This window comes from Macaca fascicularis, chromosome 2 (assembly GCF_037993035.2).
Source record: "Macaca fascicularis isolate 582-1 chromosome 2, T2T-MFA8v1.1".
NCBI lineage: Eukaryota > Metazoa > Chordata > Mammalia > Primates > Cercopithecidae > Macaca > Macaca fascicularis.
The window spans coordinates 36,697,005-36,827,309 of record NC_088376.1 but is presented as its reverse complement, the minus strand read 5'-3'; the positions used below and the strand labels follow the sequence as shown (position 1 = coordinate 36,827,309).

The window sequence follows — 130,305 nt, the reverse complement described above, 5'->3', positions numbered from 1 at the left end:
CAAAAGCTAAAATTGAGAAATGGGATCTAATTAAACTAAAGAGCTTCTGCACAGCAAAAAGAAGCACCATCAGAGTGAACAGGCAACCTACAGAATGGGAGAAAATTTTTGCAATCTACTCATCTGACAAAGGGCTAATAACCAGAACCTACAAAGAACTCAAACAAATTTACAAGAAAAAAACAAACCACCCCATCAAAAAGTGGGCAAAGGATATGAACAGACACTTCTCAAAAGAAGACATTTATGCAGCCAACAGACACATGAAAAAATGCTCATCATCACTAGCCATCAGAGAAATGCAAATTAAAACCACAATGAGATACCATCTCACACCAGTGAGAATGGCAATCATTAAAAAGTCAGAAAACAACAGGTGCTGGAGAGGATGTGGAGAAACAGGAACACTTTTACACTGTTGGTGGGACTCTAAACTAGTTCAACCATTGTGGAGGACAGTGTGGCGATTCCTCAGGGATCTAGAACTAGAGATACCATTTGACCCAGCCATCCCATTACTGGGTATATACCCAAAGGATTATAAATCATGCTGCTATAAAGACACATGCACACGTATGTTTATTGAGGCACTATTCACAATAGCAAAGACTCGGAACCAGCCCAAATGTTCATCAATGACAGAGTAGATTAAGAAAATGTGGCACATATACACCATGGAATACTATGCAGCCATAAAAAAGGATGAGTTCATGTCCTTTGTAGGGACATGGATGCAGCTGGAAATCATCATTCTCAGCTGCAAGAACAGAAAATCTCAACTATCACAGGAACAGAAAACCAAACACCGGATGTTCTCACTCATAGGTGGGAACTGAACAATGAGAACACTTGGACACAGGAAGGGGAACATCACACACCAGGGCCTGTTGTGGGGTGGAGGGAGGGGGAGGGATAGGATTAGGATACCTAATGTAAATGACGAGTTAATGGGTGCAGCACACCAACATGGCACATGTATACATATGTAACAAACCTGCACGTTGTGCCCATGTACCCTAGAACATAAAGTATTTTATATATATATATATATATATATATATATATATATAAACATTTAGTTGCTGAGGCTGTAATTCATTTTTTAAAATAGATTTTCCCTTCTATTTTTTTTCCTACGTAAAAGCATCTGCCCTTTTGACTGAAAAAAAAAAAAGAAAGAAAGAAAAAAAAAAAAATGTTATAGGCCGGGTGCGACGGCTTATGCCTGTAATCCCAGCACTTTGGGAGGCCGAGGTAGTTGGATCACCTGTGGTCGGGATTTCGAGACCAGCCTGACCAATATGGTGAAACCCCATTTCTACTAAATATACAAAAAAAATTAGCCAGGCATGGTGGTGCGCGCCTGTAGTCCCAGCTCTTCAGGAGGCTGAGACAAGAGAATCGCTTGAACCTGAGAGGCAGAGGTTGCAGTGAGCCGAGATCACAGCACTGCACTCCAGCCTAGGTGAGAGAATAAGACTCCATCTCAAATAATAATAATAACAATAATAATAAATATAATGTTACAATGACATGCACATATTTCAGTTGGGCACTATCAATTACACCATCATCCCAGGGATAAAACATAGAATCATTCTTAAAGTAAAACTCATACCTAATATTTGATTTTTCTAAAGGTTGATTTAATTAGAGCTTTTGGGTAAATTTTAGACTAAAATCAATACTCACGGTTTAATTATACAATCGCATGCTACTACCTTTTTAAATAAATAGTTTTGTATTAAAGTGTCCTCAAATAGAAAACATTTCCAATTGTCAAACTTTTACTAATTTACCTTTACATTTCTGAAGTTGTTTTGAATGATGTCTGAGATTATCATATTAAGGTAAGATATTATCATGCAAGTAAGAAATTACCTGCCCTGGAACTTATTTTAGCCAGAGATGGCTTCAAGCCAAAAGTCTGATTTTTTTAAATTTAAAAAAGAGAAGTGACTTTCTCAGTCTGCACTGTCTGATAGGATAGAAAACAAGTTATGTGGGAAAAAATGATCAGTTTAAACACTTAACATAAATTGTAAGAACACTTTAGTCTTTACTGTGAAATTCATCTGGAACTAAATATGCTATAATTAATAGCTTTTTACCCCCAAAATATCTTCAAATGTTTGTTTTCTCTTATCAGAGCACAAGATTTACTTTTTTTTCTTTCTGAGACAGAGTTTTGCTCTTGTTGCCCAGGCTGGAGTGCAATGGCACAATCTCAGCCCACTGCAACCTCCGCCTCCCAGGGTTCAAGTGATTCTCCTGCCTCAGCCTCCTGAGTAACTGGGATTACAGGCATGGGCCACCACACCAGCTAATTTTGTATTTTTAGCAGAGACGGGTTTTTCCATATTGGTCAGGCTGGTCTCGAACTCCTGACTTCAGGTGATCCACCCACCTCGGCCTCCCAAAGTGCTCGGATTACAGGCATGAGCCACTGCGCCTGGCCTCTTGCTTGTTAAATGAAAGCTTAATTATTAACCCACAGTTTAATTTTATACTCACAAGGTACCTATTTCGAAGAATAAAGTTTTTGTGTTTTTGATCAAGTCCAGTCCTCAATCCATGATTTTCTTAAAGAAACTCATTTAATATGCTTACATACATTTCAGAGTTTAAAAGCCACAGTTTCACTCAGCATTCTATGAGATGACAAAGATCAGCCCATTAGAACTACAGGAACACATGGAGGGCAGGGGAAGGAACAAAATGTTTACCAGCCCCAGCTGTTAAGGCAATGTGTCAGGAATCTACAAATAACTTAACTGCTTATCTGAACACCCCTGTAATATTATTCCACATCTTTGTATTGACAACCTCCTATGGCCATGATTCATGTGTGCTGAGCAGGAGGGAATTCCTAGGGACACACCCTCCCTTCTCCTCCCACCTCACTGCACTTGGGTGTCCAAGAGGAACATCATTCACCCTTCAACAATGGAACAGAGGGACTCAACCCCAGTGCAGCTGGAGAGGCCAGGAGGCCCTCTCTACTCATCCAGTGCTGCCAGGACTGGTCAAGTAGGGGGAGTTTCTGGGATACGAAGCAGAAAGCACACATCTAAACAGAGGGCTCTACATGCCTACATACTCACACACAGCAAGCACTCACTTTTTGTCCAGGTGCTATTTCAATATGAATGACATTCCACATGAATGCCCCATGTGCAGTGAGGAAAAGACAAGACACTTTGGTGAGAACTGACTCCTAGTGAAGCAGGTAGAAGCCAGAAGCATGAAAGCCCCACATGGGTTGGGTGGATCAGAACACCCACTTCTGCCTGCCTGGCCTCTCCCAAGGTCCAAGAGAGCAAACACACTCAGACTAGCCAGCGTGGGTGTATTCTCCAACTGAAGCTTTACCCTCTGGCCACAGAGACCTTCAGGAGGGAGGTGAGGGCGCCTGGATAGCTCCAGGGAGAGCTGGAGCCTCTGCCTTGGTCTGCAACAGTGATGGAAACCTCTTTCTCAGGAAGGGGCTGCACAATCCAGGGTAGGGCAAATGCACACATCCTCATCTTTTAGATTGAAATGTGAATTTCTATGATGTGAAACAGCTGCCTCTGGAGGAGACAGAAATGTGTCTAGCTCTTTCTTAATCCTACCATCTTACTGCTGTGGTAGGGTAAATCATGGGCCCTGAGGATATGACCACCTTCTAATCCCAGAACCTGTGAATATTACTTTATATGGCAAAGACTTTGCAGATGTAATTAAGTTGAGGATCTTAAAATAAGGAGATTATCCTGGATTACCTGGGTAGGCCCTAAATACAATCACAAGTGTCCTCCCAAGAGGGAAGCGGAGGGAGATGAGACAGGAATACCTGGAGAAGGGGAAGGGACGGTGGAGGCAGAGATGGAAGCGATGCAGGCACAGACAAGGAAGGCCAGCAGGATCTGAGTGGGCAAGGAGCAGTTCCCCGCCAGGGCCTCCAGAGGGCACATGGCCCTGCCGACACCTTAATCTCAGCCAGTGATACTAATTTCGAATTTCTGGCCTCCAGAACTGTGAGAGAATACATTTCTGTTAAGCTACAGAATTTGTTACAACCACCATAAGAAATTAATATACCACCTCTCAGCTAGAACACCTCCTCACTGACAGGGTTTCTAACGCCTTAGGTTCCAACCTAACTGGCCTGCAGGTGGGCGTTTCCTTTCCATATATCATTTAGGGATTACAAAACAAAATCGGCTTCCGGCTAGCTTTGAACTCGCAGGGCAGTTTGCCGGGATCCCGGCACACCTTCAGATAAAGTCCCGAGCCTGGCAGGCTGTGCACCCCGTCTCCCCACTCCCCAGTCTGATCTGACTCACAACTCTTTAACTGTTATAAAGATTCTGTGTTGTTTTAGAAATAAATCTGCTATAAATTCTTCCAAAAATCCTTTTTTTTTTTTTTTTTTTTTTGAGACGGAGTCTCGCTCTGCCGCCCAGGCTGGAGTGCAGTGGCCGGATCTCAGCTCACTGCAAGCTCCGCCTCCCGGATTCACGCCATTCTCCTGCCTCAGCCTCCCGAGTAGCTGGGACTACAGGCGCCGCCACCTCGCCCGGCTAGTTTTTTGTATTTTTAAAGTAGAGACGGGGTTTCACCGTGTCAGCCAGGATGGTCTCGATCTCCTGACCTCGTGATCCGCCCGTCTCGGCCTCCCAAAGTGCCAAAAATCCTTCTTAAGGAAGAAAGCTTATCATTAAATTTCTTATTCACAAAGACTCTACTTAGTTTATAAACTCTCAGATTAATTATAGCAAGACCAGAGGGGACATAGCCAGGGATTACTTGTCAAGTGAAGGATGAACACATTCAATTTCCTACCACAAATATAGTTTGCAACTCTAAGTGAACAGTCACAATCTTTTATAACAAGCATCTTAATAACTCCACTTTTCTCCAACAAATATAAAAAATAAAACAAGCATTGTAGTCTCCACGGCCTTGAGATTAAGGGTTACATTCCATAGGGAATTAACAATAAAGCCTAGAGTTAAACTGTACAAGGTTACCAGAGCATTTTTGCAAATAAACTACTTAAGGTTATGATGACAAGACTAGAATAAACAGAGCATTAATTTTTTTAAGTTTTCCTTTTTATGTAAAGAAAAATCAAGATGGGCTTTGTAAAAATAATGCATGCTTATTATAAATTATTCAAGCACTGCATAGAGGATAAAAAATTCAAATGCCTCTACTCATAAATAATTAGTATTTACATTAGCAGAGTATCATTCTAGACATCTTTTTAGTTCATATGTTCCAGAAACTCTAAATATATTAAAATATTTTTATAAATATGTGATTGTTTTATATATGTTATTTATCGTAAGTTATCAGATTTAATTTTATTTGTATTTAAAACTTGAAAAAGAAACCAAAAGGAATTTGAAAAAATTATAAAATTTCAAATAAATGTTTATTCACCTTGAGAGTTTTTACAAAATAATCTTCTATATTTACAAAAAGGGATTTGGGGAGAAAAACCATGGAGAGTGATCATTTTTACATTTCATACTTCAATTTAGGTATTATCTTTTGAGTCCCTGCTATGAAAGATAAGGACATTAGATACAAAGCATCCTTCCTTCTCTTCCCCCATCTTCACATATTGTCATATTAACATTTTACACAAGCAGCATTTATATTTTATTTTGTAACTATAATTTGCAAAATGTTTTGCATTAATTAATTTATTATTTTTTTAATATGAAGTCTCATTCTGTTGCCCAGGCTGGAGTGCAATGGCACGATCTTGGCTCACTGCAACCTCTGCCTTTGTCTCCCGGGTTGGAGTGATTCTCCTGCCTCAGTCTCCCGAGTAGCTGGGATTACAGGCATGAGCCACCAAGCCCGGCTAATTTTTGTATTTTTAGTAGAGACGGGGTTTCACCATATTGTCCAGGCTGGTCTCAAACACCTGACCTCAAGAGATCTGACTGCCTCAGACTCCCAGAGTGCTGGGATTACAGATGTGAGCTATCGTTCCCGGACTGTATTAATATTATTTTATAGTTAGATGTTTCCAAGTCTTACCACTAGACATTAGAACACAGCTCTCAACTTTTAAAATTTTTATTTATAAAAATTTAATTTCAAATAAGCCCTGAACCACTCTCAGCTAATGATATTTATTCTTCAATGTTTTTATTCTGACAAGTAGTTATTTTAAACAATATTTTCCCTTTAGAGTTTTCACTGTGAATTGTGGGTATTTTCTTGAATATTTAATTTTTCCCCAAGGTTTAGAGAAATTAAAAGATCATACCCAAAGTCACACAGCTGATATCCAAAGTCAGGATGCAAATACAGGTTGAATTTCTGAGTTCATTCTGTTATCATCTATCCCATTATCCACTGACACCACTCAGTTATGCAATTGCTCATTATCCAGAATCCCCACCTGTCTAGTTCTGTAGCTATCCATCTGTTACATCCATCCATCCATCCATCCAACATCCAGTGACCTACTTCTTCATTACTCCGTTCACACATAGGATGCACACTTACATATACTTACATGTAGCCATTAATCTATCCAGACATTTCAATATGGCATCTATCAATCCATCGATCATCCTTCTACCCACCTATCTATCCATTTATCTACATTAATTTACTCCATCCACCATTTATACATGCATACATAGATACATCCGCTGATCCAAACATTCATCTATTCATCTACCCACCTATCAATTCACCCATTCACAGGTCACTCCATTCCATCTCCGATCCATCATCTATCCTTTCTATTAATTCATCTATTCATCCAATCAGTTCATCAAATTATCTGATAACTCTGAAACCCAGATCTTTCATAGAATAGGGAATGGTTTCCGTCCATGTCTCTTCTGCTCTCATGCCATTTTCCAGCTATCAAGGGAAGACCACAGCATCTCATTAGCATCATAAGCAGTCTGTGAACTCACATCCTAATTGTCTCTTACCTAAATAAAACTTCTTGCAACAGAGTGTGGATCTTATGGTATCCTATTAAACAGTGGGCCCTCTGTTAACAATCTCTCCAATAACTGGATTTTCTAATCTTACAGTAACCAATTCCCTCTTCATTGAAGAGTAATCAGCAGAGATTATGACCTCACACTATGAAGCAGAAACATTGCCCATATTTGGACTCATGTAGACCTCCTCCCACATTGGTCTCTTGATTTTATTGGAGGCACAACCTTCCATCAATCCACCCACTACAAAGCTCTCTGGACATCCAGCCAGCACTGAATGTGACTTGCCAAATTGCATATAGTTGTGTTTGTTTGTTTGTTTGTTTGAAACAGGGTCTCGCTTGCCACCCAGGCTGGAGTGCAGTGGCCTGATCACTGCTCACAGCAGCCTTGACCTCCTGGGCTCAAGCGATCCTCCAGATTCAGCCTCCCAAATAGCTGGGACTATAGGTGCACACCACCATGCCTGAGTAATTTTTGTATTTTTTGTAGATAGCAGGTTTTGCAATGTAGCCCAGGCTGGTCTCCAACTCCTGGGCTCAAGAGATCCACCCACTTCAGCCTCCCAAAGTACTGGGATTACAGGCATGAGTCACCGTGCCCAACCTGCATATAGTTTTAAATCTTCTCTCCCCACCCTCTCTGTAGGTTAAGCAGCCTGAAAGCACCACTGAAGTGGACGTCAGTAACAACTGGAGGTGAGAAAAGCTCAGTTTCTCACTCAGATGAGTGAATCACAGCCACAGTGACCGAATCAAGGCTATTTATGAAAAATACAAGTCAAAACAAATCAAGAGGAAAGTATACAGAAATAAACAAACTTTAAAAACTCTCTTGTAGATTAATTTGCAAAGTAGGAACACAGAAACTGTAATGAAACCTAGAGCTGAAAAAAAAAGAAAGGAGAAAGAGGAAGAAGAGGAGACTAGGAATAAGAAGAATAAGAAGGAGTTGAAGAGCCAAAAGAAAGTAGTAGAAAGAGGTATACCAGTGCCTCACAAGATAGTGAACTAACCTTGTCTTCTAGTTGTCTCCCAAAAATTCAATGATAGAGAAATTATGGAAGTAAGATGGAGGAACTAATATAAAACTGTGACTAACCCTTGGAGAGACTAAAGCTGGGATGAACTAACGTGAAAAATTAACAGTCTGGGCCGGGCGTGGTGGCTCACGCCTGTAATCCCAGCACTTTGGGAGGCCGAGGCGGGCGGATCACGAGGTCATGAGATCGAGACCATCCTGGCTAATACGGTGAAACCCCGTCTCTACTAAAAATACAAAAAAAATTAGCTGGGTGTGGTGGCAGGCGCCTGTAGTCCCAGCTACTCCAGAGGCTGAGGCAGGAGAATGGCGTGGACCCAGGAGGTGGAGCTTGCAGTGAGCCGAGATTGCGCCACTGCATTCCAGCCTCGCTGACAGAGCGAGACTCCGTCTCAAAAAAAAAAAAAATAAATAAATTAACAGTCTGAGAGGTAGGAAGAAAGGATGGTGTAGATATTTTAAGTTCTGCTCATTCCTCTCTCCCATATTTTCCAGGGAAGGTCACTAGTGGCCTCTGATACTGTAAGAAAGAAATCAGCAGCAAGAACTCATGCCGCTCAGGAATTCCACGGTAATATCGGAGCCATGCTGGATTGAGATTCTGAGAAAAGCAAATGCAAGCTGACCAAGTGTCACAGGACATTGACTCTTCCATCCCATTCTACTCTAAACCTCCAAGGATAGTGGATGAGTATCTCAGGGACAGTGGATGACCTTCTCATGTGTATTAGTCTGTTTTCACGCTGCTGATAAAGACATAGCCGAGCATGGGCAATTTACAAAAGAAAGGGCTATTGGACTTACAGTTCCACATGGCTGGGGAGGCAGGGGGCAGCAACTCACATCCTACACGGATGGCAGCAGGCAGAGAGGGCTTGTGCAGGGGAACTCCCATTTTTAAAATCATCAGATCTCATGAGACCCATTCCCTATCATGAGAACAGCAGGGGAAAGACCCGCCCCCATGATTCAATCATCTCCCACCAGGTCCTTCCCATAACACGCGGGAATTATGGGAGTTACATGATGAGATTTGGGTGTGGACACAGCCAAACCATGTCATCATGTATGGCAGCTGACCATTCCAGAGATTTCTGTCTCCTCTCGGTGCTACATTTTTCAAAAAATTTAAAGAGGATTCCCTGACTAAAGAAATTTCCCTGTGAAATGAAAACAAAAGGAATGTGGAGCAGCAGCCCTGCAATACCTGAGGCTCTCCATCCTGGGGCTCATCCCCACTCCTCTCTTCATACTCACCAGGAGGGGCAGACTTTAGTCACATCCCTTATCCATGATCAGACTGAGAATCTCATAATCACCAGGGAAACACAATTTCACAAGCCAAAATCAGTAGACACCTGAGGAGCTATAGAAGCTATACAACAAACTGAATACAGTGTTTATTACAGACAGGCCAACAGTGGAATATAAGCACAATAAATATTAGAAATACCTTCAAGGATGTAAAAGAGAATATCAGTAAAATGAAGAAGGAACAAGAAGGCATAAAAAAGAACCCTGTGCCTTTTTTGAAAGAAGAATAGGTCATTCAGGATATCAGGAAAAACTAGGAACAGTTTTTAACAATACATACTTGAAAATACTAGATAAATAACAAGGTAGTAAATAATTAGTGGGCCTGTAGCTTCAAAAATAAAAAAGTAAAAAAGGAATCCGAAAAGGCGAGCTCCACGTTTGGACTCCTTCTGCCTTGGGAACATTAATTAATTCCGGAGGAGTTAGTGGAGAGCCTGATCTGTGTGTTAGACAATCTCAAAGGAGTGGGGTAAAAAGTCAGAGTCTAGGACTCATCAAGGGAAACAGCCTAGCATTGGGATGAGAACCCAAATAATCGCAGCATAGTAATAAGATTGGACTGCAACAGACCAGTTCTCACAGAGATTTCAGCCTCAAATCAGCTCAGTCTCTGGAATTGGATTAAAGCAATACCAGTTTGCCAGGATTCCCTGGTGCCTGGCATAAACAAATGGAAATCCTCCCTAGAGAAGGAAAACATTTCCTAGGCCTCAAGTTATTTCTACACAAACAATTTTTCAAATACAATGTTCCTCAGATAATAAAAATAATCAGACACTTGAGGAAACAGGACAACATAAATGAAAAGGAGGAAAAAACACCCCCAAAACAAAAACCCCAAACCAACCCACAAAGGAAACAGACCAATAAGGATTCCAGATAGTAAAGGTACTGGATACACACTTTAAAATAATGCTTGCTAAATTTAATGAGGTTAAAAAACATAAGTTAGAAAATTTTTGAGATAAGAGAAAACCATTAAAAAGGATATATTTTTAAGAGAATATAGTAGACTTAAAAACAAATATACAGACATACTAGACCTTAAAAATACAACAATTAGGAGCTCATTGGATGAATTTTTAAAAGATTAAACATAGCTAAAGAAAAAAATTAGTAAATTGGAAGGTTAATCAGAAGAAAATATTCATAATGGAGCATAAAATCACAAAAGAATGGAAAATAAGAGATACACGGAATACAGTAAGGTCTAACATATCTGTAATTGTAGTCCCAGAAAGAGAGAAGGGAGAGAGTGGTAAGGAAGAAATAGTTTAAAAGATAATGTCTGATGGCTGGACGTGGTGACTCACACCTGTAATCCCAGTGCTTTGGGAAGCCAAGCAGGGCGGATCACCTGAGGTCAGGAGTTCAAGACCAGCCTGGCCAACATGGTGAAACCCCGTCTCTATTAAAAATACAACAATTAGCTGGGCGTGGTGGCAGGCACCTGTAATTCCAGCTCACGGGGAGACTGAGGCAGGAAAATCACTTGAACCTGGAAGGCGGAGGTTGCAATGAGCCAAGATCGCACCACTGCACTCCAGCCTGGGTGACAGAGTGAGACTCTGTCTCCAGAAAAAAAAAAAAAAAAAAAAGATAACGTCTGAGAATTTTCCAACACTGATGAAAAATAGCAAGCCATATATTCAAGAAGCTCTAAGAACTCTAACCAGGGAAACTGAAAGAAAAACATACCAAAGCACATCAAATTTCCTAAACCAAGGTAAAGAGAAAATCTTTAGCAGCCAGAGAATAAAAGACAGATTCCCCCTTAAAGGAACAACAGTTAGACCAAAGGCTGACTTCTCAACAAAAACAATGGAAGTCAGAAAACAATGAAATATTTACAAAGCATTGAAAGAAAATAACTGCAACTTTGAATTTTATGCCCAGCAATATCTTTCAAAATTAAAACCAAAATAAAGATTTTTTTTTTTTTAACTGAGAAAATTCACCAGTGACAACTCCATAGTAACACTTAAAGACCTTATTAGGCAAAATGAAATTGGTCCCAGAAGAAAGAAGGAGATGCAGGAAAGAAGGTAGAACAACAAATTGGTAACTATGTAAGTAAACCTAAATGAATTTTGACTCTACAGAATGGCATAATGTGAACCAGGTATGCAATTTTACACTTTTTAGTAGTCACATTAGAAAGAGTAAAAGAAGCAGGTGAAATTAATTTTAATAATGTATTTCATTTAACCCAATAAAACTAAATTATTATTTTTTCAATATGTAACAAATACATAAGAAATTACTAAAGAGGCATTTTACAGTTTTTTAAATATGAAGTCTTAGAAATCCAGTGTGTAGTTTTACATTTATAGCACATTTCAATTTGGATGCAATATTTTCATAGAATTTATAGATAAGAGTAGACTCACATATTTAAATTGTTTCAAATATACATTAAAGTGTTTTAATAACTGAATTCAGTACTAAAATATTTTCCTTCAATATTATACTTTTTCTTTAATATTTGCATTCATACTGACAAAACCAGTTCATCTTTTTTCAGAAGAATTAATTTGACTTTAAAGCAAAAGCATATTGGTTTCAAAATTAGATCTAAATTAAGAAAATTCAATAACCTATGTCAACTCAGTATTATTAAATCACATCAAAGGAGTATTATATAAATTAAAAGGCAATTCCAAATTTATCAACATTAAAAAGTATTCCTCGAAATTTTCTTATAGTCTTTGCAGCCAGTTTACATAATGGTAACAATTACAATTAAAATCTTGTGCATACTGATTCATTTTAGAAAAATGTGTCAAATCGCTATTATTATTTTGTACATATTATGAAAGATTGCACTTTCAAAATAAATTCTTGAAAATTAGCAGGGCATGGTGGCACATGCCTGTAAACCCAGCTATTTGGGAGGCTGAGGCAGGAGAATCGCTTGAATCTGGGAAGTGGAAGTTGCAGTGTGCTGAGATGGTGCAACTGCACTCCAGCCTGGGCAACAGAGTGAGACTCTGCCTCAAAATAAAAAAGAAAAAAAAAAGAAAAAATAAAGAAAAAATAAATTCTTGAACCTATCTTACTTCTAACCTTACTTAGAAGTAAGCTAGAAGATCTTACTTCTAGCTAGGTCATAAGTAAGCTTTATTCTTTCCTTGACATTTCAAATTAAGATGATTCACATGCAGTGTAATACCAGTAAGAAAACTTAAATCCCACTGACATTTTTATCTTTGATTATTGAATATCTGACTAACATTTGTTTAAAAAAATCTTGAAATATCAGTCTCTAGTTTTAAACTTCAAGTATAGATTATTTACTTAACACTGCTGCAGCATCTTCCATTGTTAGAAACTAATTTTATGCGTATCTAGCTGAAATTATTTTTTGATAAATATAAAATATTGAAAATATTCTGATCACAAATTCAATTTAATCTTTTAGACCACAAACTGACAATATTATTAGTATATTTATATGATTAGCTTCATATGGTATTTTAGGTAAATACAAAACTTGAGATCACTGCAACAGCAACAGAGGTAGCTATGAAATTATTACAGCAGTACAGCATGTACTACAATAATTACACACAGTTATGATTTAATATTGTAACTTTACATTTGTTTACATTTCTCTCATGAACCAAATGTATACTGTTGGAAGGATCTTGTACTATAGGTAAAGTGGTATGATAGTATATGAAGATAGGCTATGCTAAATCAAAGATGCAAACTATAAACCCTATTGTAACCCCCAAAATAACACCACAAAGAGTTATAGCTAACAAGCCAACACAGGAGATAAAACAGAATCATAAAAAAAATTCTCAATCCAATAGAAGGTAGAAATTGAGGAAGAAAGGAACAAAGAACAGATTAGACAAATGGGAAAAAAATAGCATTTGATAAATTTAATTAAAGCCAATACTATCAGTAATCACATTAAATGTAATTTTTTTTTTTTTTTTTTTTTGAGATGGAGTCTCGCTCTGTAGCCCAGGCTGGAGTGCAGTAGCCGGATCTCAGCTCACTGCAAGCTCCGCCTCCCGGGTTCACGCCATTCTCCTACCTCAGCCTCCCGAGTAGCTGGGACTACAGGCGCCCGCCACCTCGCCCGGCTAGTTTTTTGTATTTCTTAGTAGAGATGGGGTTTCACCGTGTTAGCCAGGATGGTCTCGATCTCCTGACCTCGTGATCCACCCGTCTCGGCCTCCCAAAGTGCTGGGATTACAGGCTTGAGCCACCGCGCCCGGCCAAATGTAAATTTTTTAACCACTCTAATTGAAGGCAGATATTGTCTGTTTAGACAAAAAAAGCAAGACCCAAATATTCATATATACCACCTGCAAGAAACACGCTTTCAGGAAAAATATATAAATAGCTTAAAAAGGGAAAGATTGGAAAATATACTATACTAAAACTATAAAAAGTTAACTGTAGTGACTATATTTATATCAAAATGAAATTTTAAGGAAATAACATTACCAGAGATAAGAAGGGTCATTTTATAAGGATATTGGGGTCAATTTTAGGTATGAAGTAGGACTCAACTTCAGAGGGCTCAACACCGGACCAGATTGAGGACTAGCTAAAACACAACCCAGGTGAAAGCAGCTTTCAATCAGACCCACCCACCAGTGTGCCATGTCAATTTACTGTTGCCATGGCAACACCCGGGCGTTACCACCCCTTTCCATGGCACCCAATGATTCAAAAGTTACTACCCCTTCCCTGCATAAACTACCCCTTAATCTGCATGCAATTTGGAATGGGTATAAATATGACTGCAAAACTGCCCTGAGCTGCTACTCTGCCTTTGGGACAGCATTGTTCTGCAGGAGCAGTCATGGAGCTCTAACACCACTAGAGCTGTATCACTGCCTGTTCATCAAAGCTGTTTTCTTCTACCTTTGGCTTGCCCTTGAATTCTTTCCTGGGCAAAGCCAAGAACCCTCACGGGCTAAGCTCGCCTTTGGGGCTCTTCTGCCCTGCATCAAATTTATCAAGAGAGCATAAAAGTTCTATACCTTTATGCAGCTAATACCAAAGTTTCAAAGCACACAAAGCCAAAATTGATAGAACGGCAAGGAGAAATAGGCAAGTCCACAGTGATAACTGGTGATTTCCAAATCCCTCTCTCAGTAAGTAATAAAAGTGGAAAATCAGTGAGAATATACAAGACTTGAACGATACAGTCAGCCAACTTGATCTAATTTATATTTGTATAACATTTCACCTAACAACAGCAGAATATACAGTCTATTCAAATGTACACAGAATATTTACCAAGATGGACCATATTCAGGGATATAAAACAAGCCTGAATAAATTTAAGGGATATAAATCACAAACTGTGGTGTCTGATCACAATGAAATAAAATCAGAATAACGAACTATTTCTTAACCATCTCCAAATACTTGTAAAATAAATAATACTGTTCTAAAAAGTAACCACCATAGATAGAAGAATAAATCAAAGTGAAAATTAGAAAAGATTGTGAACTGAATTAAAATGAAAACACAACATATTAAAACTGGTGAGATGCAGCTAAGACTTGGAATGCAATTTAGAGCAATAAATGTGAATATCAGAAAAGGAAATTTTAAATCAATAAATCAGCCTCCACTATAAGAAAGTAGAAAAAGAAGAACAAATTAGACCCAGAGTAAAGAGAATAAAGGAAATAATAAAAACAAGAACAGAAATCAATAAAAGAGAAAATAATAGAGAAAATCAATAAAACCAAAAGTTTATTCTTTGAGATAATCAGTAAAATCAGTAAACTTTTAGACAGAATGTTGGAAAAAAAGAACAAATACACAACTTACCAATATCTGGAACAAGAGAGGTGATATCACTACAGGTTCTAGACATATTAAAATGATAATAAGGTAATATTTGAACAGCTATACATCAATAAATTATACAGCTTAAATAGACAAATCCCTTGATAGACACAAACTGCCAAGCGTACCTTAAGAAAATAATAGATAACCTAAAGAGTCTAATATCTATTGAAGAAATTTAACATATTTTTAAAAACCTTCCCACAAAGAAAAGAACCAAATAGCTTCCTTGGTCAATCCTACCAAACCTTTAGAAACAGTAATGCCAATTCTACACACTGTTTCAGAAAACTGATGAAACCATAACACTTCCCCGAAATGATTTGTGAGCAGAATATATTAAAGAATTCTCAGCTGGGCACAGTGAGTGGCTCACGCCTGTAATCCCAGCCCTTTGGGAGGCTGAGGTGGGCAGATGGCTGGAGCCCAGGAGTTTGAGACCAGTCTGGGCAACATAGCGAGATGCTGTCTCTACAAAAAATGTAAAAATTACCTCAGCATGGTGGCATGCACCTATAGTCCCAGCTAGTTGGGAGGTTGAGGTGGGGGGATCACTTGAGCCTGGGAGGCAAAGGCTGCAGTGAGCCCAGATTGCACCACTGCGCTCCAGCTGGGTGACAAAGTGAGCTGGAAAAAAGCTCAAAAAAAAAAAAAAAAAAAAAGAATTTTCAAAACCAAACAATAAGAAAACAAATAACTAAAAAAGAATTGGCAAATGTTTAAACTGTAACTACAATCAAATAAGATATATAGATAGCTAATAAATATATGAAAAGATGCTTAATACCATTACTCATTGGGAAAATGTAATTTAAAAATCACAATAAGATACCACTATACATCTATTAGAATGACTAAAATTTTTAAAACTGATCATATGACATTATTGTATATGTAGAAAATCCAAAAGGAATCTATAGATAACCTACTATAATACATAAGTGAATTTAACATGATACTGGATAAGATCAATAAGATCAATCCATGATAAGGCCTCTACATAAAATTACAAAACATTATTAAAGATACAAATAAGTGGAAGCAAATACTGTGTTCATGGGTTGAGAAACTCAATATTGTAAAGATGTCAACTTTCCCCAATCTGATCCCTAGATTCCATGAAATTTCAATCAAAACCGTCTCAGAGGAGTCTGTAGTATGTGTGTATGTGTGTGACTTTGGAAATTGAGACTCTGTTTCACAAATGTATGTGGAAAATATAAAAAAGAAACAAGACAATTTTCGAAGATTAATTTACACTACTTACAACATAGCTATAGTAATTTAGAGAGTGTGGTGTTGGCCCAATGAAAGTGAAACAGACTTAACGGAAAAGAAGTCCGGAAACAGACCACTTATAGTCACCTGGTTTATGAAAAAGGTACGATTGCAGTACCTTTTGCAGAAAAGGACAATAAAAAGTTGATAAATGTCGCTGCATCAAGTAGATATCCTTATGGTAAAAAGTGGATCAATTTCAGGTGTTCTGTAACCTGAATATGAAAGGTAATACAATGTAACTTCTACTAAATGAAGTATAATATTTGCATGATCTTGGAGTGGGCAAAAGTTTTTTAAACAGGACACAAAAAGTCCTAACAATAAAGAAAACAATACATTTGACTACATTTAAAAAAGGATCTGTTCATGAAAAGATATCATTAAGAAAGTAAAAAGGCAATCCAGATTTAAAAAAGATTCTTGTCATACATATTATTAAAAATACCAGAAAACATAATGTACTCTGCATGCCAATAAGAAAAGACCAGAAAACCCAATAGAAAAATGGGAAAATACTTGAACAAACACTTCCTTACGAGAATATCTAAATGGATAATAAACATAAGATAAGGTGCTCAACACTACTAGTTGTCAGAGATATGCAGATAAGACTACTGTGAGATATCACTACAAATCTACCAAAATATCTAAAATTAAAAGACTGATAAAATAGCAAGTGTTGGGAAGGATATGAAACACTGGAACTCCTACATACAACTAATGCTTTATATGACCACTTTGGAAAGCTGGAAATACCTACTAAATCCGAAAAAATACATGCTTCAGCAACCCCACACTTAGGTGTACCCAGAAGAAACATGTACGTATGCTCACCAAAAACATGTATAAGAATTTCATAACAGCAAAATTTGTAATAACCAAACACTGGAAACAACCTAAATATTTTTCCACAGTAGAATGGACAAATAAACCGTGATGTATTCATACAATACAACACTATGCAGCAGTGAAAATGAATTTATTTTGGCTACATGCAATACTATGGCTGAATCTTACAAACCCAATACTGAACGAAAGAGATTCCAAAGAGAGTACATATTGTTTGACTCAACTCATCTAAAATTCAAATATGGGCAAAACCAATCTATGCTGATGTATCTGAAAAGTTATTTCCTTTGTGGAAAATGCAGTGTAATGACTGGGAGGGGTATGATGTGGAAAATGCAGTGTAATGACTGGGAGGGGTATGATGTGGAAAATGCAGTGTAATGACTGGGAGGGGTATGATGTGGAAAATGCAGTGTAATGACTGGGAGGGGTATTCTGGGGTATGGGTAACATTCTTTTTCTTGACGGGAGCAGTGGTTACAAGGATATGTTCGTTCATACTATTGAAATTCATTAAGCTGTACACTTGTGATTTGTTGACTTCTATGCCTGTATGTTATGTTTAAATATAAGTTTATATATAAATGTGCACATGGAAAGATGAAGTAGGGATATTCTTCTCTATTCCTCCTGTTAGGTATAACTGAGTACTCTGGATATTGTGAGTAAAACAAACATAAGAAAACTCTGAAAGGTGGAGGAAAGAAGGAAGAACCAGTTAGAGACCCTGGGTCCCAAGGGATGAAGCAGTGATGAGCTTTTTGGGTTTTCTTTTTACTTCATATATATTTGGGTCTTGGAGCTGAAGAAGGTGGCAACCCAGACACATCAATAAGCACAGGCCCAAATCAAGCCCCAATAAAAGTTTGATCTCTCTAGTCAAAGGACCAGGAAGGGTTTGTTTTACTCCAGCCAAACACTACAGAAAAAACTGCGCTGTTCCCACCCCACACCTACCTAGTGAGGAAAGTCTAAGTGATGAATATAGACTTCTAGCATCACCAGACTATATCAAGATGCCCCAACTCTTTGGCTGGGATGGGGGTATCACAGACGGTCAAGATGGGAGCCAGGACTTTTGCCTCCAGTGGGCAGTACCAAGGCCTCCCACCTGCAATGTCAGCATAGACCATGTGGGGCGGTTGGACTTCCACCATCACCCCACAGTAATAATGACCAACAAATTTTTGACAAAGGTGCAAGAGAAATTCAATACAGAAAATAGAATCTTTTCAACAAATGGTGCTGTAGCAACTGGACATCCATGGGCAAAAATGCGAAAACAGACAACCAAAAAACCCTCCAGCCTAAATCTTACACCTCATACAAATTTAACTCAAAATGGACCATGAACATAAATGGAAGACATAAAATTATTTTTAAATTTTTTTTCAAAAAACATAGGAACATATCTTTGGGACTTAGGTCTTAGTAAAGAGTTCTTAGACATGACACCAAAAGGCACAATTCATAAAAGAAAATACCATAAATTAGACTTCATCAAACTCAAAAACTTTTGCTTTGAAAGAGACCTTGTTAAATTGCTCAGAGTGGTGGCTCATGCCTGTAATCCCAGCACTTTGGGAGGCTGAGGTGATAGGGTTGCTTGAGGCCAGGAGTTCAAGACCAGCCTGGGTAACATAGCAAGACCTTGTCTTCATAAAAACAAAATTTAAAAATTAGCTGGGTGTGCTGGCGCACCTCTGTAGTCATAGCTACTTAAGAGGCTGAGGCAGGAGGATCACTTGAGCCTACGAGTTTGAGGTTGCAGGGAGCCATGATTGTGCCACTGCACTCCAGCAGAGTAGGAAAAAATATTTGTAAATCACATATCTGACAAAGAACTAGTATCTAGAATACATAAAGAACTCTCAAAACTTAACAGTAAAGAAAATAATCTAATTTAAAAATGGACAAAAGACATGAACAGACATTTCATTAAGAGGATATACAGATGGCAATTAAGCACATGAAAAGATGTTGAACATCATCAGTCATTGGAAATGTAGATTAAAACCACAGTGAGATATTATTACATTCCTCTCAGAAAGGCTTAAAATATTGACAACAGTAAATGCTGGTGAGGGTGAGAAGAGGCTGGATCACTCATCCATTGCTGGCGGGGAGTGGAAAGCGGTAGAGTCACTCTGGAAGTCTGGCAGTTCCTTTAAAAAACACACATGCATAGGACCCAGCAAGTGCACTCCTGGGCATTTATCCTAGAGAAATAAAAACTTCCTTTCACACAAAAATCTCTACATGATAGTCCATAACAGCTTTATCTGTAATGGCCCCAAACTGGAAATAATTCAGATGCCTTTCCACAGGTGAGTGGTTAAACAAACTGTATATCCATACTATGGAATGCCATTCAGCAGTAAAAGGGAGCTAACTACTGCTACAAACAATAACCTGGGTGAATCTCCATAGAATTATGTGAAAAAAAATAGGACAGGCAGTGGAATAGTAACCAGCAGGGAAAATGAAAGAACTGCTGCTATGTGAATCAACAGATGGATCTCAGGAACATAATGTTAAGAAAAATGCAAGTCATAGGACAGAATATACAGTTTGAGACATTATATAAAATTCAAAAGATGTAAAACAAAAAAGTATTGTTGGAGGACACATCCAAATGTGATTAAAAAAACTCAAAGAAAAGCCACGATTCTGTATTTCCAAGCTGGGAAGAGCGGGAGGGGCAGAAACACCTGAGGGCCTCAAAAGTACCGTAATATTTGAGTGCTCCAGCCAGGTGGAGTGAAAAAAACCACTCCCAAAGGGTGATATACTGTGTAATGCCACTTATATAAGATTCTCAAAATAACACATTTATTGAAATGAAGAGCAGATTAGTGGTTGCCAGAGGTTAGGAAGGGGTTGAGGGTGGGAGGAAAGTGGGCGTGGCTATAAAAGGGGAACAGGAGGGCTCTTTGTATGTCAAGGCACAGAACAGAAATGTTCTGTACCTTGACTGTCTTAATGCCAGTATCCAGATTATGATATTGTAGTATATAGTTCTGCAAGATCTTACTCTTGGGGAAAACTAGATAAAGGATACACAGATCTGTCTTTTTTTTTTTTTTTTTTTTTTCCTGTTGGTGAATCTACAACGATCTCAAAAAGTTTAATTAAAAAAATATATATATATTTATATATATATATAACAGCAAAGGGCTGAGGAAAACCAAGATCTTGAAGAAAATGAAAAATATAGATGATGCTGTAGTGCTATATGATCTGACGAATATCTTTGAAAAATAGTTTTGCACAAAATTAAACGTACACTTCTTTTTATAACACAATTTACCTGCTGACACATATCTTAGAAAAACTTCACAGGGGCATCAAGAAACATGGAAAGAATGTTGATAGCAGCATTGTTTGTTAATAGCAGAAACAAAACTGAGTGCATTTTCCAATGTTAATTTCCTGGTTTTACTAATTAATACGGTTATGTAAGATGTTATCATTGGGGTAGCTTGGTGCAGGATACATAGAAACTCCCTGTAGTGCTTTTTATAATCTCTATGTGAGATTATAAAAATTATTAAATACAATTATTTAAAATAAAAATTTTTTAAAAGGCCAGGCATGGTGGCTCACACCTATAATCCCAGCACTTTGGGAGGCTGATGTGGGCTGATCATGAGGTTAAGAGATTGAGACCATCCTGGCCAACATGGTGAAACCTTGGCTCTACTAAAAATACAAAAATTAGCTGGACATGGTGGTGCATGGCTGTAGTACCAGCTACTCAGGAGGCTGAGGCAGGTGAATCGCTTGAACCCGGGAGGCAAAGGTTGCAGTGAGCCAAGATGGTGCCACTACACTCCAGCCTGGTGACAGATCAACACTCCATCTCAAAAATAATAACAACACTAAGAAAATAAAATAAAAATTTTAAATGACACATTTTACTGAAAATCATTTAAAAATTGGGGCATAAGTAGAATACTAACCAGCAGTGAAAATGAAAGAACTGCTGCTACATGAATTAACAAATGGATCTCAGAAACATGATGTTAATAAACATGCAAGTCAGGACAGAATACACAGTTTGATACCTTACATAAGATTCAAAAGATGCAAAACAAAACAAAGTATTGTGAAGGGCACATCCAAATGTGATAAAACTCAAAGAAAAGCCAAGATTCTGGATTTCCAAGTTGGGGAAGAGGAAGGAGAAGAAAACACCTGGGGACCTGAAAAGTACTGTAATATTTGAGCCTCCAGTTGTGTAGAGGGTAAATGGGCACTCATAGTGATGGGTTTTCTTTGTAACTTACATATACACAGCACATACTAAATAGGAAGATTTAAAGATTTTTTAAAAATGGAACACACAGATGCTATTTGGAAGAAACTCTTTCTAGTGAGGTTGCCAAGCTGAGGTTTAGTGGCAACATCTTCCACCTGGAGAAAGCCTGTCTGCTCTAGGGCAGGTTAAGGACAAGACCCAAAATCAAGAGAGACAATCAATGATAGTTGGAGGAGAGAGACTTGGAGCAGAGCAAACTTGGAGTCTCTACGGCTCTCATTTCCACAGCATGATGACTGCATTCTGAGACAATGCCAGTATCTGCTCCAGCTACATAAGCCAGCCCAGTAGTCGGAGCCGGGTTTTTGTCATTTGAACTGGCAGATTATGACAGAGTCCCCCAAGGTAAGCTGGACCATAATTAGCCCAGCTGGACCTGGTAAGCATATGGGATGACTTGGAGGCTTAGAGGTGCCCAGAGGGGCCCTGCCCCAAACTTCCCTCCCCTACTGCCATACCACCTTATATATGCAGGACCAGATGATCAGAGGAGGTACAGGACTTGCCAAGGCTTACCCAAAAGATGCTGCCTTTTCTGGCACACCTCAGCTGCTTTGTCTTGCCACCGATGATCTCCTCAGGTCAGGATGAGAAGGTACAGGGAGACAGCACCAGATGTTAGGAGAAGGTGCAGGTTGGAGGAGTGTTGCATGGCTGGGTACCTTGGCCAGTAGCTCCCTGGCCCTTCTTTGGAGGGATCACTTACAGAGACAGAACAGGCTGTGACTTGGGAGTCTCCTCTCCTTCTAGAGCTTTCTTCAGCCCTAAGCTGGATATGGTCTCCTAAGAGAGCAGGAGCCCCAAAGAAGTGGGTGGGCGTCTGGAGGGTTACCCTGAGCCTGGTGCCAGCCACAATGGGGCAGATATTCTAGGTGATGACTTACAACCCTTGACGTTCCAAACTAAAGGTGATTATGAGAATAGGAGTTATTTTGATTTGAGTTCTAGATGTTCATTGGAACATTCAACAACTATTTCTTAAACTCTGAGCTATGTCCTCAGGACGACTGCTTTTATGGAACTTGCGGGCAAGTTTTTAACAAGAAATAGAAGAGAGATTCGAGGTGAGCACACCAGGGAGACAGACAGGCTTGCCCAAGCAAGCCCCATCAGTCAAAAAGTGGGTAACAAGTGTCCGAGAAATCTGGAGATGAAGGTTGTGTCTCACTCCTCTTTCTCTTTGTATAACACATGCGTGCACACACCATCGTGTTCACCAACATGCAGACTATTATCTCAAATAAATGCTCACTGAACAGCCATAAACGAACAAGACCGCGCTGTGGCAGAAGAGTAAGGGGCAGCTTTGTCAAACCTCAATTAACCAGCATGCCTTAGGCTCGGGCTGTCCTGGGAGTGTTTCTAGCGCTTGGCTTCTGCTCTTTGCTCTTACCCACTCACAGCTTGGTCTGCGTGCCTTGATGGACCAGGCGAGTAGAGGCCAAGGAGAGGTCACCCACGTGTCCTCAGAGAGCTCATTGTCCAGATACACGTAATTGCCAGGGTGGGGAGTGGCGTTGTCAGCCTGGCGACCCCAGGATCAAGAAACGCAGGGCACTGCACTGTCCTGGAGATAGTGGCACTGGCATTCAGAGTGTCACCGTTCCTTCTCTCCCATGGGGCAGGTTATGATTTAGCATAAAATGATCCAAATGAACAGCTGGTTTGAGGTAGGCGCGCCCTATATTGGCAGCTCTTCTCTCGCTGGCCAGGTCTGCGGGGGCACCCACAGACCCCACAAGAGGCCGCCCAAATAAACGGTCTAGGCCTCAAGAGGGGAGGGCGGGCTAGAAGCCACACGGGGCAAGAGTCGAGCTCCATCTGCGCCAAGTACGCCAGGTTTCCCTAGGTCTGCCCGCCCTGAAGCGCCTCGCCACACCCTGGCTCTCCCCCACCTTCGTTCCTTTCCGCCCTGTCGGACGACTGCGCTGTGCATCGGTGTCTCGCGAGGTGGAGAAAGGGACTGGCATCTAGGTTTAAAAGACCAGAAACAAAAGTCCCCTGACAATTTCGTGTCATTTTCTGGATCGAAAGAGGGGTAGAGTGAGAAAGACGCAGCGGGGCAGTGAGAGACGGTCCGACCCGGGGGCCTCTCAGGGGTACAGCGAGGAGGTTCTCTCCTGCCCGGGTGCGGACTCGGGTGGGCGGGCGCACGCCCCCCAGCCCCGCAGCGCCGCGGGCCCCGCATGACATCAGAGGCTGGGGAGAGCGCAGAGCGCAGGCGCCGGCAGAGGAGGGAGGCGGGAGGGGGCCGACTGGCGCGGCTCTAGAGAGCGCTCCTCCGCCCCGCGCGCCGTCCCTGCGCGCCGTCCCTGCGCCCCGCTCCGCCCGCGCCTCTCTCCCCACGCCGCGCCTCGGGCGTAAAGAGCGCGCCCCTCGCACCGCAGCCAGTGCCGCCCGCAGCAGCCCAGCCCCAGCCTTCCTCCGCCTACTCCTCCCTCTCCTCCTCCTCCGCCGCCGCCGCCGCCGCCGGACACGCAGCCGCAGGCCGGGGCCGGGACGCAGCTGGGGAGTCAGGGACGCGCACAGCCAGCCCTTCCCCCTCCGGCTCCCGCACCGCCGGCCGCCTCCCCTCGCCCTCCTCCTCTCCCCTCCCTGCTCCTTCGCTTTTTCCTCCTCCTCTCCCGGCCCCGGCTGCCACCACCATGTCCGCAGGGGGAGATTTTGGGAATCCACTGAGAAAATTCAAGTTGGTGTTCCTAGGGGAGCAGAGCGGTAAGTACCCGGCTTAATCTCTTGGCTTGTCGCCGAGTCGACCCCCGTCGCCCAAGCGCCCACCCCATTGGGACCACCGGCCGCGGCTCGGAAAGGCCTCTCCGTGTCAGGATAGAGGAGAGGGACAGGGATGGGGAGGTCGGGGCCGGCTCGGGCGGGGTCGGACTGGGGAGGGGCCAAGGGTGAGGACGGAGGAGGTGCTGGCGCCCGGGGTGGAGGTGAGGGTGGGCTCTGGGTGGGGGGCCCGGGGTGCGGGTGCAGGTGCGGCGCCGCAGGGAGCTCGGAGGGCGGCGGCTGGCTCCGCCGCGCGGACCAGGGCGTGAAGGACCCGGGCTCGCTGGCTAGCTCACACTGCGGCACCGGCTGCGGGCGACCGCGCAGGTGGCTGGGTGCTGCCGGGGGTGGGGAGAGCGACGGGCGCCCCCCTTGGAGAACGAAGCGAAACTGGGGTCTGGCCGACCCCCACTCCGCTGCACTGGAGGGGGGTTCCCTGCGGACTCTGCCGGTAACCATGCGAAAGGGCACGTCCAGGCGCTGGGACAAATAGCCACCGGGGAGAAAAGACCGGCACCTGTCTCTGTTCCAAAGAGCGAGTGCAGGCCATGAGGGAACGGGGCGCCTACCTCCCCTATCTCACGTCCGACTGGGCACAGAAGGTTCTAGACCCGGTGCCCTTCGCCAGCGCTCGGTAGCCTCCTTGCTGTTCAGGGGTCTTGGCAATGACAGTGAAGGCTACCCCAACTCGAGGCGATCTGGGGAATGATACAGGGGCAGCTCACACCGAGAGGCTGTGAAGTCTGGCTCTGGGCAGAGAAAGGCCCAGGCGACACGCCCTGCCTTGCTTCCCAGCACTCCTCCTGAGAGCATCGGTGGATTCTTCCCACCCCCACCTCCCAGCTCACCGCCCTTCTTGGGGGAGGGGAGGTCACCGTGGCAGCCGGCCAGAGCTGGGGGAGGGGGAGACTGCTTCTCTGCTGCCTGGCTCCCTCCCCAGGAAAACATCTCTGAAAACCAGCTTGGTCCCGAGGCGGGAAGCCCAGATTGAAGAGCAGGGACCCCTCTGCCACCTGTAGGAAGGAGTGGCTTTCGGAGCATCCTTCCAGAGGCCTCTCGAATGGGGCTGCAGGGAGACAAACTGAGCTCTGGTCAGCTCTGCTCTGGGAGAAGGCTGTCCTTGCCGAGCAGGACCCCAGAAGGCTGTCCTTGTCGGGCAGGACCCCAGCTCTGGCTCTGCAGACCCTCTCTGACAAGGGGGTCCAAAAGAAAGGCAACTGTGGGAGGATTGGGTGGGCCATGAACAGTGCTACCGTGCTGTGTGTACATGAGGGTTATGGAGGTCATGTGACTGGCCCCTGTCTGCTGATGCTCATTGCCTGAGATGGATGATTCAGAGAAGGACGTTAGAAGGTAGTGTCCAGGCCCAATATGGAGATGGGTTTGGGGGCCAGGTTGGGTGTTTCAGAAGATCCTCTCAGCCAGCCAGCATTTGCCTTGGATTCTGATTGCCTGTTTTAGTAGATCCCAGTTTCATGGAGCTGACCATTCCCTGTGTCTGGAAGGGATTTTGGTGGTGTTCACATCCCAGTGCTAGTCTCACCGGGCCTGGAGCCCTGGGAGATAACCTGTGGGGATCAGGCAGCCTGGGAGTTGAATTCTTAGCTGTGTTGCCTTTAGTAAAATTTGAGGCCTCTCTGTGACTCACTTTCTGTCTCTGAAAAATGGTTGCTTGAAGACAATTCTTTTACTTCTTCATGTTTCCTTAGTGCCTCTCAAAGTGCCTGGACCCTGGTAGGTTCTCAACAAACATTTGATTATTCTAAGTCTGCAAAAGCTTTAGAAAGGACTAGGAGTTTGGTGAATAAAGTGTCTCTGGTGAATTTCAGGGAACATCTGGGCTCCCTCAGAATTCCTGATGAACAGAGACCCCTGCTGGGCTCCACAGACCCCCTTTGCTCCCAGAAGCACAGAAATGATAGCTGAAGTCTAAGAAATGAACCCACCACCTCTCCCACATGTTCAAATGGGAAGTCTGAGCCCCAGGGAACAGGGAGGCCTTGCCCAGAGTCCCAGAGTCCCATTGTGAGTTGCTAATACTTCTGGGCTGGAGCCTCACCTCTCGTTTCCAGTCCAATATTTTTCACTAGCGTGTCATTGTGAAGTAAGATGACCTTGAATTGGGGAAGCCAACAACTGGGGAGCCTCCCCAAGAGGGAGTTGGGTTGCTTCTGTACGGCCAGGCTTATAGCTGGGGCCTGTGACTGATAGGAATGCTGAGTAGTTGGTCAGGAGCAGGGTTGTGGGCCCTTGGAACATGGTCATTAGAGAATCACTGCTGTCGGTGAGATGGCTACTGGCATCTCACCTGGTGCCTTCTGTCAGGGAGTTCCAAGGCCCCAAAAAGCCTGTTTCCTGTTTCCACTTTGTTGCATCGTTAGTGGGTTGTTTTAGGTTTTACAGAGCTTTTGAGTTAGGTAGGGGACATGTGCGTCTCTAAGCCTTATGGGATGGGGAGTCACCTCCACAGCCGCTTCTTCTACCTTGCCTGCACAGTTTTGCATCTGTTGGTCATTTGTGCCAGCATTCTCTGCAGCCTGTGCAGTGGAGAGAGCCTCCTGAGGGCTGGCCCTCATGCTGGCCCTGGCTCTTTTTATATGACCTCAGAGTTCCTTTACCTTCTGTACATGGGGGACTTGGGCCCGCTGAGCTCAGCAGAATCTTTCAGAGCAACATGGGCTTGCCGATATGAGCCGAGTCCCCTGGAGATGGGCCAGGGGAAGGAGCTAGAGGGATGTGGCTTTATCTTATTTCCTGTGCCTAGCATAATGGTGACTTTTCTCTAGGCTGGTGGGCAACGGCAGTGGATTTCCAAGAAGAGCGGCGTGCATGGACCAGGGGGTGGAGCACACCCTGGGTCAGATAATCCCGGCTGGACATCAGGTCTTTAAAGATATCAGGGAACTGGTTTAAATGGGAGGCCCTTGAGAAGCCGCTCTGGAGGAAATACCTCAAGCCAGTGAAAGAGCCCCCTCCTGGCAGCTGTCCCCCTGGCCCGTGGAATATAGGCTGGGATTGTGGGGAGGGTGCTCTGGGTCCAGGGTGAGAGATTTTCTTGTGGCAGGGAGGCTGTGCAGTCCCACTGGTGCCAAATGGTTCTCTGGGCCACTGGATATGCCCTTTTGCTGATGGCAGTGGTAGGAGACATGGGGGGTGACATACATCAGTCCCAACTGGGGCATTTGATGGCGTCCGAGAAGACAAGAAGGAGCAGGTGTCTGAGGAAGGAGAGTGGGCCTGTGGGACCCACATCTTCCTCCTAAGCTCTAATGGCATTCTGTCGGCTTTTAGGCCTCACTGGGTACATCTCAGTGTGTGTGGTGGGAAGGGAGGGTCAGGGATGTGTCTGTTATGCACTGTCTTCTGACCTCCCCTTCCCCAAGACTCTTCCAGCGAAAGCAGGAGGATTGGATGGAGATGTAAAAGCTCTGTCTGCTTTCCTAGCTGAGGCCAGCAGGCCAGTTTCTCGCTCTGACCAGCCACCTGCCTGCCCTGCCCCTGGCATTGTGCTGCTGGAGGTGCTGTCCATGTTGAGCATAATGTGAATAGCATTCCTTGGAGCTGTGCAATGAAGCGACCCTGCAGGCAGCTGCCTTTTTGTTGTTCTGTTGTTTAGTCATTTATTCATGTATCCTTCCCTCCTGCTCCTTCTCTCTTCTGTCCTCCCTCTGTTACCTGTTTATTTATTTATTCTTTGAGCGTATTCCTGCCCTCCTGGAACTTCTAGTCCGCTGGGAACGCAGACATTTGTGGATATAATTATAGTAAAGGTCTATGAGAGTCATGATGAGAGAAGAACAGCTGCTACTGGGGCCTAGAGCAGGGGCACCTGACCCGCCTCTGGGGGCTGGTGTCAGAGGCAGCTTCCGTAGGCTAGCAAGGGATGCTTCTATAGGCAGTAGGCTGCTACTACTTTGTCTTTGGGCTGTGTGTAGAAAGTAGGTCTTGGAACGAGCCCACCCTACCCCGAGGGCCTTGCCTGTTCTGTTCTGCTTTGTAGAAAGTACATGAGGTGGAGGTTCAGGAGGACAAGGGTGACTCTCAGGTATCTGGCTTGCTGGTACCGAGTAGGGGCTGTCCCTGCACTTTCAGCCCATTCCTCTGTGGTTAAGGGTTGATGATCATTCAGTGGCCCCCACTGCCTGGAAGGCTCACTCCTCTGCCCACAGCCTCACCCATCCTGACCCCTGCCCTCCCACTAGCCACACCATGGAACACCTGCCCTCCTGCAGGGAGCCCTTCATCGGCCTGGTAGATGTGCCAGCAGCCCCTCCTAGCAAGTTTCCCCCTCCCAGCAATTTTTAGACTTACCCTGTCTTAGGTGCTCACTTCCACTCTTGCTCCCCTGGGCTACCAGCTCGCCTGGCCACACATCGTGGCATAGCTTTGGTTTTCTCTGAACATTTCTTAAATACAATCATATGCTTCACCATGACCTGTCTTCTGTTGTCTCTGTTAGCTAAGGATTTTAAAATGTTAACTTTTTCAGGTACAAAAACCGTAATTGAATTTTAAGCGTCTTCTGAGGACTATGTCTTAGTCATCATTTCACCCCTCCCCACCTGCAGGTGGTTTGTGCTTATTAAATCTCTTGATTTGAAAATGATGAGATTATCCTCGCTGTGTGAGATTTGCTGATGGCCCATCAGTAGATTGAAAGTGAAGGAAGTTGAGGTGGCTTTGAAATAGGATTCCTATTTCACATTCCTGACACCTGCTGCTTTTCAAGCCAGATTTTTTGACCAGCAATATCTAAGAATCTTTTCTGAAGGATTGAATCATTTAACTTTTTTTTTTTTTTTTGAGATGGAGTCTTGCTCTGTGGCCCAGACTGGAGTGCAGTGGTGCAATCTCGGCTTGCTGCAACCTCTACCTCCTGGGTTCAAGCGATTCTTGTGCCTCAGCCTCCCAAGTAGCTGGGACTACAGACCCATGCCAATATGCCCAGCTAATTTTTGTATTTTTAGTAGAGATGGGGTTTCACCATGTTGGCAAGGCTGGTCTCGAACTTCTGACCTCAAGTGATCTGCCCACAGCCTTCCAGAGTGCTGGGTTTACAGGTGTGAGCCACAGCGCCCAGCTGGATCATTTAACCTTGGTCATGCCCAACTCACAGTTCATCTCAAAAAACCTGAAGTTCTTGGGGGCACTTCCTCATTCCTAGTGTCTGAAAAAATGCATGAGAACAACCAGACCACCAGAGGTGGAAAGGGACACACTAGACCTCAGCTTGCCAGAGCTCACTTTGAGATCTGGAAGAAATCACCCTGTTGCCCTGAGCCTTAGCTTCCTTCTCTTGATTTCTCTCCTCCCAATTTTTCTCCTTTCCTCAGTGGCTGGCATAAGAAGGGGCACCGTTGTGGATGTTGGGTATAGACCCAGAACCTTTGCTTTTTTATTTGTTTAAAGAGATGTGTGTGAGTAGAGAGTCAGACAGACACCAGGATGAGAATTAACCTGGACTTGGTAGAAGAGGAAGGTGGCGCCTTTAATTTGATGATACATAGCAAGAGAACTTACCAGCAAAGAGAGAAACTTAGAATGTGTTCTGGCTGCATAGATGTAATAATAATTACTGTCTTTTGCATGATCTGATTATCATCATCATTTGCAGCCCCCAGATTATAATGAATCACATTAAATTATAACAAAATAAGGCTGGGCGCAGTGGTTCACGCCTGTAATCCCAGCACTTTGGGAGACCGAGGTGGCAAGGTGGGCAGATCACTTGAGGTCAGGAGTTCCAGACCAGCCTGGCCAACATGGTGAAATCCTGTCTCTACTAAGAAATACAAACATTAGCCAGGCATGGTGGTGCATGCCTATAATCCCAGCTGCTTGAGAAGCTGAAGCAGGAGAATCGCTTGAACCTGGGAGGCGGAGGTTTCAGTGAGCCTAGATGGCACCACTGCAATCCACCCTGGGCAACAGAGCGAAACTCCGTCTCAAAAAAAAAAAAAAAAAAAAAAAAAAAAAAAAAAATATATATATATATATATATATATATATATAAAACAAAACAACCTTATTGCCCTTTTGTTCCTGATTCTATCCCTAAAATCAGTCTATAAATATTTATCTTTATAGGTGTTGCCCCTACATTGCAAACTCACCGGGAACAGGCCCAAGGGTAGTAACATTTGTATCCCATCCAGGCTGTAGATTTCCCGTGTCCTCCCCACCCATGTCGTCCATTGTTGCCAAATGCATTAGCCATTGAATGTGTAGGGCTGTCTGGTTTCAGTGTGGATAATTTTGGGAAATTATTGGACAGAACCACTGGGGAAGGTAAGAGAAGGCTAGGCAGAACAGCAGAATTTGTAAACATTCGGGGTGGACTACCGGGAAAGCTGCCGGGCATTTTCTCTGCGTCTGCCATCCTTTTCCATTTCTCACCACGGGGAAGAGAAGCCAGGGGAGCTCTGGTTGAGGTTGCCAGGGAGAAGTACCAGACACGCCCTGAGATGGACAGCTTTTGTTAGGGCGGAAAGAGAGGCTGCCAGGAAATGGGGCTCCAAGCAGGGCCTCGGGACTGGAAGCCCCTGGGAACTTGGAATGGCAGGCCAGTCTTTGTTTCCTAGAACAAGGGAAGGAAAATGTGAAGACTCACAACTCCTAAGGACTCCTAGGATGTTCTTTACCATATCTTGGGGCTTGAGATTTCAAAATTGTTTTCATTATTTTCATAACTTTTGCCCTAAACAAAGTAAGATCTTTTAAAAAATATTGACTGATATACATAACTTAGCATTTTAATGAAGTGATTTATTTTTAGTAGAAAAACTTATTCTGATCTCTTGGTAACAAGGCCAGAGGGAGCCCAGGTGACCAGATCACATGCTCTGGGCCAGCCATTACCTGTCCCAAGGGGCTGACATACCTAAGGGACAGGCCCAAGTCCTGAGGAGGCAGATGATACCTCACCCCTGAGGGCAGAATAGAGCTTTCAAAGCAAAGGTTACTTCCAGGAAATGCATAAAAAGAATGGCAGCCCATGTCCTTCCTCACGTGAGTTCACTCACGTGGCATTTATTGAACATCATCTCTGCCGGAGGCTCCACACAGGGCACTTTTTATCTTCCGAGCCACCCTGTGATGGATATGAGATCATCCCTGTTTTGTGGGTCAGGAGGCAGAGGCTCAGAGAGAGCTGGCCCTGCCGCAGGACTGTGAGTGTGGCAGAATTAGAATTCAGACCTAGTCACTGTGAGAAACTGTCGGACCTCTTGCCTTAAAGGCAGGCTCTGGCCCAGGACTGGAGTGGAGGAGACAGAAGAACACTGAGGTCTTCTGAACACGAGGTCTGCTGTGCATGACTTGTGGGGAGTGTTTGTGCCAAGCTCTTTGCTAAAGAGGAACCTGCGGGGCCCTAAGCAGGGAGGAAGGAAGCAGGGTCTCTGTGTGGGAGCTGCTGGAGCTGGTCTTTGCACAGCAGGCACCCTGTTCTTCCATGGAATGAACTATTTATTTGGGGTGCTTTGAAGGGAGTTGATAGAGCCTATGGGGGCAGCTAAATCCCCCCCAAGTCAGCCCTCAGCCCACTGCCATGGTTCTAGCTGAGAACTAATTACTAACCAGGGAAGAACCAATTAAACTAAATGGCTGGTTCCCACCTACTCTGGGGTAACCCTTTCCTGGCCACATCCTCCCTCCTGGCTTGGAGATACTAGGGCCCTGGATACCCTGATTCTATCCCCGGTCTGCCACTGCCTGGCCTTATGTTGGATAAGCCCCAGCCCATCTCTGGCTTTTTCTGTGTATCCCCTCAAGGCTACTGGGCTGGGTGACCCCTTGGGCCAGTGGACCTCTAACTCTGGTTCTGCAATTCAGTGCCAGCTCTGAGTATGAGGCCAAGCCAGTAACACTCCCAGCCTGGAGACAAGCATGCTGCTGGTGAGAGGGGCTGCAGGAGTGAGGTGTGGGATCAGGGGCTCTGCCGACTGTTGCCCCCAGAACTGCCCTGGGTCCCACATGCAGGATGCTCTCCAACCTACCACCTCCCCTGGGAGGCATTCCTGGCCCACCTACACCTTAGTGCAACCTGCCCTGGGGGCACAATGTGGGGGAGGGGCACGCTAGCTCCCCTTTCCTGATGATGTGCTTGGCTCTGGTTGCCAAGCAACAGGGATGGGGCTGTCCTGCACTTCTGCTTCCAGGAGGTGTTTCTTCCACACAGAGAGGAACCATGATGAGGACGACAAGGCAGGTCACACATCCCAGGTGCTCCTAGCCCAGGGGCACCCCTTTCCACAGCCTGGTGGTAGGGGTAAGCTGGGAGGGCAGGGAAAGGGCAGAGCCAAGATGGGTATATGGTGTCCCCAGCAGACCAAGGAGGGCTTAGAGACCTGGCTGCAGCTCCCACTCCTACCCCATCACCATAATGGTCCTCCTGCATCCTGGGCTTGCCCACCCTTCTGCTGAATGGATAGTGTTGGTATGCAGTGGCACCACCTGTGCTCATTTTCCTCACCTGTGCAGGAGGGTGATCATTACCTAGTTGGGGTTCCAGGAAGATCAAGTGCATCTATACATGGCATGTGATTAAGGCTCACATGATAAACGCTCAGCTCGTTGTTAATGAAATAGTAACAGCAACCTCCATCTCCTCCCTCCTTGCAGAAGTAGGGTGCAAAGTTTTGAGAATTATTGATCATTTCTATATTATGAACTGTGGGGTCCACATCCTCATGATCTGGCAGGAAGAGCTGCTCATCACGTTTTATAAAGAAAGCGAAGGTCTGCCAGGTGAAGGCTTTTACACAGATGGAAGGACCCTTTGACTCCCTGGCCAGTGTTTTCACCAGCTCCCCATCCCTGCTCAGAGACAGGCTGGCAAAAAGTGGGACAGACTCACCATGCCTGCTCGTCTGGGGCCACCAAAGCTGCTCAGGGGAAGAGCACCTCATCTTCACAGCTCTGTTACTTCCCCTAAGGAGCTCAGCCAGGGTGGACTATAAGGGCAGAGGCTTTGCAGCATTGGAGTTATATGCCTTCAGGCGTTTGAGGTCGGCAGTACTCGGCCCACAATAAGCAGGCAACAAATCTCAGCCAGTATTAAGATTAATATTACGTACACAAGCAAGGCTGTGGGTGTGATGTGCTTGGAGGAGTCAGGGAAGGCTTTCCGGAGGAGGTTTTGCATAGTGAGCAGGAACTCACCAGCAAACAAGGGGAGGCATTGAGTGCAGAGGGCCTGGCCGTGCCCAGGCAGTGAAAGGCTTGGGGCTTCTGGGGAATCGGGTGTGGTTCAGGGTGGTGGGATTCTGGTGCAGGTGGGGAAATAGTGGTAGGAGGAGGAGTTGAGCCTAGAGGAGTCAGTAGGGTCAGGCCCTGGAGGACCTCCCTGCAGGCAGTGGGGATCCACTGGGGAGTTTTGACCCAGAGGGACATGCCCATGGATTAGAAGGTGAAGGCAGAATGTGGTCTGATTGGAGGCAGCAGATCCAGGTGGCTGAACTAGGTCAGAACAGAAACATTCTGAGGATGGAATTTATAGAGAGGGCTTGTAAACCTAAGCTTCCTTCCAGTTCTGAAGCTCAGCTCTACTGCAGATGTATATTTTCTTGATTCTTTCTCTTAGAGTGAGGCCTCAGGAACAATGAAGGATTGTAAGGGAGGGACTGTTGTCTCTCTCTGCAAGGCCACACTGTACCCAGATGGACCAAAGCTAGCCCATTTAAGCTCCCCTGTCCATCCTATCTCCACAGTGCCCTGGGTTCGCTGACAGCTCTGGCCTTCCATGGGTGTTCTGCGGGACTGTTGGCAGCCCTTCTGGACTCCTCCCCCTCTGCTACCTGCTCAGGTTGGATGTGGCATATGAGTAGAAACTGGCCACTGGGTGTGTGAGCCCCCCTATTCTCTGGCCATTGGATGTGTGAGCCCCTGTCCTCTGGCTGTTGGGTGTGTGAGTCCCCCATCCTCTGGTAATTGGGTGTATGAGCCCCCGTCCTCTGGTAATTGGGTGTGTGAGCCCCTCATCCTCTGGTCATTGGTGTGTGAATCCCCCGTCCTCTGGTCATTGGTGTGTGAATCCCCCGTCCTCTGGTCATTGGTGTATGAGCCCCCCATCCTCTGGTTATTGGGATATGTGAGCCCCCCGTCCTCTGGTTATTGGGATATGTGAGCCTCCCATCCTCTGGTTATTGGGATATGTGAGCCCCCCGTCCTCTGGTTATTGGGATATGTGAGCCCCCCGTCCTCTGGTTATTGGGATATATGAGCCCTCCGTCCTTTGGGCACTGGGTATGTGAGCCCCCCATCCTCCGGTCATTAGTTATATGAGCCCCCCTGGCCCTGTTATGCAGCCTCCTGTCCCTCCCTGTCTCACTGGACTTCTCTTCTCGTGGACACTTGAACACTTCCTTTGCTTTCTTGGATATTTTCCCCTATGCCTGTCTGCTGGATTTCATCACCCCAGCAAGCTCCAGGACTTGAGAGAGAGCAGCATTGTAGAGGGGAGTGCCCTTTTCCATGCCTTGGAGAACAGAGACCTATCTTAAGCTGGCTGCACAAAAAGCTACCGCTGAAGGCTGGGGGGCCAGAATGGAGGCAGGGACTGCCGTTTTGAACCCTCCCCTAACCCAGAGAGGGCAGCCTGTTCAGGCCAATTGGTGCAGCCCCTTGCTCACGGGTCAGCTCGTGATCTACCCTAAGGCTTGAAACCCCACCTTCCAAAGGCCTGATGACTTTTGCTCCCTGCCCTTCCTGTGCTTCTACACAGGCATTGCCCATTGGAGGTTACTGAGCACCACCTGGGTATTCCTTTGCCAGTGCAGCTGGTGCATGGAGTAATCCTAATTTTGCAGCATCAGTGGTTATAGCATTTTTCAGTCACCACCCTTGGCCTCTTTGAGCAGTGCCAGGTTGTCTGTGAGTTCAGGGTGGGTAAAGAGAACTGCCCCCTCATCTTGGTGCTCAGCAGAGGTGGCTCTTCTTCCTGAAGCAGCTGGCCCAGAGAAAGACTGGTTTGGAAAGCTGGGCCACAAACAACTCAGCCCAGCTTTGACCTGTTCCACCCTCCTCTGGTCCCTCCATTTCCCCCAACCGTGGAGCAGGCAGGAGGAGAACCATTCTGGCTCAGGATTGGAGAGCAGCAACTTTGGCCTGTGCGCCAGAAACAAGTCCCTAGAGATAAGGAAAACCTTTCTCTCTGGGAGTGGCTGTGCTAATTCTGAGAAAGGAAGAGAAAATGTTCTCTTCTGACCTTGTTTGTGAGTGGGAGGAATAAACACTGCATAGACTAAACAGTAAGTGAGGCATTTAGAACGCGTTTGTTTCTTTCCCCTGTCCAGTAAAGGGGGAGGGCTAAGAGGGCAAACAGGGGAAGCAAGGGGCACTGGAGAAGAGAGATCTACAGAAGTGCTGAGACCAAAGGGAGAGGCTCACAGATACTGCTTCCTACCGGACCTAGACGGGGGCTTGTTGGCTATGCACAGGGTCCTTGGGAGCCAGGGTAGGTCAAGCTCCAGGCGGGGTGCTGTCCATCCCAGGGTTCTGACCAAATTTAATTAAAGGCTGGAGGTTCCCATGGAGCCACTGATGAGTATGGGGGCACAGGACGATGTGACCAGTTCTGTGTTTGTGTGGAAGACAAGATGAGGAGCTCCAGCCCAGCAAAGCAGGGGGAATGAAAAGAGAGAAAGGCTCTTACCTTGCCTTGGAGGTTGAGGGAGGGTTTTTTTCCAGCACACTGCCTCTGTGCTGCCAGCACTGGCTTTGAGGAGCAGACTGAGCTTTGTTCTTCCTCCCCAAGGCTGTCTGGCTCTGCCCCACCCTGCCCAGGGTCTGGGAACAGACCCTGAAGTTCCCAGACTGTCTCTGGGCTGCTGTGAGTAGAGTCAGGGCTTGGCACTGGGTAATCTTCGTCTGGTTCTGCACTTCTCAGAACAGAGAAAACCTCCAAGGGTTTCCTTAGGGGGAGAAACCACTCCCAAATTATCTTAGGGATATTAACAAATCCTACTTGTAGCACCAGGATCTGGAAATTCTCCCCTGATTCTGATTCATTAAATGCCCTCTCCGTCCCCTACATTCAAACCAAACACTGCGGGCTGCTGCCCAGATTAGAAGTGAACTGGAGACCTGAAGAGGTACCTAGCCTAGCTGCCTGACCCTGGCTCTCACCCGTCTTTATCAGAAGAGGATAGCATCCCAGATGTTGGGCCAGAAGAACTCAGCTTGTCTCCTGCCTCTGTCATGTAGCAAGAAGTCCACTCTCAGCTGGAGGTGTGGTCTGGGCGCTGTGTCTGCTGGTCCTTCCACCTCTGCCTGGGGGAGGGCTGGGTGCAATGTGGGAGAACTGGATGGAGCAGCATGCAAACGCCCAGTGAAGTACACAGGCAGGACTCAGCCTCTGCCCCGGCCAGCTAGGGGCGCTTTAGTCTTAAGGCAGAGACTGGTGAGGTTTTCTTCCAGGTGATTAGCCAAGTTTGCCACAGTAGGAGAAAAGGCAGAGGTGTAGTAAAGAGTAAGGGCTGCATCTCTTAGGAACCTGACTGTGAGATGGTGTGGTAGACACAACCTAAGGTGACCCCAGGTGAGTCACACCCTTGCTCAGGCTCCTCTCCTGAATGCTGATGGAATTTGTGACTTCCTTGTAGCAAATATAGTGTGGCAAAGGTGATGGGTGGCGTTCCTTTCATCAGTTTATGTGGCAGAGGTTCAAAGGTGACAGGATAGTCCCTCCCATGATTATGTTTCTTTATGAGACTCCTCTTGCTGGCCTTGAAGAAGTAAGCAGCTGTGCTGGGAGAGGGCCTGTGAGGGGGTCATGTGGCAGGGGATGTGGGTGGCCTTCAGGAAATAAGAGCAGCCCCTGGGGGAAAGTCCTACAACCACAAGGAACCAAATTCTGTCAACAAGCACACAAGCTTGGAAAATGACTCCCTGATCCAGAAAGAAATGTAGCCCAGCTGACACCTCGATTCCATCCTTGTTACATGCTGAGCAGAGGACCCAGTTAAGTCATGTTCAGACTCCTGACCCATGGAAACTGTGACATAATAAATGTATTAATATATTGTTTTAAGCCACTGAATTGCTGGTATTTGCGAATACAGATAACTAATACAGATGGGATGAAGATTTTAGAGGAAGGTGACACCTGAGATGGTCTCATTTTACACATAAGGAATTGGAGTGTCCAGGAGGAGCTGAGACCTGTCCCAGGTTAAGTAGCCAGCCTGGTCCAACCCATGAAGCACTCACTGGGGTCAGGCCCTGGCTCTTGATCTGCTATTGTTCTTTCTTCCTGTTCTGTCTTTGTGTTCTGAGTAAACCTTTCTTCTTTCTAGGCCTCATATTTTTCCTCTGTGGCATGCAGGGCTAGACCAGACATTCTGTAGGCCCTTCTTGTCTTGACCTGGTTTTCTGGGGCTACTCTGATCATCTGTGATCCTTCTAGAAGCTGGGCTTCCGGACTTTAGTGTGGTTCACTCTCTGCTGCTCCTTGGCACTTCCCATGTTGTATGTTTCCATTTGGGCCTCATGACACGGGTACACATTGGTAAGCCTTCTGGGCTCAGATTAGTGGCAAAAGCAGGAGTAAGAAGAGCGGTCTCTGAGGTCTGCGCACCAAAAGAGATAGTGTCTGGCCCTGACCCTGGTGCTATGTGATCCTGGGCAAGTGGCCCCTCTTCTGTGGCCGCTCTTCGCATCTCCTCTGACAAGGTCAGCTACAGTCTCCTCTGTGGCTCGTCTGTGGTGCTGCTTTTGAGAAGGGCTAACCTTAGGGACCGAGAGCTTGGAGCATGGGGACGGGTGAGCCTGGCCACCATCTCCTTGCCCTGGTGCCCAACCATCCAAGTCCAGGGGGGCATATGTGGACATTGACATAGCTCCCCTTGATCCATCCCCCAGCCTGGCCCTCTGGTGACCCTGATGCCTGACCAGCAGTCTCTGTCCATAAGGGCTAGAGACACAGTGGGCCCCCTGGCCTGCTGGGTGGTCCTGTGCCTACTCCCAGGCCCAGGGTCCTTGGGATCTAACGTGCATTTTCCACCCCAGAGTCAGTGGTCTTCATCTCTAAACACTGGAAAGGCCATCCCTACTCTCGAATCAATCCTGAGCAGGTGACATTGAGTCCTTCTAGGGACAGGAGGAGGGTTCTTTCTGTTGACTGAATGAGGAGGTCTAGAAATTCACTCTGCCCCTTGTGCTGCCCTCACCACCTGGCTCTGCAGGGGCAGGGGCAGAGGCTGGGCCTGTGCCCTCCTCCTTGGCAAAGCAGAAAGGTTGAGCAGCAGTGAGCAGGCTGTGTGAGGGTGTATGGAAGGACAGGAAGAGAAGCTGGGGCTGCAGAAGTGCAGGGACAGCTCCCTATGTTCATGGAGACCACAGGACCTCCTGGGTTAGCAGGTCAGCACTACGGCTGCCAAGGCCAAGAGTTCCACTGAGAAGGGGGTGGGCATCTGGGATGATGCCTTGCCTACATCAGCCTGCAGTCTGGAGTCCTCCTTCCACTTACCTGAGCAAGCTTGGTCTCATGGCCAGGCCACAGCTGTGTCATTGGTGGGGGTTATGGGCCCATTGGCCTTGTCACAGGCCTCTGACTGGATCTCAGCTGACAACCTGGGAAACACAAGCTTTTCTCTCAGTACTCTGTCTACTCATTCTCCCTGCCTCAGCCTTCTTTTCCTATTACTGAGTCTTTTAACATCATCACTACCAGCAGTTAAGCCTTGGGTATCAAAGCATGTACATTACTTTGCCAAACTCCGTGCTGGTTGAATGGGCCAAGACTTCCTATCAGTTAAATAAGCTACCAAATTACATTAATACCAGCCTTGTCAAAGATCAGATGGTGGTGGGAATTTAACTTCCTCCTTCTCTACAACATACACATACTCACTATGAATTAATTCTTCACAGCACCCATGCAACTGCTCAAATGCACAGGCAGGATTGGCCTGTGTAGGGTCTGGCCAGAGTTGGGTTGAGCCTCAAACCAATTGAAATAGACTGTATTCTGCCTGCTCCAGTCTAGCTCTCCAGGGAAGCTATGGCAGAGGGTAACTGTGTATGCTAAGGATGTAGACTCCTGTTCTCTGAGCTCTAAGAGGAAGGAGGGTGGCTAGCGCTCAAAGCTAGCTGGTGCTGGTGCTGGTGCTAAGCTCTTAGGTCTAGGTGGAGAGATCCTGCTCCTTTTTGAAATTGCCAAGGGTATGTGAGAAGGCTCAGCAAGGCAGAGAGGATTCAGAGCATGAGTGGGCTAACCACAGAGGTATACAGTCTATACAAGCTGTTTGGTCAGATCTCAGGTGGTTTTCAAGTAACCCTGAAGGTATTGCCCTTGACTGTCAGTCCTCATAGCTAAGACACCGGGGGAACTAGAGTTCTTACCCACACCAGGGCCTTTGGTGCCTGCTGAGTTGAGCAAGTACACATGTGTATATATGTGTACTTGCATTCTTCTCTGTGCATGTGCACACATGGTGGTTACGCATGGACCCCGGCCACTGAATTGATTGAGCCAGGCTTTCTCTATCTCCTGGCCTGTGATTAGAGGCGCACATAGCCGTTCTGCAGTGCCTAGCTAAGTCCTGGTCCTTCGTGAATCCTGAGTTGATGCCAAGTACAGTTATATTCCAGTTCCTTAGGAAAATTTCATGCTGACCAGAATGTTTAATTAGTCAGAATAAGCCATTTTCTGAATGTGCCAGGAATCTAAGAAACATGGATGTGTGCACGTAATTAAAGTAGTTACCATTTTTTCTTTAACGTTTTATTTTGACTGACTTTTAGGATTGGACAAAGACTTTACATATGCCTTTCACCCAGATACCCTGAATTTTAACTTGTTACTGCTTTCATAGAATTCATAACAATTCTGTGAGATAGGCATTTTTGTCCTTATTGGATGTATGAAGAAAGCTGAGCCTCAGAGAGAATAGGAACTAACCCAAGATCACACAAGAAATGAGTGGCAGAGCCAGGATTAAAACCTAGGTCAGTCAGACTTAAGTGCACATGCTGACCACATGTGATCTAAGTGTGAATGTGCAGGTATACTGCTCCTTCTGCCCAAAGAGCTTTCTTTCTTGTATTATTGATGTGTTAGCAGTGAATTGTCTCAACATATGCCTTTATTTCACCTTCATTTTTGAACGATTTTTGCTAGGTATAGAATTCTATGTTGACAGTGTTTTTCTTTTAGTGTTTCAAAGGTGGTACTTCATTTTCTCCCAGTGTGTGTAGCATCTGACAGGGTAACAGATATTTCTCTATGTTTTCTTAGGTCTGTGATCTAATATATTTTTGCTAATTTTGTTTAAATAGTCAATTATCCTTTAAAGAGACTCAAATAAGAGAAAGATCTTACATACCCATGTAGTGACCATTTCCTATGTTCATCATTCCATTGTATAAATCCGCATTTCCATCTGGTTTCATTTCACTTCTTCCTGAAGGACTTTCTTTAACATTTCTTGTTGTGAGGGTCTGCTGGTGATGAATTCTGTCAGCGTTTGTATGTTTGAAAAAGTCTTCATCTCACCTTTGCTTTCGAAAGATGTTGTCCCTGGACATAGAATTATAGGTTAACAGGTTTTTTTCTTTCAGTACTTTATAGATACTGCACCATTGTCTTCTTGCTTGCATTGTTTCTGAGGAGAAATCTACTGTCCTTTTTTTGTTTGTTTCTCTGTACATAATGTGTCTTTTTTTCTCTGACTACTTTTATGATTTTTTTCTTTATCACTGACTATGCAATTTGACTATGATGTGCCTTGCTGTAGTTTCCTTTATGTTTCCTGTGCTTGGGGTTTTTGAATCTGTGGATGTCTAGTTTGCTTTAATTTTGGAGTATTTTCAGTCATTTCTTCAAATATTTTTTCTGTCACTACCTCTCCCTTCATCCTTTGAAGACTCCAATTACATGGATGTTAGAACACTTGACATTATCATGGAGCTTACTGGTGTTCTGATCATTTATTTTCGTTCTTTTTTCACCATGTTTCACTTTAGGTAATTTTTATTACTGTCTTCAGGTTCATTGATCTTTTCTTCTGCAACATCTAAGCTGTCTAATCATGTCAGCCAGTAGTTGTTACCTCTGGAAGTTTGATTTGTGTCTTTGAAAGTCTATTTTTCTCCCCTGTGTAACTTCTTAAACATATTATACTATATGTTATTATACTAAGATATAGCATATAACATATATACTATATATAATAACTAAGTTATATATAATATATAGTAACTAAGTTGTATATAATATATATATTATGTAACAGTTATATATAAGAACTATTTCTTAATATCTTTATCTGCTAATTATAATATCTCTGTCAGTTTAGGGTTGGTTTCAGTTGATTGTTTTTTCTCCTCTTTATGAGTCTGTTTTCTTTTTTACATGCCTGATAATTTTGTATTGGATATCAGACATTGTGATTTTGCCATGTTGTGTGTGGATAGTTTTTCTATTCCCATAAATATTCTTAAGATTTGCTAGCTGTGGCCAGAGTAGGGCTCAGTATATGGCTAATTATTACCCACTATGAGGCCCCGCCCTTCTGAGAACTCTCCCCAGCATCCCGTGAATGATGAGACTTTCTGCTGTGGCTGCTGGGAATGAGCACTGTCTGCAGGCTGGTGTGGATGCCAAGCACTGTTTCCTCTAGTCCATTTGGGCAGTCTTTCCCCAGTCTCAAGTAGTTTCCTCATACACATTTGCTGATCAGTGCTCAGCTGAAGGCTTGAGGGAAACCCTGTGCAGGTCTCCGCAATTCCCTTTCTGCGCCTCCCTCCTCTCTGGTATTCCATCTTCTGAACTCTAGCTGCTGTGTTTTCTCTGAGCCTCAGCCCTATCCTCTCAACCTAGGGTGTCCACTGGGTTTCTCACCTGGGTCCCCACTCCCTGTGCTGTGGCCTGAAATTTTCTGAGGGCAGTAATCTGTGGGGCTCCCCTCCTTTGTTTCGTGTATCTCAGGGATCATCATTGCCTAATATCCAATGACTTGAAAATCGTTGTTTCATATATCTTGTCTGTCTTTTGGTCGTTTCAGGTTAGAGGCTAAATCTGGTCCCTGTTACTCCATTTTGACCAGAGCTAAAGTCTTGGGACTTTTGTTTTTTTGTGTATTCGTTTGTTTGTAGGGAACATCAGTCTGGGCAGGCAGTGTTGTGTGGTCTGGTTTATCAGCCTTGATTTTCATCTGGGATGTTCATCCAGTTGATTGTATAAATGTGTAGACTTCCCCTTTAAGTGGCAACAAAATTTCTGCACTCCAGACTCTTTTTGAGAACTTTCTGCTGCCCAGCTCTTATAAAAACTCAATATTAGCAATTGATGTAGTTTAATCTCCTGAACACTGTGAATCTTACTGTTGGTCGTGCTTCTTTTTTTCCCCTTTGGCTTCCGGAGAGCTTAGACAGTTTCTTAGTCTTACTTCAGTAATTAGGGAAGATTTTTCAAGGTTTTTTTTGGTAAGCAAATTTTTGGTCTAGCTTTCTCTTTTTAGCTTACATAACTTTTGCCTTATATTTTATCTCTCTCGGCATTTGTAGTTGTGAATAAGAGAGAGAAACTGTCTCTATCCAGCAGATTTGAGCAAACAGTGAATGTATTAGAGGAATGATTGGGAAGTTCATAGAATCCATGGGAGGGTCAGAGATCTGGGCTTGGAACAGCAGCCTGAGTCATATAGAACTGGTCCAGGGGAAGACGCAGCTCCTATGATGGGTTCTGGCAGGTGCCATTGTTGAAACGCACATCATGGCTGCCCCTGAATTTAGAATCCAGAGGGAATTCTCTGTCTCACCAGATTCAGTTGAATGTCAGTTGAATGTGGTAGTCTTGCGTGAACATCTGTTGGGAGAAGGCTCAGTTATGTGCCTATAAGATAGCTGCAAAGGAGGCTTCTACACTGGGGAGAATGGTTTTGGACCTCCCCAAACACAGTAGGGGTATTCAGAGGGACTGGGAGGCTATTCATTGTTTTGATATATAGCTACTTTATTCTGATACTATTTTAAATAATTATGTTTTCAAATCTTATTTTCATGAGTCATAAGTACAAGTACTCCTTGTGCACAGTAGTCGCATTCCGGATAGCACTGCCTCTCCCTCCACACCAGTGCATTCGGTTCGCCTCTGCCTGATGTTGAAGCTGGGGTGACTCTTGGCTCCAACATTTCTTGGGGTAAGGTAATGGGATGCATTCTGTGGGCAGCGTAGCCCAAGTCATTAGTCCTCACAGCAGACTTGACTGTAGCAGGTAGAGAAATGGATTGTCCCTAGTGCCCTGAGCGTCTGCTTCAGGCTGGGGGACAAGAGGAAATCTCAAGTCAGGTATGGACTCTCAGTTTAGAAGCCCCAGGACCGGGATGATTTGCAGTGTCCTGAGAGCTCCGGAGGCTCTGCGGGAGGATGGAAGGACTGAGGCCAAGACGGGTGTGCAGGCTGGGCCTGGGGGCTTTGGAACGTGAAGAAGAAAAGCTGGAAATTTCAAGTATACATTATTATTAATTGGAGTCACCATGCTGTATAGTGGGTCTCCAGAACTTACTTCTCTTATAACTGCAAATTTGTACCCTTTAATCATCATTTCCCTACCTCTGACCCCTGGTAACCACCCTTCTACCCTCTGTTTGTATGAGTTCTACTTTTTTAGTTTCCACTATAAGTGAGATCATGCAGTATTTGTCTTTCTGTGTCTTGTCGAGTAGATCTTAAGTATTCTTATCACACACATACACACAAACATGTAATTATGTGAAGCAATTAATATGTTAATTAGCTTGATTGTGGTAATCATTCCACAATGTATATATAGTCATGTGCTGCATAGCAGTGTTTTGGTTAATGACAGACCACATATATGAAGGCCGTCCCATAAGATTATAATGGAGCTCAAAAATTCCTATTTTTGCCTATTCCTATTCCAAAGATTGCCTATGCTATACTTTATGTTGTTATTTTAGAGTGTACACATTCTACTTGTTTTTTTTGAAAAAGGTAACTGTAACACAGTCTCAGGCAGGTCCTTCAGGAGGAATTCCAGAAAGCAGTATTGTTATCACAGGAAATGACAGTGCCATGTGTGTTACTGCCCCTGAAGACCTTCTGGTGGGAGACGTGGAGGTAGAAGACGGCGATGTTGGTGATCCCAACCCCATGTAGGCCTAGGCTAATGTGTATGCTTGTCTCTTAGTTTTTAACAAAAAAGTTTAAAAAGTAAAAAAAAAAATTAATAGACAAAAACATATAAAATAAGGATACAAAGAAATAATTTTTGTATAGCTGTACAATGTATGTATTTTAAGCTAAGTGTTATTACAAAAGAGTCAAAATGTTAAAACAAATTAAAAAGTTTATAAAGTAAAAAAAGTTGTGGTGAGCTAAGTTTAATTTATTATTAAAGAAAGAAAAAATTATTAAATAGATTTAGTGTAGCCTAAATATACAGTATTTATAAAGTCTATTGCTGTGTGATGTCATAGGCCTTCACATTTACTCACCACTCACTGACTTGCTCACCCAGAACAGCTTCCAGTCCTATGGCTCTATTCAATTTTTATGTTTTATACCGTACTTTTACTCTACCTTTGCTGTTTAAATATGTTTGGATACACAAATACCACTGAGTTACAATTGTCTACAGTACTCACTGCGATAATGTGCTGTGCAGGTTTGCAGCCTAGAAGCAGTAGGGTACCATTATAGCCTAGGTGTGTAGTAGGCTGTACCATCTAGGTTTGGGAAGCATACTTTATGATGTTTGCACTACGGCAGAATCACCTAATGATGCATTTCTCAGAACTTATCCCTGTCATTAAGCAAAGCATGACGATAGATAGATAGATAGATAGATAGATAGATAGATAAGCCTTGAACAGGATGGGTTTGAACTATGCATATCCACTTAAAGGTAGATATTTTTCAATAAAATTCACACCAGTGTGCCTTCCTGTTCTGCCTCCCTGTCCACCTCTTTCACCTCTTCTCTGCCATTTTTGAGACAGCAAGACCAACCCTTTCCCGTCCTCCTTCTCTTCAGCCTATTCAACGTAAAGACGACAAAGATGAAGACCTTTATGATGATCCACTTTCACTTAATGAACAGTAAATCTCTTTTCTCCTCCCTATGATTTTCATAATTTTCTTTTCTCTAGCTTGTTTATTATAAGAATATATAATACGTATAACACATAGCTTATTTTAAGAATAGAGTATATAATACATACAACACACAAAATACCTGTTAATCAACGTTTATGTTATCAGGAAGGCTTTGGTCAACAGTAGCCTATTATAATAGTTAAGTTTTGGGGGACTCAAAAGTCATATGAGGATTTTTGACTATGCAGGGTATCAGTGCCCAAACTCTTGCCTTCTTCAAGGGTCAACTCTCTATATATTAAAACATCACATTTTACACCTTGAATATATACATTTTTTGTTTGTTGATTGTACCTCAATAAACCTTGGGGTGGAGGCAGGAAGAGAGGAAGCTAGAGAGAAAAGAAGAAAACCAAAGATGATAGCACCTTGTGCAGGGCAGGAGAGGGGGCTGAGCCCTCCTCTGTGGCAGCCAGGGCTTTGGTCGGGTCCCTGAGGATGGGGCCTCTCCCAGCCCAGCCGTGCTGGCAGCATGTTTCTCTGGAATTTGCCTCTTTGCGTTAAAGGTGGAGCCTCTGGGGGAAAAAAGCAGGAGGAGGTCCAGGGTGTTGGTATAGGAAGGAAAACTGAGACTAAATCTTACATTCTCCAGCCAGTCACCATGTGGAGCCCCAGCAGACCATCATGTCCCCGGCAACCACAGAGCTGCTGAAGGTGTTCAGGAGGAGCTGGGGGACCAGCCATCCTGGGAACACTCCTGTCTAGAATCTTAGTTTTCCTGATCACAAGGGACTTTTATTTTGCCTTTCCTTTTTCTGCCCTTGTCAATGTACTGTTATGTACATTGACATATGTGTATGGGATCCTTTAGGATGGGATCCCATAACTGTTATGTGGATGGGATCCTTTAGGATGTACTCGCCCTGTTCCTTCTTGCTGTGATGGGCAGGCTTACTGGGCCCCCTGAGCTTGGATAGAGGAGATGGGGTGGGTGCAGGATAGTGAGATGGGGCACTCAGTGGAGAAGTGAGAGGGTCAGGCATCGGTCTGCCTCCTCGCTGGTGCAGGAGAAGGGCCTGGGCCATACCAGCCTGCGCCACTGTCTGGCTGACCCCTCCCTCCCTCACCTTATTTCGACTCCTCCCTCCCCTCTACCCTCCCCTTTCCATCTTCTCTGGATCCCTGGGTGAGGCCCAGGCGGCTGAGCGTCCTCTAGCAGAGGGAATTAACACACTTAATTAAAGTGTCCAATGAAGAGCTTTACATATTTCTTAATTACCATCTGAGTCTTTTGGGGGATGGTTTGAAATGGGGTTTTTCACGTGTTTCCTCATTTAGCCTACGGTGAGCCAGCCAGCCCCTCAGGGCTCTAGTAGGAGCTGCCAAAGATGCATGCCCAGTGTGGGGCTGCCTTTTGGAGCCCAGGGTGGCAGGGTGGGGTATGGAGCGGGGAGCCTGGCTCCCAAGCTTACCCACCTTTGAGGAAGAATGGGGCTACACACTCTGTTTGGTTGACGGATATAGCTGGTGTCTCTGTTTCGCTTGTCACCACAGGGCCTGGGGGCCGCACCTCACAGTCAGGCCAGGAGTGGTAGACTATGAGCAGAGGTTACAAGGATGGTGGAGGCCTCCCCACAAGGGCCCTGTGCAGCAGGGATGTGAGTAGCCTGGCCTCTTTCCCAGCTGCAGGACAAGAGCCAAGTCCCTCTGCAGGTCCTTCTCAGCATTTATACCAGCAATTCCCACTTCTGTTCTAGAAACTGAGCTGATGGGATGACTGAGTCAGCCGGGTCTCTGCTAGGACTGGGTTACTGGTCTGCACAATGAGGAAGCAGATTTGCCTTTTCAGCCCTGAGGCCTACCTTCTGGCAGCTGCAGACATTATCTGAAATGGGCCTGGCTGCTGGGGGCTGGGGGCCAGGGATGCAGAGGTTCTTTCCCTGGCATAGGGACTGTTTTCCTGAAAACACAGGCATCTGAGAGGTGGGCAGCCCACCAGGGTGGCCTAGAAATGGCAGTGAGTTATGCCACATCTGTCCTGCCTGCCATCTCCTCCCAGAACTCCTGGGGCCCTAGGCCCTGAGCCCAGCTCTGTGAACCCCAGGAGGATCAGGATCCCACTGTTTGGCCAGGAGCTCTGAGGAGCTGGTGTGTGTGGTAAGTGTGGATGCACAGCCAAGAGCAGATTGTGTGCCAGGGTTCTGGCTTGGCTCTGCGAGGGGCTAGCTAGTGGGTGGTGCACCTTCTGCCAGGTCCTGGCAAACCCTCCATGCAGTCTCTGGCTAAAGTCTGTGCTCTGCCTCCCGCTCTTCCCAGTTTCTGGCCCTTACAGCAGCCTCTCCACCCACATCCACACCCGCTGTGGAGGCAACAGGGAGGAGAGCTGTCCTTCGTGGAGGGAGGCAGTGTCAGTGGAGGAGTCTGGGGACTTACCGCCCACTCAGCTTTCAGCCTGTGATGTGGGCACAAGACAAGACCAGAAGTCCTCATAGCCACTGACCCTGAAGCCCTGGGTGGATTTGGCGTCATGTGGCAGCAGTGGAGAAATGTGGGCAAATGATTTTAAGCAAAGGAATCTCAGCCTCACACGACTGTGGTTTCATTCAGTTCCTCCCCCAGGAATGTCATTCCCTGTGACTCCCTCATCTCCATCAATCAAGGCTCAGCCCAAATGGTGCTTCTTTCAAGAGGTTACTGTGATTTTCCCAGCAGAGTGGCCTTTCCTTGTATGGGCCTCTCAGGAGACCCTTCCCGTATTGCCTGGCATTTTAGTATTTGGATCGGTGTCTCACTTCACCACTGGATATGGATTGCTTGAGGCCAGAGGTGCATCTGCTTTGTCACTACAAATTCTGTGCCCTGCACAGGACTGGTACACAATGAGCCCCAGTGGATGTTTGCTGAATGGCTGGAGAGGCCTCACTGGCTTCTGCAACTACCTAGAAACCACCATAATGTACAAGAATCTGTTTACCTGGGACCTGCCAGTGAGATGGGGGCCTGGGGCCCATGGTGGGGCACTGATGGAGTGAATGGCCCCCATAGGTGAGGTCCAGGTAGGTGAGGTCCAGGTAGGCAGTGGTAGCTGATTGTGAAGGGCCAGAATCCGGTGCACCCTGCATTGGTGGGATTTCTAGGGTACATGGGACCAAGCTCCTCTGGACATCCCCATGGGTGTGCAAGACCCCTGGGACAGTAGTTCTCACTAGGGTAAGAAAACTGTTTCATGCTGATGCCAATAGTGAAAAATAAGCTTACATCTTTAGCTCAGGAGATTGAGTGATTATTGTTGATTGCTTTTTCTGAATGCAGTGCTGGCATTTGTGCTTTTGATCTGACAATTATGAAGAAGGCTTTTATGAGTGACCTGAATCCAAGGTGATTGCTTGGTGTTTTTCCTTGCCCAGTTGGCTTGGGCTCAGGGACTAGCTCTAGCATCTAATGGCCACGAACCCAGGTCGCAGGGAGGAGTTCTGGGCTCCTCTCTGAATCTGACCAGTCACTGGTCCTGTCCCCTGCTCTCCTCCCCATTTTCTCCAGCCCCACCACCTCTGCATTGTTCACTGAGATCCTCCATCTCTGGCAAGATTTCTGCCCCGAGTCCGGCTTCCGTAGGCCATTCTGTAGCAGAGTGTCCCCACCCAAATCTTACCTCGAATTGTAATCCCCATAATCCCCACGTGTCAAGGACGGGACCAGCTGGAGGTGATTGGATCATGGGGGCAGTTTCCCCCATGCTGTTCTTGTGATAGTGAGGTCTCATGAGATCTGATGGTTTTATAAGCATCTGACATTTCCCCTGCTTGCACTCACTCCATCCCGCTGCCCTGTGAAGAAGGTGCCTGTTTCTCCTTTGCCTTCTGCCACGATTGTAAGTTTCCTGAGGCTTTCCCAGCAATGGGGAACTGTGAGTCAATTAAACCTGTTTCCTTTATAAATGACCCAGTCTCGTGTATTTCTTCATAGCAGTGTGAGAATGGACTAACAAGTTTTCTTCTTTTTAAAGCACAAGTCTATTGCTCTGATTACCTAATGCTGTGTAACAAACCACCCCAAAACTTAGTGGCTCAAGACCGTAAGAATATTTACATTGCTCACAAATTTGTAGTTTGAGTAGGACCTGGTAGGGAAGTTGTGGCTTTGTTCCATGCAGCATTGAAGGCGACTTGAAGTCTGCCGGCAGGAGTCACCTGAAGGCTCACTCACTCACAGGTCTGCTGGTTGCTGTTGGCCGGGGGCCCCAGTTGGTTGCTGCATGCGTGTCTTCCTCCTGTAGGCTTTCTTGGGCTTCCTCGCAGCATGGTAGCTGGGTTGCAGGGCTGGCTTCCAGAGTGTGTGAGTGTGAATGCACTCCAGGCAGAAGCTGTGCTGTTCTTTCTAAGCTAGCCTTGGGATTCCCACAGGGCCATTTCTGCCGTAGTCACAGGCCTGCCCATATTCACCCCATAATGGAATGTCAGAGTTGGATTGTAAGAAGAGCACATGGGGTGGGAATATTTTATGAGCTCACTATGGAAATTATGAACTGCCACACCTGTTCACACCATCCTTCTGCTGAAGATCCTTTCTGAAGCTCCCACTGCCCTTGGGCTGGAATCCGTGCTCCTCCATGTGGCTGACATGGCCTGTGCCGTCTGGCCCCTGCCCCTGCCTTCGTGCTTCTGTCTGCCCCTCCCTCCCTCCACAACTGGCCCCAGAGATGGGTTTGGCTTAAATCAACCTGACAGCCACATGGAGCTTCCATGAACAGTGTTTGCCGCTCACTCCTCCCCACACACTGTGTCTGGCTCCACTTGCCCTGAGACGAACCTCAGGCTGAGGGACCTCCGAGTGTTTCCCCCATAGCAATCTAGCCTGTTGCCTCCTGTTTCTTCTCACGAGCGTTTTCTCTCCCTGCCTCTGTGCCTTTGTGCGCATTGTTCCCTCTGTCTGGAATTCCCCTTCACCCCCACCCACAGCCTTCCCCAGCCCCATGGCTGCCCTGCCCCCTCCTTGCAGCCATCCAGACTGCCCGGCCACCTGCACCCCTGCCTTTGGGATCTGCCGCTTTGCTGCTGTCAGACCTTTACATAAACCAGCACAGCAGAGTGGATGAGGCATCGACTCTGGCTCAAATCTGTGCTCCTATTCCAGCTCCACCACTTCCCAGCTCTGTGACCTTGGAATAATAACTAACTCATTGGATTGTGATGAGGATTAAATGAGAGAACCTAAATAAAGTGCCAAATTCTCGTCTGCTGCCAAATAGAGGCCCAGTAAGAGTTTGAGTTTCCTCTCCTTCTTTCTAGCATCTCCTGGTAAATGCTCAGTAATGAATTTTCTCACCCTCATTTGGTTGAAAAAGGAGAAATGCATCTCCCTGCTTAATCATGTGGGACTAAACTACCAGAAGATTACAAGAATATTGCTGAGCCATGAGCAGAGAGAAAATAAGAAAGCTCAATAATGATTTGCCTGCTTATTTTTAATAAAACCTGCCAGTGGAGCTGAATCTTTGTCCTCAGGAAAAGCTCCACTTTGCTGCAGTGGTGTCCGAGAACTGCGGTAGAAGCACGGCGGTGTGACCTTGAGAACAGAGCTGGCGGGAGGACAGCTCCCACAGAAGCTCTGGCAGCTGTTGCGAGGCAGGGGGACACAGGAGGAGCTCCTGGCTCTTCCACCTGCCCGCCTGCAGGGCTGCTGGGATGCCCTGTGCTACTGCTCCTCTCAGGCTGAGTGGGAGTACCCGGTCAGGTGGCTAGGGATGGGTACTGCCCACCCTTTATGGTTGGGGGACTGAGAAAGTAGCCAGGTAGATGCAGTGTGCAAGCTCTCCATTTGCAGGTTCCAGCACCTTCCACCCTGGGCAGTTGTTGAGGGCAGATGTGGGCTGAGGGAAGGGGTCTTTGCCCTTTAGAGGGGAGAGGAGCTTAGCGCAGGGCAACCCCCCTTACCCACTCAGCTCCTTTATGTGATACCATGGGCAGAGGCTGGGCAGAAATGGACAAGAGGAGCTCCTTTTACTAAGCTCTGCCTCAGGTCTGCAGACGCTTCCCCAGAGACAAAGCATGGAGGTCAAGGGTCTTGGATACCACTGCAGGGGTATAACACATTACCCTGGCTGGTGTGATGAGAACATGGGTCGTCTTAGCAGGCTCTGAGGTGGGGAAGAAGGCTTCAGCTCCGAGAAATGAGAAAAACAAGCTTAGAGGAATAGCGTAAAGTCATTGCCTTTTGCATCAAAGCAAGAATGAGTCCCTCATCCGTTTCAAGCCTGAGTTGGGGTGCTGGGCCCCAGATTTTAAAATTCTCACTTTCCAAGCCCTCCTTGTGCCCGACAGAGCACCTCCAGGGCACCTCAGTGACCAGTTTCTGACCTTTCAGATTGGATCAAGCCCCTCCCAAGTAGAGAAAGGCCCCCAGTTCCAGACTTGGCCTGGGACGGGCTGTTCCCTGGAGCGCCACAGCAATGGCAATAATGGCCTGGCAGAATCCTGAACCCAGCATGACCTATCAAGGAGTACCCGGATAAGAACTGAGCACCTGATCAGGCAGCCACATCCCAGCCCCACTCAGCTCTGACCCTGGGGCAGGCGCTGCCACCTTATTGCCCGTTGTGTGAAGTGCGCATGACATAAGTGCCACCCAGAGTTGAGGGCTGGGAGGTGTGGTGCCGGGTGTTGCTGCAAGCTTCGATGGGCAGGTGCCACGTCTCCTCTGTTTACTGTTCTCATGTCAATTCTGTGCCTGACTCAGCTCCTACTGTGTGCCTGGAACATGCTCTGTAAATGCTGGGGTCATGTGTTGCGTATTATGGTCCTATTTTCTGTGCATTCCCCCATAGAAAATATTGGCACTGGCCAGGACCCCACACCTAAAAGCTCCTCCTGCACAGTCCCAGTAAAAAACTTTTGGGGGATGTTTTCCTGCCACCTAGACCTGTGAGCCGGTACTAATTCACTGCTAGTGGCTGGTGTCTCAAGGAGGGGCACCTTGGCATTGGACGGTGTTGCAGGGATTTCCAAGTTCTCAGCTACTCCATGAACTTCCTGTGCCCTTAGTGGCTTTTTGGAGATTCTGCTTTCTCTCCTCTCTGTGCTTGGAGGCCCCAGGGAGGAACCTACCGGGAGAAGAGGCTCAGTATCTTCCCGTCCATCTCCCCACCCTGATCCCTGATGCACGCCCCTTTCCCTAAGGTGCAAGATGCAGGGCATCGCTGCCTAGGGAAGTGACCAGCGCACCCCGGGATGCCTCTCTTCCTGAGGAGGCAGTAATTTTCCACGGCCTCTCAAAAAGGAGGATGCCTTATTCTCCCCAATTGCATCTGCCTCTTGCTAGCTCAGGGTTGCCCCACTTTTCCCTCTGTGGTCCTCAGCCAGGTGCCTGTGGCTTCATGGCCTCAGAGCTGATCCTCCAGGTGTGGGAGGCCCCCTACTTCTCACCTTCATGTGAAATTTAAGGGGAGATTGAAAGCAGTCAGAATGCTCTTTATAGCCTCATTTCTATCAGAAGTGTAAAAGGCTGCTTCCAGGTATAATTAGAAGAGATCCTGGGCACATTTCTGCTCACCCCAGAAATGTTCTTTTAAAAATGGGGCTGTTCTGACACCAGCTGGTGACCTACAATTCACTTCTGGCACTGACCACCCAGGGTTGGCATGGTGATCAGTATTCTCCAACAAGGGCAGAATCCTGACCTGGCAGAATCCTGAACCCAGCATGACCTATCAAGGAAGACCTGGATAGGAACTGAGCACCTGGTCAGGCAGCCACATCCCAGCCCCACTCAGCTCCGACCCTGGGCCAGGAGCTGCCACCTAATTGCCCATTGTGTGAAATGGGGATGACTTGAGTGCCGCCCAGAGTTGAGGGCTGGGGTGGTGGTGATACATATATTTTTTCCATCTGATACTCCGGAAACTGCCTTACCTAGCTCAGTTACCTGCTGCCTCCTTCCACTTTAAAACATTTCCCATGTGCCTTGTACTTTTTACCTGATTTAGTTCTTACTACAGCCCCCTGAAGTCTTCATTGTTAATATATCCATTTTTAAATGAGGAACTGAGGTCCTGGGATGGGGATCACCTCAAGGTGACACAGCTGAAAAGTACCGCAGTAGGATTTCAATCCAGCTAACCAAATTTGGGTTAAAGATGGGGTCTTCCGAGTTCACCCCAAACACAGTGAGTCAGATGCTCCTTCTGAGTAGATGATCATCTTTCCCCTAGCACATGCTGGCGGCTGGGAGCTAACTGCACTTGTCTGTTACGTGGTGCACCGTTGAGGCTTCAAAGCTGGTAAAGGGCCTTTGCCAAGGGGTCCCGTTGGCTTGTCCTGCTCCCTCCAGGGAGTGACCAGCCGCCCCACCAGGCACAGCTTGCGAATGTCCTGCCAGCCTGGGAAATGGGAGGGCGAGGGCGCTTTTGCTTTGCCTGCCAGCGTTACCTGTCCTCCTGCAGCCCAGTGCAGAGCGGGCTCTGAGCCAGCACAGCTGGACAGATTCCTCACTGAGCCTCCCAGGGCCATGGCGCAGACATGATGGTATAGTACAGAGAAGCACCGTGCAGGGCCTGTCCTAATGAATGTCCCTTGACTGCCCTCTTCTCCCACTCTAGATGGTTAGAAATGCAGCAGCTGACATTTCTGTCACTGCCAGGCCCCAGGGGAGCTGCCCAGGGTGAGGTCAAAAGCCAAATTCTACAGTCTGGGAAATTAGCAGCATTTGTAGGATTCCCAAGAGACATCCTGGTTTCTCTCAGCCTTGCCAGTGGTTCTCAGTTGGGGTGTCACTGCCCCTACAGGGCATTTGCAGATGTGTGAATGAGTCCACAGTTGTCACAGTGACTGGGGATCGATCCTCCTGGCATTTGCCCAGCGGGGTTCCAGGTATACTAACCATCCTGCAATGAGCGGGACGGTCAGGTACACAAAGAATAGTCCTGTCCATGAGAGACACTGGGAAATGACATTTGCCTCCCCGCCCTTGGTTCCTTAGAAAACCACTGTCCCCACCAATCTTTAGGCTGAATTAACAGGAAATAAAGGGCAGGTTTCCATCCCAGTGTATGACCAACAACCAAGTGTACGTGGGCAAGTATGAGAGGAGCCTCCTGTTTCGCGTCACTTACCCTGATTCTTCATAGATGGTTCTTGCATCAGCTGGGTTCTCCTGGGTCAAGGAAGACCTGGATTTGGGTAGTGGAAATTCATGGGGCAGTGGGACACCTCCTCCTTGGCAGCAGCCTGGTGCCTGGCAGGAATAGCTCTCAGCCCACCTGGGATAGAGACTCGGTGGCCACACCACGGGGTCCTTGGCAGGGACCTATCTCCCACTTCTGTATTTCTGCAACTCGGCCTTTCCTCTGTGCTTTTTGGTTTTATCTGTTTTCTTCAAATGCAGTGTGTTTAGAAGAGCCTAGCTCAGATGCCGGGACTGAAAACCTCTCTCTTTGTTGTTTTACAGTCGGGAAGACGTCTCTGATTACGAGGTTCATGTACGACAGCTTCGACAACACATACCAGGTGAGGTCCTGGGTGCTCACCCTCCATATCACCTGGCAGCAGCCGGCCTCTCTTTGAAACTTGCTGAGCTGGGGTGGGAGTGGAATGGCCCTGGGTTCCCAGGGTGTCATTTCGCTATGGAGGAGCTTCGCACCTCTATACTGGCCCCATCCCTGTAAAGAGCTTGAGCCTTCTGAAAATCCACACCTTGGTAAAGGAAACATTTTCCAGAGGAAAATTCTAAAAATAGAGAGAGTCTGTGTTCTCTTGTTCCTCACAGGCAGATCCAAACCATGATAGTGTTTGGTTATTCAGGGGAGTCATCATGTGGAAGAGGAACAAGATGAAAATTGAGAGAGGTGAAAATGAGAGTGTTAGGCGAGCTTGCATCTCATGCATGGTTGTAATGGTTGTGTTTGCTGGGACCTCCTCTTTCGCTCCCTGCCCCCTACACGCACACACGCACACACACATACATGCATGCGCACGCACACACGCACGCACACACACATGCGCGCACACGCACGCGCACACACATGCATGTGCACGCACACACGCACGCACACACACATGCGCACACATGCACGCACGCCCACACATGCACACACGTGCGCGCGCATACACACATGGTTGCTGAGGCACTTCCTTCCTTGGAGAGGCTGGTGTGATGAGCTTGCCCTGCCCTACATGGGCAGGAGGCTGGATGCAGTGACCTCTGCAGCTCCTGGCCCTGGAGGGGTAGTCTGGGATCAACCAGAGGCCCAGAGGTGGTTCCAGGTGCCCTGAAGGCCAAGCTCTTGGGGGTTAATACCATGTCACTTTCCTGGCACCCTGGTGAGTAGGGAGGTTTGTGCAAGTAAAGTGAATTTTCCATGCAACTATAGCTTTTTGCAAAAGGCACCAAACGTAATCATTTCAACTCTTTTAAGGAAAAAAGGTGCTGTTTTCTTCCTTAGATAGAGACAAATGATAATGCATTTTTCTACACCAGTGGATTCTGTGAGATACTAATTCCAAGAGGTGTTGGTAGGTGTGGGGCGGGTGGGTTCAGAGCTTGTACAGATTTAGGGAACACTGGGCGAACAAAAGTAAATCTGCTGTGCTGCAGGGCTTCTCAGAGCCTGACTCTATCAGTGGATGGTTTTGATTTATTGAAAGAGAGATATAGTGTGTAGGATCTCCCAGATGTATTTGATCATGGAATCCCTTGGTCATCGAGTTCTCAAAGGACAAATATTTATAGAACACACCAGGGACTGCTCTTCTAAGATGTCCCTCCGCCTTTCTGGATTTACAGAGTATGTGGAACACAGCTCACTGCAGATTGCAGCTCTGTGTCTACTTTTTAGTCTGTCTCTCTCCCTCTGGACCAATTATCCTCCTTGCCTTAAATACAGCCCCTCTGTCCACCTCTCTCTCATCTTTACTCTTTCTCTGCTGTGGTCTCAATTTTTACTTTACCTCTGCTTCTGCTCTGCTGTGGTCTGAAATACTGGCTAGCCCATGGACTTGGTGGAACTGACCATAGGAATTGACAGAGGCTCTGGGAGAGGGGCCCTGGCTGATGTGCACAGCCTCAGGCGTGGACTGTGGGATGTTCACCTTGGTCACACTTTGTCTTTGTTGTATCCTCTCTGGGCCAGGGCTTTGTAGCACCAAGCCTGTCCTCCTAATGAGGGGAGTTCTACTGGATCGGTTTGAATTCAAGATGACAGCTGCAGCAGACTTAGTTCTGAAGTCTGGCTTGGTATTCATTTATTTTTGTGCATGCATGTGTGTATGTGAATGATCTCATATATTATTTGGATTTTTTACTATTAAGTTACTTATGCCTCTTGTTAGTGTCCCCTTGAAAACAGTGAGACGGTTGGTTGGTTGGTGTTCTTGGCAGTGGTGGGTGACAAAGGCCTCCTCCCAGGCCTGTGCAGTGGGTCCTGTCAGTGTGGATCAAAGCCTCAGCTACTCCCCATGTCATTCAAGGTCCTCAAAATCATGCCCGACCTCCACGTTCAGTGTCGTCTCCCATTGCCTACTGCTTGTCCCTCATCCTGTGGTCTAGCCGACTTCCCTGCTCCTGCTGCTCTTGGAGTGACACTGTTATGCTTCCACATCTTGGCTCATGTCATTGTCTCTGCCGAAATGCCTTTTCCTCTCTTCTCTGCTGCGAGAATTCTCTGGATGCATCAAGGCCCGGAGCACATGTTTGGTCTGAGTGGTGAGGCCCTTTCATCCTCTGTCCCCTCCATGACCGTCTCTCCTATAGCATCATCCTCAGGGCTGGTTTAGCCTCTCAGCTGTGCAGTAGCTCCTGTGTGCTTCTGGCTCTGGGCTGGGCTCTGCGCTTGGCTGAGGCCAGGACCCTCGGACCCACCACTGCATTCATGAGTCTAGCACAGGCCTGACCATACTTGGAGTCACCAGTGCCTGTTGGCACAAAAAAAAAAAGCATGGAGAGTTGGCCTCGGGTTTTAGACCCATCAGATCAAGAGGCCCCAAGGACCCAATGTGGTGACAAGACGGAGAGAAACCTCAGAGAGGACTGCCCTCCCCATCCCAGGCTTTCTCTGTTTTTTTTTTCAGTATTGCAGCGGGTGGAATTCCTTTCCCAGTGCCCTTAAAAATGATAATTAGGCTGGGAGACCAGGGCTCCAATTCTGTGCATACAGAGGCTCATTTCATTGAAATCTGTGGAGATGGAGAGGGGGAAATGTTATTTTGTTTGTTTTTCCTAATGTGGTGGCAGAGGCATTTGAGAAGTAGACAAGATCCCAGGGTCTTTGGGGGCTCAGCAGACCTCACCCCAAGTTGTGCCCCTGCACAGCAATCACTCCTCACCACCCCTTCAGATACCCTTCCAGCTGTACAACCTGGCAGAGCTGCCTTGCCTTGATTGACTGAGGTGCCCAGACAGTTCCTAGAATGGGATCTATCCCTCCTTCCCTCTTTCCCTCCCACACTTTCTGTCTCTGGCCCCACTACTCCCCTCTCGTCCACTCATTCTGACAAAAGATGTTTGTCAAGTGCCTACTCTATGTTTGGAGAGGCAGAAGAAAGTGGCCTGGCCACAGAATCTGGCCCTGCCTTCAGCCAAGGCATGGAGGGCTGGGAGGGGGGTGTCTAACCCTATCCTCAGTGACAGCTGCTGAGTTCTCCCTCGGTCTAAAGCTGAGCATGCAGGAGACCCTGAGGGGCTGGCATGAGGACCTGGGTGTGTGGCGCTGGGTTCTACAGACCTCTCAAGACTTTTCGTCTACCTGATAGGCCCCGTGAGATGCCCCGGGGAGCAGGTCTTCCACCTCCTCTTGCCTCACACTTACCTCCTCACCCCCAAACACACACACACACACACACACACACACACACACACACGCACACACATGTTCTCATAACACATGTACTCTCTGGCCTCTCAACACCCTGCCCATCACCCCCCATCTAAATCCACTCACTTGAAGAAGTAAAAAAACAAGAGTCACAGCCGGGTGAAATTCATGTCTGCAGTGGTTCTCATATAAAACCCCAACTAAGTAAGTACTTTCCAAATTTATGATAGAAAAAAACCTTCCAGTATGTGCACTGTGATGAGACTTGGCTGTCTTTGGGGCCAGCCCCGCTTCCTCTTCTGCAGGCCAAATGAAACACACCTGCAGGCCTGGTCTGTGAGCCACCTGTGTGAAACCTGCACTCACGCCGCCGTGGAAGGGTTCAGTCTCTGCAGGTGGCTGCTGGGGATGGAGGGGGAGGACTTGGTAGCAGCACTCTTCTGGGGTCTCTCGTGGGCCCCCATCACTCCTGGCTGCCTGTTAGCATTACCTTTTGGGAGATTCAAGGGCTGGCTCGGGCATTAGCATGCTTAAAGCCTCAGCAGTGATTGTGAAGCACTTAGAGCCCACTGGCACGTCCCTGGGCCTCACACTATGGCACAAATTAGGAAACCACTGACCTAATGGGCTGTCCCTGGGAGCAGGTCCCTGGCCTGCCAGAGCTCACTCAGCTGCTCTCAGGACACACTGACAGTGTGGAGGAGCATTTCTGGAGGCCTATGAAGCTTTACCTGCGCTGGGTCCCTTCCTGGGTCCCACAGAACCATTGGGAACAGAGTGGCTGCCTCCTCGCCCTCCCAGGCCAAGGGGTTGCCTGAGATGTTCTGGCCTCACAGGTGATCCTCACTGCATTCCTGCCGCTCTGCCCTGAGGCTTTCTTCTCTCTCCTCCTGGGGCTGCCTTAACAAATTGCGCAGAGGGACCTTAAACAACAGACGTTTATTTTCTTACCATTCTGGAGGCTGAAGTACAAAATCAAGGCACAGAGGGCCTTGTTCTCTGAAGGCGCTGGGAGAGAATCCTTTTCTCCCAGTGCCTCTGGGCCTTCCTCGGCAAGTGGCTGCATCACTCCACTCTCCGCCTCTGTCCTCAGCAGGCCTCCTGTCTCTTTCTGTCCTCGCCTTATCTTCTGAGGACACCCGTCATTGGATTTAAGGACCCACCCTAAATTCTGGATGATTTTTCATCTCAAGATCCTTAACTAATCGCATCTTCAAAACTGCAATTTTCAAATAAGCTCATATTCTGAAGTTCTAAGTGGACATGAATTTGGGGATGGATACCCTTCAACTCACTCCAAAATCCTAGCACCTCCCAGTCTGATCCCAGTGGGGTCTGGACCGTCTGGCCTATTCCTCAGCTTGGGCGCCTCACCGCATCCCCCAGCATAGCCCCTGCAGGCTCCCAGCCCCTCTGGCCCTTCACGTGCCTTCTGCCCACCATCTTGACCTGGTGAGGCCATTTCCCCCAGGATCCCATCTTGGCAGCATGTCTTTTTATTCTCACAAAGTGTCTCCAGATTATTTCTTTGTGTAACATTTGTAAGTTGATTTAATGAAATAAATATGAGTGTTTCCTGGCCATTGTGTCTGCAGGCCACTTATCTGGCTGCTTAGCCCGTAAACCAGCACCTGCCCCTCCCCAGTGATCTTGCCCTTCTAAGAGGAGCCGAGGCACATCCACACGCAGCACATCCCAACTGCTTAGGGAGGGGGCAAACGGGAGGTCACGGTGCATGGAAGGCTATGCTTTATTCAACATGGTATTTGGTGCTCTGCCATCTCTTTCCAGGTCAGCGCATTCTCAGGTGGCCCTGCGTGTTGCCAGCCTTGAGCAGCATGACCTTAACAAACAGAGACTCAGGCCTAAAAAGCCCCCGCACTGCCTTTGCTGGTGTGAGTAAGGTAGGGCCCAATGAGGAAAACAGACCTGAGCGGGGGTCAAGCCAGAGGTTCCCTGTGGACAGACACCCACACACTCACAGACACTGGACCCTGACACCCACGCCCAACCCAGGAATAGAAAACGGGCATGAAAAGAGACACCTGTAGGACTTTGGGCAAGATTCTGAGGTTGCTAAGTACTTTCTTCTTGGTGTAATTTTCCATCATCTAGACTTTAAGACCTATATAAGCTATGGTTTAAATACAAATTTACAGCCGAGGGTGGGGGTTCATATCTGTAATCCCAGCACTTTGGGAGGCCAAGGCCAGAGGATTGCTTGAGGCCAAGAATTCCAGACCAGCCTGGTCAACATAATGAGGCCCCGTTTTTATAATTTTTAAAAAAATTAGTTGTATATAGTGGCATGAGCCTGTGGTCCCAGCTACTCAGGAGGCTGAGATGGGAGGATTGCTTGAGCCTGTGAGGTCAAGGCTGCAGTGAGCCATGATCATGCCACCGCACTCCAGCCTGGGTGACAGAGCAAGACCCTGTTTCAATCAGTCAATCAATTCATAAATATATACATACATATTTGCCACATTTCTGCCTGTAAAGTAGGCCACTGGTCTAGATGATACAGGGGTTAAATTCCATCTGATTAATTTCCAGGTTAAAACGATGCAGTACTAAGAGGCTGGAAAGCTCGGTGTGTTGGGGTGGAGGGAGGGCAGTAGTGGGGCCTGTGAGTGGGCTGTTGGCAGGGCTGCATTTTGACTTTCATGAGCCTCAGGCATTTCGCTTCATGGGCCCTAACATGGGCTGAATTGTGTCTCCTCAAAGTTCCTGCGTCGAAGTCCTGGCCCCAAGTATCGCGGAATGGGACTGTAGATCAAGATAGGGTCTCTACAGAAGGAAAATGAGATTATTAGGGTAGCCCTAGTTCAATATGACTGGTGTCCTTAGAAGAAGAGGAAATGAGGACATTGACATTCACAGAGAAAGACAGCGTGAGGACACAGGACGGGGCAGCCATCTGTAAGCCAGGGAGGGCCTCGGAAGAAGCCAACTGTGCCTACACCTCAGTCTCGGACTCCAGCCTCCAGAGCTGTGAGGAAATGACTCTGTCGTTGAAGCTGTCCAGTCTGCGGTACTTTGTTATGGCAGACCTAGGAAACGAATACAGGTTTCTTCCTTTAAAAAATGTTAAGAATTATATTTTTACAGCTACATTGGTATAGAGATGAATGTAATTCAGACTGGATTCATTATAATTATAGTCATTTCTTCTTCTGATTTTAAGATAAATTAAAATGGAAACATTCTCCTTGGCCCTTACATGTCTTGTGGGCACTGGGCTCTGTGCCCCTCATGCCTGATGGGTGAGTTGGCCCCAGTGACTGGGACTGTGGAAGGCCCAAGAGTGAATTGGGATCCCTGGGTAGGAAGGGTGCGCCACGGAGGGTTCCTGACCCAGACACTGACGGGATCAAAGATACAGAGTTTGTGGCAGGCAGAGCTGGAGGGACTGGGCCGGGACCAGGGGTGGCAGCTGAGGCGGGACACACAAAGACTCAGATACAGCTGTGTGTGGAAGGGCAGGGAGGACAAGGGCGAGGGAGGAACCATGCAGCGCTGTGTGGGAGGTAAGCGAGGGGCCTATGAGAGACAGCACAGGAAGTGGAAGGGGCCAGCGAACAGTGTGTCTGTGGGTTACATACAGAAGAGGAAGAGGCCTGAATGTGCCCCAGGTTTCTGTCTGGACATGCTGGAAGAATATCGATGCCATTGACACAAAGAAAAAGGAAGGGTCCAGTGGGAAGTAATGATCAAACAGCCAAAATGCTTGAAAATGGCTGTTCTCTGAGGCCAGCCTGTGGGAGACTGGGCAAATCTAGATTCCTAAAGCCCTAAAACTGGGTGTGTTTTTCTCTAACGGAATGTAGAACGGAGGCAGAGTGCCAGAAGAAGGGGCCTTTTACCCACAGAATCTAAAATGCCATGTGTCCCCAGCACCCGGGGGAGATGGGGACAGGATCTTCTGCCCTGGTAGAGGTGGTCAGAGTGAGGGCACACGCCGAGGAGAAGGATTCAGCATGTCCCCTATGCCTCAGTCCCTTTTTTTTTCCTTTTCCCTTCGAAAAGAGGCCTGGGTTTAAGCCCCATGTTCAAGTCCCACTTCGCTGGGAGACCTGGGCCAAGCTTTTCAGTTTCTTAGTATTACTTTTTTTTTTTTTTTTAACCTGGAAATTGTTCAGATGGAATTTAGGCCCTCTATCACCTAAACCAGTGGCCTTCAACTTTGGAAGTAGGAATGTAATTAATTTGTATTTAAACTATGGCTCACAGAGGTGTTAAAGTTGAGGTGGTAGAAAATTATGGGCCAAAACCACTGTTGATACAAAAGTGCATTACTCTACAGAAGGAATGATGGCAACCCTGCAACAAACCAAGATGATAATGATACAGTGAAACAAATGATAACTTTCCGCAGTGTCCTGACCATCCCTGCATGTGCACTTGCGCTGTGCTTTGCTGCTCTGCCAAATGATGCTTGACCCCATTGACTTCGGGCAGAGCACTGGACTGTAGTCCTCGGTTAACCCTAGCAACATGAGGATATTTTTTGTATTAATAGAGTGGAGTTTCATTTTTTGCAGACATTATGTTCTGGGGTCACAATATGAGTTGACACTCTTATGTCATGAAATCTGAATGCCAGTCACTCTGGCAAGATGACCCTGCCTCAGAAACCCACTGGGGCACTGCAGGTCATCCAGGTGTTCGCTCTGGACATTGACCTGGCAAAAGATACTCTAGGTGTTGGACTTCTGAGGGCATCTAAGAACTTACTTATGGTAACCTACAAAATGAATTAGGAAAGATGACTAAAGCCTGAAGCAGAGATCTGCATCCTGAGTCCATTCCACTTATTAAATGTATCAGGAGCTAGTGGTGGGCTCACCCGTACCCATTGGCAACCTCCCACTCCCTCGCTTGACTACTTTAGACTGTAAAAGCTAAACTTGGCTTTCCCAGCCTCTCTAGAGGCGAAGGGTAATGGTATGACTCCATTCTGGCCAATAAGACACAAGCAGCAGTCTGCTTGGGGGGAAGGATTCCAGGGAAGCTCTTGCTTACTTTTTCTGCCTTGAAAGTGGATGTGATGTCTGGAGCAGCAACAGACAGTCTGCACAAAGATGAGAACCCATGGGCCATGACAGCAGAACAGAATAGGCAGTAGTCCAGGGGCCTGATGTACCATCATTCAGTGTGCCAACCACACTGCCCAGGCTCTCACATGCTTTCTTTCTCTCCTTCCTCTCCTGTGCCCTCCTGTCCACTTCTTTGTCAGCACATGCAAATTAGAAATGTCGCCTTCTAGTATGGAAGGCTGATGAACAGTGGCATAAATGAAGGAGAGTTTTAATTTTGTAGGTGTAAGAGGTCGTGTGGTTGGCACATTGAGTGGTGCTACCATCAGGCCCCTGGACTATTGCTTTTTCCATTCTGCCGTCGTGGCCTGTGGGTTCTCATCTTCGTGCGGGCTGGCTGTTGCTGCTCCAGACATCACATCCACTTTCAAGGCAGAAAAAGCAAGAGCTTCCCTGGAATCCCTCCCGCTCCAGCAGACTGTTTCCTGTGTCTTATTGGCCAGAATGGAGTCACACCATTACCCTTCGCCTCTGGAGAGGCTGGGAAAGCCAAGTTTAGCTTTTACAGTCTAAAGTAGTCAAGCGAGGGAGTAGGAGGTTGCCAATGGGTACTGGGTGAGCCCACCACTAGCTCCTGATACATTTAATAAGTGGAATGGACTCAGGATGCAGATCTCTGCTTCAAGCTTTAGTCATCTTTCCTAATTCATTTTGTAGGTTACCATAAGTAAGTTCTTAGATGCCCTCAGAAGTCCAACACCTAGAGTATCTTTTGCTGTAAGATAAAGCAAAAGGGGAGGGGAGGGCTGGCACACATGGATCCGTTTGTCACCCTTTGGGAGGCCTCTCAGGGAGCTTCAGGCCACACAACCTTCACATATGAGTGACTTTTGAAGGGACCCACTGATATTGATGAAATTTAACCTTTTTAAAAGTTTGAAGGTATGTGTTGTTTTCAAACCACAGTCAGGAAATAAAAGAGCAGTCACATATTTAAATTGGGTGGTGACTAAAGTACAAGCCACTCTCCATTGGGAGAAACGTGGCCTCCAGGACCAGACAGACTTTGAAACTGAGGTGTCTGGAAGAATGCAGGTAACTGTACTGTGGCCTTCTGAGCCAAAATCCCCTCCCCCAGGGCGCATTACTGCGCTTCTGGCAAGGACATGCCCAGCCTATTTGCCAGAGACTGCTGTCTCATCTCTCCAAAGCACCCACTTGCCAGTCTGGATGCTGAAGTTTCAGCAGGCTCATTTGCAAGCTAATTTGCATGACTTTACCCTGATACTTTAATCTAATGGTTAGTGGTGCAGAGCACAAACAGCAACTTCATTGTCAAAGGCTTGTCATGCCCAGCTGCTTTCTGCCACTTATGGATGCTTCCCCAGCCCTGGGCCCAGGCCTGGCCAAGGCTAAAAGAAGACGCACATACATGCCTTTTCATTATTTCTCTTCCTGAGAAGAGAATCTTGAGTCAATTTATGCAAATTACCATGCAGATTTCCATTGCAGACTTTATTACTGTGTCTTGTCAGAATGTGGATATAAAACTGTATTTCATAATAAATGCACATAGCAAAGAAGACTTCAACAAGTGCCTCAGGAAACCTCTCCTTCCTCCGCGATCAGCTGGGCCAGTGGAAGCTTCTGTGCAGAAGGAAGCGTGTAATGTACTGTCATTCTGCACTGTATGTCTGAACCCCTGTAGATACTGTTTAATACCACGTTCAGAAGAAGATAAATGTGGATGCAGCTATGAAATCCATACTCATAAGGTTCCTCACATTTTGCATAAAATGAAGTGCCTGCCATTTCTCATATACAGTGCTATTTGTAAGCACAAAGATATTAAAGGAATAAATAAGCATTGCCAGGTTTGGAGCCGTCTAATCCCAGCAGCGTGCAGCTCAGCCTTCTCAGAGGACATGATGCAGTGCAGGAGGTGCACCCAGCACAGCCGAGGAGGTTCATAGGGATTGTGGACTGGCTGGCAGGAGACTCCCCAAGGACAGGCCTGCTGCTCATGTTGTCATGATATCCTGTGCTTACATCCCTGTAAAATAGTTACCAGCAAAAATAATTTGCTTCGTACCTCACAAGAGAAAATGAAGTTCAGGGAAAGAATGCTTTGACCAAGAGACTCCACGGCAAGCTAGAAGAGGGAATACTCTCCTTTCGAACCCACCTCTCTGAAGGTCAGCCGTTCCTGAAGCTCTGGGAATACTCAGTTATTGGGATGTTTAGAGGGATTACAACCACAGAGGTTCCTAGGGCAAAGAGTTTTAGTTTCTCTGTTGAGATTTTTAAATCTGTGCCTTTATTATGAGCTTATTTTTATATTTGAGCAGTTATATGACCTATTTTTAAATACTTGCCTGCTATTTTCAACATCTGGGTACTTCAGAGTTAGTCTCCATTTAATCTCTTTTTTCTCGAATATGGCTCACATTTTCTTCTTAATTCATATGACTAGTAATTTTGGGTTATACATTATGTTAAAACTGTGGATTCTATTTGGTCCTGTGAAGAGTGCTCTTGGTTTTAGTGGGCAGCTAAATTGTCTGGACTCAGATTCTCAATTCTCCCCACTGTGGTAGGCAGCAACTGAAAGTTATGTTCAGATTTTTTTGTTTGACTGTTTTGTTTTGTTTTCAGTCTTAGGTAGGCTGCTGCTTAGGGTCTGCTCGGGTCAGTCAGAGATTTGGGTAGCATTTATATGCAGAATTTGGGGTCACCTCTCTGTATCTATGTCACTTCCAGGATTTTCCACACTTTCTGGCTGCTGTAGTAGCTTTGCAGATTGTTCTCAAATTTCTCAACCAGTAAAACTGTCTGTGCCTTATTTGAGGCAAAAGATGATGTCAAAGAGCTAGAAATTTTCTGGTAACTGAGGCCCAGCCAAGGCCCTCTTAAAAGTTCTTGTTTTGGCCGGGCGCGGTGGCTCAAGCCTGTAATCCCAGCACTTTGGGAGGCCGAGGCGGGCGGATCACAAGGTCAGGAGATCGAGACCACAGTGACACCCCGTCTCTACTAAAAATACAAAAAATTAGCCGGGCGCGGTGGCGGGCGCCTGTAGTCCCAGCTACTCAGGAGGCTGAGGCAGGAGAATGGCGGGAACCCGGGAGGCGGAGCTTGCAGTGAGCCGAGATCGCGCCACTGCACTCCAGCCTGGGCAACAGCGTGAGACTCCGTCTCAAAAAAAAAAAAAAAAAAAAAAAAAAAGTTCTTGTTTTGGCCGGGCGCGGTGGCTCAAGCCTGTAATCCCAGCACTTTGGGAGGCCAAGACGGGCGGATCACGAGGTCAGGAGATCGAGACCATCCTGGATAACCCGGTGAAACCCCATCTCTACTAAAAAATACAAAAAACTAGCCGGGCGAGGTGGCGGGCGCCTGTAGTCCCAGCTACTCGGGGGGCTGAGGCAGGAGAATGGCGGGAACCCGGGAGGCGGAGCTTGCAGTGAGCTGAGATCCGGCCACCGCACTCCAGCCTGGGCAACAGAGTGAGACTCCGTCTCAAAAAAAAAAAAACGAAAAAAAAAAGTTCTTGTTTCTATTCTGTCCTTAGAGAGCTGACTTTTCTCTTCTGGCAAATGAACTTCATCTTAAGTGGGCGCTGCTGAACTATTATGGCTGATGACCATAAGATTATGACAGTAGGTAGCCAGATAGTATGTGACCCCCAGGAATATTCAGTGACAGCTTCAGGGCACATGACAGGTTCAGAAATGAAGGGATTTCAGGAAGGAGAGGGAGTACAACTGAATAGTCAAGAGCAGGGACTTTGCACTCAGGGTAACTGATACTGACACCACTGACTGTGTGACCTTGGTTCTGAGTAAGCCTTGCTTTCTTCTGTGAATAGCACCTTCTCATGCATAAGCATCTCTCCCTCTTGTCTCTCACCCCGTACAGGGCATCTGCCACTCCTGGACATCACAACCTTCCCAGACTCTGATTACAACAGAAGGCAGTTTGCAAACTTTACTGCACAAATGAGTTATCTGAGGGCTTGTCTGGAATTCTGATTCCCAGAGATTGTGATTCTGTCTGTCTGAGTGGAGCTCAGGAACCTACATGTTTAACACGCTCCTGATGTGATTCTGATGCAAGTGACTCGTGGGCTACATACTGAGAATCACTGAATCACTGGCCAGTGGGAGAGATTGATCAGTATGAGATCTTTCCAGTTTAACAGAGAAAGTGTTAAATGAGGGGCCCTGGACCAACCTGAGGGCCCAGAAAATGATTTGTAGAAGAGCTGAATCTTGAATTCTGGATAAGTATAAACCATGTGGAAGAGCATTCCAGAGGAGGGAACAGTATTAGAAAAGGCCCAGACACACAAAGGAATTTGTGAGGAGTTCTGAATAGAATATTATTTCTAAAGTATAAAGTGTGGGCTGGGCAAGGAGGAAATGAGTCCATAGAATGCCAGGGACAGGCCCTGAACAGCATTATAGGCCAGCTTGAAGTGTTTGAGCTATTTCTTAGAGGCAGTAGAGAGTGATATGATCATATTAATATTTCAGAAAAATAACCCTGTGCAGTGGTTTCAATGTCACCATCAAAACTCATATTGAAATTTAATTGCCATTGTGATGGTATTAAGAGGTGATCCTAGAAGGATGCAGCTACTTAAAAAAAAAAAAAAGGTGGAGCCTTTAAGTGGTGATTAGGTAATGAGGGCTTCACCCTCATGAATGGATTAATGCAGTTATTGCAGCAGTGGGTTGATTACCATGGGAGTTTGGGCCCCTTTTTCTCTCTGTGTTCACTTTCCCTTCCACCTTCTGACATGGGATGGCACAGCACAAAGGCCCTCCCCAGATATCAGTGCCATGTTCTTGGACTTCCCAGCTTCCAGAATTGTGACAAGTAAATTTCTTTTTAAAATACATTATCCAGGGAGGCTGAGGCAGGAGAATGATGTGAACCTGGGAGGCGGAGCTTGCAGTGAGCCAAGATCGCGCCACAGCACTCCAGTCTGGGAGACACAGCGAGACTCCGTCTCAAATAATAATAATAATAATAAAAAATAAATAAATTATCCAGTCTGTGGTATTCTGTTACAGCAGCAGAAAATGGACTAAGACATCCTGCCTGCTACATGAAAGATTAATTACAGTGGAAAGCATGAGGGATAGTCAGGAAGCTGTTGGTGTTACTTAGGTAAAAAAAGTTCAGTGTGTAAACTAGGGCAGTGGGGTTGGGGATGGAGAAAAAGGGAGCTGGGTGAGAGCCCTTAGGAGGCCAAGTAACCAGTTCAGTATTCATTTGATGTGAGGGAACAGACAGCAAGTAAAGAGGAGCAACTCAGGAGGGCTTTCAAGGTTCCAGAGACGTGGGCGCCCTGGGTGGTCAAGGTGCCATTTATTGAAATAGGAAAAATAGCAGAAGCAGGTTTGGAGGAAGATGATAGGCTCTTTTCAGAGCATGCTATATTTAGTCAACTGTCTAGTGGATAATTAAATGGGATTTGTAGTAAGTAGCTGGATGCATAGATTTGGGGCTCAGAACAGGGGTAAGGCCTGGGTTATAGATTGGGAACTGATCAGTATATCATAGTGAAGCATCGAGAGTAAATGAGTTCCCCCTGAAACAAAACAGTAGGAAATGCCAACATTTTAGGAAAAGAGAGGTAGAAGATCCTACAAGAGAACAATAAGGAACAGCAATTAGAGAGACAGGGAAAGCCAGAAACAAGTAAAGTCATGGAAAGCAAAGAAGAAACAAATGCCATAGAAGAGGAATGGTCAGCAGGGTCAAGTGTGTTGAGTCTGGCCTATACAGTGTCCTTGTGATTTGGTGATGAAATGGCAACTGATGACCATAGCAAGAGCTATGAGCAGAGAGAGAGAAACCAGAGTGACCTAGTTGAGAAATGGGTGGGCATAGAGGAAATGGATACAGTGGGTTTGAAGTCCTTTTCCAAGAAGCCCATTGAGAAGAGGTGAGAGATCAACAGATGACTAGAGAGCACCTTAGTGAAAATGAGGGATTTTTCCACTCAAAGATGTGAGAATCTTGAGAATGTTTTTTTGGATGAAAGGAAAGAGTGAGTAGAGAATGAGACATTGAGACACAGAAGAGAAAGGAGATGGCTGAGAAAGCATCATCCAGAGAAGGCCAGGGCCAAAAGGGCCTAGGAAGAGGCTTTCTTTAAACAGGAGAAATAACAAATACTCAGAGCCTGGAGGTGTGTGGGGATAAGTCTGGACATACGTAGACAACTTTGCAAATACCTTTTGAGTCTTGACTGCAGTCTCAGCTGTGGACATTTGACAAGTCACTTAGCATCTCTTGTATTCCGTTTTCTTAGCAGTGACACAGAATACAGAAGAGCCTAACTCATCACACAGATTTATTGTCCAGATTAAATTAAGTAATGTATCTAAAGCAGTTAGTACAAGAGCTGGGAAATGATGAAGTGCTGAGATGTTTAGTTGTTGTTACTGTGTATGTCATTGTTACTGTGATAGGAAGCAATCAAGGACAAGTAGCATGTTTTTATATTTGCCCATAGATTTGCCATTTCTGGTGCACTTGTATTCCAGCCTTAAAGATTCTAATTTCCGTCTACAAAATTTCTCTTTAGCCTAAAGCATCTCTTACAATGAGTGCATGCTGGTGACAAATTATGTGACTTTCCCTTATGTGAAAATGTTTATGTTTTGTCTTCATTTTTGAAGAAAATTTTCACCAGCTATAGAATTCTAGGCTGACAGGGTTTTTGTGTGTGTGTCTTGTTTTATTTTTTAAGCAGTTTAGAGATGTTATTCCCTTGTCTTCTGTCTTCCATTGTTTATGATGATAAATCAACTCTAATTCTTACCATTGTTCCCTTGTATGTAACGTGTTGTTCTGTTTTCTGGCTGCTATTACAGTTTTCTATTTTTTTATTTTCAGCAATTTGACTATGACATACCTTGGTTTAGTTTTTTACAGATTTACCCTGTTTTAGGTTCACTGAACTTCTTGGAACCGTGGGTTGATGTTTCTAATTAACTTGGGGGAAATTGGGGCTATTCTCAAGATGTTTTTTGCTTGCATCTGTTTCTGCTGTCCTTCTGAGACTCTAGTTCCGTTTTTTATTTTATTATTTTTTGGGGGATGCAGTCTTGCTCTGTTGCCCAGGCTGGAGTGCAGTGGTGTGATCTCAGTTCACTGCAACCTCTGCCTCCCAGATTCAAATGAGTCTCCTGCCTCATCCTCCTAAGTAGCTGGGATTACAGGCGCCTGCCAAGATACCCGGCTAATTTTTATATTTTTAGTAGAGATGGGGTTTCACTGTGTTGGGCAGGCTGGTCTCAAACTCCTGACCTCAGGTGATCTGCTTGCCTCGGCCTCCCAGAGTGCTAGGATTTAGGCATGAATCACCATGCCCGGCCTCTAATTGCATTTATATCAGCTCACTTCATATTGTCCTAGGAGTGCTTGAAGCTCTGTTTATTTTTATTGCATCATTTTTCTCTCTGTGCTTCAGTTTGAGCAATTTATTTTGGCCTGTCTTCAGGTTCACTGAGCTTTCCTCTGCAGTGTCCTAGCTACTGTTGTTTAAATCCAATACATTTTTATTTCAGATATTATAATTTTTAGTGTTAAAAGTTCCATTTTGTTTTTAGAATTTTCATAAATCTCTTGACAGTCACCCATTGTTTATTTTTAATTTTTTTTTTACATATTTATAAGACTTTTAAAGTCTTTGTCTACTAATTCAACCTTTGGGTCGTGTAGGGGTCTGTTGAGCTTTTTCCCTTGATTATAGCTTGAATTTTCTGTTTCTTCACATTTCTAGTCCTTTTTTATTATACAGTGGACCTCATGAATAATAAGTTATAGTCCTGGATTTTGTTACCTTCCTCTGAAGAGTGTTGTTTTATTTTAATAGGCAATTAAATGATGGGCAGTTAATATATTTTACGGAATGGTTAGTTATCATGTATGGACCTTGTTAAGACAGATGTCTTCATCCATTCAGGTTGCTATAACAAAATAGACTGGGTAATGTATAAGCAATTGACATTTATTGCTCACAATTCAGGAGTCTGGGATTTCCTTCCAAGATCAAGCCTCCAGCAGATTCTGCATCTGGTGAGGACTTGCTTTCTGCTTCAAAAATGTCACCTTTATGCTGTGTCCTCCGTGGTGGAAGGGACGAACACTGTGTCCTCACACGGCAGAGGGGAGCCAGGGCACTCCCTTAAGCCTCTTTTATAAGGGTTCTAATCCTATTCAAGAAGTCAGAGTCCTCATGACTTAATCATTTCCACAAAGGATGTGCCTTTTAATACTGTCACATTGAGGATTAAGTTTCAGCATTTGAATTTGAGGTTGCAGGGGACACATTCAGACCATAGCAATAGATTTATTTTGGTTTTCTCTTAGTCCTCTGGTGTAACCCTCAGTCCTGAGATGATCTTGTTCCTCCCAAAGCCAGCCTTTCTGGTGTTTCAGTGGAGTCTGAGGTGTTTTTGAAATTCTTTTAATTTGGTGGGACTGAGGAGTTTCTTCAGGAGGCAAATTGGTTTAATGTAGAATCTACCTAGTTCTCTTCCATTCCTTCAGCGATTGTAACCTCTGAGTACGTTTTTGTTTTGTTTTGTTTTGTTTTTTTCTTCTGAGCCAGAGTCTTGCTCTGTTGACCAACCTGGAGTATAGTAGTGTCATCATGGCTCACTGCACCCTCAGCCCCACCAGCCTCAAGCAATTCTTCCCCCTCAGCCTCACAGGTAGCTGGGACTACAGGTGGGCACCCCTGCACCTGATTAATTTTTATTTTTTATTTTTTATAGAGGCAGAGTCTCACTATATTACACAGGCTGCTCTCAAACTCCTGGGTTCAAGTGATCCTTATGCCTCGGCCTTTCAAAGTGCTGGGATTATAGGCATGAGCCACTGCGCCCTGCCTCGTCCTGCTTTTGATCATTCTTCAGTGCTTGCAAATTGTTATTTCTTGTATTTTTCCAGATATTAAAATAGTTTTCTGTGCGAGGGTTTGTTTGATACAAGCCACTCAGCCATTATTGAAAGCAAAACTTAGGAATATGTTTTTGAGCAGAGCTGACGGCTCAGTTACACCCAGAGACAATGCCAATGCTTTGGCACCATCTCCACAACTATGGAAGTTCTTCAGTGGCTCAGTGGCCTGGTCAGATGGAGAGTGTGGCTAGAACAGGTCTGAGAGAGTGGACAGTTAAGGGACCAGAAGTTTCTCTGATGGGGAAGCTGGAAGTGGGAATTAAGAGAGAGCTGGAGAAAATGGGATGTTGGCCTCGTTCAGTTTCCTCGTTGCTGCCTCTGGTCAAGCTGTTATGGGATGTGAGAGAAAGTATATGGATGTTCAGTAATGGTGTTTATGATTATGGAGGCCACTGGGTTGAGCTTTGCTGGGACTTCATCCAAGTAGCACAATTCCTTGTTTCATTTGGTGACTTCTCTGCCCTTCATGGAAGCAGAAGTGCCTTGTGACATGTGAGGTGTGATGGGATTGTCATCATTACAGTTATCAGTAGCATTACTATTGGGTGCCTACCTTTGAGGGATACATTTCTCCGTGGTTCTTTGCTTGTTAGTTAGGCTATAGTTAGGCTATGTTAACAGAAACCCAAAATAACAGTGGCTTAAACAAAATAGAACAATTGAGCAGTCCAGCGCTGCTGAAGTAGCTCCTCAGGGTCAGGGAGTCAGGCTTTGTTGATGTCATCGCTCCTCTGTCATCCTCATCTGGATGGGCCACTATGACTCATCCCCACCGGACAGTGGGAAAGGGAGCAGCTGTGGGTACTCCTTGCCCACAGAGGACCTGTCCCCAAATATGCCTGCATCACCTTCACATCCCATTAACCAGAACGTAGCCACCCAGCTGCAAAGAAGGCTGGGAAATATGGTCTTTATTTGGGGCAGCCCTGAGTCCATCTGCACACCCAGAATTCTGTTACTATAGAAAGGGAGACTACATACTGGGGACAACCAACGGTCCCTGCCACCAGACCTAAGCTCATGCACCTGGTTTTCTTTCAAGGGTGACTCTACAAAAGGAGCATGTCACTCCTGGGGAACCTGTTGAGCACTGAGGAGTTCAGAGACTTCTACCTGCTATGCACATTTCTCCATAAGGGAATCAGAAGACAAGGATTGTCAATCTAACATATACCTACCTGTGAAGGAAAAAGTCTGCATCCACAAGCACTGGTCATTGCAGATTTGTCCCTCGGTGGCTACAATATGCGAAGCTGGGCTGGAAAGAGCCCAGGTGCTGCCGAGGTTGCAGCTCTGATCTTCCCAGCCCTGCTCCTGATGAGTGAAGTCACACTAGGCATGTCCTTTAACCCTCTTGGTCTGTTCTTTCATCGCCAAAGTAAGGGATTGATTGGGTTTTATCTAAGGTGCTTGTCTAGTGCCCTCATTCTAGCATCATATGCTCCAGAACATAGAATCACTCTCCATATCTTTGTGTTATGAAGCAAGCTTCCAGGAGGATGCAGCCACCCTCAGTCCTTTGTGGAACGATTTAGGAGTGTGACTATGTGAACATGTACACTTGTACACACACATTGGTGCACACCTTTGCATTCAGCCTGGGGGGCCTGGAGACATGACCTTTTCTATTTTCTTGGGCTTCCTTTGGTTTTGTTTTTTGCAGTCGAAAATCATAGCATTCCACACAATTAAACTTATTTATTAAACTTTATTTCAAAGGACTTTTCCTAATTTTAGAACTGTTATATGTTCATTGTGGAAAGTAGAGAAAAGTGTAATGAAGGAAACAAAATGCACTGCCACTATTCAGACTGTGATGCTATTAACGTTTTAGCAGATTCCCTTCACTTCATTGTTGAAGAAAACATGAATAATACTCATAGATCTACTTGAGTTAATCTAATTGGGATCACTCACCACATGATGTTTTATAACCTGGTTTTTTTTTTAACTGGATGACCATTTCCCCAAAGCCTTAAATATGTTTTCAAGAATGTGATTGTTAACAGCTGCCAAGGATTCTAATCACATGGATGTACCACACTATGCTTATTCAGTGCCTTGGACATTTGGGCTGTGTCAAAGTCTTTGTTATTATTGATTACATAGCAATGATATCTCCATCTTACATTGACAGCATCTCAGTCCTACTGACAGGTACTGGGTGCATGTGAGGCCCAGAGAGGTTGGTGGCCTGCCCAAGGACACACAGAATCCTGGCCATCTGGCCACAAGACTGGCTGCCTCTCGCAGGTGCCAGGGCAGAAGAGGCATAGGTGTGGCACAGGGGAGCTGGTGACAGCTTCCAACGTTTTGGCTTGAGAAGAAAAGAGCCAGTGGGGCCTCCCAGCGAGAGGCCACTCTGGGTGGTCTGCAGTGCCCGCACCTGAGAAAAGCCATGCTGCTGTTTGCCCCCACACAGCAGCAAGCTGCCTCCTCCCACCCTCCCGAGGCCTGTGTTGAGCCCAGGGCCATGCTTTAGGGCAGCGGGAAGAGGCTTTGGAAGCTGCAGATTAGGCCGTGAGGGGAACAAGGCAGGGAGCCCAGGTGGGGAGGGCAGGATATGTGTGTTGAGTGGCCTGAGTGGCCTTGCTCCTGGGGCGGCCTCCTCACCACGGTGCTCTCACTGCTCCCGAAGCACTTTCCCTCTCCAGAGAGGATCTCGCCCTATAAAGGCCACCCCCATCTTTCCTCAGCTTGATCCCTCAGTAAGAGGGCTGCTGAGTAGTGGGTGGAGGGGCAGGGAGGACAGAGGATGGCCATGTTAGACCTGACATGGACGTCCCCTCTTGCTGGTTACGCCACCACCTGCGGTCACCAGGCTTTTGCCCCTTTGCATGAGACCTTTTGGTTTTGACTGTTCTGTGCTTTTCTCTAACAGGCAACCATTGGGATTGACTTCTTGTCAAAAACCATGTACTTGGAGGACCGCACGGTGAGCACCTAATATTAGGACTGGGAGGGACAGGGAGGGTTCCTTTGGGCTTATCCCCTAGGATCTTTAGCTGGTCACCACTGAGAGCCCCTGCCGACACTGGGGACTGGAGCTGGTGCTGCCAGCATTGCAGAGCCTGGCTCTCCCAGTTCCCCGGACCAGGAGGACCTCACTGCCCCACTGACCCGTCTGCCTGTGGTCCTACCCTCCCTGAGACAGGTGCGACTGCAGCTCTGGGACACAGCTGGTCAGGAGAGGTTCCGCAGCCTGATCCCCAGCTACATCCGGGACTCCACAGTGGCTGTGGTGGTGTACGACATCACAAGTGAGTGAGCGTCTGCGCCTAAGGGAGGGTGGCTCATTGGGGGTTCCAGGGCCCAGGTGTGACTGTGGCCAGGCCTGTGTGTATGCGTGTGTGTGTATGCATGTTTGTGCACATGCATCTGTGTGCACACGTGTGTGCGATTGCTCCCTAAATGGAGAAAGGCAGGGAGCAGTGGTGAGTTGCCTTTGAACACCAACATGTTTTCCACTGCCCCCCACCCTCCTGCAACAGGCAGGGGTTTACAGGGCCAGGTTGGCCCTGCTCAGAGCAGGGGCCAGCATGTGGTGTGAGCAGATGCTCACAAGGTCGGCCCTGCTCCAGCCTCTCTGCACCCTCCCTCTCCCTGGCTGTCAGAAAGCTCCCTAAGGAGCTACTTCTGTATGTGTGTCACCATGGGAGAAGACGCTGGTCCCTAGGTCAACCCCGGCCCAGCAGCTGTGGGTGCAGGACTCCCTGGGAAGGTAGGCCAAGGGGGTCTGGAAGCGCAGTAGACTGGTAATCCTTCTCCAGCACCGTGGCTCTTCAGGCCAGAGCAGGTGTTCTTAACAGGACTGCACAGCCTCGAGGGCGCACAGGGCCAGAGGTGGGGGCAGGGGCCGATGCAGAAGCCAGACCTGCAAGGCTGCTGTAATGGAACACACCTGATAAGCCCTCAGGGCTGTGGTTACCATGAAGTGGGCGGATGCCCTAGGTGCTGTCCACAGCCCTAAAATCACACAAGGAAGCATGTGTGACCCCACGCTGGTGCATGCCCCTACCACCCATCCTGCTGCCCTGGCTCTGCCCGCCCCCTCTGTCCACCCCTCTTCTGACCACAGGCCCCATCCACACCTGAGTGCAGGTGGGAGCTGGGCCCATAAGGGCCTGAGTTCACATGGCCTGAGGCGCATCAGAAGGGATACCAGGCTGTGTGAAACTGAGGCTTCTGAGGACAGCTGCCTCCCCTCCCCTTGGGTGTGCAGGCTGCGGAGTGGTGGGCTTTGCCTTAGAGCTGCTCTGCCCTGCAAGGCTTGTCATGGCAGCTGAGGGAGGTCAGGCTGCCAAGAAGTGGCCTTGTCTCTCCTGGATTTTTGAGTGCACCTGGCTCCCCTGACTAGTCCTGGGGCCACCTTTCCCCTCCTCTCACCTGCAGAGCCTGAGGGTTCTCTTCAGAAATCCCTCTGGCCTTCCCCTAACTCTCCTGAGCTCCCCTGGTGGGGAGGCCACTCAGTAGGGTCCTTCCTTCCCTAGAGGCTTCTGTGTCCTCCTCTGCCCACCCCTCACTGTTTCCAAACTTGCCAAGTTGTGTGTGTGTGTGTGTGTGTGTATATATGCACACACGTGTGACCCAGTTCTCACACTCCACTCTGAATCCCCAGAGTCAGGTCTGACTCTCAGGCGGGCCCCTAAAGCCACTATTTCATGTAGCAAATCATGACGCCATGATCTTCCAGATGGGGTGATTCCTCTCCCACAAAGGGCGGCTAAACAGTGCAGGCGGCTCCCAGGGCTGCAGGGCAGGGCCTGGTTCCCTCTGAAAGGCCCTACCCGGCTGATCTGTGTTGACTGAGCTCGTACCCTCCCTGGGTATCTGAGGGCACATGCTCACCCTCCCTCCTGCTCCTGGCTCACACATCCCCTTCCCATCTCCTGCTGGTGGCTGGCCCTGGCTTTCAGTTTTTCCTCACTTTCTGCCTCCAGATCTCAACTCCTTCCAACAGACCTCTAAGTGGATCGACGACGTCAGGACAGAGAGGGGCAGTGATGTTATCATCATGCTGGTGGGCAACAAGACGGACCTGGCTGATAAGAGGTAGGTGCAAAGGGCACACAGGTGCAGGGTACCACCCTCCACTCCTCTCCAGCTGCTCCTGGACGGGGAGCTCTGGGATGCGTGGGTGGTGTGTCTGTGCTTCTGACCATGCATCCGGAAAAGGTCCCTTGAGACACTAGGAGCTTTGAGAACACCTGGTAGACTCTCACCCCTGGGTGTCTCATCTGTGAAGCCCTGCCTTCCACCACCAGGCAGGGGCGGGGCACTCCTCCGTGTGCTGTCTACACAGAGCCCTGTGCACCTGGCTTGGCCCAGCAGTGCATGGTCTAAGACCCTGCCATGGCCACAGCACTGCCCCAGACACAGCAGTTCCCTAAGCCCCAGTGTGTGTACTGCGAACTGTCTGTGCCTGTGAAGTGTCTGCACCAGTGTGCATGGGGGTGCGAACACCCTGGGCCCTAGGTGTGAGCATGCAGAGCATTCAGACCACAAACCTATAGCTGTAGCCTGCTTAGCCTGGTTTGTGGCTGCATCTGGCATGAAGCTTTCTCTGAAGAGTCTCCTCCATGCTGCCCTCCATGCACAGGGAGAACTGAGGTGCCATGTGTGTACGCTGTCCACTCGTTTCACGTGACCCTGACTTGGGCAGATAAAGTGACAGGCCATGGACTCCAGCAAGCAGTGCAGGCTTCCGCAGTGTCCCTTGAGCACCTGAGGAATCATCTGAATTAGAGCCTGCTTTACTAGAGTTCTGTCCTTAAAGTAAGGAAAACTGGGCTCAAATCCCAGTACAAAGGGCACCTAGGCCCTTCATACCCTCAGCCACTTCTGCCTGCCCCATCATGGAGCCCTCTCTGCTAAGCAGCTTTGTGGCCCCGGGGGAGACACTTTTAGCATTAGTGTTCTCATACGGAAAATGCGACTAATAGCACCACCCAGAGTGGACTGTGTGGCTTGAATCTCTTCACAAGCACAAGCTCTGCAGTAATTACTACTGGGAAAGGCAGGCGTGGGGCATCCCTACCCCAGGGCCTGCTTTGAAGCTGAGAAGACACGAAGGAAGGAGTGGGGGAAGGGGATAGTGTCCTGCTGTTCCCTGGTGCTCGCTTTGTGCTAGAGACTATGGTTGGTGCCCAGGAGGGACCCCTGGGATCAGAGCCTGTCTTCAGGGCTGACCAAGGGCCTAGTGGGCTCCCTCTGCCATGCTGGGCGGGTCCCTCCTCATCTCTGCCAGGGGCTGCTCCTCTGCTGAACTGATTTCCCCCCTTCCCGTCATCTCTAGGCAGATAACCATCGAGGAGGGGGAGCAGCGCGCCAAAGAACTGAGCGTCATGTTCATTGAGACCAGCGCGAAGACTGGCTACAATGTGAAGCAGGTGAGGACACACCTGGCACCGGGCCTGGCACGGTGTGGTCCTGTGGTCAGCCTCAGGCTCAGACCTGCCTTGCCCTGAGGGGCTGGTGGCGGGGTTGGGGCAGCCAACCAGAACACCCATAGATGCGCCCAGGGCAGGGAGAGCTAATTTCTGGAGCTGGTAAAGCCCAAGAGAGGGAGGGAGCACTCCGGGCATGGCGACTGGAGAATGTAAGTCACCAGCCACCATAGCAGTGGCCAATCACAGCCCATGTAGCAGTCCCTAAGAGTGTCCAGCCACCAGCTTCCAGGTGGCTGAGGGAAGCAGTGGTTCCCTAGCCCCTCACCCCACTTTGGATGACGCATGCAGGAAAATTCAATCCGATCAGCATTTGGGGTTCATGCCTTGCACTTAGCAAGTGCTTAGGGCTGCGGAGGGCAACTCAGGCCTGGAGAAAAGAGCCCACCATGGTGTGGCTGGAACTCACAGGAGGGTGAGGCAGTGGAGTTAGGGCCGAGCCTTGCAGCATGAGGGCCCCTGAGTGGTCCATGGATGGAATTTAGCAGGTCAGCAGACAGGGCTGGAAAACATTGCACCTTTTATCTTCACTAACCACTAACCCGTCCATAGCACTGAAGGATGTCTGTTTGTCCTTCAATGATTAATGTAGGCAATGACGCTCAGTCGTATTAGTGGTGCCTATGGCTTTACCACCAGTAGAAATCACAGATGCCTTCCCATCCCCTCACAGTGTTGCAGATACCTTGAACTTTACATGCATCAGTGTTTCAGTGTCACAGTAGTTATTGGATCTCTTACTAGTTCTCACTGTTCAATGTGTTCATAAGGAAGCACGAATGTCGATGAGGTGTATTCCAGTACTCAGTAGTTCCCTTTATCATCCTATGTCATTGATTTCACATACTTCAAAGGAGTCCATGGGCTTCACCAGACTGCCAGAGTGGTCCTTGGCTCACGGAAAGGTTGAGAACTCCTGCCACTGGGGATGCGAATAGGACTTGGAGAGGTGGTGAGGAGGGAGGGCATGCCAAGCAGGGGAGCAGCACAGGTGTGGCTGCAGGGTGCCCGAGGTGTGGGGAGGGGACTCTGGATGAGGAGTGTGGTTGGCCTGGCGTTCGCTTCTGCCCTGCCCCCTGCATTGCTGGGAACCCTCGGCAAGCTGTGTATGCAGCACTGGCCTTTTGGATGCAGTGATGGTTTGCCCTGTGCGAACAGTGCTGGTGGCAATGGGGAGGGTGGGCTGGCAGAGCGACAAGAAGAGACAGAGTGGAAGGGACACTGTGTGACACTGGGGGCCCCAAAGCTCCAGGACTCAGCACCCCACCCTAACTGGAGTGCCCTCAGCAGGGCTCCACTCACTCCCATCTGTTCCCAGCCTCCCTTGGTGTGGGGCTGAAGCTGCCATGGTCCTTCCTGCTCCCGGGGACCATGGAGGAGAGACTGGGCTGCTGCTCTTTGGGAGCGCTAAAGTAATGGGAAGCAGGGAAGCAGAGGGAGGGCAGCACCAGCAGGTCCATAGGGCAGGTAGCATCTGCCTCAGCAGTCAGGGTCAGGGAGGCACTGATGCCCCCACCCCCAGAGTGCTCTGGAACCCACGCAGTGGTTTAGCAGGAGTTAAATGTGGTCCGTTTCGGACCCTACGTGGCTCAGGGGAGTCTCCATGCAGTGCAGACTCCTGGATCTAAATGTGAGCATTTCCACTCACAGAAACCCGTACCTGACCCTAGAGCACCCTTCAAAATCCCTAGTGGCATTTGGGCCACTAGTCAGGGCTGTGACCGTTTTGAGAGCCAGACAGGCAGATAGGAGCCGCCCAGGGCCAATGCCATGAAGGAAAGCTCAGGAAGGATGGCCCAGGTCCTTTGTACCCTTGCCTACTAATAGCTACCCTACCGCAGAGCCTCCTCTGCAGCCCGCCCACAAGGCTCTCACACCGTGCTGGGCCCACCAGGAGCTTCCCGCCTTGGGCCCTCACGGCCTTTAGCCCTGTCACTCAGCCCGGGTGCTCAGCTGGGGCTGGGCTCTGGGGTGAGGCCATGAATAAGACTCACCCTGTCTTCAGAGAGCTCATGCAGTGGAGGGCATGAGCCCAGAGCCCACCCAGCTCCTGTAATTCGTATTTGTGAGGAGAGCAGGGAGTGCTCCTGGGTTAGTCCTGTCAGGCTACTGTAACAAATCATTATAGGTTGGGTAGCGTATAAACAACAGAAATGTATTGCTCACAGCTCTGGAGGCTGGGAACTCCACAGTCAAGGTGCAGGCAGATTCAGTCTGGTGAGGGCCCATTTTCTCCTAGATGGCACCTTCCTGCTGCATCCTCACAATGTGGAAGGGGCAGACAGGCTCCCTCGGGCCTCATTCCTAAGGGCGCTCATCCCGTTCATGAGGGCTCTACCCTCCTGACTAAGCACCTCCTAAAGTCCCACCTCTTTATACTGTCACATTGGAGATTCTGTTTCAACATAGGAATTTGCAGGGGACCAGCATTTGGAGCATAGCCGTTCAGAGTCTTCTGTGCCTCATACTTCTGCCTTGTACTTGTCACCTCCAAGATTCCATCTCTGCCCGCACCCTATCTGCCACTTGCCACCTGTCCCCTGCCACCCATGCCTGCCCCAACACGCGCGCGCGTGCACACACACACAGAAAACCCACATGCACGCAGACACGCACCTTACCAAGGAGACACTATAGACACATTCCCCCCACATTTACACAAACACGCACACAAAGATACCACACATTCACACACACCACACGTTCTCCCGTATGTTTACACAGACACACATGCACCTACCCACACCTATCACTCACAACACACACATTCTCCACGCAGTCCTACAGATAAAACACATACACTGTACACACACTCCCACAATCAACAACTCACACTCCACATCCAAACAAGCCCAAAAGATTGTGTTCACACTCCTGCATCCCTCGCGCTCTCAGAGAAGCCTCACTGCTGTGCCATGTGGCCCGGGCCCTGCTGTTCGCTGCCTTGGCACCGGACCTGCAGGGCTCCCTGAGCAGAGTCATTCATCTCAAGGTCGTATCAGTTCCCCACGCCTGGTCCCCATGAGGGCTGTGTGCACAAATCCACCTTAAGGCCTGTACCTGGAGGCCCAAACCATTTTCTGCACCAGAGCAGGTCCTTTGCAGTCACTGCCATGACCTAAGCTTACCCCAGTGACCTTGTGGCCAGTCTGCTTGGGCAAGAGTCCACAGCTTTGTTCCTTCCATGAGCTACTGAGGCCTGCCCAGACCTGATGCTGTGAGAGGCACTGCAGGTGGGGGAGAGAGAATGTAGGCACAGCCCCTGCCTTTGAGGGCACCGTCCGCTGGGCAGATGGGAGAGTAAAGCTGCAGGTTGGGAGGGGAAGAGGGGAGAGGGTACAGGCGCAGTGAGGAGCAGAGGGGAGGGCCAGGGTTGGGGTTCACGCTGCATTTCTTCATCTTTCCAGCTTTTTCGACGTGTGGCGTCGGCTCTACCTGGAATGGAGAATGTCCAGGAGAAAAGCAAAGAAGGAAGTATCCTTTTCCTTTGACAAGTAAGTGAAAAGATGTATAGGAGCCATTTATTCACTTGCAGTGGACAGACACTCGCCCAGTCCCTGCCCGGCCTTCCCTGGTCTGCCGCAAATGGCACAGGGCCTCCTCTAGACAGGATGCAGCTGAACCCCATGGTTTGGAGCCCCATCTGGCTCTAACCATCTACTTCTTCCAGAATAGCAGGAAGATACCAAAGGGGTGTGCACAGAGTGATGCTGTGTGGTGGGGAGTGAGAACAGCGACTGCCCCTCTTTACAGTGAGCATGGGTGTGGGTTTCATGAACACAGGCAGAGTCTCCACTGCAAGGAAGGCTCTGTTACTGGGGATATGATCTCAACATGGTTCAGTCTACTCGAGACAGCTACCCCCTTCAGACAGATGCCCCCTCCTTGTCCCGCCTGCCTTCTCTGCCCAGCCCTGAATAGCCCCTCAGGCTCCCCACCAATCTGTGGGACAGTTGCACATCACCCACTGACCAGCCTCAACCTGAAGAGACACCTAGATGCTGAAATGGAGGTTCAGAGAGGTAGTCTGGTTTGCCCAGTGTCACACAGCAGTTACAGAGTTAGGATTCACACTCAGGCTTGCTTCCTCCATATCCAGCCCTATTCCATGTGCGACACTGTCTCTCTAAGGGCATTTGAGAGGATCAGATGAAAACTGTTTCAGCAGGGGAAGGCATTGCCCACACCTGGGCCTCCCCTGCACCTAGTCAGATGTCCCCGCCTGAGTAAGCCACCAGAAACCAGGCACGCAGATCCCTGGCTGGCATCCTTTAGAATGGACCTGTCCCTATGCAGCAGCTCTCTAGCATCCCCCGCTGATCCCACAGGCCTCTGAGGGTAGACATCCCTGGCAGATCAGAGAAGGGCACTTGGAAGATGGAAGGGCACCTTCGGGCTGATAAGAATAAAAAGCGAGAGGAGCACACAGCTTAATGTTGGAGGCCTGTTGGAGCTGCTGGGGCAGGGCAGGCAGGACACTGTGAGTCTCAGGGCTGCAGCAAAGGGGAGCCTGACACAGGCCTTGAGGGAAGCTGGGCCTCTCCAGTCTTCCTCAAGGAGCTCTCTGAGCAGACTCAAGACCCTTCCCCCAGGCGGGGGCAGCGGGCAGGAAGGCTCACCAAGGAGCAGGTGCCCCAGCAATCCCATGGTCTGTGTGTCACCAGAGGACAAGCAGTGGCCGAGAGGAGGAGGTTTGAGGAGTATCTCCTGGTTGGTCAGTTATAAGACTCCAATCACAGATGAGGAAACTGAGGCTCAGAAACTTGACTAGGGCACCCCACGGCTCTCAGTAGCAGAGCCAGGCTCCAGAGCTCAGGAGAGAGCCCCCATGAAGTCACCTGTCACATGGGACTCCTTTGAGGTTCCAGGAACATACAGAAGCCAACCTGAAGGGCAAACATAGGAGCAGGACCAAGGGAGAGGGGCAGACAAGGTGTAGGCGATCTCCGCTGTGCCTGCCAACGAGGGGAAGGGTTGCAGTGCCCGCTCTCCATCCCACCAGCTCCCAAGGTGCGGCACACTGGCCAGGGTGAGTGGTGATCACTTCATTCACATTCTCCCAGAGTCGCGCTGTTCAGGGCTCCAGGCTGGGCCCACGATCAGGTCAGACTGGGCTGAGTGCAGGTGACAGCGAGCTCATCATCGTCCTGGTATGCCTAGCGTTTCATCCAGCTACCACTGACCTTTGGGCCCCTTGGGAGAAAGGATACAGGGCAGGTTGCAAACAGACTGCACAGGGCGATGTGGCGTGTGTCCCTTTTTCTAGCTGTGGGGTCCCCTCATCTGGGTAGATGTACCCCCATCCTCTCACTTCTGCCCAGGAGCCAGCTTGCTGGGCTTCTCACGAGGCAGGTGCTGGAGCGGCCACCAGAGGTCCCAGAGGGACCAGGCAGAGGCAGCTGTCACTCTGCTTCATTGGGGGTGGGGTGCTGGCATTTCTGCTTACTCACAGTCCAAATCCAGGTGTTTTGAAGGTGGGTGCTTTGGGGTCATGTTCATAATTGTGTTCAACATTGAGAGCAGACACACAGAGGCACTGCTTTGTGGCGCTGTATAAACTGTTCACACTTGGCCTCACCTGCTCGGCTCAGGGCTTGGTGAACGTGTGGCTTGAGGCTTCCATCTGCTGCTTGCAGGTCCAGATGGGGGGCTGCTGCACCTCTTCTTCACATTCAAGACAGGAGGCCCCCTCAGGGCCGCTCTGGCCGATACTTCTGCCCAGCAGCACCCTCCACTGGTCTGCTCTCTCAGCAAAGTAGGGGCCAAGGGGCCACCAAATGGTAGAGCCATAAGCCCCTTACTGCTTCTTCATACACAACCCCCCGACTCCCACTTTCTGCTCAAATACAGTATGCCTCCATTGCGTGGGCCCCGAACTCTTTCTGAATAAGGCTGGCTTATGCAAAGGAACAGCAATAGTGTGGGCACTTCATGAAGTGGCTCTAAGCAGGTGAGGACAGTGACACCCCAACCAGATAGAGCATGCCCAAGGCCTCCCAGCTCCTTAATTCAGAGCTGGAACCACATCCAAATGATTGGATTCCACAGCTCTGTTGCACTCTCTGGTGGGGCTGTGGTGTGCTTTGACATTCCAGATACAGAGAGGATTGCGCTGCGGTAGAGTCAGGGGCGCTGGGACTGCGGGAGCATACCCAGCAGTAGGGGGTAAGTTTGTAACCGGCTGTCTGGGCCCACCCATCACTGTTCCAGGAACCAGGGAGAAGGGACAGTGGGCAGTGATTGTGGCCCGCAATGGGCCACACTTGACCCAGAGGGAAGAGGTGGGTGTGCTGTGGCCATGCCTGCCGGAAAGGCACATACCAAACCTCTTGAGGCTTATGAGAAACCGTGAGTTTCCCCTTCTGGCGCATTATTTAGACATGGGTCCAGTCATTCTTCCCTATCCTCTCCATCATCAGCAAGCGGCCCCTGAGCACTGCATTTCAGCAGCACGTGCCGTAACAAGGAAGGAGGTGACATTAAACGGGAGCCTGTGTGAAAGCTCGTAGCAGATGAGCTGGGCCTGTGCTCTCCAATTCTGCAGCCACATGTGGCTGTTCCGACTTCAATTAGTTAAAATGCGGTTGAATTGAAAGTTCATTTCCTCACTTGCACTAGCATCCTTTCAAGTGGCCAGTTGCCCATGTTGCTAATGGTGACATCTTGGACAGTGCAGATATAGAATATCGGAGAAAGTTCTTTGGACAGGGCTGTTCAGGGAGTATCAGTAGAATTGGTTTCCTGGATGTCTGTGTGTTGGAACTCTCCAAAGAACTTGTTAAAAACACACATCTGGGGCCCATCGCTGCATCTACCAAGGTAGGACCCAGCGAGACATTTTTAACAAATATCCCAGAAAATTTTGATGCAATCCATTTGAGAACTACTGCTGTGCAGTGTACAAAAGAATTGTGACTCAAATTGCACGTGAGATTTTTTTAGTGGTAGTAGGTGACTTCAATACTGGGCAGAACGTCGTGCTGTAACGGTGGCCAAGCTTTAAGCTAGACTACTGGTTCTCAACCAGGACTGATAGCCCTTCCCTCCCCTCCCCACAGGGGACATTTGGCAATGTCTTCAGACATTTTGGCTTACCATAAATTGGGGGAGGGGGAATGGGGTTTAACTGGCATCTCATAGATAGTGGTCAGGGATGCTTCTGATCGTCCTACGTGTACAGGAACCCCTCATAACATGGAATTGTCTGGCCCAAAATGTCAGTAGTGTTGAGCCTGAGAAGCTAGTCCACAAGGGGCTTAGCACAGCCAGGTCATTGAAAGTAGAAGGCTGCAGTCAAGATAGCCTTGGGTTTGTACCTGGGCACCTCAGCTTCCCAGTTGGAAGGTGGCTCTTACTCCCCACTGCACGAGGTCTAATGTGGAAGTGAGGGAGCGCATTTATAGTGCTCAGCACAGAGCAAGTGCTCAGCAGGAGAGGCCACTAACGCGTGCACCCTGGACCAAGGAGTGAGGACATTTTTAGAGGTGGAAATGGGGAGGAAGGCTGGGTGTCGGGGAGGGAGCATCACTTCTAGAAGGAAAGAACAGCATGAACAAAGGAAAGAAGGAAAGCATAGGACATGTTTAAAGTGCGGAAAATCTGGTGGGTGGAGCCTTGGTATGTGATAGAGGGAAGGGGATGAACTCGCGTCAACAGGTGGTTGGGGTGACCTTAAATGGGGAGGCCTTAAATGCCAGAGTGAGAAATCCATGGACGCTTTGTTTCTGTAGCAGAGTGTGACATGATTGTCACCAGAGCTGACTTTGGGAAGCCACTATGCTGAGAGAGAGCTGGCTGGGCTCAGAGGGGCACTCAGAGAAGACCAGGAAACCTCAAGGAGGCCTGTGCCCAGGCCAGCAATACAGAAGGGGATCGCGCTGCTGGCATGGGCCATAGAACTGCAGCTGGGAGAAACAGCAGGGCATTCCTGGCAGTGGGTTTGCCAAAAAATGATAGGCGGTAGAGAAGTAGGTTGCTTGACTGGAGTAGAGAGAACAAAAGGTGGGCTGCAGTGGGCAGTGGGAAGGAAGACACTGGCTTATTATGTATTTACTTATTTATTTATACACTGCCATGGTATAAGATACATATACCTACGTACACACAAGATAAAGGTGTATGTGTATGTGTGTACGCACACACACAGGGAGAATAAAGGTAGGAAAAGCAAAGAAAAGTCAGAGATAAAGTCATACTCAAAATATATGCCATGGCTGCATGGTTGTTAGAGGTGGCCAAAAAGTTGGCTCTGAGCATTCTCACAGCCAAGACAAGGAAAGAAAATGTGAACTTCAGGAGAAGCATGGCTTTTCGTAATACTTAAACCAAAAGAACCTCTCCTGTTGTCCTCAAATAGGAGCCACAAAAGCATCCTAGGATGCCAGCAAGAAGTTCCAAAACAGTGCTTCTTATACCACCACACCCCACACACCCCTGTCTCAGGGCAGTCGTCTACAGCCGGCACCAAAGCCCTGTCCAGGAAGAGCAATTCTGTGAGGTATCGAAGGACCTGATCCTCAGCTCTAATTACGTCTGGTTTGATGCAAGGCTAAAACCTCAAACACAGTGTTGGTTTTGAGCCCGATGAGGAAGGCAGAGGGCCAGCCTGGCTGTGCGTTTGGAACCAGTCCCTCTGGTGGTTCTGGTAAGTGCTTCTCTAGTCCACAGCCCCTGAGGGCACCAGTGGAAAGGGCTGGCGAGGGGGCTGTGCTTAGGCCCCATGGATGTGGCTTCTCACAATAGCCATCCTCAGGATCTAAGTGATGTGTTCTGACTAAAGTTTGAGGGTTTTCCTCCTGCTGCCAATTAGGCAAGGCCCACATACCCCCGTGCTTTGAGATGTGAACCCAGCGGGCTCTTCATCTCCATTGCACTTTGAGTGGGGCTGACAGGTAACCGGGCTGAGGCCAGGGCTGGGAGCTGGCGTTTGAGCACTGGTCAAGGGAAGGCTTCTGGGAAAGGGACTCCCTGGCCTTGGTATGGATGGTGATCCCACAGCCCAGGCAAGACAAGCTTTGCTTGGGTGGACAGGCGCTGGGGGAAGTAGACGGGTGACGGGAAGAGGAGGCAAGGTGGGAGTTGGTATTGCATCCTTCCTAGCCCAGCCAAACCAAGAGCCAAGTCCCTAGGTGTTTGCAGAGAAACAGAGCAGTAGCTGAAGGGTACAGTGCACAGGGCTGAGTGGGGTGGCAGCTTCTCCAGGAGAGTCATCTTCCTTAGCCCGTCCCCCTGCAGTGATCGACATCAAGCTGGACAAACCCCAGGAGCCCCCGGCCAGCGAGGGCGGCTGCTCCTGCTAATGCAGAGCCGACCTGCGGCTTCCCATGACACTCCTTGCTTGTTGTGTTGCTTCCTATTGGCTAGCTTCCTAAGGGGGGAGGGAACCGAGTTATCAAGATGGGAGGATTTTTCTTTTCTCTCTGTCTCTAGGAGTAGGGTGGGATGGGGAGGGAGGCTGGGCATCAGGGATCACATCACTCTTAACAGCTGTTACTTAAACAACTATTTTTTGGTTTGGTTGTAATATATTGTACTTTATTAAGATTGCCAAAAACTGTTAAAATTTAAAAAAAATTTAAATCATGTGTATACAATTTTTTGCCAGATAAAAATGTAGTCATTTTTATTTGAAAGATGTGCTTTTTGTTTTTGTATATTTGTAAACTTATAGAGAACCTTTCCACACACCTCCTCCTTCCTGTTCTCTCTGAACCTTTCATCACCTCTGCCTTCCTCCCATCCCCAGCCCAATAAATTAAAACAATTAACTGAGCAACTTAATTAGGCTTCAGTCTGGGGCCATCTGGCCCCACTCTCCAGGCCCTACTCCGTTTAAATCAAACATTGGTTGAACACATCAGCCTCTGAAAAGGTAGCTCTGACTCTGTCCTTCCATGGCCAGAGTGGGTCGTCAACCTTGTGTGGAGCTGAGACCAAGGCCTGGGGGCTCTAGGCAGCCTGGCAGCAGCCCCCAGGGGGAACTGCTCCCACCTCTCTTTCTCCTTCCCTGAAAAGCCTTGAAGGGGGTTGAGGGTACAGGCAACCTTGTGTTCTCTGTGCCCTCAGGGACTGGCAGAGCAAGAGGCCATCAGAAGGATGGGGTGCTGTTGGCAATTGCAGCTGCGTGGTGCATGGTTTATAGACTGGGGTGCCATGTGTAGTTCTGAAAATATTTTAACCAGCCCACCCAGCAGTCAGTACACATGCCTGGGCCAAGTCTAAGAAACTCTGTGTGATGTTGGGCAGCGTGCCATCCTGAAGCCTTCCTCCTGGATGTCAGGGAAGCTGGAGCCTGTACCAGCCGGAGTTGATCCTCTGTGATTGGGGAGGTGGGGGTGTTGTCTGCAGAACCACCACCTGGAAAGATCCATGTTCTTAGAGCCTCAGCTGCTAATACTGTTGAGTGCTTTCTGGAAAAGCTGATTTGTTGCTGTTTTTACCCACTGGCATGGCACAGTTGAAGTCTTTGTGGACATATCTTTCTGGCTACTGTGGCTGCGCTGTGGTCACCTGAGGGTATAGTTCAGGTGGGGTCTCCAGAAGGCTGCCCAGGGCACTAGGACTTGCCCCCAGAGAGCCATCTCTTCCATTTTTGATTCATTCCTGAGAGTGGTTTAGTCCTGAGAACCTGCAGAGTCTCTGAAGAGAACTCTCTCTTCCCACTAAGTGATATAACCTACTTGGCCAGCATTCCAAATAGACTCAGACTTACCGCCCTGAGCCTGCACAGAGCCAGGTGCAATGGGCAGTGAGTCTGGCCAAAACGTAAACCCCACCCTCCCTGCTGTCATTGGCTCTCCCTCCAGGCTGCTGCTGGGCATGTCATAGATGGGATGAATGACCATCTGGGGTATGGTGGGCTGAACTCCACAAGGTTGTTGGAATGAATTTTGAAACTTCTCAGAAATTAATCTGAAATGGCAGGCAGTAAGTGCAGCAGAATCTGGCAGGACTGATATCTGTGCAGTGGGCCTGCCACACACCCTCTGCCTAGGAGGCTGTATGCCACAGCTCATCTCTAGCAAGGAATTTATCTTCAGGTGAAGAAGAGAGGAAGCAGGATCCCACTGAACACCTCTTGCAGAAGGCAAGGACCAATGTTTGAATGTGTTTCAGATGTCATGTGTTTAGTTTTTATATGTGTGTACATAATTATGTATAGAGATAGACTTGTGTATACACCTTCCACAAACACATCCTCACGGAGATACATGTGCTCAATGTATATTCTTGTTTCTCCTGCTCTCAAGTTGGAACTTGCATTGTGATAAGTTTTGGAAATTCAAAAGTACTGCAACGTGTTGAAATAAGAAATACTTAATATTGTCAAATAACTTGTGATTGTCTTGCCATCAATAAAATAATGCATAGTTGTGTTAAACTACAGGCAAACATAGCCCACAGGAATATCTCCACCATTTCTCTATGTACTTTATATGCACGGGTGTGCATGCCTGTGTGGGCCAGTGTCCCCCCACCATGGGCACACCCCCAAGTGGTGCTTGTTGGAAGAGTGCTTACTTACCTCGAGAGAATTTACAGGAGTCCACATGACAGCGTCCTGCCTGGTTGGCAGTGAGGGCCATCACCTGTGGCCTCTGAGACCGCCCCATTTACAGGGATCTGCACTGGGTCTCAGTGAATGAACATATGGTAGATTTTTATTTTCTTGGCACTAAAGATTAGCTTTTTTAAAAAAACATCCTATAAAACAGTAGAAACTCAGTTCCCTTCTCATGGGCACACACATCCAAGGCACCATGGACTGTTTTTCCATCCTGGCCTAGAGGAGCAGTAGAAGATAGCATTTGGTTTGACATGGCCTTAGTGAGTCCTGCCTTTCCTAGCATGCACACAACATCCTCTCTTTGAGTTTGGGTTCTCCCCAGCCCCTTGGCCTCTGAGGCTGAGGGTGGCTTCCTCCTGTCCTCCCATCTCAGCAGTTCTATGACGCTCCCTTCCGCAGGTGCGGTTTCTGCCCCTCCATTCCTGGGGTGTGGAAAGGCAGCCAGACCTCTTTTTCAGAAGTTGTTGGTTCCCTGACTTTTGTCTTGAGCAGGCACCATCCTTGTCCCCTTGCTTGCAGGTCGAATTGGCACAGAGTAAGGTTCCATAATAAACTGTTAGGTGCTCTTGAAGAAGATGTCATGGCATCACCTTAGCACCCCAGCAAGAGCATTGCATCTTTGCTGAATCCAGATGAGTTAGCAGAGGGCAAAGTGGAGGATTCCTTTGAGGAAGTGTTCTCAGTTGAGCAGTTCAGTCCCTCTCCCCAAAGACTAGACCTGACCTGGCAGATTAGCAGGATCCTCTTCTTTTGGCCTTTTTTGTGATGATGGGAGTGAGGGGGGTAAATCTCAAAAGCTATCAACAAAGCTCCTGTTCTGCAGGCATCAGGAAAATTAAGTGTAAGATGGAAAAAGCAAACAGCCTATTTACAAGTGGAAACACGTTGGTTCTGATCACTCCTAACTTGCTGGGTGATCATACATACATCATCATGAAGGTGTGACATCAGAATCATGAGCACCATGGCTGCAGTTGTCTGATCCAAGGCTAGTTGGCTTGGTAGCTGTTGGCAGCAGTTTCCCTGGGTCAGAGGCCTCCTTGCTATCGCTGCTCTCTTCTTCTTGTCATCCTTAAACATTCAGTCACGTTCCCAGGTCTTCGGGGAGCAATGGCCAGACCAGTTTCAGTGTCTCTGGCAACAGAAACAAGGATTGAAATGGTGGTAGTTAAGAGTGCAGACACATCTGGGGTGCACTCTCTCCATCATCCTGGTGGCTAGCCAGTGCTGGGAGGCCCTGCCCGGGGGTACCAGTTGTGACAGTAAAGGGATGGCCCTCCTGGCTTCAGCGTCCTGCAGATAGAGCAGCCTCGTTCCTTCACAAGATGGAAGGCAGGTGAGGATTGTCAGGATGAGATGGGACCAGGTAGCGGAGGACGGTGAGGCGTGTCTGAGCCACGTGAGGGGCAGCTGAACAGAAGGATGTCTGTGTGCATCAACCGAGCAGACTGTGTGCCCACTCGTTTCCGAACTACCTCTCCCCAAAGAATGTGAGGCATTGTCACCTTGTTACAGCTATGTGAAGCAGAGCTCTCACAACTCTTCCTATCTACAGGCAGGAAAACCAGGATGGAGAAGGGCGAGTTGCTTATTAGGATAGGAGTGATCAGAACCAGTGAAGTTTCCATTTTTCATCCATTGCTGCCCTGTGTGTGAACAAATGTGACTCCATGTTTATTATACAGCAAGGACTGCTGTGCGTGGGTGTGTTCCTCAGACCATCTCTACTCTTTGGTTAGGACACTAGGTTCTTCCCAGCATATGAATGAGAATATCAGTGGCATTTTGGGCTCCTCTACTGCACAAGGGCCAGTCCCCAAGTCTACTCTGATTGTCACGGGCACCCACACAGATCAGGACACCCTTTGAATTTTTGTTTGACATGAACTATTTAGGTGTTCCAAAACCTTGGGATCTCAATGTGCAAACTCCTTGGACTCCAGACCCCTGTCTGGTTGGCACTCCCAGAAGCATGTGGTTTCGTCAGGAAATCCTTGCAGCAGGGGTTTAGATGGTTCCTTCAGGAGGTGGGAAACCTCCGTAGCATCGAAGGCCAGCCTGCATCTCGCGGTGTGTGTCCACTTCTCCCCTCACTTTCCCCTCACCCATCCCTTTAAAGTGATTGGCTGTGAGGAGCACAGAGGGTGGCAATTCCATCTGTTATGGGCTCAGAAGACATAGCCGCCATGTTGATTTCACATTAAACTGTGTAAAATGTGGAAAAGACTCAGCATGTTGGTCAAACAATAAACTGTCCTAATTCTCAAAACGACGCTTCTGGTCTGTGTTTAAGTGGTGCAGTCATAAATGGGGGGTTCAAAAACAAGAGTTCCTCAAGTGTGTGCTCCACAAAGTCCCTCTTCTCATGCCTGGGTGGTATGTCCACTACCTAAAGCCCTTTGCCGCTTTGCTTCTTCCTTCTACTGGTGGAGCTGGGCTGTCCACCAACCCCGTAGGGGGAAAGGTGGGACACACTCATGAGAGTAAATCCACACACATTCCCCTAATCTCCATTCTGCTGAAAGGCTGATGGGAAGGGAGCCTCCAGGCAGAACTGAGAGTCAGGGGTACCGTATCTTCCTTCATCCCCACTCTCTGCTTGCCATGGCTCGGGGATTAGGAAGCGGGGAGAGGGTACAGGGACTGGATCTCTTATGCTTCTGGTGATTTTCAGAAAGCCATTTAAAGGCAAGAACTTAAGGTGAACTATAATGACCTTTGACAACATCTAGCTGCCATATTCCATCCCCAGCCCCACCCCACACCAGTTAGGAACATCCCTGAGCGGCCCCTCCAGGTCTCAGTTATCTCCAGACTAAAAGATGCTCAGAAAGCCAGCACCGTTCTGGGACTAATCCAAAGAGGAACAAAAGCCAAGATTAGGTAAATTGCACTAGCCTGGGAATCTCACTCTTCTTCAAGTCCAACTTCACTAATTACCTCCCTTTTAAAGCTTCTAAAGGTTCCAGACCACCCTCCAATCTGCTGCCACCTCAAGGAAGCCATCTTTAATTAGAAGAGACAAGAAGTAGATGTCCCTGCCTACTAAGCCTTACTTTTTCTGGTTGCCAGTTGTAAAATGTGAGGCAGAGCAGGTACAGGGGATGTGGCAAGACAGAGGGCTGAGGGCCAGTGAGTAGGTACTTGCATGGGCCAGACTAAGGCTTGAGCGAAGTGGTTCCGAGACAAGCAGTCATTCCCCAATAATTTATGGTGACACGACTTCACACTACAGGGAAGCGAGTAGTCTCACTGGAGACAGCATTCACACTCAGCTGTCCAGCAGTTCCTGCCTTTGGCAGACTAAGGAAGTGCTGTTGGGATTCCTCAGCCATGGATGGGACGATGGCAGAGCTGTGGTGAAGGTCCTGCCTAGAGTGCACGGTGTGGCATTCAGCGACACTGCTCAGCATGGTTCTCCTCATCAGTGTACGAGAGTGGAGGTCACTGTGTGCTAAACTCAAATTTAAAGAAAAAACAATTTTTTGAAACAAAATGATTTCAATACTTGAAACACAGGCTGGGCACAGTGGCTTATGCCTGTAATCCCAGCACTTTGGGAAGCCAAAGTGGACAGATCATGGAGGCCAGGAGTTTGAGAACAGACTGGCCAACATGGTGAAACCCCATTGCTACTAATAATACTAAAAATTATCCAGGCATGGTGCCACACGCCTGTAATTCCAGCTACTAGGGGAGGCTGAGGCAGAAGAATCATTTGAACCCGGGAGGCAGAGGTTGCAGTGAGCTGAGACAGCAGCGCTGCACTCCAGCCTGGGCGACAGAGTGAGACTGTCTCAACAGAACAAAAAAAAAAACCCTCGAAACAATATTCAAGTCAACAGAACATGGCCATGTGCCTCACACATAAGCATCATGGGAACACTGGCATTTCAGAGGCCAATGGAAAAGTGGCAGTCCTGTTGGGGCTGCATGGCTGGCAGCTGACCACATGCCCACACAGCACTTAGGAGTCAAGTGCAGCCGTGATGGAGCTCACACTACTGAGAGAGTAGGGAAACCACACTGAAAGGGCACATTTCTTAACCTCAGAACCGGGCCACCAGCCTCTAAAGCAGGAATTGTGTTTTTTTAGCATTTCCATGGTCTGCTGCAAGGCGTAGCATTTACCCAATGGATGAATGTGTACAAGGCTCTTGTGAGCTTTATGGTTGAAGGTAAGTGGGATTGTTTTCCTGCGCATTTAAATGAAGGTAGGCGTGGTGATCACCTTTCCTTAAATGTGTGAAGGGATGAGATAAAGAGATAGGCATCTTAATTGCCACTGATGGCCTTCAGGTGAGGACAAGCATGAGCCCACTGAAGCTTTGACAATTGTGCTGAACCCAAAACTTCAAAAACAAGAAAAAGCAGAGACTGGCTGAAATGATCTAAGTCAACAGAGCATGGTCAGTGCTTCAAACAAGGCAGGACCACAGGGGAACACTGACAGCCCAGGAGGCGCTGAGACAGAGGCAGTGGGAAGAAGTGACAGACCCCAGGGACGCCCCACCACCAGCAGCTGCTGTAGATTAGGAACCCCCAGTGGACTGCCAGGCACCTGGTAGTGGAGGTTACCAAGGCCCGGGCTGGAGAGGAGCCAAAGGAAGAAACAGTGCAGTGCCTAGACCCCTCTGGGTCTGTCCACGTCCATACCCACTGGGAGATTCCATTCCAGAAGTGGACATATTCACCAAGAGTGCCCGGGGCTCACTCATCACAGCTGCTCCCTCCACAACAGCATCTCACCTCAGCTTTAGCAGGGAACAGGGTCATTTGCATTAGGCAGCTGCTGTCCTAGGAGGTCTCGGTGCCCACACACTTCCACGTTCCTAAGGTGTTTCAAGCTCAAATGTCTCATCTGTGTCATACACTGGTGCCTAGTCGGCCCGTCTCCATGACCTGATATCCATCCTTCTACTCTGGCCACACCTGCCCATCTCACAAAATGGGCCTACTTTAGTCGAATGCCTTCAGGGCCACAAAGAGGGCACCACCTGAGTGGAGAGAGCACATTTGACCTCCCATCAAAAGCCTTCCCAGTTCCCAAGGACTAGTCACTATGACCTCATCCTGGCCCAAAGCCACAAGAACAGAATGCCTGCAGGAGCAAGAAGCAAGGTCAGAGTTCCCATGCCTGCCGACTCGACCCTGTTAGAAAAACTCGCAGGGTGTGTGCCCCAAGAGACTTTAAAAACAACATTAAAGGCACATGTGACACTCCAGGCCAGATCATCTCTTGGGGTGCGCAGGAGCCCCATGACTGATAAAAGACTGGTTAAACATGCAGATTGCTGAGGCAATACCAGACTTGCTATTGAATCAAGTTGTCTAAGAGTAGGTCCTCAGATCAGTTTAACAAGCATTGCAGGTAATTCTGACGCCCACTAACATTTGAGACCACTAGTGGTTCTAGATAGAATTTTCCTTTTCTGGAAGACCTTCTTTAGGTCTTGAATCAAATTCAAACTTGCACCCCTTCTTCAGTCACTTTTTCTGGTGTGCTGCTTCCTCCAATGAAGTAAAATATTAACCAGAAAAAAAGAACAGGCTGAGAGGGACACATGCCTGTTAACAAAAGCATCAAGCCACTGACTTTTATTCCCATGAGCTCCTACTGTGATTATGTAAGCATGTCACATTCATTGCTCTTACCTACTTCCTAAGTTACTACTTGCCTAATAAGGAAAAGGGCAAGAAATAGAGTCCAAAAGACACTAAGAACACTAGCAGCAGCTTTCAAGTAAGGACTCGGTCAGGGTCTCACGACTTCTCCATTTCGTGTTTCATTTATATTGTCTTCGTGCTCCAGCAGCAAGGCTGACACATGCTTTGGGGTGGGAGCCTGGAGTATTTCTGCCAGATGGTTTGAGGTGACGTGTACTCCCAGAGCCCAAGTGACCCACCAGAAGGGACGTGTGAGACAGCAGGCAGAGGCTGTACATGGACGATCACACTCCCTCAGATGGCATCAGCCCCATGCTTTATCCTTTGACTCCCCCGATCCTCAAGGCCAAGTGGGGTGCCCCTGCTGAATGCTCCAGAGAACTGTGGGCCTCTCCTACCACGGCTCTTAATGCACTGTTCCATAACTGGCTTCTCACCTGGACACAGCCACCCTGCTCTCCTTGTAAGCTTTAGTTGGGCTTGTCCTTGAGTGTGTGAGGTAGGAATAGGAGAGTGTGTTCCTGTGTATGTTGCAATCTTTAGGCTCAGGAAACAAGGAGTTAGGCCGGAATCCTGACATGTGCACTCATTGGTACTCACCATTCCATTCTATTTAATTGCTTTGAGCCAGACAGCCTGTTTTCTTTACCACAAAATATACTAATCATTTTTTAAAGCCTCATGTTTAAGAAGACAGCAAAGAACATCACTTCAAAAGGCAACTTTTTTTTTTTTTTTTTGGCATCAATGAATATGCACTTAGAAATTTACAGAGAACTTTTTTCACTTTGTATTTGCTCCACAGCATTCTAGCCAAGAGTACAAAATAGGAGATCTTCGAGCAGCACATGAAGATGGCCCAGGAGCCTTCGGCCATCCAGAGAAGCAGAGCAGCACCTAAATCTCCATACACTTCCCAGTATAACTACTAAGAACACACTAGACCCTTGGCATTAGGGGATTTATCATGTCCAGTTCTGTTATCTGGGAATGACTCCAAGGGTTTGTGACAAGCTTTTGAAACATAAGTGCTAAGACTGGAGTGTGGACAAGTCACTGAGCTAATGAAGAACAGACCCACTGTCTGCTTGGCTCTGCTATTTTGTACTTGTCTTCACATGCGGGGAAACTTCGTTAACTGTGCCCACAAATCAGAGAAATTCGCAAAGGACTAGACAATGTTTTGCCTGTGAACGTCAGAGGCAACTGGAAATCAACTAGCTTCATACACAGGCAGGTTTGTTTCCAGGAGAAAGGGACCAAAGCATAGAAGGAGAAGATAAGAGAACTTTTCAGGTGATGGCCATATCTCATCATATCCTCTCTGTGTGGAGTCTGCTTGTCACAAAAACCTTGACCCTACATCAAGTTAAACCTTAACAAAGGGAAGATACAGGCATCAAATAAAAGGTACTTACTTGTTTGAAAGGCAGCCATGAGGGAGAAATGAACTTAAAAAAAAAAAAAATTCCAAGCTGGTTTCAACAGTACTTTGTTTCAACAAGGAAATGTTTCTAACCACATTTTGTACCCCTTCCTTATCAACTCCAGACTACCACTGCCCATTTTCCAAAACTGTGTATCACACACATCCGGGTCTTGTGCTTTGGAGCTGCCTCTCAGGCAATTTTAGCCAGCCATTTCTCCAAGTCCTGGATGTCAGCAGAGCCCGCATCCCCTCTTCCACCCTTGGCACTGCACTCCAAGAACTCCACTTTGAGGGCCAACTGTGAGAATTCAAACTCTTTGCCTTTCTTCCCCAGCTGAGCAGGGGCAGTGCTGGAACTGTCCAGTGTGCTAGGGGCAGCAGAACGGGTAACTCGTAAGGTGTTGCTGTGGGGCAAAAGGAAACAAGTCAGGAGGCAATATTTTTATATAGCAATTAAATCATATTAGTTTCTAAACATTTCAGCACTCATTTAAAACTTAACCATAGAATTGCCAATTATGCTATTAAGATTGCTGAATAATCCTTTGCATTTATAAGTCCCTCTCTTGGACAGAGAGGTGAGGTAGGTTAGTGGGAGAGGGGGTTGGACGTCACAGGGCTAGAGGGCAGGTCAGCAGTGGACCAGGTCACACCAACTTTCTTCCAGCCCAGGGCCCCCTTCTAAGAGGATCTCCTGAATGATGCTATTTAAAAATATATTTTTAAAATACATGCTATAAGTGTTATAAAAACATAAGTTTCTGAAAGTTAAGTGTGGGTAGATAGGGTATGTATTTTTATCTTGAGTCTATTTGGATATGGAGTTTAGAAATCCACAAACTCCAGATGCTCATATCTAACTGGGGCACAATTACTATTACCCAACCTCTTTAACCACCAAAACTTCCCAATGTAAGTCCCCTACTGCCACCTGCTGGTCCTAATAAAGGGTGCATAAGCAACACTCATTTGCCGGCCTCCCCTTCCCTTTCTGCTATCCAGAAGCAGGAATGCATGCTGCCAATCTTCTTTCTTACAAAATAAAGCATTTCTTTTTCTGTGAAGTTGCTTCAAAATTAGTGAAGAATCCACAGACAAAACTAAGCAATACCTTGTTTAGGAACGAACACACACACACACAAACTATAGAAGTATTTTTAAAAAATAATACAAAACTGGATATTGGTAACCTCCTGAGGGAAAAGCTTTTGGGGAGAAAAATGGGCCTTCTAGGCATGGTGGTGAGTACATAGGTACTCATTTTAATATTTTTTAAGCTTAATGCATGTGAGTTTCATATGTAAGATATTTTACAATAAAAAATTTTTAAGGAAAAAAAGTATGTATTCAGCTTTTGCCATAAGGCCATGTAAATATAGTATACCTTGCTATTCAGAGACTATGAAATGCCTCAAAGCTAACAGGACCTAATTCTCATAAATCTGAAATTAAACTAAAATTAGTCATATTCCTAGTTTTAACTGATGTTAACCTTTACAACTTTTCAACATTTCGTTTCACTGCCTTTTAATAAAGCTTGCCTTCTGTATTGTTTTTCTCTAAGTCTACAGAGTGAAAAGCAAACAGCCTATGGAAAATGTATTTTAACCAGGGGAAGACTTGGACTGTACTGTTAAAAATAACCAAAGACTGATTCACAAATAACATTATGACAGCTTTGGCTTCCCCAAAACAATTCCCAACAATTGCAAGAGAATTTTTAGAAAAAACCCAACCATCGAATTGTTCCAATGTCCCTATTAACCTAACGGCAAGCAATAGATACAATCCAAGAAAGTGAGCATCAAGAGCCCAGGACAGGGTGATAAACTCGCAGCTCCAGAGGGAAAGGAACCACTGAAAATGGCATAGGCAGGGCCGGCAGAATTGTTCTGCAAAGAGCCAGAAATTAAATATTTTGTCACATATTTTTCCTCTGTTTTCTACCTGCCCTTTAAAAATGTCGATTTACTCTTGGCTTGCAAGCCCAGGCAGGAGTTTGCCAATGCCCGAAGCTGACTAGATTCTACTAGACTCTAAGCTCCTGAGTACAGGAACACATTTCCTCCTACAGCTGCTCCCGACTGCAGGCTTGGCATCTACTAGATGCACTACAGGTGCTTCTTAAATGAATAAGGGAGTCAGTAAATCATAGTGAGGAGCCAAGATTCTAAAAGTTGAATTTGTACAGTTTTTCCTCATCAGATCCTTTTCAAGGCCTTACACAAAAGCAATAGGAAAACATAACTTGCTTTACTATAAATGTTGATCATTTCTTCTAAGCCAGCTTTTGGCTAGCTCTTACAAACTGGCATAACACAGGAGACATGCTAGATGCCTTAAAATTCAAAAGCTCAATTTATAAACTTTGAAACACTCAAAGCAGGATATATAATATTGCCAAGTACTTTAATAATCTAAGAAGCTACAATATAGTATCAAAGACTTGCAGTCTTCCTCGGTGTTCTGTTCTTATTCTGTCAATAATAATTTCCAAAGTGGCTTTTAAATGTTTTAATTTCTTTTTTCCTGATTCTCAGTTTTTATTTTTTATTATTTACATGTATCCTTAAATACCGCTCCACATGCATTATTGAGTGGTGAACAAACACTTCCACTCACTGAAATAACACCGTTCTCAAGTTGGCATGTAAAATGTTTTAGCTTCTAAAACCTTTCAACTATGAATGATTTAGTAACAATGGTAAAATACATTGAGTTTATGGTTTCAAAAAAATCTTTCCATGAAATTGTAAAATATAAGCATCCCAGTAAGTTTCTGTGATTCCATTATTTTGTAAATTATTTAACAAGTATGTATCACACTAATCTTCAGTCTATAATTGTGATAATCACATACAACCAAACAAAAGAAACGTGCATATGCTGCTTACAGTCTAAGTGTTAAGATATATAATTAACCAACAGGCCTCTTTCCCACTTACAGTTCTTTCTCCAGCTGCTGCTGAATTAACTTTGCTGATTTTGCCATTGCAATATCTGTAAAGAAATAAAGACACTGTTGTAGTTTAAATGAGAATGGGTTTTTTCCCAAGACTTCTTACACAGAAGGAAAATTCCTACTTAAACCAGTAAGTTTCTTTCCTCTTTTTAAAAAAAAAAATACCTTTTTTACTAGTTCCTTCTCTATCAAAGTAAGCTTTATACTTGCACTAGGGGCTTTCCCAAGATAATGCTTATAAACATATTATGCTGGTGACCCTAAAACTGACTTTAGCTTTCACTAAAGTTCTTCATACCTTACAGACCTTTCAATTCAATGCACATGTAAGTTTAGTCAGTTTAACAGAAAGAAAACCTACCAGTGCTGTGATTGTGAGAAGTGCCTTCACACACCAAAAGACAATGCCCTACCTGTCATTTAAAAGTCAACTTAGCATGTTTCCAGTTGATACTAAGATGATACGTTTAAAGCATTAAGTGTACTAAAGGTAAGAAACAAGCCCTGGTTTGGCACAAAGCCCATGGCAAATAAACAATAACTCCCTTCCTTATACTCAATCAGAGAAATAAAGAGGTCAGGTAATGATGCTAATAACTGCATTCCTGATAAGGCATTATCAATATTAACTGGTCACTTCTGAGAAATGCCTTGGACTCGTCATAGAATCAGAATTTCAGATGTGAAATTCTGAAGAGATCCACCAGTCTATCTTATTGTACAGGTCACCGAACTGAAGCCCAGTTTTATTGGGGATTACTGGAAAGTTTTCAATGGTTATCAGGTTAAAAGAAAACAACTTCAGCAAACTCCCCTTGATAAAATGTGCTGCTGACCTGCGGTTTGGCTGGGCATGGTGGCTCACGCCTGTAATCCCAGCACTTTGGGAGGCCGAGGCGGGCAGATCACAAGGTCAGGAGATCGAGACCATCCTGGCTAACATGGTGAAACCCCATCTCTACTAAAAATACAAAAAATTAGCCGGGCGCAGTTGTGGGCGCCTGTAGTCCCAGCTACTCGGGAGGCTGAGGCAGGAGAATGGCGTGAACCCAGGAGGCAGAGTTTGCAGTGTCCCAAGATCGTACCACTGCACTCCAACCTGGGTGACAGAGTGAGACTCTGTCTCAAAAAAAAAGGAAAAAAATGTGCTGTACAGTAAACTTGTTAAACTTCTTTGAAAGCAGAGACTCCCTCCTTCAAAATTGTGCATCTGATATCACATATTGTCAATCTGATGAACCTAACTTGGTAAGGTAAAATAATTTATAATTGGAAAAAACACTGTATCAAAGAAAAATCAGTTAGCAGTCTCTTGGTTGTCATTCCTTGGTCTTCTGGTTAGAAGACTGGTGAAAAGGTAGGAGTAGAAATAAATTTTAAGATTAAAAATCCTTCAATTTATAGTTCTTTATAGCAATTATCTCTCATCCTCAATAACAACTGTAAATAATGGAAATAATTCTTAGTAGCAGCAATCCCCAAAAAACTCAATTATTATTGCAAGAAAACATGACGGCACCTTGCTTATTGCAGGCTATCAAGAATGATGGTGTGTTCTTCAGACCCATACTGTCAATGAGGACTTGATACAAAAACTCAGCCACATCTTTCACCTCTCGCTGGAATGCTGCACTATCCACAACAAACACAATAGCCCTGGTGGGAGAAAAAAAGAAAAACTGGCACGTGAACATGTAGCAGGACATCATTATCTTGAAAAACTATCCTGAATTTCTTCAAAGTCAGTCTTGGTGATTAACATTCAGCAGACACACATGCAGGTCTGTGCATATGTTATCATACAACACAAATCCTCATTTAACAAGGAACTATTGAGTGCTACTGTGTATCAATGACTGAAGCTGAAAAAAGACAGTAAGAAATGATGCCTGTCTTCCAAGACAAATCATCATATAGAGAACCACAGAAAAATGCCAAGACAGAACTATGCACACGTGTAACAGGAATAAAGAGAAAGATCATTTAAATGAGACCAGGTCAAAGGTAACTTTAAGGAGAATGTAACAGTTGAGTTGAATCTTAGACCAAAAATTGGGACACAGACTGTCTGGAAAGTACAGGTTGAGTATCCCCAATCCAAAAATCCAAAATCTAAAATCTAAAACATTTCTGGTTCCAAGCATTATGGATAAGGGATACTCAGTCTACAGTATGTTCAAGGCACAAATACATGAAACAAATTCCCTGGGGAAGTCAAGGTAAGCTGGTGCACAGGGAGATGGGGAAATGAAGGAGAACCGAGTCAGACAGCGAAGTGTGACACAACGACCTGTGGAGTTCATGCTTTTCTGTCTTATGAAGAATACTGGTGCATAAATGGAAGACAAAGCAATCTTAGAGGGCGCTTGAACTAGAAGCACAGTGACCAGGTAGGGCGTCACTTAACACAGCCATAGTGGGACCCCTCATGTGACAGAAAAAAAGAAATATCAAAGCTAAAGTGCAGCAGCCCAGGGAAACGGTAGACAACAGGTCTTAGGGGGCCGGGTGTGTGGTGCCTCACGCCTGTAATCTCAGCACCTGGGGGGCTGAGACGGGCAGATCGCTTGAGGTCAGGAGTTCGAGACGAGTCTGGGCAACATGATGAAACCCAATCTCTATTAAAAATATAACAATTAGCCAGATATGGTGGCGGGAGCCTGTAATCCCAGCTACTTGAGAGGCTGAGGCAGATGAGTTGCTTGAACCCAGAAGGCAAAGGTTGCAGTGAACGGAGATCATGCCACTACACTCCAGCCTGGGCGACAAAGCGAGACTCCATCTCAAAAAAAAAACAACAAAATACCAGCCTTATGGGCAAGGGTTTGAATGCCCAGGTGGAGATAAGAGACATGCAATGGCCAACACGCAGCTAGGGAGCTAGAACCGAACGCCCTGTACAAAGCCTACAACTTAAAATAGTCTTAGGGAGGTCGGGGCTTGCAAAAAAAGTTCCCTTAGAAACACCAGGCCTCCACTGCCTCCCACAGATACAGGGTATGAATTTATAGTCTCCAGGTATAAGACCTGCAAGGGGAAAGGTTTACGTAAAAATTGGGCCAGACTTATTGAAGCCCTATGGCCCCAACAGAAGGAATTATGAACTGCTTATGGAGCAAGGCTTTCATATCCTACAGGATTAAAGAAGACCAACCACAATATCAATGATGTGTCACTCTTGAAGAAAGGTTCTGGATCAAAAATTACAAGGCACAGAAGAAAATAATTATGAAGGAGAATAACTGGCACCCCAAAGAGAATAATCAGCACCCCAAAACTAGGATAATAAAGCTATCTATCTATAAAGTAAATGTTTAAAATTATTTAAGAAAATACTACAAACTACAATAAAGAATAAAATAATATAAAAAGAAACAGGCTGGTTTGAAAAGGTAAGTATTTTAGACAAATATAGTAAATGATATTAATAAATCAATGGAAAAGTTAAGCAGAGATTATGCTCAGCTGAAAAGAATATAATAAACTAGAAAACAAATCTGAGGGAATCTTACAATAAGCGAGGTAGAAAGATTTGTAAGATATGATAGAGAGGAAATAAGAAAGGCAGAATAATAAGGTTCAATAACATTCATAAGATTTCCAGAGCGTGAGAAATGATAATGGGGGAAACAGCACTACCTGGAGAAACGATGGTGAGAATTTTCCAAAACTGAGGAGAATCTTTGGTCTGGAACAGCACACCCGAATTCCAAGAATGATAAAGCTAAATCCATCCTTAAACAGAAGAAAATCTATCCCTGGATAGGTCAAATCAGGCAGACTTACTACAGTGAGATGACAATTAGACTGACTGGCAACAGCATTCTCATCTGCAACAGATGAATGATGTCAGGAGTCATGCGGCTGCCACCCAGGACTCTGCACTCAGCTAAAACAGTCATTCCAAAATGCGGGCCAAATAGAGATACAAATGAACAAAGACTGAAAACATTTGACTACTCATCACCCTCTCTGGAAACACTTCTAAAAGATATACTCAGTGAGAGAAAACTGAATCTAAAGAGAAGTAAAATTCAAGAAGCAGTGGGGAGCAAAAGACCATAAACATAACATCCTGGTAATTCTTATCACTGAATGTAAGAGAAAAAAAAAGTATGGTTGGGGGTTAAAAAGGAACATAAATAAAAGGAAGATGTGAGGAAGATCAAAGTTGGAGTGTTTCAGGTTCAGGAAAAGGAAACTGCTATTATTGGTTTCAGACACTCAAATAAGCAATGTTTTAAAAGTGGGGGAGGGGATGACGATAAGAACAGCAATAGCATATGTTCAAATCAGGAGAGGGAAAATAGCCACTAGGGAAACCTGGCAAAGCAAGACAGCAGAATTAAAAAAAGTCACATACCAATATAGTAAATGTCTTTTCAACTTGCATGTATCATTATTATAATGTATTTGAACTAAGTTTTATCTTCATATTTTGCATGTTTTATTTACCCAAAATACATGAATCACAGAGTAGTTATACTGCAAATCATAAAATATTTAGAACTGGCAATAGAAAAAGAAAAAAAATTAATTGGAAATAAAAACCCAATTATGGCAAAATTTACCAGTTCTAGATTTGTCTCAATTATCCAAGGAATAAAAATCACATTCTTATCTGTGACAAATTGTTCATCACCACCATCTTGTGGGCAAAGATGCAATAATGAAATTTCAGTCTAGCCATCTTCAATAAAAGGCAAAGAATCAACTACTTCATTCCATCAAAACTAAAATGCTGCCAATTAAAAGACATTATTTTAGTGACTGCTAAGAGAAAATATTGCCAATTAAACTATGACACCATCAACTGTAAGATATATTCCAAATTCAGAGATAATAAAATGTGTCTTCAAATCAGTGAAATGTGGCATACTGATTTCCTCTTCAGTTTTTATTAATGTTAGAGACCAAAAAAGAAGCATCTGAAACTGCAGCATAAGACTTTTAGGGAAGAACTTAAGAATCAATAACACCAGGGCACACACTAAAAGAAATATGGAAATACTGTTCTGTACTTCTTGAAACATCAATTTTAGGTTTTGAGAATATATATGGGCTGGGCGCAGTGGTTCACGCCTGTAATCCCAACACTTTGGGAGGCCGAGGCCAGTGGAGCTCGAGACCAGCCTGGCCAACATGGTGAAACCCCGTCTCTACTAAAAATATAAAAAATTAGCAGGGTGTGGTGGCGTGTGCCTGTAATCCCAGCTACTCAGTAGGCTGAGGCAGGAGAATCGCTTGAACCCAGGAGGTGGAAGTTGCAGTGAGCCAAGATAACACCACTGCACTTCAGCCAGGGTGACAGAATGAGACTCTTGTCTCAAAAAAAACCAAAAACTATATATATAAATGATGTTGGCATTTAATAACTTCTAGGATTCAGCCCAGCTTTAAAATTCTTTTTTCAGATTTTAATAGTCATATACATTATTAAATTCATCTTCAGAATAAATGCAAACATTTAGTAACAATGACAAGGGTTAACATTTCCTAAACACTAAAAAACACTTTTTAAGCATTTTAATCCCATAAAATCCTCATAATCCAGGTGAAGGTGGACTTGTAAGCCAGAACTGGCTGACCCCAAGGTCACCTCAAGGCCTACCAAAGGATACCAAGCTGCCTCCCAAACACCACCGGAGCAAATCACATGAGTGGCTTTGATATACAGATACAGACCTAGACAAGCCCATTTCACTTCTTTCCTTCTTACCTGGCTGAAGACTTAAACCGCTCTAGGAACTGAAGCCTCAAACTCTCATGGCCGGGGAGGTCAATCAAGGTCAGACTATTGCCCTGGGGATGGCAGCAATAACATTAATGTTTCAGTAGAGTTCCACGTTCACAGTATAAACCTTTAGTATCATATTTTGGCTACCAGACTGGTACCTAATCAATTAATCAAACAAATGTTCACAGAGCATCTTCTACTCATAAAACACTAGTCAACGTTCCGGGGATGTAACAGTGGCCAAAGACACAGTTCCTGGTCTAGCAAAATTTATGAGAAAGGTGAACATAAAGTAAAATTACACATAAATATAAAATGGGAACGTTGATAAATGTTCTGAGGGTACAGGAGAAGCCTGTCTGGGGGTGTCAGGGAAGCATGATCTACCTGAGTCAGCTTGGGAGATAAACCAGTGTGAGTACAGCGAAGTAGGAGTACAGTATGAATATAAGCAAAAATGTGAAAACAGTAACAAATACTCATAAACTAATAATGTAATATAAGAACTTACAATTGTTCATAGAGCTTATTACTCTTACTGGGATCTCCAATCTTTATAACAAAGTACACTTTAATCATTTCCACGCTTAATCTAATTTTTAAAATATTTATCTTCCAGACACATCATTTATTTGTTCCAACTCGATCAGTATTTGTATCAATTCTGGAGCCCCTATTGAGCAAATCTATGATGCACCCTAGTAAGTTCTATTCACCATTCCAGGCCGCCATTCTTGAATATAAGGTCAAGGCCTGGAATGGGAATAGAGCTTATATTCAGTGCAATTGTGGCTGTGCTCAACAATAAGACTCTCAGATGTGGCCTGGTACATGCAGCAGACCCACTGATCATTTCTTAGATGTTCTACGTTATCCACAGCCAACCATACCCACAGTTCAGAAGCAGACAATCTGTACAGGTTTAACACAATTCCAGCTGGGTTTATTATGACCTTACCTTTCACATAGCCTGTGCATTTCTTTATAGACAAATATAAATGTTTTTTATTAGTCCCTCTCTTTTTTTTAAGGACTGTTAAGAGTCTGGAGACCCCAGGTTGGGACTTATTGCTCCATTTCAAAAGCAACACTACACCACATACCCTAAGCAATTCGGAAGATACATTACTAGGTACATTATTGTCTAAAGAGATGAGATCGAAAACGTAAGGGGGTAGGAGGAAGAGTGAAGAAGGAAGGGAAAAATGCTCTAAATATTCAGTAGAAATAGAGATAGAATAGAAATATAGACTAACAGAAGCCACATATGTAATTCTAAATATTCCAGTAACCATAATAAAAAAGTAAAAAGAGATTGGTAAAATTAATTTTAATAGTTATTTAATCTAATATATCCAAAATATTACCTTTTAACATGTAATGAAAAAAAGAAAGTATTAATGATACTTTACATTCTTTTTTTCCATACTAAGTCTTCAAGATCTGGTGTGTACTTCACATTTATAGCATGCCTCAATTTGGACTAGTCCTAGTTTATAGCTCAACAGTCACATGTGGCCATTGGCTGCATATTAGAAGGTACAGATCTAAAGTGTATCCTAGAATATCCTACGTTAAAAATCTAGTGCAGGTACCAGATGACCTTCCAAACCTGGAATTTCAAAATCTGAATCCTTGGGAGTTTAGAAAGGTCTGGGCCACAAAGAGTGTCATCATTGAAAAAAATATATATCTCTCTCTAAGATATTTACAAATATGTCCCTTTATCTTTCTTTACAATCTTTAATTCTGGAGGCCTGAGAAAGGGGAAAGAAGACAGAAGAAGAAAAGGTCTCAAATCACAATTCTAATTCATCCATCTATCCATCCACCCACACCCTCCAACCAGCCCTCACTCCACTCACTCACCAAAACTTATTACATGGCTGGGCGCAGTGGCTCACGCCTGTAATCCCAGCACTTTGGGAGGCCGAGGTGGGAGGATCACTTGAGGTCAGGAGTTCAAGACCAGCCTGGCCAACATGGTGAAACCCCATCTCTACTAAAAATACAAAAATTAGCCAGGCATGATGGTGGGTGCCTATAATCCCAGCTACTCAGGAGGCTGAGGCAGGAGAATCGCTTCAACTCCAAAGGCAGAGGTTGCAGTAAGCTAAGATCACGCCACTGCACTCCAGCCTGGGCAACACAGTGAGACTGTTTCTCAAAAACAAGCAAATAAACAAACAAACTTATTACGCATTACAATTCGTTTGGTCTCGCTCTATCGCCCAGGCTGGAGTGCAGTGGCACAATCTTGGTTCACTGCAACCTTCACCACCCGGGTTCAAGTGATTCTCATGCCTCTGCCTCCCGAGTAGCTGGGATTACAGGCACCTGCCACCATACCAGGCTGATTTTTGCATTTTTAGTAGAGACGGGATTTAATTATGTTGGCCAGGCTGGTCTTGAACGCCTGACCTCAAGTGATCTGCCTGCCTCGGCCTCCCAAAGTGCTGGGATTACAGGCATGAGCCACCAAGCCAGGACCCGTGATTCCTTATATTTGAAATATACTCCTATATACTCTGCAAGATATCCATTGCAGCACTGCTTGTAAAAACAAAGGTTATGATAACAAAACTAAATGTCTATTAACACGGTCCTGATTAAGTAAGAATTTAATTGTGTGGTATAGCAACAGAGTGGAGTACTATGCAGCTCATAAACCAACCAGGTGGTACTACGTATACAAATATAGGAGAATAAGAAAAGCCCAAGTCGTATCAGCTGTATGAAAAAAAATAATGGGCAGAACAGTATTTAAAAAGAAAAAACAATAAAGGATATACAGACATGTTTATATAAGCACAGAACATCTGGAAGGCTACACACAAAAAAAGTAAGTTACTGCTTCTAAGGAGAAGATGGGGTAGTGGGGAACGGAAAGCAAAAATTACTTTTCACCAAATATCCTTTCTAACCTTTTGAATTTTTGTACCACGTGCATGTATTACCTATTCAAAACATAAAAGGTTTAATGCCCACTCTTAAGAACTCACTGTAAAGTTGGAAAGAAGACACAGAAACAAAAAATAAGAATAAAATGTGATATAACATTACTGTACATTAAGGTACAACAATGCAGAGGAGGGCATGATTAAATCTACTGTACAGATTGTCAAGAGCAGAATTTGTCACAAAGAATATGTTTCTCCATAAAAATAAGCTACAAATGGTACTTACATCCTCAGATGAACTCATCCTAAAAATGTCCTTAACTGACACACCACAGTAAAGTAAGACTGTCAGACTCCAAAACTCCACAAACATCTTACCCTGTTATTGTTGACTCTGTATACAGCAGAGCTGTCAGTAATGGAAGTCTGAGTGTCTCTGTAAAGGCCTGTTAACAACTGTAAAAAAAACAAGATGGGAGATATTCAACATTTTAATAGCAAACCAAAATTGAGTTATATTATTCTAAGTCTCCCAGGTGTAAGGTTAAGTAAATGAATGCTGCTTGCAATAGGTGAAAAAGACCATATTAATATTTTTTACCTGTAGAAAAAAAAATCGAATTAATTGCAACTTTTACTCCTTAATGGTATAAAAATAACATTATTCTCAAAAGACAGTTAGTGGCCAAATTTCCCAATCTTCTGTAAAGATTTTTAACCATCAAAAATGATTTGAAGCCTGGGCAATGTGGCGAAATCTCATCTCTACAAAAAATATAAAAAATTAGACGGGCTTAGTGTCGCACGCCTGTAGTCCCAGCTACTCGGAAGCTGAGGTGGGAGAATCATCTGAGTCCCAGAAGTCAAGGCTGCAATGAGCGGAGATCTCGCCACTGTACCCCAGCCTGGGCATTGGAGCGAGACCCTGCCTCAAAAAAAAAAAAAAAAAAAAAAAAAAGATTTGAGCTATTTCTTGAATGGAAGGGAAATAATTTATACTCTCAGAAAGAAAAGTTAAAAAGCAGAAAACCTCTCCTATTCACCATGTTAAAACACACTGTTAAAAATACTAAATGTATTAAAAATAAATATTAGTAAAAAGAAGCTAACTAGCCCACTATGTCAAAGAAGGATCATCCTGTGAAAAAGTGTCTTTGATAAACTCTCATAAGAATTTGTTAACCAAGGAATGATAAACTGTAGACCACTGGCTTCTGTGCTTTCTGCTATTCTGGAATGAAACTAATTAAATAAAACCCTTAAATGTGATAAAGACTAAATATCAGCATCTGGCAAGGGCAAAAAAAAAAAAAGAAAGAAAAAAGAGGAAAAATGATCAACATTTCTCAATTATGGGTTTCTAAGAGTCTTTCTGTTCTCCCAAGTAAGTCAAGTAAATTTGGTAACTCTCAAATTTACCAGCATCAGCTTCTTTTAGAAAATAAACCATGAGATGACAGGAATACTGGGATGCTATACAATTTTCTATTAAGCTTAACAGGGGTGTAAATGAAATCATTTACCCTGACAAAGAGCAACGTTTTCCCGGAGTCACAAAGGCCAACAAGAAGAACAGCTCTCTGACTGCTCCTTCTGCTCCGGATTAACTTCCAGAAGACTGTGGAATAGAAAGAAAAACAACAGAAATTACGCCTTGGCAATCAGTATATGTGCATGGCTGGGGTGGGGAAATTCACAGAAGTCTGTGATGAAACACCTCATTCACCTGGAACTGACTTTTATCATAATGGTTACTATTGCTGTTGTTAGGGGCCCACTGAGCCGGGCGTGTCAACTGTCAACTTTTCTTTGCACTCCTTACTCTGACTGGGGACTCAAGTGCGATCTCACTACCTTGGTATAGGCTGAAAGTTGCTGTCAAGACCCTGAATCCTTGCACTGAGAACAGCGGAAGGTGGGGAATAGCGCACTCAAGCATGACAGGGAAGATGACGAAGAGCAATCCGCGCCCCAAAGACCAGGATGTAACTCCGGGGGTCGCCCGGGATCTCCCTTAACGCCCCGCTGCTGCCGCTGCTTCAGGCGAGAGGGTGGGGTGTAGACTGGGTGGGTCTCACCCTCCTGATGCCCTCAAGGCGCTCTCTCAGCCCGGACCTCTGCCCCGAACCCGCCATAACCACCGGCCGCCTTTTACCTAGCGTCAGCAGCACCGCAAGAACCGCCACCACTACTGACAACAGCGTTGGGTCCGTTTGCTGCAGCTCCTGCCGCAAGGAGTCTAGGTAGGGCTGGAAGGTGCCCCCAGCACCGCCGCCATCTGCCACCCGGCGCAAGTCCGCGGAAGCCATGGATGAGACGCGTGGTCTCTGTTACCGCAAAAGCGACGTGGCCCTACACTCTGCGCAGGCGCAGGGAGCAGAGCCTCACGCGAATGGTGGTTCCTAAGCCTTAGTCTCGCCCTCAGCCGCGGTGATCCCCAAGTGCCTGATGGGAGTTGTAGTTCTCTGGTACTCGGTCCTCCTGCAGAACGACAGGGGCAGACAGGTTATTGGTCGAGGGACACACACATCTTTGAAGATACGAGTCACTCGTCGTCACGTACGTTATGGCTGTTGAAAGAATGATGAAATCAATAAAATGAATGACTCCCGAAACTACCACTGAGGATTTCCTGACCGTCGCTAAGTGACGTGAGACTTGTGAAGAACTCAAGCATCCTACAAACATTTAATATTAATTTAATGTGGCAAGGGATGTGCCAGATGGATGCGCGGAGCGATGCGGGAATACATAATGGGACGCAGAGTCCATCATGAGTTCAGAGAAAAGCTTCTGGAAATTCGAACTGAGTCCTGAAGAACGAGTTAGCATGTGCGAGTGGTTAAAGGAAAAAGAGGTGCTGTGCAGAAGAAAATGAGTATAAGAAATGATGTGCGTGGGAAAGCTAACTAATTCAGTGCCCCTACACTGTCAATCTAGGGCTGCAAACTCAAACGTCTGCATTAAAGGAAGCAACTAGGAAAGTCAACGCCCAGGAGAGCTGGGGCTGTTGAAAACTGCAGAGGTTATTTCTGCTGAAAGTGGGGCCGACCCTATTCAGCCAGGTAGGTGTTGTGGGACCTAGGTGGCCAGTTCTTCCAGTTTTCAAGAGAAGCAATAAAGGCAGGTTTTTATGGGAAGTTTTCCACTTTTGGAATTTTGGTAGGTAATTGAAAGCATTCAAAAACTTGTGGCCCAAATAAAACACCAAAAGTGGCCAACCTCGAGGGTCCCAGTTCACAGTCTCTGTCATTAAACAGGTTGTCATTGTTTTAAAATGTACACATGATTTAATTTAATTGTATGACTGAGTAGAGACACGAAGATGTCAGTGTCACTGAAAGATTGAAAAAAGTTACTACAGTTCCACATTGCCATTGAAAAAGTTGTCAGAATCAAAATGGAGTCACTTTATTTATTTATTTATTTAAATCAGAAAAATGGAGCTGGTGAAAGGCCGTGGAGGGAGGGTTCTCATGCACTAATGCCTGATGACAAAAACTGTCACAGAAGACTGCAAAAACCACAACCGTGCACAAAGGGCATCGCAACCTTACACACAAAAAATATGTCTGTGAGGACAGCTACCCAGCAACTGCCTGTCCAGCCTATTACTGATGCTATCCTTGCTGTTTGATCCTTGTAGCCGAGGATAATTATCTCAAAACAGTTATGGAATCTGACTCATTTTTTCTTTAAAAATCTTTGTCTTCCTTTACACCTCCCTGAATGTGCACATAGTTGAAATGGCATACATATTCCCACTGCAATGCCTACTCGTGAATAAATGTTATTTTCTTTTAGAGCCTCCCTCTCTGCTTGTCATTTAGCTTGATAACACTCAGGGCCACACAAAACCTCAACGTGCACAGGGACAAGGAAAAAGAGAGGAACTGGCATTGGACCTGGTGACTCACAGCTATTAATCCCAGCACTTTGGGAGGCCAAGGCAGGAGGATTACTTGAGGCCAAGAATTCAAGACCAGCCTGGGCAACATAGTGAGACCCTGTCTCTGCAAAAAAAAACATTTTTTTAAAAAATAATTAGCCAGGCATGGTGGCATATGCCTGCAGTCCCAGCTACTTGGGAGACTGAGGCAGGAGCATTTGAGCTCAGGAATTCCAGGTTACCGTGAGCTGTGATCACATGCCACTACACTCCAGCCTGGGCAACAGAGCTAGACCCTGCCTCCAAAAAAGAAAAAAAGAGAGGAACTGGGACTCTGCCTTTATTACTAATGTGTCAGCAAGTAGCTAGATAGAGACATTTTTGATTGGGCAAGAAGTGAAACACAGATGTTAAGGGTTGTGTTAGGAAGCTTTGTAATATGATTTAGGCACACCCTCAAAAGCCAGGCCACAGGGGAAATGTAAACAATGTTGGCTGTTAGTTTGGCCTGGTGATGAATGGATGCCAAATCATCAATTATAAAATCTATAAATATTGATTAGAGCAGTCATTTAAGTAGGAGTGACAGGAGATGAAGCTAGAAAGATTGGCAGGAATCAGACCAGAAGGGATTTTGTGTGCTATGTTAAGGATTTTAGAGTTTATCCAGAATGCAGTAAGAAGTTTCATTTGGGGTGATATAGATAATTGGCAGATCTATGGAGAACTAACGCTTGAGAGAGAGAGAAAAAAAAAAAACAACTTCAGGCAGAGAGACCAGCTGAGAGCATTTAGGTAAAAGATGCAGTATTTAGGCAAAGGATGCTCAGAATCTAATACAGAGACAGAAATAGGTATGAAAATGAGGGCACAAATTTGAGAGATGTCTGAGAGTTAAAATACATAGGATGTGATTAGTTGGATATTGTGAATTAAGTAAAAGGAATGTTATCAAGGCTGCATCCTAGGTGGTGGGTGTGGGTGACTAGGAAGATGAGAAAGCCATTAAATGAATTAGGGACCTCAATGGTAGGGGGCTTGGGGCTGTGGATCCAATGTAAGAGTAGGCAGAATGAAAACTGTCTCTTTTCTATATGTTGCGTTTCAGGTGCTTCTGGGAAATCTAAAAACTTTTGTCAAGCAAGTGATGAGTAAACATAAAGTTCCACAAGTATACACTAGGTTTTCATTTGGGAGTCAGGAATAAATAAGTGGTCATTAAAATCATGGAGACCATGAAGAATGAGGAAAGGAACCCACAAAAAAGCCTAGGAAGGAAGAGTCGGTGGCACAGGAGTAAAACAGACATGTCCTATAAGTAGTCAGTAGCATCTTCTGTAGCAGAGAGACTCCTTTGACGAGGCTTTGAATGAGTCTGAGCTCAAGGGGATAAGCAAGAGATGGGGGAGTGTGGGGATGGAAGCAAGACTATGGTGTATGGGGAAGACAGTGGGGCATGAAGATAGTTTCTAATGTTAATGAGCACTTCCTGGTGCCAAGCATCATTCCAAATACTTTTAGTTTTTTTTTTTTCAGGCAGAGTCTCACTCTGTTGCTGAGGCTGGAGTGCAGTGATAATATGGCTCACGCCTGGAACTCCTGGGCTCAAGTGATCCTCTGCTTCAGCCTCCCAAATAGCTGGGACTACAGGCACGAACACCATGCCCAGGTAGTTTTTTTATTTTTATTTTTGTAGAGACACAGTCTCTCTCTGCTGCCCAGGCTGGTCTTGAGCTCCTGGGCTCAAGCGATCCTCCTGCTTCAGCTCCCAAAGTGGTGGGATTACAGGCATGAGCCACCACGCCCTGCCTAATGTATTAATTTGTTTAATTTTCACACTGACTCATTTTCTAACTTTACAGAGGGGAAACTGAAGCAGGGTTGAGTAACCTCCCTAAGGATATATAGTAATGAGCAGGCTTGGGACTTCATCCCAGGCAATGGGCTTCTATCTACTTAACTGTATGCTTTAACACAGTAGGATTCATTTTCAAGGCATTTTTATTGATAAAGGTAGGTGATAGGAACTCCAGATCAAGGAAGGATGGTTAAGATGTGAGGCTTAAGTAAGTAAACCAACTACTTTATTTTAAATTACCAATTTCAAAACTATCAGAACTGGCAGCAGTCATGCCACATTCCATTTCTCTTATTTCTTATGGTCCTAACCCCTGCTCTGTATTCACCACTCAAAACACACATACACACACACACCCCTTGTATAATATAATCACTGATTCCTCTTTAGAAAAATCACTGGATATTACCATTAGACCTCCTGACTGGGGACTAAAGATGCAGGGAAGAAGGAAGGGCCAGACACAGAGAGTTCCAACCGTAACTGTCTTAACTCTCTGAGAATATTCGGTCAGAGCTATGTGAATGGAAGAGGGCTGCCGTGGTGGTGAAGTTGGGAAAGGAAGAAAGAAGGTTTAAGAAAACAGACTTTTTTTCTTCAGTATGTTTCCTGGGCAGAAGAAATGTGCACAACTCCCACACTCAGAGAGAAGTGAGCACCCCCATTCTCAGGAATGAGCAGCAGGGGTGAGATTAGCTGCTTCCCTGTACTCACCCATCTTCATCAGGAGCTCTGTGGGCACAGATGCAAAGGAAAGACATGCGATGCTGACTGCTGCCCACTGGTAAGTTTTTAGTTCTTGATTCCACTAGCAGATGGAGAGTTACAATGAAACCAATATAGTCAGGGAATTTTTTCCTTCTCTTCCATAAACTAAAATGTCCCACTCACCAGACACCTTCTTCCATCTGCTCCCCAAAGCTCCAATGTACAATGGAACATACCTCAGACCTAGGGATACCAATCATGGGACTCCCCTGCTATGGCTTTAAAAAAAAATGTTTAGAGGATTTTTAAAAACAGAATTTAACACATGCTTATTACATTAAAAACTCAAGCAATAATGAAAGCCACAGATCACCTCCATTTTTCTACCTATAATATCTGATAAATAATATTTCAGACATTCCTCTGTACGTATGTACTAATAAGAAGGCTGTATGGATAAGAGCAGTAAATACATATGAACACATTATTTTTAAAGAGATTATAGTACGCACCTCTGTATTCCCGGTCCCTGAACAGTGCCTGGCTCATGGGAGGCACTGGTCAACTGTTGAATGAATGAGCCCAGGCCTACTGTGTCCACTGCCGTACCCCAGGCTCCTGTCTGACACCCTCCTGGTTCACATCCCTGCTTTAGCGGGTTTGAGGATGTGTCACCCTAGCCTAACAAATTTAATTTCTAATTTTAGCTTCTTCGAAAGTGGGATCTGCTGGTAAGAATAATTACATTTGAAGGCCAGGCATGGTAGCTCATGCCTGTAATCCCAGCACTTTGGGAGGCTGAGGTGGGCAGATCACAAGGTCAGGAGATCAAGACCATCCTGGCTAACACGGTGAAACCCCGTCTCTACTAAAAATACAAAAAATTAACCAGGCATGGTGGTGGGCACCTGTAGTCCCAGCTACTTGGGAGGCTGAGGCAGGAGAATGGCATGAACCCGGGAGGCGGAGCTTGCAGTGAGCTGAGATCGCGCCGCTGCATTCCAGCCTGGGCGACAGAGTGAGACTCTGTCTGAAAAAAAAAATAATAATAATAATTACATTTGAATAGAGGCACCATTTAGGATTTTCTCTAACATCATTCAATATTCTTAGTCAGATACAAGTAGGATCAGTCGCCCACATCCATCAATCACACTTTGTCCAGACATCTGGCCAGACAGCTTGGGCAGCTCCCTCCTGTCTCTTAAAGGACGGAAGGGGAGAAAGGTGAGTCTACTGGAAACACCAGAGGTCCTGACGAAGAGCTTCACTTCAGAGCTGACTTGCTCACTTGATTGCACCATATCTAAGCTTATTCAGCTCTCTGATACTGTGGACAGTCCCACAGCATACATTGTAACAATGTAATCATCCATTCTTCAGGTGTAGGCATAGGGAGGATCTGGCTCTATACCAAAACTGCTGGCTCTTAGCAGGCACCCACTTTGCACTTATTTAAATGCCTTGATCTTGGAAGGAAACACCTGGAGGTCCTGGGCGGTCCCTATCTGCTGATGGAGCAGCACAGTGTGAACAAATGATGCCTTATCCTTTTGAGACCAAGGAGGAGGATTTAAGGCCAGGCCAGATTACAGCCCTGAGCCTCAGTCACAGGCAGCCTGGTACTACAGAGGAACCGTGCCACACTTCCAGGTTCTCTCCTGGGGGAAGAAGGAAAATGGTGTCAGCCACAGCTGTCCTGGCTTTACTCAAAGCGTGCTGTCATTACTGCTCACTGGCATGTGGAAGTGCACATGCTGGTGTTACAGTGATGTAGACGAGAAGAGCCACCATGGTGTTCTACAAGGGAACATTCCACTCACTTCTGTTCATCTTTCCCAGCCTTTTCCACCCAATGGCACTTTTTCCTTCACATTCAAGTATAACTTTTTGTCTGTTAAACACAGAAGGGGCCTCTTCTACTTTAAATCCTTCCTGATATTAACAGAATCTAGCTGGGACCTTTGTAGAATTATCTGGGCATACTTTCCTTAGACCTTAAAATACACAATTGCATAATACCAGGAATTGCAAAATTCAGATTATTTTACTATTTAACTTCTCCCTGAGAGCCACTTGAAAAAAGTAATTGAGGTAATAGATCTTCATTTTGAGAAGTTGAATGGTATATAAAAATGCAAAATTAAAATGATTATTTTGTTCTCTGTCCTTCCAAGGCTACTGCTTATATGTAACTGTCCTTTCACACACACGCAAGAATATATGTTCATGATTTTTATTCAAATATATGATTATATACTATACATCTGATTATGAAACTTGTTTTACTGAACCACCTTTCCCCAGCAGTTCATATAGCTCTACTGCACTCTCTGTAAATGCTGCGGGGTAGGTATCCCAGTGTTGAGATATGTCCTAAATTACTCTGGTCCTCTAATGATGGAAATTTAGGATTTCATATTTTTTTTACCTTATTATAAACACTCTGTGAGAGTACTTCCGTGGGATATATTCGTAGAAGTGCAATCGAGAATAAAGGACATATGCATTTGAAGGATAATAGATTTGGCAAAACGTCCCTCTAGGGAAAGATTTCTCCAATCTAGAGTCACATCAAAAGTAGTAACAGTAACCGTTTTCTCTGTTCCTTTCCCACCTCTGCATGTTAGCAGTTTTTTAACTTTAGCTGATCTAAAAAAAATGCATGTTCTCATGTATTCTATTTCTTTAGTTATGAGTGAGTCGCTTCCTATTTTAGATGTGTGTTGGTTCTATGTATGTTATCTAGTAACTGTCTCTAGTATTTTTTGCCTGTTATCACAATGTTCATATCTTTTTTAAGGTTTTTAAAATATCCTTTATTTTTTAAAAGCTAACATGTGCATTTTAGGAAACTGGAAAACACATGAAGCAAAGAGCAAAGTCATCCACAATCACAGGCAGTTTACAGTTTGACTTGTCCTTCTAGGTCCTGTGTGTGTATAGACACAACATCCAAATTTATGGGATTGAGATCATGCAATTTTATGTGTCATGCTTTTTTACACATAATGAATATTTACCAATTCAAAATCCTAAAGCTATATGAGTATTTTGATAGTCAAGAAAACACTACACCAACTCAATCTATTAAGAAAAAATATAATCCTGCCTTTCTTGGGACAAAAATTTTATAAAAGACAAAAATGGCATCACATCTCCAGATAAAAGCATTGGCAGAGTTCCAATTAAAATACTGCATTCCCTTAATGTTCAATTTAAAATGAAACATAAAGCAACAGAATACACTAAGTATGTTTCTAAGAGAATTCATTAGCAGATCTATACCATTAAAATATTAGCAAGAAGGTATATTTTCATTGAATTACTTAATGTATTCCTATGGTACAGCCAAAAGAGATGCACATACACATCAGTGGCTATCATCAAAATGTAAATGTATATCTGCATATATCTCTCCCCCCTTTATACTTCCTTTTGCCCCTCTGCTGCCAACCTAATGAACAAGTCCTGATATACACTGCTCAGTGGTGGTTTAACAATTCCATGTCCAACATGCATCTTTTCTATCGATTATAACAAAAACATATTTACAAATTGGCTAATTCACTAGCTCTATTTTTAATCATACATTGTCACCTCAGGACATTCATAAAAGTTAGGTGTTCCAAAAAATAAACTCTGTCCACAATAAATGCGGGCACTTTACCAAAATGCTGACAGACCTATGGCTGTCATCTCAAACTATCTTCTGGATATGGAGATACTAGTGAAAAGCCCTTCCCTTCACCCTTCCTCTTCTCCCATGCCAGTGACTAAGTACAGGACTATGTCTAGCTCCAAGAGGTGGATTAACAAAGGTTACTCCCAGAAGACAGGTCTTCCTAAAAACTAACAAAAGGACATTTCTAAAGGGATATTTTACTACCTCTACTTTTAAACTACCTTGAGCATTAAGACTTGTTTATTCTTTAAAACACATCAATATTAACTAAAATTCACATACAGAACAATGGCTAGACCATCTGAACTAATCTAATTCACGGGCCCAGAACCCTTCTCCCTGCATACTTCCTCCTCCTCCCGCCTGCCGCCACCCAATGAACAGTCAGCATCAAGTTTAAAAATTCCATTCTCAAATGCAACCAGTCCTAGGAAATAACAACCACCACAAAAATGTATAAAGGGTATTACTTTAGCCCTCTATTTTTAATCTATATTGTGCAATTTTAAACATCTAGAAAGACTAGGAGTTTTAAATAGGACTTGAGTTTTCCACTTTATACACAGTAGCATTGAATAAATGGTGCACATACAAAGCACAGGCTATAATTTGAATGTGTCTTCTAAATAGGAACATGGCCTAGAACCCTTCCCCTTCCTACCTCTATCAACCCAGTGGACAGGTATAAACATCTCTAATACTTAGAGGGAATTTTAACAATTCTACTTTTGAAGTGTTTTTAAGAACAATCTTTCCTATGAATTTTAACATAAAGTGTACTCAATGTATTAGTTTACTAACTCTAGTTTTGTTATATGCTGGCAACCTCTTTAACATCCAGAAAGACTAGATATTATAAATTAGGACACCATCCAATGTTATGTGATTGGGATCATACGGTATGTATCACGCTTTTTCACACATCATGAATATTTACCAATTCAAAATCCTGAAGCTATGTAAATGTTTGTTTATATACACAGCAAAGTCAAAGGAAATGCAGATATAAGGGACAATAGTCAATTGTGTCATACTGTAAACACGCTGGTATAAAGCCCTTTGCACTTTCTTCTGCTCCTTCCTCCCTGAATCAGCATAAATATAATATGAAGTGGTTTGATCAATTTCCAAAAGACAGTATTTCATAAGAAGCAAAAGGGTATCTACAAAATTTGTTATTTACTACCTCTACTTTTAACATACTTTGTGCACTTCTAAACATCTAGAAGACTAGATGTTTCAAATAAGGACTTAATTTTGTCCACTATATGCACACTAGTGTTAGCACTGGAGGGTGTCCAGGTTCTTGGCTTCTTGAACAAATAATTGGACAAAATGCACAAAGCAAGGAAAGAATGAAGCAACAAAAGCAAAGATTTATTGAAAATGAAAGTACACTCCACAGGGTGGCAGAGGGCCTGAGCATAGGGGCTCAATAGCCCAGTTACAGAATTTTCTGGGGTTTAAATACCCTCTAGAGGTTTCCAATGGTTACTCAGGGTATGCCCTATGTAAATAGAGAAGGCATTTCCCATGATAGCTGAAGTGTTTCCATTTTATTTAGTTCTAGGAAGTCAGCATGCATCTGCTGTATATTCCCTGCCTCCAGATCCTATTCTTCTGCCTCATTTCCTCCAGAGATGTGATCCCTATAAATCTTTATGGGAGGTGGAGGGGCCAATGGTCTTTCTCCTGTAACTGCTGCATGCTGCCTTGAGGTGTAGTCCTTGCCTATTGAGGATCACGGAACTCCTACCCTGCTCTGTCTAGTGAAGGCAGGGTAGCTCCCTGATGGCCAGGGGTGGTGGAAACGGCTGGAACTTTTGTTGTATGATCATCTGAAGCTTTATGGTCTTTTGGCGAGAGGAAATTAATTTGGTTAAAAGATTTAATGGGAACTTCAGAGGGTGGATACATATGCTATCAGGAATGTTTGTTATAGAGATTTGTAGGAGAAAAACAAAACCTGGCCTGTAGTCTGTTTTAGGATCTATGTGTTTGCTTAAGGTCTTAGCATAGGTGACTCCATTTTGGTTTGGTTTAGTCTGTTGGGGCCTAGTGCATGAGCTTAGTCCAAAAAAAAATGGCCTCCCATAATTTTGTTTAAAAAAATTTCCCTTTTTCGGTCAGGTTCTCACTTAACTTAGAGTGTGACCAAAACTTAGGGCCTTACTTAGCACCACTCTCGGTTACCAACATTTTGGGTTTTTGGTCTCAGCACATCATTCATAGGTTACAGTGTCCTCACGGTCGCACATTTCTTTCAGTTCTTGTCATTCCAGTTTGACAGAGACCATTTGACATTCTAGAGATGGCTGTATGCAAACATTTAAAACCTTTGAGAGAATATAGCACACCAGGGAGACTATTATTATGACTATCAGGAGGATAATACCAAAGTTGTGAGTACACTCCTTATCCAGGGTCCCCATAAACCAAACCTCCTAAACTCAAATAGATGAAAGAATGAGCTAGATAAAGAGTCTACTCACTTAACTAAGCAGTCTCTTCATTAATTCGCTACAAATGAATCTCGGTAATACCTGATGTTTTCTCCATAGGCCTTGAGTGCCGGCAGCTGCACAGATACTCTTCTGTTTAGCCAATTCTATTATTTAGCATAACTTTCTTAAGAGAATTTAGTCTATTATGCATCCATAACCTTTGTAGTAAACTGCTATAGAGCCTATTATGAGGGATAGATTTCTAATCATTGCATCTTTTATTCCAAATCATGGAAAAGGGACCTAAAGCTGGCTGCAAAATTCTTCACAAATAAAAGTATACCCCATAAGTGTACGCAACAGATCCATTTTCCACTTCTATTTTTCATAGAGGCATAAGCAAGGAAAAAATATTCAAAGATAAGAGTCTCATGATAATAGAGAAGTCTTGATTCATGATCTTGGGAAAAGCTGTTCACATCAAGGATGCCATCTTCTTCTTCAAGAGAAGCTTCCCTGGTTAGCCTTACCTTAAGGGTTCCAATGGGTGTACAGGTCCAAGAGTGTGGAGGCACTCTTCTCAGTTGTGAGATCATGAACCCAAAGTTCAAGGTCCAGAAGTTTTGCTGTAGTGTGGATGGCAAGGACAGTCTTTATCTGATGTTCTCAGAAGATCCAATCTTCGGGTTCTAGGTTGTGAAGGAGTTGATTGTCCTTAGTGAACCATAAAAAGCTGTCTTTACCTTGTGAAAATACATGGTGGCATAATAACTTAGTGTTATAACATCAGCCCTCTTGCATGGGAAAGCTTTTATACAACCAGAAAACATGCACTGAAAATAACAATTGAATTAAATCCCTCTATAAAATGTTTAAATGGCCCATCAGGTGACCGGATGTACCTGAAGCTTTTATTGTTTTCCCAGAAATATGGGACCAAACATTTGTTATAAACTATTTTAGCAATTTATAAGTCACCACATCAACATATTCATTTCATCTTTTCCATGACGAGTCATATAATGCAGAAATTTTACTAACAAAAGCTTTAAGGACTGAGGAAGGAAAAGGTGGCCATCCTGGTTCTCCATGAGTTCATGCTTAATTAACATTAGACTTATATCCTCTTGAATACCAGTTGTTTCCCCAAATTAGGTGCATAACACTGATAACTGATAGGTTATTATAGGTATTTTGATTTAGATGATGGAATGTATCAAATTGTATATCTAAACAGTTTCAGTATCAGCTAATTTAGCATGAAAATCTGGCAAATTATTTTCTTGGTATTTAATTAATTTTTGTTCTAGTTGGATTAGCAGTTTTACAACCCAGTCAGTCTTTTCATTAAAGTTCCAGCAATTCTTACCCAGTTCAAATGACATGATTCTAAACTTATTAGAAACCTGTATTCAAGAGTGCTTTTTTAGGGTCCCTTCCAATCTTTTATGAATCTCCTAAAAGATACCATATTCTAGGACTTTGCATGCTTGTGAAGTTTTCAGAAACTGCATCAGTATTAAGCAATTAACTGTGGAAATGACTTTAAATAGTTATAGTTAAAAACATAATCGACAAGGAAATTTAGTTATTTCTGTGGTCTACATAATTATGATTGATAGCATATACTCAGACATATTAGAATTTTAGAAATCTCATACAATTTTGGAACATATATTAATATTATTCACTAAAATATAACCTGAAGAAGATCAATTTTTTTTTATTTTTGACATTGCTTCCCATGTAACTGAACATGCCAAATAATTCTGTTCACCTCTCTTTTGGATGCTTTAGGGGCCCTCTGCAGCATCTCAAAGTTAGAGGTTAGAAAAAACAATTTTGAAGCTGAAATTTGGTTTTGGGAAGCCTATTAAAAATGGTAAAAGATTTAAAACACTCGATATTATGAAATAGAATTCCAGGTTACCATAGTCATTCATTTAGCAAAATGATGACTCAAAAATGTGTTAAAAGGCAAAAACCTTTACTTGTTGATAGAGGGAAGACTTACTTTCCAAACAATCTGTCTCTTGTCTTTCCCTTCCTTTTTTTTGGTGTGTGTGTGTGTGGGGGGGTAGTTTATTTAAAAGGCAAACAAAAATCTTTCATCATCTTTTAATATTGCATGAAAATCTTGTTCAAGAGAAAAAGTCAAATTTCACCTTTGCGTTAGTGTACTATTAATGTCAACCCCAATTTTTAAGAAAACCCTGTAGACATATCTTTCCAATCTTAATTGGTTTGACCATAAGGTGAGATTCTCATAAACCTTATATAACCCTTTAGAAATTTTTGTTAAAGAGCAGATCAGTGCTTTAAGAAAACCCTGTTTGTGCTTTTATTTTGATGTTCAATTTATGGAAAAAACAGAAAATACCCCTTTAAATTTAGTCAATATGTTCACACACATAATTTTTTACAATATTAATATTTATAAATCTTCCACAACTCATTCAAACTTTTAGCTTTGTCTGAACTTAAAACAATCCTTTAACCCTTTAGGCAAAAAAACAAAATCTACATTCCCATGCCTTGTTATAATCTTTCACTGAAAATGCATTCACTTTTCTTACATACCCTGCATGTAAAACTGTTGCTTCAGTAGTCTCACATGTTATGATGTTAACTCTTAGCGAGTTTTACTTTTGGTGAAAACCTTAGTAAGTTCAGGATTTTAATTATTTATTAGGTGTGGAGTCTAGGACCCAGACAGAAGTACACATAAGGTCTGACTCTTTCCAGCATCTACCTAGCTGTAAAGCAGGCAAGTTGTACAGTTAAGAGTCATAGTGGCATTTTATGAAGCATTTAGGAGTCTTAATCACCGTTAAATTGTATATTTCTTGCATACATTCTCTTTTGTAAATTATTTCATGACTTACACAGACCATCTATGACATGTTTGGACTTTCTAACTTGTCCTAAACATCCCTTTTTTTTTAACAACCACTTATTTTACTTTAGGATAAGAATTTATGATATAAAATCCTTTCTTATATAAAATCTCCTTTCTTTATAACTTTCTTTGCATAGCTAGGGGGCATAGCTAATTCTATTTGTCCCCAGGCCTTATCTAGAATCTAATGCTCCAAAATAAATTGAGCAATTTTTAAAAGTCAAAGAAGCAGCTTATGACCTTAAAGCATTTCACACACCGAATATCTGACCTGCATAATTTAGACTAAATATTTGCATTTTGAAGATATTTTTATTTTACCAATAATCTTTAAGAATGTCTTTATTTTCCAAAGATTACTTAACTCACATGAGGTAAATAAAAGGCATTACATTTTTTACTTTTCTGACAAAATATTTGATATGAGCTCTTATTATTATTAAACCAATTAATTGATGCTCTTTTATAGTACACACACAGCACATATAAATACACAGACAGAAAATAAAGGATTCATTCCCTAAGCCAGGAATTGAACCCTAAACCCAGGCTGCCACTGTAAAAAGAGAAAGCATGGCCACATGGTTACAAGGTCAGGCTCCCAAAGACATGACTGATCAGTCTGCTGGGATATCTTGAACAGCAGGCCTATGGGGTCCTAAGCACACATTTTATTCTAAGGTACCCCTCTTTATGACAGAACAATACAGAAAGACACAAAGCACACCAGATTCACTACAGTTTAAGACCAGCCTCAGAATTCTTTTTTTGTATTAATCAAAACTTTACAGAGGAGACAAACAGTGACTTTTACCATTCATTTAACCAGTTTGCACAGAGAGACAGAGACCAGAGTCTGGCTGGTAAGAAATTCTTACCCTTTTGCCAGTATGCCATGTTTCTGGGTTCTGTCTCCCAAAGTGGCCCTAGGAACCCTGCTTGACTATATGCAAACAAATACATTGCCATGAATTAAGAATATTCACAGATAGTTTATGAATTTTGGAGAAAATGGGCAGAGAGAGAAATATGATTGAAATTCTGTTTATGAAAATATACTCAACACATTTAAATTACCAGGAAGCCTAAAATCCAACAAGTTAGTTAAAAGTTAAAAAGCTAGTGTGCTCCATCAATTCCTTGCAGCCTGACAAAGGTAGCCTAGGAATTCCAGATAAATGGAACAAATGATGACTTGCTAGAAATGCACAGGGAACAAAATAACTATTCACAGAACCAAATAAAAGCCTTCCACTAGAAATTTTTAAAATACATATATATATATGTGGTTTTATATATGCATACACAAGCAAAGCCAGAGGAGAATAAATAGCAAACAAATGAAAATTAGAAGCAAAAACAAATAGGAACCCAACCCTAAATTTTTCCTTCTCAATCTACCCTGGAGGCTATAGTGTTTACCCAGGGCCCCCCAAAACCCACATAATGAATGTTTTATTCCTGATACACAATTCAGTATCCTTAAGTTCACCAATATCACCATACATCCTGTGCAATCAAGAAATACACTCTAGGCCCATAGCCAATAAGTACTCCAGTGCCAGCACTGTCCACACAAAGCAGTAAACAGTGTGAAGCAATGCAAGCATATATGTGAAATTTGGCTTCACACTAAATCCAGCTTCATGCTTAACTGTATTAAAAAGGAATTGCCAAACTGCTAATGCATTTCTTTACAATGCTTATTTTACTTTAATCAAGACTAAGAGCTTTAACTATGAAAATGTTAATTAGCCAAATGTCTCCAATTCTCTATCAGGTTTTAAAGAATATTTTATTATCTCAACTTTTTCTACATCTTTCTCCTCTACTTACTGGTTCCTTAATACGTTGTTTCATAAGTAACCTTTTCAAATCTCTAATTTGAACTAACTTTTAGGTAACTTCTAAATTAGACAAAATTATTCTTTTTCTCACTAATAACACAACTTTTCTGGCATGTTTTGTATACAGAATTATGTATCAACTAGAATTCTTATCCTTAGTAACCTAAAACTTTAGTGAAACACTAAAAAGCAAGAAATCCTGAACTATCAGATACAGGAATTTATAGATAAGAACAATTCCACAATTTTAGAAACATATTTCCCCATATCACAACCTTTCTTAATTGGAAATGGCCCAGATATTAAATGAGTATCAAAAATAATTTTAAGACTTTACACAAAACCTAAAACATTTGTCCCATTCACTGTACTCAATTCTTTCACTTTTAACAGTTTATCTAGATTACCTCTGTAAACTGAGATATTAGATACTATCATTTAAAGTCAGTTATTTCCTTGTTAACCACGTTTTGAATAGCCAGTGAATATCGGGTGCTCACTTAAACCTAAGTAAGAGCCTCAAAGTTAAATCCATAGGTATTTTTGCCAGTCACCCAGAAGATTTAGCTAACATTAAATTATGCCCATTTGTCAAAAAAAAAAAAAAAAAAAAAAAAAAGAAAAAGACACACAAACCAAGATCATTTTGTTTTGGCTGGGTTTATAGTTTTATAACCCTCTATGCCAAACCCTAACACCTCAAAATATCTAAGAGAGACAAATATAAAATCCAGACAAAAATGTATGCTGATAATTCTGAAGGCATTTCTATTTTTACTTTACCAATAATTTTAAAACTAGCTTGTTTAGGAAAGTTATACTTAAGTCACGTGAACCTGAAAATTGCTTAGACTTATTTACTTAATTTATGAGTGCTCTCTTACTTATAAGCCAAGACATAACATATAACAAGTGTGCATATAAATAAACACATCTAGACATGTATATACACACACAAATGAAGATTCAATAGCTTTTACCTTGGAACCCTAACCATTAGATAGTAATACAAGCTTGCCAATTTTACTCCGTTTACCCAATAAGTAATCCAATGAAGGCTGTGAACCATTATGTCAGGTAAAGCAATTTCCATGGCAGTTTGATTTTTAAAGGCCAAACCTCCCCAGACTCGAAAGAACACTGGGGTCAAACAGCACCAAAGGAGAATATCACATACTAACTAGGCCTGCCCCTGCTTAGAACAGCAGCACCAAAGCCTGTATACATGTAACTGCATCCCACTTTCCCATTCAACAGCAAATGCCAGATTCCAAACCATATTGGGGCCAAACGGTATTGCAACTGCAAGAGAAAATTCTAAGGAGGGTTTAGTACTAGTCCTTAGAACTGCTGCCAAGGGCATCCCCTTTGGAGAGGCTGAGGTCTGGAGGATCCCCTGGGGAACCCCCTTTGGGGTCCAGTCTCAAGAGTGTCAGGCATCTCTGACCTTAGGTGGGCACCAGTGCCGCTTTGCATGTTTTCCCTCCAGAGGCAATGGCCTATTGTGAGCTTTCCTTTGGTTCCTGGGTGTAATCACTAACGATTAGCATCTTTATAATTTGATACGGCCATGCTAGCCCATGCTTCCTGTTCCACTAGAGTGATAGCCATGAACTGTAATGACAGGAGCTGGAAGCTGGGTAGGCTTCTTTTGTCCTCAGCCAGTCAAGTAGGGTAAGGGAAGAAGTTAGCCTAGAAAAAGAAGGTTTCCGTCGCCTGAAACATGTGCAAGTTCGCCCTGAGCTGCAAGTTTGCCCTGAGCTGCGCCATACGTAGGAATCAGGGACCACAACCAGAACAGATAGAAAAAAGTCCTTCAGGGTGGCCCCACCCAGAAACCTACAGTTGCCTCCGTGTTTAGGTGCTGCCCACCAAGGGTCCCAAGTTGGAAAGGAAAAGAGAGAGGGAGGGAGAGATTCTCCTGTATGGAGTGGAAAGGAAAAGATGAAAAATCCCAAACTTTGGGCTTACCTCCTGGCTGGCTTGCCAAAATACATTACCAGTGGAGGGTGTCTGGGTTCTGGGCATATTGAACCAAGAATTGGACAAAACACACAAAGCAAAGAAATAATGAAGCAACAAAAGCAGAGATTTATGAAATGAAAGTATGTTCCACAGGGTGGGAGAAGGCCTGCACTTAGGGGCTCAAGAGTCCAGTTACAGAATTTTCTGGGGTTTAAATACCCTCTCAAGGTTTCCATTGGTTACTTGGTATACACCCGATGTAAATGAAGAGGATGAAATAAAGTTACAAAGTCGTGTACTTGGTATATGCCCTATGTAAATAGACAGGATGAAATAAAACAGTCATTTACTCTGTGTATGCCCAATGTAAATGGAAAATATATTTCCTCTGATAGCTGATGTGTTTCCATTTCATTTAGTTCTAGGAAGTCTGCACGAATCTGCTTTATGTTTCCTGCCTCCAGGCCCTATTCTCCTGCCTCAGTAGGGTTGAATGAACTACACACATGGTTGTATCTTGAAATGTTTTCTAAATAGGAACATTCTGATCTAGAATCCTTCATTTCTTCCAACTCCTCTGCACCACCAACCTGGTGGATATGGGCCATGTGCCACTTAGAGTTGATGTTATCATTTCACTTCCAAAAGTCCTTTTCAGAAGATAGTCTTTTTATAAACTTTTACACAAAGTGTACAAAATGTGTTAGTTTACTATTTTTGTCATACATTGGCAACCTCTTTAATATCTAAAGAGTAGATATTTTTAAATTAGGACTCATTTGTCCAGTATATAACACAATATATAGTATAGCAAAGTTACATGCAATGCGTTTAACATATAGGGCAATGGATAAACTGAAATTTTCTAGTACACAATAGCAAAACACCTTTTGTAATTTCTTCCCTCTCACCTTCCTCAACTGAATGAGCAAGTAACACTGTTCACAGAGGTGATTTAACAATCCCACTTTCAAACACAGTGTTTCCCATCAGTTTTTAAAAGCTATTTACAAAAAGTGTTATTATACTATTTCTACTTTTAAATACATCAAGCATTTCTAACTATCTAGAAAGACCAGATATTTCATATAACTTTCCACTGTGTACATAGCATTGTAAAATAAAATTGCATATGTAACAATGGCTATAATCTGAGGTATCTTCTAAATATGACAATTTTGACCTTGAACCAGTCCTTCCTCATTTCCTCCTCTCTGTCTTCAATCCAGTGGACAGGTACATGCATTTGTAATGCTTAGAGATGGTTGAACAAATTAATACCCAAAAATCATTTACAGAAGACAAGCTTTCCTATGAATTTCAACACAAAGTGTACAAAATGTGCTAATTTTACTAGTTACTTTGTCATACACTGGCAACTTCTTAAACATCTAGAGACCAAATGTTGCAAAATTAGGACTCATTTGTCCATTATGTACTTTACACACACAGCAAAACAAAATGCACAAAACATACAGAAAAATGGCGAGCGAAATGTCCAAGTATGAACACACTAGCCTATTACCTTTGGTGATTTCTTCCCTCCCATTTCTAAACCATTAAACAAGTATAGACAGTACTACACTGCTCACAGAGGTGGCTTCACAATTCCACTTCTAAAAGACAGTATTTCCTAAGAATTTTAGCAAAAAGATATTTACAAGGTGATATTTTACTACCTCTACACTTAACATATGTCAGGCAATTCTGAACATCTAAATAGACAAGATGTTTCAGGTAAGAAGTTAATTTGTCCACTATATGCACAGAAGTCTTGAATAAAGTGAACACACGTAAAAACAGTTATGACTGAGTCTTCCAAATATGAACATTCTGGCCTACACCTTCCCATCTCCATCAACCCACTGAGCAATAGTGCTCAAATTTTCAGAAGACAGTCTTTCCTGGGAATGTTAAAACGAAATGCACAAAATATATTAGTTTACTAACTCTACTTTTGTCATACACTGGCAACCTCTTTAACATCTAGAAAGACCAGATGTTGTAAAGTCAGGACTCATTTGTCCTTTATATACACAATATACCCAGATAAGTA

General features: G+C 45.2%; 2 protein-coding genes and 1 long non-coding RNA gene across 4 annotated transcripts; 1 reads left to right on the top strand and 2 right to left on the bottom strand.

Annotated features, from left to right (window-relative positions):
• Positions 1-17,393: 17,393 nt before the first annotated feature.
• LOC141409630 (uncharacterized) lies at positions 17,394-23,797 on the bottom strand. The gene is made up of 2 exons (XR_012430708.1): positions 22,120-23,797; positions 17,394-19,501 (listed from the first exon to the last, which is right to left on the bottom strand). It is a non-coding gene; the product is annotated as an uncharacterized lncRNA (long non-coding RNA).
• A 101-nt stretch (positions 23,798-23,898) lies between these two features.
• Positions 23,899-92,528, top strand: RAB6B (RAB6B, member RAS oncogene family). 2 transcript variants are annotated; one of them, XM_005545796.4, is made up of 8 exons: positions 23,899-24,318; positions 54,872-54,930; positions 75,129-75,182; positions 75,402-75,507; positions 77,188-77,299; positions 78,543-78,636; positions 82,101-82,167; positions 87,928-92,528. In XM_005545796.4, the coding sequence occupies exons 1-8, from the start codon at positions 24,249-24,251 to the stop codon at positions 87,990-87,992; spliced, it is 627 nt and encodes a 208-aa protein (XP_005545853.1). In that variant the 5' UTR covers positions 23,899-24,248; the 3' UTR covers positions 87,993-92,528. The 2 variants fall into 2 exon arrangements, with proteins under 2 accessions (XP_005545853.1, XP_073887161.1); XM_074031060.1 differs by having other exon boundaries at positions 82,101-82,187; positions 87,050-90,084.
• Positions 92,529-96,632: 4,104 nt separating this feature from the next.
• SRPRB (SRP receptor subunit beta) lies at positions 96,633-111,297 on the bottom strand. Its single transcript, XM_005545795.5, has 7 exons — positions 111,110-111,297; positions 110,478-110,572; positions 109,333-109,410; positions 106,037-106,119; positions 101,837-101,973; positions 100,301-100,355; positions 96,633-97,759 (listed from the first exon to the last, which is right to left on the bottom strand). The coding sequence occupies exons 1-7, from the start codon at positions 111,261-111,263 to the stop codon at positions 97,546-97,548; spliced, it is 816 nt and encodes a 271-aa protein (XP_005545852.3). The 5' UTR covers positions 111,264-111,297; the 3' UTR covers positions 96,633-97,545.
• Positions 111,298-130,305: the final 19,008 nt, after the last annotated feature.

Excerpts from the sequence above, each read along its gene's own strand:
- RAB6B (XM_005545796.4), top strand. The coding sequence starts at position 24,249 with ATGTCCGCAGGGGGAGATTTTGGGAATCCACTGAGAAAATTCAAGTTG. Across the intron at positions 24,319-54,871 it reads GTTCCTAGGGGAGCAGAGCG|TCGGGAAGACGTCTCTGATT; the intron begins GTAAGTACCCGG and ends GTTGTTTTACAG. Across the intron at positions 54,931-75,128 it reads GCTTCGACAACACATACCAG|GCAACCATTGGGATTGACTT; the intron begins GTGAGGTCCTGG and ends TTTCTCTAACAG.
- SRPRB (XM_005545795.5), bottom strand. The coding sequence starts at position 111,263 with ATGGCTTCCGCGGACTTGCGCCGGGTGGCAGATGGCGGCGGTGCTGGG. Across the intron at positions 106,120-109,332 it reads ACAGAGTCAACAATAACAGG|GGCAATAGTCTGACCTTGAT; the intron begins GTAAGATGTTTG and ends TGCCATCCCCAG. Across the intron at positions 97,760-100,300 it reads CAGCAGCTGGAGAAAGAACT|CAACACCTTACGAGTTACCC; the intron begins GTAAGTGGGAAA and ends TTTGCCCCACAG.